This window comes from Odocoileus virginianus, chromosome 7 (genome assembly GCF_023699985.2).
Source record: "Odocoileus virginianus isolate 20LAN1187 ecotype Illinois chromosome 7, Ovbor_1.2, whole genome shotgun sequence".
In the NCBI taxonomy this organism is placed as follows: domain Eukaryota; kingdom Metazoa; phylum Chordata; class Mammalia; order Artiodactyla; family Cervidae; genus Odocoileus; species Odocoileus virginianus.
Window position 1 is genome coordinate 82,591,754 of NC_069680.1, and position 144,179 is coordinate 82,735,932.

At 43.0% G+C, this 144,179-nt stretch overlaps 1 protein-coding gene across 1 annotated transcript; it reads right to left on the minus strand.

Moving 5' to 3' along the window:
- Positions 1-43,038: 43,038 nt before the first annotated feature.
- On the minus strand, positions 43,039-119,642 carry KCNK1 (potassium two pore domain channel subfamily K member 1). Its single transcript, XM_070471075.1, has 3 exons — positions 118,834-119,642; positions 48,369-48,764; positions 43,039-43,929 (listed from the first exon to the last, which is right to left on the minus strand). The coding sequence occupies exons 1-3, from the start codon at positions 119,576-119,578 to the stop codon at positions 43,670-43,672; spliced, it is 1,401 nt and encodes a 466-aa protein (XP_070327176.1). The 5' UTR covers positions 119,579-119,642; the 3' UTR covers positions 43,039-43,669.
- Positions 119,643-144,179: the final 24,537 nt, after the last annotated feature.

The following is a 144,179-nucleotide window of genomic DNA, read 5'->3' on the forward strand; positions in this document are numbered from 1 at the left end:
TCCTGGCGTGCTGCAGTCCATGAGGTTGCAAAGAGTTGGACACAACTGAGCGACTTAACTGAACTGAAATTTATTTTTAAAATAATTAAACTAAATTTAAAATTTTTGAAGAGCTTAAGATTTTAAAGAAAGATTTAGAATACAAACAGGTCATGAGGAAAGTTTCCTAGTTAGCATCTTAATTGAAACCATTGTACACATATTCAAAATTATATGCATATATATATATTTAAATTGTATTATATTTCCTTATCAAATATTTTTTCTGTACTACTTATGTAATCAATCTCAGGGAAGAATTTTCAATTTGAACCAGCTTTAAGTAACAGTGTTATCCTTAAAGCAAACTTCTCTTTTCCAAAATAGTATTATTCCTTTAATACTTCATTACCCAGAGAGCTCCAATACTTCGTTTCCAAGCAGTGGAAAGTCATTTCTTCAGGACCGGTAGCTGGTTGCTTTGTGTTAGGTTTCAATAGGGAAATTCCTGGAAGAAGTTTTCCTCCTCTTTGGAGAGAGGGGGAAAGAGATTCGGGAACTCAGGACTCAGAAGGGAGACTGCGTTTATGCAGGCCAAGCTTTCCGTCCTGGAGGCAGCACGTGTGTCCTGTGTGAGAGAAGGATCTTTGGGTATCGTTCTGGCTCCCAGTGTACCTGGGTGCAGCCACAGACTCAGCCCCTTAAGAGGCCTCTGCATCCGGTTCAAGAGCCCAGGGGGGGCGACAGATCTATCCTTTGCTGAGCCGGGGCACCTGCTGTCAGGGGTTATGACGGGTGGGCAGTGCGCTTCAGGAGGGCTTGAGAGAAAAATCAACATGGGCGAGGCTGGGCAGCCTGCGCTCTAGGCCTGAGCAAGGTGGCCTGAGCCTACTGTGCCAGCGTGGACTTAAAAAACATGCACAACCTAAACGCTGAGGGTTATGTTTACTTTTTAGAACTTAAGCTTGAGAGGTAGCATCTCAAGTGACCCTGAGAGAACTGCTCAGAAGTGAGGGCAGGAGCCAAGTTAAATAGAAGTTTTGCAACAAAGAGCAGGTAGTTTGAATGTCAAAAGATTTTTATAAATTAAAGGAAAACCAGATGGTATCTCAAGCTAAGGAGTTTAGTGCGTTTCTGTGTATGGGAAGATGAAAGATGATGGACTCAGGGAAATCATTCCCTTGATGTGCATTGCAGCTATCTGGGGCCAGTATCCTGTGTTTTGGCGTCCTGAGTTTCCTCGGGGCTCATCACAGGGAGTGACGGTATTTTATGGCTGCTAGATGGCGGGTATTCTTTTCCTTCTTGAGTTTCCTCAGGGCTCACTGGCTCACAGTGCAGGGCGGCAATCGCTGATGACTATGACCTCTTTGTTTACTGATGAGGCAGGAGATGCTCCATTTCTCACCAGGGCCTGTGGAGGCCTGAGGTTTCCTGAGCTAGATGGAAACATCTTAAAATTTTCACTTTAACGTTGGGGAACAAGGAGGGCCAGGACTCTGAGAAGAGACCAGTGGGGAGGCACTGTCTGGTCTGGGGAACAAGAGCCAGAGTAACAGAAAATTCATGGAAGGTTCCAAGGATGACACTGGGGTCCTCTTCAGGGCTGAAGACAGAGATCAGAGAAGCAGAAGAAGTAAAGAAGAAGAGAAGCAGCTGGCCCACATGAGCAGGGGTTACCTGCTCAGCTGGACTCCTGGTGGGTGCACCTGTGAAGCCATTAGACTTGTGATCTGACGCACAGTTCTGCCAGCATGTGGGCAGTCACCAAAATGCCCGCCTGTTCCCCCAGCGCATCTGGCCAGGTGCTCCCCACAGTCTGTCTGGCTAGTTCTGTAATCACCTCTGCTTCTTTGTCAAGGGCAAGACCCTTCCCTTACACACCTCCAACTTTATTTTTCTAATCTCGAGCCTATCAAAGATACAACAAAAAACAAAAGAGGAGGTGCAAGTGACTGATGGATCTGTTCAGAGTTTCTGCTTCCTTTCCCAAGGACATCTGGGTTTGCAGGGTGACCTTGTCTCACAGCTGCAGAGTGGCTTCCGGAAGAGCAGGGCACTTACCTGGTCACCTTGACCAGGTGGACGAGATGGGGCGTGGACAGGCCTCTTGTTACTCAACCATTGTAAGCCTGACTCTCCTGGGGCCCCTTCATCATTAAACAAGAAGCCATTTATCAGTCAGCGCTCTGTGCCCATGGACAGTCCTTCTCCTGCCATCTGCCTGCTGACATAGGGGACTGATGAGTTTGTAGAGAAATGACTCATTCGCATATGACTTAATTAAAATGGTAGCAGTATGATTTATTAATGGGAGTCCAGGGTTTAAGCAGATCAAAAACTGCCTTCAAGGGACCACTCTGCCCGGAAAGTAGTGCCAAACACAGGCTTTATGATGTCCCGCTGTTGCAGTGAAGAGGAAAAAAAGAGAAAAGAGTTGTTTTCTTTCCCTTTCTTGAGAACAAAGAAGATAAAAAGAACGGTGAGCAAGCCTGAACATTCCTAATTTTTTTCTTTATTTTAACAGCTCCTAACTCTGCATGTCTATAAGTAAGTTTGCTTTTCTGCCCTGGCTTCCCTGCTGGCTCAGACAGTAAAGCAACTGCCTGCAATCCAGGTAACCCGGGTTTGATCCTTGGGTCAGTTCAATCCCTGGGTCTGTTCGACCGCTGTAGAAGGGAATGGCAACTCACTCCGGTATTCTTGCCTGAAAAGCCCCCTGGAAAGAGGAGCCTCGCGGGCTACAGTCCATGGGGTCACAGAGTCCGAGACAAATGAGCGACTAAAACTCTCACTTTTCGGCTCTGCAGGAGCTGCAGTTCACACATAATTTTCCTTTGACTCTAGGCTGAATGCATCCTGTATCTGGTGTTTACCCTTACAACACCCTTTGCTTTGTAGTTATGGATCAAAAAGAAGGCCTGAGCCACCAAACTGCCAGTAATGGACTCAGTTACTGGGTTACTGATGCCCAGCCTGTGATGTTTCTGTTGAGATCCTAACACCTTTGTTCCTCATTACTGACTCCTGACTCCGATCCCTCATCTCATGTTAAACCCCCAGACTCTTCAGGGAGCTGGGAGCGGTGAGGGGGGCGGCACACAGTTTTTGAGGCATGGGCCTACTGTGTTCCCCTCTCTGCTGGCTGAGAACTAAAGCCACCTTTCTATTTCCTCCAGACTCTGTCTCCGTATTTTTTTATTTGGCTTCAGCAGACAGAGAAAGCCAAGGTTTTGGCCAGCAACACTGCCCAGTGAGCACTGGCCAGTGAATTCAAGTTGAGCTATTTCAAATCCTGAAAGATGATGCTGTGAAAGTGCTGACCTCAATACGTCAGCAAATTTGGAAAACTCAGCAGTGGCCACAGGACTGGAAAATGCCAGTTTTCATTCCAATCCCTAAGAAAGGCAATCCCAAAGAATTCTCAACTACCGCACAATTGCACTCATCTCACACACTAGTATAGTAATGCTCAAAATTCTCCAAGCCAGGCTTCAACAATATGTGAACTGTGAACTTCCAGATGTTCAAGCTGGTTTTAGAAAAGGCAGAAGAACCAGAGGTCAAATTGCTAATATCCACTGGGTCATCAAAAAAGCAAGAGAGTTCCAGAAAAACATCTATTTCTGCTTTATTGACTACGCCAAAGCCTTTGACTGTGTGGATCACCACAAACTGTGGAAAATTCTGAAAGAGATGGGAATAACAGACCACCTGACCTGCCTCCTGAGAAATCTGTATGCAGCTCAAGAAGCAGCAGTTAGGACTGGACACGGAACAACAGACTGGTTCCAAATGGGAAAGGAGTACATCAAGGCTGTATATTGTCACCTTGCTTATTTAACTTGTATGCAGAGTACATCATGAGAAACGCTGGGCTGGATGAAGCACAAGCTGGAATCAAGATTGCCGGGAGAAATATCAATAACCTCGGAAAAGCAGATGACACCACCCTTATGACAGAAAGTAAAGAACTGAAGAGCCTCTTGATGAAAGTGAAAGAAGACAGTGAAAAAGTTGGCTTAAAACTCAACATTCAAAAAATGAAGATCATGGCATCTGGTCCCATCACTTCATGGCAAATAAATGGGGAAACAGTGGAAACAGTGGCTGACTTTATTTTTGGGAGGCTCCAAAATCACTGCAGATGGTGACTGCAGCCATGACATTAAAAGATGCTTACTCCTTGAAAGAAAAGTTATGACCAACCTAGACAGCATATTAAAAAGCAGAGACATTACTTGGCCAACAAATGTCTGTCTAGTCAAGGCTATGGTTGTTCCAGTCATCATGTATGGATGTGAGAGTTGGACTATAAAGAAAGCTGAGTGCAGAAGAATTGATGCTTTTGAACTATGGTGCTGGAGAAGGCTCTTAAGAGTCCCTTGAACTTCAAGTAGATCCAACCAGTCCATCCTAAAGGAAATTAGTCCTGAATATTCATTGGAAGGACTGATGCTGAAGCTGAAACTCCAATATTTCAGTTACCTGATGCAAAGAGCTGACTCTTTTGACAAAACCCTGATGCTAGGAAAGATTGAAATCAGGAGGAGACAGGGGATGGCAGAGGATGAGATGGTTGGATGGTATCACTGGCTCAATGGACATGTGTTTGGGTGTACTCTGGGAGTTGGTGATGGACCGAGAGGCCTGGTGTGCTGCAGTCCATGGGGTCGCAAAGAGTTGGACACGACTGAGCAACTGAACTGAACTGAACTGACTGCCTAGTGGCTCTTGGGTTCTAGAAGCCCTGTGACAAGGGAGTTGGGAGTATAAAGGTTTTTTGGTCCATGCAATAAAAGATCTTATTGGGTCTGCAGCCCACTGGCTCCTTCTGTAAGCTTGTGGGACCACTGTAACCAGCAGGAGAGTTTGTTTGGGCTTCAAGGAGCACAGAGCTAAGGACCGAGTGAAGGGTTTCAGAGGAACCAGGAGTCCTCCCAGCAAGCACTGTGTGTGCTCAAGTCTCTTCAGTTGTGCTGACTCTGTGCAACCCTATGGACTGTCACCTGCCAGGCTCCTCTGTCCATGGGATTCTCCAGGCAAGAATACTGGAGTGGGTTGCCATGCCCTCCTCCAGGGGATCTTCACAACCCAGGGATCTAACCTGTGTCTGTTAAGTCTCCTGCATTGGCAAACAGGTTCTTTAAGCACTAGCGCCACCTGGGAAGCCCTCTTCCCAGCACTGCCAGACTCCATCTGCTTCCGCCAGCAGAAGCTGGTGATTCAGCTACAAGGAGTAGATTCTTCATTTAATTTTATGTAAAAGCACAGCTTCTAGCTTCTAGGCCAGAGCCTAGATGAACTGTCACATCCCTGCCAAGTCTCGAGCAAAGCTTTTGGTCAAGATGACTCTTCTTTCCATCCTGGGCTTCTGTTTTGACAAAAAAAAAAAAATTTTTTTCCCTTCATTTCTAAAAATTTTTTTTCATTTATAAATTATATTTTATTTATGCTTTTTATTGAAGTGTAATTGATTTACAATGTTGTATTAATTTCTGCTGAACAGTGATGTGACTCATACACATATCTACATTCTTTTCATTTATTTATTTTTCATTTATTTTTATTAGTTGGAAGCTAATTACTTCACAACATTGCAGTGGGTTTTGTCATACATTGACATGAATCAGTCATGGAGTTACATGTATTCCCCATCCCGATCCCCCCTCCCACCTCCCTCTCCACCCGATTCCTCTGGGTCTTCCCAGTGCACCAGGCCTGAGCACTTGTCTCATGCATCCCACCTGGGCTGGTGATCTGTTTCACTATAGATAATATACATGCTGTTCTCTCAAAACATCCCATCCTCGCCTTCTCCCACAGAATCCAAAAGTCTGTTCTGTACATCTGTGTCTCTTTTTCTGTTTTGCATATAGGGTTATCATTACCATCTTTCTAAATTCCATATATATGTGTTAGTATGCTGTAATGATCTTTATCTTTCTGGCTTACTTTGCTCTGTATAATGGGCTCCAGTTTCATCCATCTCATTAGAACTGATTCAAATGAATTCTTTTTAATGGCTGAGTAATATTCCATGGTGTATATGTACCACAGCTTCCCTATCCATTCGTCTGCTGTTGGGCATCTAGGTTGCTTCCATGTCCTGGCTATTATAAACAGTGCTGCGATGAACATTGGGGTGCATGTGTCTCTTTCAGATACGGTTTCCTCGGTGTGTATGCCCAGAAGTAGGATTGCTGGGTCATGTGGCAGTTCTATTTCCAGTTTTTTAAGAAATCTCCACACTGTTTTCCATAGTGGCTGTACTAGTTTGCATTCCCACCAACAGTGTAAGAGGGTTCCCTTTTCTCCACACCCTCTCCAGCATTTATTGCTTGTAGACTTTTGGATAGCAGCCATCCTGACTGGCGTATAATGGTACCTCATTGTGGTTTTGATTTGCATTTCTCTGATAATGAGTGATGTTGAGCATCTTTTCATGTGTTTGTTGGCCATCTGTATGTCTTCCTTGGAGAAATGTCTGTTTAGTTCTTTGGCCCATTTTTTGATTGGGTCATTTATTTTTCTGGAGTTGAGCTGCAGGAGTTGCTTGTATATTTTTGAGATTAATCCTTTGTCTGTTGCTTCGTTTGCTATTATTTTCTCCCAATCTGAGAGCTGTCTTTTCACCTTACTTATAGTTTCCTTTGTTGTGCAAAAGCTTTTAAGTTTCATTAGGTCCCATTTGTTTATTTTTGCTTTTATTTCCAATATTCTGGGAGGTGGGTCATAGAGGATCCTGCTGTGATTCATGTCGGAGAGTGTTTTGCCTATGTTCTCCTCTAGAAGTTTTATAGTTTCTGGTCTTACATTTAGATCTTTAATCCATTTTGAGTTTATTTTTGTGTATGGTGTTAGAAAGTATTCTAGTTTCATGCTTTTACAAGTGGTTGACCAGTTTTCCCAGCACCACTTGTTAAAGAGGTTGTCTTTTTTCCATTGTATATCCTTGCCTCCTTTGTCAAAGATAAGTTTCCATAGGTTTGTGGATTTATCTCTGGGCTTTCTATTCTGTTCCATTGATCTATATTTCTGTCTTTGTGCCAGTACCATACTGTCTTGATGACTGTGGCTTTGTAGTAGAGTCTAAAGTCAGGCAGGTTGATTCCTCCAGTTCCATTCTTCTTTCTCAAGATTACTCGGGCTATTCGAGGTTTTTTGTATTTCCATACAAATTGTGAAATTATTTGTTCTAGTTCTGTGAAAAATACCGTTGGTAGCTTGATAGGGATTGCATTGAATCTATAGATTGCTTTGGGTAGAATAGCCATCTTGACAATATTGATTCTTCCAATCCATGAACACGGTATGTTTCTCCATCTGTTTGTGTCCTCTTTGATTCCTTTCATCAGTGTTTTCTAGTTTTCTATGTATAGGTCTTTTGTTTCTTTAGGGAGATATACTCCTAAGTATTTTATTCTTTTTGTTGCAATGGTGAGTGGTTTTGTTTCCTTAATTTCTCTTTCTGTTTTTTTCATTGTTAGTGTACAGGAATGCAAGGGATTTCTGTGTGTTAATTTTATATCCTGCCACTTTACTATATTCATTGATTAGCTCTAGTAATTTTCTGGTAGAGTCTTTAGGGTTTTCTATGTAGAGGATCATGTCATTTGCAAACAGCAAGAGTTTCACTTCTTCTTTTCCTATCTGGATTCCTTTTACTTCTTTTTCTGCTCTGATTGCTGTGGCCAAAACTTCCAACACTATGTTGAATAGTAGTGGTGAGAGTGGGCACCCTTGTCTTGTTCCTGATTTCAGGGGAAATGCTTTCAATTTTTCACCATTGAGGGTGATGCTTGCTGTGGGTTTGTCATATATAGCTTTTATTATGTTGAGGTATGTTCCTTCTATTCCTGCTTTCTGGAGAGTTTTAATCATAAATGAGTGTTGAATTTTGTCAAAGGCTTTCTCTGCATCTATTGAGATAATCATATGGTTTTTATCTTTCAATTTGTTAATGTGGTGTATTACATTGATTGATTTGTGGATATTAAAGAATCTTTGCATTCCTGGGATAAAGCCCACTTGGTCATGGTGTATGTTTTTTTAATATGTTGTTGGATTCTGTTTGCTAGACTTTTGTTAGGGATTTTTGCATCTATGTTCATCAGTGATATTGGCCTGTAGTCTTCTTTTTTTGTGGCATCTTTGTCTGGTTTTGGAATTAGGGTGATGGTGCCCTCATAGAATGAGTTTGGAAGTTTACCTTCTTCTGCAATTTTCTGGAAGAGTTTGAGTAAGATAGGTGTTAGCTTTTCTCTAAGTTTTTGGAAGAATTCAGCTGTGAAGCCATCTGGTCCTGGGCTTTTGTTTGCTGGAAGATTTCTGATTACAGTTTCGATTTCCTTGCTTGTGATGGCTCTGTTAAGATCTTTTATTTCTTCCTGGTTCAGTTTTGGAAAGTTATACTTTTCTAAGAATTTGTCCATTTCATCCAAGTTGTCCATTTTATTGGCATAGAGCTACTGGTAGTAGTCTCTTATGATCCTTTGTATTTCAGTGTTGTCTGTTGTGATATCTCCATTTTCATTTCTAATTTTGTTAATTTGGTTCTTCTCTCTTTGTTTCTTAATGAGGCTTGCTAATGGTTTGTCAATTTTGGTTATCTTTTCAAAAAACCAGCTTTTAGCTTTGCTGATTTTTGCTATGGTCTCTTTAGTTTCTTGTGCATTTATTTCTGCCCTAATTTTTAAGATTTCTTTCCTTCTACTAACCCTGGGGTTCTTCATGTCTTCCTTCTCTAATTGCTTTAGGTGTAGAGTTAGGTTATTTATTTGGCTTTTTTCTTGTTTCTTGATGTAAGCCTGTAATGCTATGAACCTTCCCCTTAGCACTGCTTTTACAGTGTCCCATTGGTTTTGGGTTGTTGTGTTTTCATTTTCATTCATTTCTAGGCATATTTTGATTTCTTTTTTGATTTCTTCTATGATTTGTTTGTTATTCAGAAGCGTGTTATTTAGCCTCCATATGTTTGAATTTTCAACAATTTTTTCCTGTAATTGAGATCTAATCTTACTGCACTGTGGTCAGAAAAGATGACTGGAATGATTTCAGTTTTTTTGAATTTTCCAAGACCAGATTTATGGCCCAGGATGTGATCTGTTCTGGAGAAGGTTCCGTGTGCACTTGAGAAAAAGGTGAAGTTGATTGTTTTGGGGTGAAATGCCCTATAGATATTAATTAGGTCTAGCTGGTCCATTGTGTCATTTAAAGTTTGTGTTTCCTTGTTAATTTTCTGTTCAGTTGATCTATCCATAGTTGTGAGTGGGGTATTAAAGTCTACCACTATTATTGTGTTACTATTAATTTCCTCTTTCATACTCGTTAGCGTTTTCCTTACATATTGTGGTGCTCCTATGTTGGGTGCATATATATTTATAATTGTTATATCCTCTTCTTGGATTGATCCTTTGATCATTATGTAGTGTCCTTCTTTGTCTCTTTTCACATCCTTTATTTGAAAGTCTGTTTTATCTGATATGAGTATTGCAATTCCTGCTTTCTTTTGGTCTCTGTTTGCGTGAAATATTTTTTTCCAGCCCTTCACTTTTAGTCTGTATGTGTCTCTTGTTTTGAGGTGGGTCTCTTGTAGACAGCAGATATAGGGGTCTTGTTTTTGTATCCATTCAACCAGCCTTTGTCTTTAGGTTGGGGCATTCAACCCATTTACATTTAATGTAAGTATTGATAGGTGTGGTCCCATTGCCATTTACTTTGTTGTTTGGGGTTCACGTTTATATGACCTTTCTGTGTTTCCTGTCTAGAGAAGATCCTTTAGCATTTGTTGAAGAGCTGGTTTGGTGGTGCTGAATTCTCTCAGCTTTTGCTTGTCTGTAAAGCTTTTGAATTCTCCTTCGTATCTGAATGAGATCCTTGCTGAGTACAGTAATCTAGGTTGTAGGTTATTCTCTTTCATTACCTTAAGTATGTCCTGCATTCCCTTCTGGCCTGGAGGGTTTCTATTGATAGATCAGCAGTTATCCTTATGGGAATCCCTTTGTGTGTTATTTGTTTTTTCTCCCTTGCTGCTTTTAATATTTGTTCTTTGTGTTTGATCTTTGTTAATTTGATTAATATGTGTCTTGGGGTGTTTTGCCTTGGGTTTATCCTGTTTGGGACTCTCTGGGTTTCTTGGACTTGGGTGGCTATTTCCTTCCTCATTTTAGGGAAGTTTTCCGCTATTATCTCCTTGAGTATTTTCTCATGGCCTTTCTTTTTGTCTTCTTCTTCTGGGACTCCTATGATTAGAATGTTGGGGCATTTCACATTGTTCCAGAGGTCCCTGAGGTTGTCCTCATTTCTTTTGATTCTTTTTTCTTTTTTCCTCTCTGCTTCATTTATTTCCGCCATTTTATCTTCTACCTCACTTATCTTATCTTCTGTCTCCATTATTCTACTCTTGGTTCCCTCCAGAGTGTTTTTGATCTCATTTATTGCATTATTTATTTTTAATTGACTCTTTTTTTTTCTAGGTCTTTGCTAAACATTTCTTGCATCTTTTCAATCTTTGTCTCCAAGCTATTTATCTGTAACTCCATTTTGTTTTCAAGATTTTGGATCATTTTTATTATCATTATTCTAAATTCTTTTTCAGGTAGATTCCCTATCTCCTCCTCTTTTGTTTGACTTGGTGGGCATTTTTCATGTTCCTTTACCTGTTGGGTATTTCTCTGACTTTTCATCTTGTTTAGATTGCTGGTCTGGAGTGGGCTTTCTGTATTCTGGCAGTCCGTGATTCCTTTTTATTGTGGAGGTTTTACCCAGTGGGTGGGGCTGGACAATTGGCTTGTCAAGGTTTCCTGGTTAGTGAAGCTTGCGTCGGTGTTCTTGTGCGTGGAATTGGACTTCTTCTCTCTGGAGTGCAATGGAGTGCCCAGTAATGAGTTTTGAGATGGGTCTATGTGTTAGGTGTGACTTTGGACAGCCTGTATGTTGATGTTCAGGGCTATGTTCCTGCACTGCTGGAGAATTTGCGTGGTATGTCTTGCTCTAAAACTTATTGGCTCTTGGGTGGTGGTTGGTTTCAGTGTAGTATGGAGGCTTTTGGACGGTCTCTTATTACTTGAAGTTCCACATAGTCAGGAGTTTTCTGGTGTTCTCAGGTTTTGGGCTTAAGTCTCCTGCCTCTGGATTTCAGTTTTATTCTTCCAGTAGTCTCAAGACTTCTCCAACTATACAGCACTGATAATAAAACTTCTAGGTTAATGGCGAAAGATTCTCCCCTGTGAGGAACACCCAGAGAGGTTCACAGAGTTACATGAAGAAGAGGAGAGAGAAGAGGGAGATAGAGATGAGCAGGAGGAGAAAAAGGGGGACTCAAGAGGAGAGAGACAGATCTACACAGTTGTCTGTTTCCAGAGTGTTCTCCATAGCCCAGACACCCACAAAGATTCACAGAATTGGATTGGGAAGAGAAGGGGAAAGGAGGAAATAGAGGTGTTCTGAGGTAGAAAACGGAGAGTCAAGATTGGGACAGAATAATCAACACACTCATGAATAAAAATGCCAACTGAATATTGGATTCTTAAATGTCCACAATTTATATCATATACTGAAAAACAAAGATTAAAAATCTAGAGTAGAGGTTAGACTCTTAAAAATACTATATTAAAAACAAAAACCAAAACACACAAAAATATATATGAAGTTCATTTTAAAAATAGGGCTTCTCTCTGTTTTTTTTTTTTTGTAAGGTTATAGTGTAATGAAAATGAAAATTAAGGAGTATTAGAGGAGTAATAGAGGACTTTAAAAGGAAATAAGAGAAAAAGAAAAATAGAAAATAGAAGAGAAAAAGGAAAAAAAAGAAAAAGTTTTCCTAATTTAAAAAAATCGTAAAAATTTATGAAAATGAAAGTTAAGGAGTAATGGGGGAGTAATAGGGAATTTTAAAATAAAATAAAAGAGAAAAAATAAAAAAGAAAAAAAATTTTTGTTTTTACTTAAAAAAAAAAAGGTAAAAATATATCTAGGAATTTTTCTGGAGCTGTTGTGGTCAGTGTGGGTTCGGTTCAGTTTCAGATAGCTCCTCGTTCCAGCTTACACCTCTCAATATCTACAGGCCCCTTCCGATGTAGTCGGTGTTATCTACAGGGATTTTAATCTGTTGCACTGGTCCCTTCTGAAGCGGTTCCCTTTGTTTCTTTGGCTTCTGTTTGCTGGTCTCTTCAGTGCCTAATTTCCGCCCTGACACAGGCGGGCGGAGATGGACTCTTACTCATGTTGCCAGTTCCGTCGCGCTGCGGGGAGGGGCTGGTGCTGCGTTCCCCTCTACGCTGCTCAGGCTCCCAGCTGTTCTATATGGAGTGTGCCCTGCGCTGCGCGCGGTTCCAGGCCTCGGGTGTTCCACAAAAGCGCGGAACAAAAAGCTGCGCCTGCTTTTTGTGCCTTCCCCATCAGAGCGGCTCAGGCAGCCAGGAGCTTGAGGAGTGCACTCTCCCCGGGTGCGGCGCACCTTCTCCCCTCCGCGTCCCCAGCCCCAGTCCCCGCCCTCGCCTGTCAGGTGCGTGAGCCCTGTGTCTCCCCACGACCTTCCCGGCGGATGTCAACCATCCAGAATCTCAGGAGGTCTTTGATTAGAAACTGGAGGCCTGTTTGCAGTGCGGTAGGGGCTACGGTCCTTGGGACCCAGCCTGCCCCTTTCCCCTCCCCCCTGCCTCCAGTCTCCAGCAGGGCTGGGCTGGTCCGCAGCCGGCTAGCTCCTCTGGACTTGCTCGGTCCCTCTGTTCTGCGAATGGCCGGCAGTGTGTTCAGGCCGGTTAATTTTCTCTCCCTCTTTTGCTGTCCCACAGTTTAAGTTCGTAACTCACAAAAGCTCCCTCCGATTGCCCTCAGGGCACTCAGGCCCGGTCCTTACCCTAAGCAATGCCGCCCGCTGCTCTCCGTTCCGCCCTCACTTGCTGGTGGCGGATGCGGGCGTCTGGGGTACTTTTCTGCTGGGAGTTGCTTTTAGGCACGTAATCTGTGGGTTTTATTTATTCTTCCCCTCCCAGTCAGGTTGCCCTCCGAGATTCAAAAACTTCCCCCAGACCCGCCAGTGCAAGACTCCCTTCCTGGGACAGATCTCCGTCCTTAGCTCTTTTGTCCCTCTTTTTATCTTTTATGTTTTGTCCTACCTCCTTTCGAAGACAATGGGTTGCTTTTCTGGGCGCCCGATGACGTCAGCTAGTGATCAGAAGTTGTTTTGTGAAGTTTGCTCTGCGTTCGGTTATTCTTTTGATGAATCTGTAGGAGAGAAAGTGGTCTCCCCGTCCTATTCCTCCGCCATCTTGGCTCCCCCCCCTCTACATTCTTTTTAAAACTTTCTTTTTCATTATGGTTTATCATAACATATTGAATATAGTTCTCTGTGCTATACAGTAGGACCTTGCTGTTTACCCTTCCTGTATGTAACATGAAAAGTGAAAATGAAAGTGAAGTTGCTCAGTCGTGTCTGACTCTTTGTGACCCCGAGGACTGTAGTGTACCAGGCTCCTCTGTCCATAGGATTTTCCAGGTAAGAATGCTGGAGTGGGTTGCCATTTCCTTCTCCAGGGGATCTTCCTGACCCAGGGATCGAACCCAGGTCTCCTGCATTGTAGGCAGACACTTTACCCCCTGAGCCACCAGGGAAGTATCTAACATAATCGTTTGCATCTGCTAATCCCAAACTGCCAGTCCACCCCTCCTTCAACCTCCTCCCCCCTAGCAAACACAAGTTTGTCCTCTGTCTATGAGTCTGACATCATTTTACTTTAAATGTCAGAGTAAGACTTTAAATGTTTTACTTTAAAGTAAAAGGCAAAAAGCACTTTAAGTGTGAGAGTAAAGGAGAGTGGAGAACTGAGTTGGAATACCTCATGGGGTGGGAAGAAATGTCATCACCTGAGAAACAAACAAATCAGGCTTGAATTGCTTTCCTCTACCTAGAGCAGGCAATGCTGGCATGTGGTTTTGTTAAGAAAATCCAAGAGTTGGAAGCCCTTGATGCAAGGGCCCCAGGGGGTGAGAATCAGCACTTTTCAGCTGTGGGCCTCCGAGCGCTGGGGTGCGAAAGGATGAAGCGTAAACCTGGGGTGTTGCCGGCCGAAGGTCAGCCTTCCCAGGTCACTCACCCAGGCTGGGCACCATTTGCTTGACTTCACATGTGGTATGATTCCCAGGGCATTTTCCTTTCAAATGTGACTTATGTGCACATTTCATAGGACTCAGAATGACCCAGGGAGAAACCGGCCAGCCAGACAAGGGGCGTGCCGCTCCGTGCTGGGAGCAGCCCCTGCAACCTGGGAGCCCTGGATGCTCCTCTCTGGCCTTGCGGCACACAGGAGGATGGGGAGGGCTACCACACCACTGGTTAAAGCAGCAAGGATGAGAGGCATGCAGCCTTGTCTCCCGAGAGTTTTCACTCTAAGGAATTGGGAAACTGGTTATTATTATCATTTATTTATTTGGCTGCGCCAGGTCTTAGTTGCAGCAGATGGGATTTTTGATCTTCATTGTGACACGTGGGAGCATCAGTCTTTGCTGCAGCCTGCAGGATATTTAGTTGTGGCATTCGAACTCTCAGTTGCGGGATGAAGAATCCAGTTTTCTGACCAGGGACCGAACCTGGGCCCCTGGCATTGGGAGCACATAGTCTCAGCCACTGGGCCATGAGGAAAGTTCCTGATTTTTCTTTTGAGGATGAGACATCTTCACGTACCTTGGAGTAAGGACATAGACCATTGCATCATCACCTTTGCTATCTGTATAAAGAGACCTCATTGTCACCCATCTCACCTTCCCTCTGTCTGGAGACAGTGAGGAATACTCCTTTCCTTCTTAGATTTTCTGCCTTTAGCTCTAGTACACTCATTTAATTCTGGTCTGCGCAAGGACTGGTCCCACTTTCTAGGTTCTGGACACTTCATCTTATAGCCAGGCCCCTGTTTCTCAGGAATTCTGGGTGTGTTTGGCTGGAAATGATCTGGAAAAGCAATAAATTTTCATCATCTAACTTAAGTTAGCAAAACTTGAAAGTTTTAAAACTTTAAAGTTTCAAGTTACTAAAAATCTGGGGCAACTATTTTGAAGTAGACATGTCATGAAACAATTATTCCTAAAGAGTTCACCTAAGAATTTTATTTATTTATATTTAATTTACTTATAAAAATTTCATCATATCAAGTTCATTTTCTTGATATAAATTTTGTAACAGAGATTACAGAATCTCTGTAATTTTGATTACAAATATGATCAAATATTTGATTTCTAATAAACCTAGGTACAACAAAAGCATTATAATTAATGTTGGTGACTTTAACATGTCTGTATTAACTAAATTAATAAATTTAAACTAATTTTAATACCAAATATTAATTTAATACTTAATATTTCCCAGATCATGTGAAACTGAAATTCATTTAAGTTAGTTTTTTTGTAAATTTTTATTTATTTTTATTTTTGAGAAGTTATATAAGCACTTAATCTTGTTTGTGAGCTTAGTCGCTCAGTCATGGCCAACTCTTTGAAACCCGTTGGACTGTAGCCTGCCAGGCTCCTCTATACATGGGATTTCCCAGGCAAGAACACTGGAGTGGGTTGCCATTTCCTTTTCCAGGGGATCTTCCTGACCCAGGGATCAAATCCCGTGTCTCCTGCATTGTAGGCAGATTCTTTACCTACTGAGCCATCAGAGAAGTTCTAATTTTCTTTAAGCCAATCAAATAGAGTTCTTTTACAAATTAATTTTGGAAATACGCTCCAAAGGTGGAATATGTCATATCTAAAACATCCACAAAGAATATAAACAGACACTACCATAAATCTTTTAGCTTTATTTTAAAATGTAGTCATCCAAATATACCCCAATGTTCATTGCAGTACTATTTACAATAGAAGAACATGGAAGCAACTTAGATGTCCATCAACAGATGAATGGATAAAGAAGATGTGATACATATATACGATGGAATATTAAAAGGAACGCATTTGAGTCAGTTCTAATGAGGTGGATGAACCTAGAGCCCATTACACGAATGAAGTAAGTCAGAAAGAGAAAGACAAATGCTGTATATTAACGCATCTACTTCTTCTTCATTGACTATGCCAAAGCCTTTGAATGTGTGGGTCACAACAAACTGTGGGAAATTCTTAAAGAGATGGGAATACCAGACCATCTGACCTGCCTCCTGAAAAATCTGTATGCAGGTCAGAAAGAAACAGAACCAGACATGGAACAACAGACTGGTTCCAAATTGGGAAAGGAGTACATCAAGGCTGTATATTGTCACCCTGCTTATTTAACTTCTATGCAGAGTACATCATGGGAAATGCCAGGTTGGATGAAGCACAAGCTGGAATCAAGGTTTCTGGGAGAAATATCAATAACCGCAGATATGCAGATGACCCCACCCTTATAGCAGAAAGTGAAGAGGAAATGAATAGCCTCTTGATGAAAGTGGAGGAGAGTGAAAAAGCTGGCTTAAAACTCAACATTAAAAAAATGAAGATCATGGCACCTGGTGTCATCACTTCATGGCAAATGGATGGGGAAACAATGGAAACAGTGACAGACTTTATTTTCTTGGGCTCCAAAATCACTGCACATGGTGACTACAGACATGAAAGTAAAAGACGTTAGCTCCTTGGAGAAAATGCTATGACTAGAGACATTACTTTGCCAACAAAGGTCCATCTAGTCAAAGCTAGAAACTCTAATACTTGGGCCCCCTGATGCAAAGAACTGACTCATTGGAAATGACCCTGATGCTGGGAAAGATTGAAGTCAGAAGGAGAAGGGGATGACAGAGGATGAGATGGTTGGATGGCATCACCAACTTGATCAACGGACATGAGTTTTGAGCAAGCTCCGGGAGCTGGTAATGGGCAGGGAAGCCTGGCGTGTTGCAGACCATGGGGTCGCAAACAGTCAGATATGACTGAGCGACTGAAATGAACTCATATATATGGAATCTAGAAAAATGGTACTGATGAATCTATTTTCAGGGCAGCATTGGAGATGCAAACATAAAGAACAGACTTTTGGACACAATGGGGAAAGGAGAGGGTGGGGTGATTTGAGAGAATAGCACTGAGACATATACATTACCATATGTAAAACAAATGTGCTGTGCTGTGCTAAGTCACTTCGTTTGTGTCTGATTTTTTTGACCCCATGGACTGTAGCCCACCAGGCTCCTCTGTCCATGACATTCTCCAGGCATGAATAGTGGAGTGGGTTGCCATGCCCTTCTCCAGGGGATCTTACTGACCCAGGGACCAAACCCGTGTCTCTTATGTCTCCTGAATTGACAGGTAGGTCCTTTACCACCTGGGAAACCCATAAAATAGGTAGATAGCCAGTGGGAATTTACTATATGATGCCAGGAACACAAATCAGGTGCTCTGTGACAACCTAGAAGGGTGGGATGGGGTAGGAAGTAGGAGGGAGCTTCAGGAGGGAGGGACACATGTATACCTATAGCTGATTCATGTTGGTGTACAGCTGAAACCAATACAATATTGTAAAGTAGTTATCTCCAATTAAAAATAAAATCAATTTTAAAAACTATGATAATGAATTAGGTATCACAATAGAAAACTTGCTAGTTTAAAAATAATAGTTGGATTAAGTTAACCTTACTCATTTGAATTTAAAAAGATCTTTTCTCTCTCTTTTTTTTTCTTCTCAGTTTCAGGAATTGGAGCTGGTTTGAGTGAAAGTCGCTCAGTTGTGTCCAACTCTTTGCAACCCCATGGACTATACAGCTCATGGAATTCTCTAGACCAGAATACTGGAGAGTGGGTAGCTTTTCCCTTCTCCAGGGGATCTTCCTAACCCAGGGATGAAACTCAAGTCTCCCACATTGCAGGTGGATTCATTACCAACTGAGCTATCAAGGAAGCCCATAAGTGGTCTAGATAAGAGGAAGTTAAGAGTTTCTGAGAGCTTTGGTAGGATATTTACGTCTCAAAGTCACGCTCCTAGAAGAACTTTTGTTCGCTTAGGGTCAGAATTTTGAACCAATGTTTAATCAGTCTGGTTTTCTGTAACTGCGTACAAAAAAACAGTTTGGGGATGTCAAAAGACTCTCATCTTGGCCATTTGGGGGGCGAGATTTCTTTAGTTCCAAATCCAGTAAGTACTTGCTAGTGTAAATTCCATAAACCAGTCTAGGATGTGGAGCTTTCCAGGTGGCTCAGCTGGTTAAGAATCTGCAATGCGGGAGACCGGGGTTTGATCCCTGGGCCGGGAAGATCCCCTGGAGAAGGGAATGGCAACCCATTCCAGTATTCCTGCCTGGAGAATTCCATGGACAGAGAAGCCTGATGGGCTACAGTCCATGGGGTTGCGAGAGTTTGATACAAATGAGCTGCTGAACACGAACATTCGCGCATCTGGGGTGTTGTCAGAGGTTATCTGGCATCCCTTGTTTCTCTGTTTAGGAATCTGTATTCCCCCTTTAGAGTTGGTTTGTCAGAGTAAAATTGCTAACGGAATTTTGTGGTGAGCCAGTGTGCTGTTTTTGAGCTGAAGTCCTCTAGGTGTCACCATGGAGTCATGACAGCTCTTTTTATTTTTTTTCCCTCTGATCTCTGCTTCTCCCTCAGGCAGTCTGATCCTACCACGCACACTCGGAGCCCGGGATGACCAAGCCTGTGTTTGTCCCCAGGTGGACGAGCTTCTTTAAAGCCATGACTGGTTTTCTCTATGGGGCCACTGCACTGTGTGAGGACTCGCCTCCGCCGCTCCTGTAAATTTCTTAGTTGCCTGAGAAAGCCCTTAACCAGCTGGGAGGAACGGTGCCCCTTATCTTCGGCTAAGAGCTATCCTCTGTGTGTGTGTGTGTGTGTGTGTGTGAGACTCAGTCATGTCCAGCTCTTTGCGACTCTATGGACTGTAGTCCGCCAGGCTTCTCTGTCCGTGGAATTTCCCAGGCAAGAATACTGGAGTGGGTAACCATTTCCTTCTCCAGGGAATCTTCCAGATGCAGGGATCGAACTCAGGTCTTTGCATTGCAGGCAAATTCTCTACCCTGAGCCACCAGGGAAGCCCTGTCGTATGGCACCTTCACTGTTATTCCAACAAACTCTGTTAAGGTAGCTGAACTGATGAAAGATGTCAGGTCAGCCTCCTCCCATATCACCCAAGCCAACTACCTCTCAGCTGAGCAAAATCTGCCCATGTGTCCCAGCTGGGGGATACAGGTACCCCTTTTGGAACATAAGCACAAACCAAATCTAATCCTCACAGAGAGGAGTTTATCCACCACTGAAAAAAAACTCAGGATTGTCAGCCAGTCATGGGAGATTCGAGAGAGGGAGAGACTCAACCAAATTCATCTGAGCTTGCCAAGAAGATAGACACGCATGAGGGGAGGGCCCTTGCTGGCACCAAGGCTCCAGGCCTTCCTAGAGTTCAGATGGTGGGAAAGACGCTCTGGATCCCTTCATGGTCATCAATATTGCTACTGAATTTAAAAACATGTAAGAAAAAAAAAAAGAGCAGTGAGATTCAGTTTTATTCAGGGATCTTACTGAGGACTCTAGCCTGGGAGACAGTTCTCTTATATGGTTGAGGAACTGTTCTGCAGAGGTAGGGGAGAAGCCAGTATATATATATATATATATATATATATATGGTCATATTTTTATATGTGAGATTTATATATATACACAAAAGATTTTACATGTATAAAAGATTTTATATGTATGAGTATATATATAAGACATTACTTCTAAAACAAAGAACAGATACATCAGCTTAATGATTTTAGTGCTTTTCTACACATAGAAAGATGCAAGAATATAAGGCCATTGAAGTTCTTCCTTAAATGTGCGTCTTAAGTATCCAGGGGCCCATCTATCCAAAGCACAGAGTTTCCTGTTTTTTCTACCTTGAATTCCCCCCAGGGTGCAGTGTCAGTGGGCAGCTGTAAAGGCTTGATCCTTGCAGAACTGGAATGGTGAGCAACATTTTTTCTTTACACTAACACACTGTTACTGAGTTCAAGTGAGTTTTTCTGGTACAACTGTGAACACACGGAGAGACAGGTAATTGGGGCCAGAAATAGTGACTGTACTCAGAAAGCCAGAAGACAGAGAAGATGGCAGAGAGCTGTCCCCAAGCACCGTCTGGCCTGAGTTAGAATTCAGGTTTCTTGTATACTAAAGGGAAGGAGGTATGACTGTTCATTGCCGACTTCTTGGTGCCCGAATCCTTTGTTCTCGCAGCTGTCCGGGCACCTCTGGTCAGGAAGTTCCTATGTACCTTCAAGGCTGTTATTTTCTGATCTGCAACTTTTTAGCTCTATTGAATGGAGAAGTATTTTTGCTACCTTTAAAGGTCAAACCTGGGAGGAAGAGCAGTTGAAAAAGAGCTATTAGGTATATTTCAGGCTATAGACAACATTCTTTTACAAATGTGCAGAGCCAGCATGACTAAGTGTGGGCAACACACCACAAGGGTTAGAGCTCAAGGACTAGATTCAGTGTGGAGTCAGGTGTGTTCTTCTTTGTCACAATACCACAAAATTTGACTAGGAAATTTATTCTCACCCAGGCTGCTACCCAAGCCTTGGAACTGAGACTCCCTTGCCCTTCATCCCAACGATGGATTTAAAGATAGAGATATTTCAAATAGTAAATTAAAAATAATACTTATTTGACTGTGCCAGGTCTTAGTTGCGGCACATGGCATCTAGTTCCCTGACCAGGCATGAAACCTGGGCTCTCTGCAACGGAGTTGAACTTGTGATGAGATGGAAGGTGAAGGGGAATTTCAGGGAAAATGGCCCCCGAGCATCTGCCTGAGCAGGAGGAGAGTTGGCTGGAGTTGTAACAGGAGGCTAGGACTGAGCCAGAGCACAGGATCTGGGGGAAGGGGAGGGCACTGGTGCTTTTGTTTTTCTATTGGATTTAAGACACCACTATTGTACCTTTTGGAGAAGGAAATGGCAACCCACTCCAGTGTTCTTGCCTGGAGAATCCCAGGGACGGGGGAGCCTGGTGGGTTGTTGTTTATGGGGTCACACAGACTTGGATACAACTGAAGCGACTTAGCAGCAGCAGCAGCATTGTACCTTTGGCTTCCCAGGGAGGAATAGGGGTAAAGAAACTGCCTGCCAATGCAGGAGACATAAGAGATGTGGGTTTAGTCCCTGGATTGGGGAGATCCCCTGGAGGAGGGCATGGCAGCCCACTCCAGAGTTCTTGCCTGGAGAATCCTGTGGACAGAGGAGCCTGGGGGGCTACAGTCCATGGGGTCGCAGAGTCAGACACAACTGAAGTGACTGGCACGCATGCACGCATTGTATGTCTAAGAAAGAAAAGTGACAATGTAATTTTCATTGTAAATCCCCATTGACATAAAGCACATTTTGATTGCAGAGATATTAAAATGTGTTAAAATATAAGACGGCATCAATGTGATGTGTCAGTTCAAAAGCCTAGGCGTGAAAATAGGTTTGTCTTGTTCGAACAGCTGAAAAGAATCTGATATGTTTGTAGCTAGTGAATTGAAGGAGAAAAAGGTATGAGGTTTCAGGAGGTAAAAGGATAAATCTTGGGTTTGGGCTTTAAGCAGCAAGGGATGATAATGGTGCCCTCTTCTGAGATAGGAGAGGCTTTGGGGCTGAAAAGACGTCCATTTTAGACCTCTCATATATTTTAAGTGGCAACTAAGAGGAGGAAGGTTAAAAGGAGATTTAATACCCATTTAAAACTCAAGGCTTATATAAAAAGGCTTTTGTTCCACGTGTATTGGGAAACTAGGGATCTCTGAAATTGATAGCTTAAAACATTGAGTAAGGTTAACATTGCTGTTTTAAACATATTTTTATGTCATCCATGTATCATGTCACCATAATCAGTAAACTGTTAAAGTGCCAGAAAATATTGCTACATTATTTTCATTCTAATAGGAAGTAGATGGAATTGGTGTGTCACGTAGGAAGCCAAGTTCCTTCACAACTTATAGCCCAGTTTTTCAGACAAACTATTTAGGGTGATACATTTCTCATTGAGGTCATTGGCCAGGGCAATAATTGTGTCTATATGGCATGTTCATACCAAATGCCATTGCATCCATTATGTCAGTTTAATGCTAAGACCTTTCCAAAAGGCATTTAGGGACTGGAATTATTACCTACAATTATATAGATCAGAAAACTGATGTCTGGTCCCTAATGACACATGCAGATACTGGCAGAACTGTAAATTGAACCAGATATCTGCAATCTCAGTCCTGGTTCTTTGTCCCAGTTGTTCAAGCCCTTGACTCTGATTTCTGTATTGTCACTGTCCAACCCCTATGCCCTATTTGTATTTCTAAAGTGAAATTAAGGGTAAGTCCACCCGCATCCCCTAGTTTCTGAAACAGACTTTTCTAACCTCTTACATTCCCATCACTATTAAAGACAAAATACAAGCATACTCAAGGTCAGCGGCATCTCAGATAATGAAAAGCTGTTACTAAATTTTGGAAAGAAATGAGCCTTAGTCTTTGCAAGCTCTTTGGACAAAGATTAACTGAACCTACTCTCAACCTCCAAATACTCAAACCAAGAATATTTTGTTTTCATCCCAATGAAGTGTTCCAGTCTTTATTTTCTGGGAAAGACTAAGAGAAAGTGATTTTTCATGAGTTAATGAACATTGTCAGTAGTTTTAGAGCCTGAGTAATTATCAGACTTCCTTAGAGGGCTTTTAAAGAATATGGTTATTATGTTTTTATTATATTGAAATCTTCATATTTATTAAATTAGAGTCTCCAGGAGTGGGGAGAATGAGAGAAATTTAATTTTTTCTATATTCCTTAATAATTTTGATGATTATACATTTGGGGAAAAGTACAACTTTGAACAGCGCTCTTGAAATGATTACAGCTGTTCTCTAAAATTATACTTCTTCAACCTTCCCCACCTCTCATCTCCCTCGGAGACTTTGAGAGATCAAATTATCCCATCATTCTCATAAGTGATAACCTCCTCCCTTTTCCTGGTTCCTTCTCAAATATTGAAGGTGTTCAAGTGTCTTACATCTTTTAAAAACAATTTTAAAAACTTTCCTCAAACTTACACCTCCCTCCACTGTCTCTACTGTTTTTCTGGCTGCACCCTAAGGCATGTGGGACCTTAATTCCCTGACCAGGGTTGGAACCTACGCCCCCTGCATTGGAAGATGGAGTCTTAGCCACTGGGCCGCTAGGGAAGTCCCTGTCTCTATTTCTTTATTCTGTGTTCTGCTCACTGCTCCCCCAAGCTCTCCAAGTTCACAGTCCCTACCCTTTACTCTTAACTGAGGGTATCCTTTCAGCTTATACCTTCCCAGGCCTCTTGGCAGCATCATAACTCTTGGCCTCTCCTATTTTGGAATACTCTTTGCTTGGCTCACAATACCACATCCCTCTATCTGTTTTACCCCCCTTTTTTGGACACTGCTTCTCAGAGAATTGGCCATTCCTCTTCCATCTGATCCTGAGGATTATATCTCTTAAAGGAAGATCATCAGCCTACCTGAATCAGACTCATGGCAGGTGCTAATGAAAAATCTAGAGTCCCGGATCTACTAAACCAGAATTGCAGGGAAGATAGGTTGAGAATCTGAGTTTTTAGCATACATTGTCCATCAGAACTTCCCAACCAGTGAACCACAGATGAATTAAATGAGATGTAGGTCCCCCCCCCCCCTCCCAGCTTTCTAGGGCTAGTGGCAAAGGAAGTCAAAGGCTCTGGGCTGGTTGTCCTCCTACAAGAATGGCTTCATTCATTGATCCCAGGTTTCTTATCGATAGGATCGTTTCTCTGGATGCCAAGAAGTGAGAGAGTTTGGGAAGCAAACTACTCTACAGAATTGTCCGGGACAATTTCACCCGCCTCACAGCTCCAATGCCCATAGCCACAGCTCTGCCTGGTTCTCCTGCCTGAGATCTACAACCACATGTCTAATTGCCCTGTGGCTGTCAACTATTAAATGTCTCGAGGGTCCCTAAAATTGAGATGCATCAGTCCCAGAATGGAAGACAAATATCCACGTGTCCCAAATCAACTTATCTGGATTCTATCTTACTTTCCATAGTCTCAAAATTTGCTTAAATTGTAACAGTTGGATGAAACTTATCTCCCTGATAGGTTGTAAAGTTATTTATGGCAGGAACTTTATTTCTGCAAACTGCCGCACAATTGAGCTCATTTCACATGCTAGCAAAGTAATGCTCACAATTCTCCAAGTTAGGCTTCAACAGTACATGAACTGAGAACTTCCAGATGTTCAAACTGGATTTAGAAAAGGCAGGGGAACCAGAGATCAAATTGCCAACATCCATTGGATCATCAAAAAAGCAAGAGAATTCCAGAAAAACATCTACTTCTGCTTCACTGACTATGCTAAAACCTTTGACTATGTGTATCACAACAAACTGTGGAAAATTTTTCAAGAGATTGCAATACCAGACCACCTTACCTGCCTCCTGAGAAATCTGCATGCAGGTCAAGAAGCAACAGTCAGAACCAGACATGGAACAACAGACTGGTTCCAAATTAGGAAAGGAGTACGTCAAGGCTGTATATTGTCACCCTGCTTATTTAACTTATATGCAGAGTATATCATGAGAAAAGCTGGGCTGGATGAAGCACAGCTGGAATCAAGATTGCTGGGAGAAATATCGATAACCTCAGATATGCAGATGACATCACCCTTAAGACAGAAAGCAAAGAGGAACTAAAGAGCCTCTTGATGAAAGAGAAAGAGGAAAGTGAAAAAGCTGGCTTAAAACTCAACATTCAAAAAGCTACAATCATGGCATCCAGTCCCATCACTTCATGGCAAATAGATGCAGAAACAAGGAAACAGTGAGATACTTTATTTTCTTGGGCTCTAAAATAAAAATCACTGCAGATGGTGACTGTAGCCATGAAATTAAAAGATGCTTGCTCCTTGGAAGAAAAGTCATGACCAACCTAGACAGCATATTAAAAAACAGAGCCATTACTTTGCTGACAAAGGTCCATCTAGTCAAAGCTATGGTTTTTCCAATAGTCACATATGGATGTGAGAGTTGGATCATAAAGAAAGCTGAGCACTGAATAACTGATATTTTTGAACTGTGGTGTTGGAGAAGATGCTTGAGAGTCCCTTGGACTGCAACAAGATCAAACCAGTCAATCCTAAAAGAAATCAGTCCTGAATATTCATTGGAAGGACATGCTAAAGTTGAAGCTCCAATTCTTTGACCACTTGATGTGAAGAGCCAACTCATCAGAAAAGACCATGATCCTGGGAAAAATTGACGGCAGGAAGAGATCAACCCAACTCAATGGACATGAGTTTGGGTAAACTCCGGGAGCTGGTGGTGAACAGGGAGGCCTGGAGGGCTGTGGTTCATGGGGTTGCAAAGAGTTGGACACGACTGAGTGACTGAACTGAACTGAACTGAACTGATGTCACCATGAAGGGATTAAGTGCTTTTCTAGATCTGAGGAGATGCAAAGATTGGGATCATGAAATTAGAGAAGGAGACAATAGAGGATGAGATGGTTGGATGGCATCACTGACTGGATGGACATGAGTTTGAGCAAGCTCTGGGTGTTGGTGATGGACAGGGAATCCTGGCGTGCTGCAGTCCGTGGGGTTGCAAAGAATGGGACACGAGTGAGCAACTGAACAGCAACAAATCCACCTTGGCACTGCCTTGTTACTTTTTACATAAAAGATACCTGATAAACCAATAACTTCCCACCTGAATGCTGTGCTTTTTTAAATGGAAGTATAGTTGATTTACAATGGTATGTTAATTTCTGCTGTATAGCAAAACGATTCTATCATATATATATATATATATATATATGTGACACACACACGCACACACATATTCCTTTCCATATGGTATATTACGGGGTGCTGAATATATGTCCCTGTGCTTCCCAGTAGGACCTTTTTGCTTATAGATTTTATGTAGTATACATAATATAGTATAGTATGTATAAGATATAGTACACACTATTAAATCTCACTACTCTAGCAAATTCATAATTTATCCTACCTCCTCCACCTCTACCCCTGAATTATTTCTGAGTAAGCATACAGAATCTGACAGGAGTTGCTTTGAGTTCATCTCTGCCACTTAGTAGCTATGTGACTTCAGACAGGTTATTCTATTATTCTGATAATTGAGATTTTTTTAAACCTAAAACTTGATGTAGAGTTGGTGAGGAAAAGCTTACAAAGTAACTAGAAAAAAATGCCAAGCACACAGTAGGTGCTCAATAATTGTTAGTGTCCTCACCTAATATTTACTTTATGAGACAGGCATGAATCACCACAGATGAGAACAAAGACTCAATCAAGGAACACTCCCAATGCCATTTTGGGCTTATGGGGCTGCTGAGAGGATAAAATGAGATAATGCATGTAATTCTCTAAATGGGACCTGGTGCAGAGTAAGTGTCCTCTTAAAGTAAGCTCTCTGAGGGGCAAGTATTGGTATTTTTGTCTTCTGTTCACTGATATGCCCCAAATGCCTAGACTTGTGCCTGCTGCATTGTAAGAACTCAAGACGTAATGTGTGGTAAAATAAATGTTAGTTCCCTAACCTCACTTCCACGTTTTCACTCCCTATAAACAAAGCATTAAGAAGTTTCTGGGAGTTCCCTGGTGTTCCAGTGGTTAAGAATCCACCTTCCAATGAGAGGACATGTGTTTGATCCCTGATCTGGGACGATCCCGTGGAGCAACTAAGCCTGTGAACCACACTTTCTGAGCCCGTGTGCTGCCACCACTGAAGCCTGCATGCCTAGAGCCCGCGCTCCGCAACAGCAACGAGAAGCACGTGCCCCGTAACTACAGCGTGGCCCCCTCTCACTGAAACTAGAGAAAGCCCATGTGCGGCCACAGAGACTCAGCAAATCAATAAATAAAGTAAAAAGAAGTTTCTACTCCCCACATAGTTCACGTGTCTTGGGCATATATTCAGCTCACTTCTGCCAGACACTAGAAATAAAGCAGGATTAGCCATGGCTCCTGTTCAATAGCCTGACATAATCACTTAATAGCAAAATATAAAAATCCATCTGGGAGAAAAAGGAAGACAGAGTGTGAGATGTTGCCAAGCCATGGAGGGGAAGAAGATAAGAGAAAAGGTTGCGATGGAATAGCGTGACTCATGGGAGCAGTTTTGAAACAACAACAGAAGAGTCTAGAAATGAATGCCATATTGGTACATAGCAGGTGGTGGGGCAGAAAAAAGGAGGAAGGAAGGGAAAATTAGAAACAGCAGGGACAGAGCTATGACTGGCACCAGCACAAACACTGGGGTGAAGGCTGGCAGTTTAGCAGAATGAGGCTGTTAGAACAGCAGCTGACTGCAGTCAGGACAAATGGGCACTGAGCTGGTGCCCACAATGTCAGTAAATAAAACAGGAAACAAGTAGAACTTGAAGTGGCAGGAAAAGTAAAGTTAGAGAGGTGAACGTGAAGCCTAAGACCCTTTCATTCATACAGGTGCATATTTAATAATAATATGGCGGCGCGTCCTGCAGGGTATCTGGAGCTTTATTGATAAGATGTAGAGTTGAGGACTTCCCTGGTGGTCTAGTGGTTAAAAGTCCACCTGCCAATGCATGGGTTTGATCCCTGGTTCAAGAAGATTTCACATGCCTCAGAGCAACTAAGCCCACCAGGCCTAACTACTGAGCCAGAGCTCTAGATCCTGGGAGTGGCACCTGCTGAAGCCCCAGTGCCCTAGAGCTGGCGCTCCGCAACAAGAGAAGCCCATGCACAGCAACAAAGGCCCAGCGCAGCCAAAATGAATGAATAAAATTATTTTTTAAAAAGATAGAGTTGAAGGGTTTACATGGCAAGTTCTTTCTCTCTCAACAGCAGGCGTATACTTCCCCCTAAATATCTAAAAGAAGTAAACAAGAGAAGAAATGACAGTTTTGAAGGGGATGTCAAATACTAAGTTGTTTCTGTAGGAACAGCAGGACCCCCTAATAGGATGTATCTGTATCCATAACAGGACTCCCTAGGGGCAGATCCGTTGTGTGGGATGAATCACAAACTGTGTCAGAGCTTCAAAGAAATGGGAGGAAGGAGGAGGTCTACAGTGCATGATCAATGAGAACATGCCACCTGCTAGAGAATTGGATTGCTAAGCCTCAACTTTGGAGAAAAGAAAATAAGACATTAGAAAAAGCATTGCTGTTGGAAGGTGAGACTTGCCTTCCAAAAGAACCAGTCTGTTAAGTTTTTATATCTTTATTTATTTATCAGAACAGGAAACACAAGGTCTCTGGGTCACAGGACAGATTGTTGCCCACAGAGAACTGTAGCAGGACTAGCTTCCCATGATGCACCTGCACATGCAGGATTGAACCCCAGGAGGGGAACCCCTAAACTATGAAACTCAGAGCCTCTTTGTGGTGGGGTGGTGGCTGGTGCATCAGTCCTTTTTTTCCTCTGGGCAAGGTAAGTGAAGGTAAGAAAGTTGGGAAAGGAGGAAGAGCAGGAAACGGCTAGAAAAGTCTTTGCTTTGCATTGCAAACAAATACTCTCTGGGGAGAGGAGATTCGCCCAGGTTTTTTTCCCCACCTTTTTGAATGTAAGCACGTGTCTCCAGGGGGCTTCCCTGGTGGCTCAGGCAGTAAGGTCTGCCTGCAATGCAGGAGATGCAGGTTCTATCCCTGGACCAAGAAGATATCCTGGAGAAGGGAATAGCTATGCATTCCAGGGCTTTCCTGGTGGCATAGATGGTAAAGATTCTACCTGTAACGCAGGAGACCTGGGTTCCATCCTTGGGTCACGAAGATCCCCTGGAGAAGGAAGTGGCAACCCACTCTAGTATTCTTGCCTAGAGAGGTCCATGGACAGAGGAGCATGGTGGGCTGCAATCTATGGCATCACAAAAAGTCCGACATAGCTGAGCGATGAACACTTTCACTTTTCAAATGTCTCCAGATGATATAAGACTTTAAATTCTTCCCCCCACCCCCTGCCCCGTAGCATCTCTGGACTGAACCATCTTGCTTCACAGCCCAGTCTTGTGATTTGTGGGTCCAGTCCCTTCCTAAGGCTCTACCCACAGATACTTTGGCGGAGGGGACTTCAATGAAGGGTTCAGCTCTTTGTTTGGCTTTCCTGGTAGCTCAGCTGGTAAAGAATCCACCTGCAGTGCAGGAGAAACCCAGTTCAATTCCTGGGTTGGAAAGTTCCCCTAGAGTAAGGGATAGGCTCCTCACTCCAGTATTCTTGGGCCTCCCTGGTACCTGAGATGGTAAAGAATCTGCCTGCAGTGTGGGAATCCTGGGCTTGATCCCTGAGTTGGGAAAATTCCCTGGAGGAGGGCATGGCAACCCACTTCAGTACTCAGGACAGGGTGACTAAGCACAGAGCAAAACAGAAGCTCTCAGTTTCTGCCGTTCAGTCATCATGACCCAGCTTGCCAGTAGGTTTTTCTCAGAAGGCTCATACTGTGTACAAACCTGAAAATGTCCATGGAGTGGACTTCCCGACACTGAAGAACTGATGTGTCTTAAGTCTGCGGAACCTGTGTGTGTGGTGGGGTGAGTGGGCAGAAATGGAGGCTCACTTCTGTTTGGTGAGCCATCCGTAGTCACTGCTTGGCCTTTTCTGACAATACCTGAGTGAGGGCATGGGGTGCCTTGTTATAGCCTGGTGGGGTAGTTTAGGCTCCCCACTCTGTCTTTGCTGGCATGTATGGCATGGAAGAGGTGGGACCACACTTTATATTGTTGTCTTTTTCTCCTATGGTATTTGGTTGGTGTGAGGTCCATAGCTGGCTCCACTTCTCAGGGTCTTCTTGTGTTTATTTTATACATTATGTGCAGTGTTGAATTAATGGGAGGAGTAGGGAAAAGTACCTCTATTTCATTTTCCTGGACACAGAATTCTGGGTTTATTTTGACTTGCCAAGACACTAGATTGTTTTAAATGTTATTAAAGTATTATTATTAAAGTAAATTTTATTAAAGTATAGTTGATTTACAGTATTGCATTAATTTCTGATGACAAGCAAAGTGATTCAGTTATACACATACATTCTTTTTCATATTCTTTTCTGTTGTGGAACTGAACATAGCTTCCTCTGTTATACAATGGGATGTTGTTGTTTATCCATCCCGTATATCGTAGTTTGCATCTGCTGATCCCAAACTCCCAATCCTTCCCTCCCCTACTCCTCCTACTTCTTGGCAACCGCAAGTCTGTTCTCTGTGTCTGTGAGTCTGTTTCTATTTAATAGATAAGTTCATTTGTGTCATATTTTAGATTCCATATGTAAGTGATATTATGTAGTATTTGTCTTTCTCTGTCTGGTATATTCCACTTAATGATAATCTCAAGGTCCACCCATGTTTCTGCACATGGCATTATTTCATTAGTTTTTATAACTAAGTAACATTCTACTGTATATATGTACCATGCCTTCTTCATCCATTCATCTACTGATGGACATTTAGGTGGTTTCCATACCTTCGTTGTGGTAAATAGTGCTGCTCTGAACGTAGGGGTGCATATATCTTTTCAAATTCTAGCTTTGTCTAGAGCTATGAAGAGGCTCAGTTCAGTTCAGTCCTGTCACTCAGTCCTGCCCGACGCTTTGCAAACCCATGGACTGCAGCACGCTAGGATTCCCTGTTCATCACCAACACCCAGAGCTTGCTCAAACTCATGTCCATCAAGTCAATGATGCAATCCAACCATTTCATCCTCTGTCATCCCCTTCTCCTACTGCCCTCAATCTTTCGCAGCATCACGGTCTTTTCCAATGAGTCAACTCTTCACATCAGGTGGCCAAAGTATTGGAGTTTCAGCTTCAGCATCAGTCCTTCCAACAAACACCCAGGACTGATCTCCTTTAGGATGGACTGGTTGTATCTCCTTGCAGTCCAAGGGACTCTCAAAAGTCTTCTCCAACACCACAGTTAAAAGCATCAATTCTTCGGCCCTCAGCTTTCTTTATGGTCCAACTCTCGCATCCATATGTGACCACTAGAAAAACTATAGCCTTGACTAGGCGGACTTTGTCGGCAAAGTAATGTCTTTGCTTTTTAATATGCTAAGTTGGTCATGCCTTTTCTTCCCAGGAGCAAGCATCTTTTAATTTCATGGCTGTAGTCACCATCTGCAGTGATTTTTATTTTAGATCCCAAGAAAATAAAGTCTCTCACTGATTCCATTGTTTCTGCATCTATTTGCCATGAAATGATGGGACTGGATGCCATGATCAGTTTTTTGAATGCTGAGTTTTAAGCCAGCTTTTTCACTCTCCTCTTTCACTTTCATCAGGAGGCGCTTTAGTTCCTCTTCACTTTCTGCCTTAAGGGTCGTGTCATCTGCATATCTGAGGTTATTGATATTTCTCCTGGTAATCTTGATTCCAGCCTGTGCTTCATCCAGCCCAGCATTTCCCATGATGTACTCTGCACGTAAGTTAAATAAGCAGGGTGACAATATACAGCCTTGACGTACTCCTTTTTCGATTTGGAACCAGTCCACTTTTCCATGTCTAGTTCTGACTGTTGCTTCTTGAGCTGCATACAGGTTTCTCAGGAGGCAGGTAAGGTGGTCTGGTATTGCCATCTCTTGAAGAATTTTCCACAGTTTGTGGTGATCTACAGTCAAAGGCTTTGGCGTAGTCAATAAAGCAGAAGTAGATGTTATTCTGAAACTCTTTTGCTTTTTCGATGATCCAGTGGATGTTGGTAATTTGATCTCTGGTTCCTCTGCCTTTTCTAAATCCAGCTTGAACATCTGGAAGTTCACGGTTCACATACTGCTGAAGCCTGGCTTGGAGAATTTTGAGCATTACTTTGCTAGCATGTGCTGCTGCTGCTGCTAGGTTGCTTCAGTAGTGTCTGACTCTGTGCAACCGCATAGACGGCAGCCCACCAGGCTCCTCTGTCCCTGGAATTCTCCAGGCAAGAACATTGGAGTAGGTTGCCATTTCCTTCTCCAATGCATGAAAGTTAAAGTGAAGTCGCTCAGTCATGTCCGACTCTTAGCAACCCCATGGACTGCAGCCTACTGGACTCCTCCACCCAGGGGATTTTCCAGGCAAGAGTACTCGAATGGGGTGCCATTGCCTTCTCCAGCTAGCATGTTGGATGAGTACAATTGTGTGGTAGTTTGAACATTCTTTGGCATTGCCTTTCTTTGGGATTGGAATGAAAACTGACCTTTTCTGGTCCTGTGGCCACTGCTGAGTTTTCTAAATTTGCTGGCATATTGAGTGCAACACTTTTTTTGAAATAGCTCAACTGGAATTCCATCACCTCCACTAGCTTTGTTCATAGTGATGCTTCCTAAAGCCCACTTAACTTTGAATTCAAGGATGTCTAGCTCTAGGTGAGTGATCACACCATCGTGATTATCTGGGTCATGAAGATGTTCTTTGTATAGTTCTTCTGTGTATTCTTGTCACGTCTTCTTAATATCTTCTGCTTCTGTTAGGTCCATGCTATTTCTGTCCTTTATTGTGCCCATCTTTGCATGAAATGTTTCCTTGGTATCTCTGATTTTCTTAAAGAGATCTCTAGTCTTTCCCATTCTATTGTTTTCCTCTATTTCTTTGCATTGATCGCTGAGGAAGGCTTTCTTAACTCTCCTTGCTATTCTTTGGAACTCTGCATTCTGATGGGTATATCTTTCCTTTACTCCTTTGCCTTTACCTTTTCTTTTTTTCAGCTTTTTGTAAGACCTCCTCAGACAACCATTTTGCCTTTTTGCATTTCTTTGTCTTGAGGATGGTTTTGATCACCACCTCCTGTATTCCTGTACGATGTCACAAACCTCTGTCCATAGTCCTTCGGGCACTCTGTCTATCAGATCTAATCCCTTGAATCTATTTGTGACTTCCACGTATAATTGCAAGGGATGTGATTTAGGTCATACATGAATGGTCTAGTGGTTTTCCCTACTTTCTTCAATTTAAGTCTGAATTTTGCAGTAATGAATTCATGATCTGAGCCACAGTCAGCTCCCAGTCTTGTTTTTGCTGACTGTATAGAGCTTCTCCATCTTTGGCTCCAAAGAATATAATCAATCTGACTTTGGTATTGACCATTTGGTGATGTCCATGTGTAGAGTCATCTCCTATGTTGTTGGAAGAGGGTGTTTGCTATGACCAGTGCGTTCTGTTGGCAAAACTCTGTTAGCCTTTGACCTGCTTTGTTTTGTACTCCAAGGCCAAACTTGCCTGCTACTCCAGGTATTCTTGACTTCCTACTATGAATTCCAGTCCCCTATTATGAAGAAGACATCTTTTTTTGGTGTTAGTTTTAGAAGGACTTGTATGTCATCATAGAACCATTCAACTTCAGCTTCTTTGGCATTAGTGGTTGGCGTATAAACTTGGATTACTCTGATATTGAATGGTTTGTCTTGGAAACGAACAGAGATTATTCTGTCATTTTTGAGATTGCACCCAAATACTGCATTTTGGACTCTTTTGTTGACTATGATCGCTACTCCATTTCTTCTAAGGGACTCTTGCCCACAGTAGTAGATATAATGGTCATCTGAATTAAATTCACCCATTTCAGTCCATTTTAGTTCATTGGTTCCTAAAATGTCAATGTTCACTCTTGCCATCTCCTGTTTTACCACTTCCAATTTGCCTTGATTCATGGACCTAACATTTCAGTTTCCTAGTAGATGGTTCAGTTCAGTTCAGTTCAGTCGCTCAGTCATGTCTGACTTTTTGCCATCCCATGAATTGCAGCACACCAGGCTTCTTTGTCCATCACCAACTCCCAGAGTTTACTCAAACTCATGCCCATTGAGTCAGTGATGCCATCCAGCCATCTCATCCTCTGTTGTCCCCTTCTCCTCCTGCCCCCGATCCCTCCCAGCATCAGGGTCTTTTCCAATGAGTCAGCTTTTTGCATGAGGTGGCCAAAATATTGGAGTTTCAGCTTCAGCCTCAGTCCTTCCAATGAACACCCAGGACTGATCTCCTTCAGGATGGACTGGTTGGATCTCCTTGCAGTCCAAGGGATTCTCAAGAGTCTTCTCCAACACCACAGTTCAAAAGCATCAATTCTTCGGCGCTCAGCTTTCTTCATAGTCCAACTCTCACATCCGTACATGACCATTGGAAAAACCATAGCCTTGACTAGACAGACCTTTGTTGGCAAAGTAATGTCTCTGCTTTTTAATAGTCTGTCTAGGTGGGTCGTAACTTTCCTTCCAAGGAGTAAGAATCTTTTAGTTAGACAGCCTAAAATTGAGGAAAGAAAGTCATATCAAAGGTTTTGAGGATCCAAGCTGCTAAACGGATTTCATCCATGGTTAAGAAATTGAGCTCATGATTAATGCTCTATTTAATCAGAAGCCAGCACAGGACAGGACTTGAACCATGCGAGCGATCATAGCAAAGCGCTCAAACTGCCTTTAGTGTCTCCCCTGCCTTTACCCTTCCAGCTTACTTGTGTCTATGGCACAAGCAGTCTTTTTCTGCACATTTTTCCTAAAAGGTCTCTTTTTTTTGAGTGTGTGCATTCTCAGTCATGTCTGACTCTTTGCAACCCTATGGAGTGTAGCCCACCAAGCTCCTCTGTCCATGGAATTTTCTAGCCAAGAATACTGGAGTGGGTTGCCATCCTACTCCAGGGTATCTTCCTGACCCAGGAATCGAACCCATGTCTCTTATATCTCCTGCATTGGCAGGTGGATTCTTTACCAAGGTGCCACCTGGGAAGCCCTATGGCCTCTCTGGGTTTTAATAATTCTAGTAAGCTCTTCCCCCACTTTAAGCCCTTTGGCTTGAGTCAGGAGCAGTTAAGGGAAGGTGGTCTGACAGCCCTGTCTGCATCTCTGAGGTGTACAGAGAGTCTTCAGTGATCAGACAGTGTTTGGAGTCCCCTCTATTGGCCAACAAATGGGATCACAGCACCCAGGTCCCCAGGTTTCCAGGAGCATGAGGAGCAGAGGTTATAAACTGATTGCATCAAACGCCCTTTGGCAGATGCCCCAGCCGTTCCAAGTTCTTGTTCTAGAAAGGAAATGATGTGGTTTGGGGAGCGGACAGATAGGAATCTAAGCCTTACTTTCTACTGCATCTGGAGTTCTTTTTGGAAATATAAGACAGCGACAATAAATTTTCCTTGAATGCCTTATGGAATAGTGTCTCAGCATTCTGGGGAGGGAAGCAGAGCGTGGTGGTGGTGAGGGGTAGCTGAGTACAGCAATCTCATGGACGCTCTGTGGTTGGGAAGCAATCTGAACTCTCTGTTTATTGCAGCCACTCATTTTTGACCTAATAATATATTTTGACCTTCTTGTTACACCAAAAAAAAAAAAAAAGCTTGAGTTTTTTGCATTTCCCAAAGGAAGACTTACATTAAAATAAGCTAATATACCTACTCTAAGGATAGCCCATGATATTTTGTTTATTTTCTTCTGTAAAGAATTTTACTGTAAGGAGAGGAATGAATGGTACAGAGGTGAGAGAGCTGCTTGGAAAAATTGAATAATGCCTCACTTGGAGAAAAAAAAAGGTGACAGTTTTTTTTTTTTTTTCATTCAATTTCCAGGAGGTAGTTGAGCTGAAAGATCTAAGAAGTTCATTTTCTACTTCTTCAGCTTTGAGAGCGTCACTTCATAGTGAAACAGGTGGAAAGAGCTCTTAGGCAAAATGCTGCTTCTTCTAAACCACCAGCCCAAGCCAAGGCCACACATATTCTATCTCTACTGATTACATTATCTTGAGGGTTTTTTTTTTTTTTTTGAGAGGGACCGGGGACATCTTTACCTATACAGTTAAGGACACTGACATCTCATGGAGATATTGTGGGCATTAATTACAATACAAGGTATGTGAAGTGCTCACTCAGACAAGATTCTAATTTTAATTGTGATTTGGGCACACACAGTCCTTCACTTACTATGTTTTTCATCAGCTAAGGGCAAGTGAAGTGCCATAGGGAGGGAGATCCTGATGTCAATCAGAAAATTTGGCTCTCTTTGCTGATGTCATTAACTGTACTTATACCACACATTTCTTTGCTTTTTTGCTTTTGTTTCTGCTTCCTAAATTATAATTATTTTATACCTAAAAATCAAATATTTATGAATTGTTTCACGATCTCGTGGTAGTGCCTGGAAAATAAATATTTTCTTAAAAAATGTAGTATCAGAATGAGGACAATTCAATACTGACTGCGCCCAGAAAACAAACAAACAAAGCCTCACTTTTTAAAAACCCTACCCTCCCTTTCTTCCTGTGGCTGCACCTTCCTGACACCTATGTGTCCCAACCAGACATACTTCCCTTACTTTATGAAAGCTAAGATCTTTCCAGACCCAGAAGGGTAAATGTTCCTAGCTCTTTCCCTTCACAAAGAGAAAGTCAAATCCACTCATCTCTGTGAAAACTACTCAGTTTTATTACAGACTTAAACTGTGTCGACTAAAGAAAAACACCCAAGCTGAAAATTGCAGATTCTGTTATATTTGGGGACCTTACTGAGGACTATAGCCTGGAGTCAGTCTCTTAGATTGCTCTGAGGAACCAGCAAAAACTACATGTGCAAAGAGAGACGAGAGGAGTCAGGATACATAGTTTTTACTGAAAACAAGCAAACAAGCATGAAGTCAAACACCAAAAGATCACTGCTTATACACATGGCTGATCCACTTTGCCATACGGGAGAGACTAACACAGCACTGTAACGCAACTCTGTGCTTGCAGTGTCTCCTATTCTCCAATAAAAACTAATTTTAAAAAGACTACTGTTAGTCTCAAAAGACAGACATCTCAAGGTAATGATTTTAGTACTTCTCTGTGTATGGGGATATGTAAGCCTGGGCTCACTGAAATTATCCTTTTGATTTTTTAAAACTTTCACTTTATATTGGAATGTATCAAGAGTTGATTTACAATGTTGCATTAGTTTCAGGTGTATAGCAAAGTGATTCAGTTATACATACACACCTGTCTATTCTTTCCTATATTCTTTTCCTATTCAGGTTGTTACAGAACATTGAGCAGAGTTCCCTGTGCTATTGTTGGTTATCTATTTTAAATATAATGGTGTGGCATCTCAACTGTCTGGGGCCAGTATCCTGTTTCTCTGTATCCTGAATCCCTTCATGGCCCACCGTTGGGGATGGCTGCAGTGGCTGATGGCTTGATGGAGGGCAACATTTGTTATTTACTGGAATGGCAGCAACATTTTTTCTTCAGTCATGCCTCTCTTTTCACTTAATTGCTACACCCTTCCGGCAGGGCTTTTTGCTTTCCTGGAGGAGCGACCTTAGTGTGTTCTTGGAAACTGACTATTTGAGGGACATCCCCAGTAACTGAGCCTGCGGAGGGGATGGATCTGAGGTCGATGGCTCTCACACTGCTAGTTTCAGGCTGAAAGTGATTTAACAGACTTCAATCTGCTCTGCATACCTGCAGCTCCTGTTAACTCCCGGGGATGTACACTTGGGCTGGACATGCCTGAGCACTGTCCTGGCGAGGAAGACCATTTGAGAACCTCTGTGTGAGGCTGCCAGGGCTAACACCATGACAGGCGGCCCGGACCTAAGTTTTGGTTTCCCCTGAAATGGTAAGGTTCCCTACCCACATCAGGCCGCCTGGAGCCAGCCAATCAACATGCGCCCAGTACGAAAAAGGGAATCTATCAGGGAAAAGCTGAAAAGCCCGTGAACGCCCAAGTTTGAAAAAAGGCCCGTGAAAGTTTGGACCAATAAAATTGCTTTGCAAACATGTAACCAATCCGCTTAAGCCAGCTACCAACTGCTTAGGCTCACCCTATAGATTCGTATAACAGCTTGGGCTCGGGGCTCTCTGACCCCGCACCACTACGTTGGATGCGGCAGGAGCCCTGACTCGAGTCAGCAATAAAATTCCCTTTTTGCGAGTTGCATTGTCTTGGAAGCCTTCTGTCTTCCCGCTCGGTGATTCGGACATCAGGCATAACACTCTGAGCTGGGAGGCAGCCGGGAAACCGTCCAAGGCCAGAGTGAACTTGGCAGTGACCCAGTGTGGGATGTCAGAGGTCAGGCAGCCCCTCACCAGGGGGTGTGTCTTCTCACTGGGACAGTGAACCCTGTCTGGCTCAGTGTGGCTTTGTGTCCCAGTTGGTACACAAGAGATCACAAAGGGAATATGAGAGGAACACACGATGCTGTATTATGTATGTGAGTCACTCAGTCATGTCTGACTCTTTGCCCCCGCCCCACCGCCCACCAAGCACTATAGCCTGCCAGGCTACTCTGTCCATGGGATTCTGCAGGCAAGAACACTGGAGTGGGTTGCCATGCCCTCCTCCAGGGGAACTTCCCAACCCAGGGATCGAACCCAGATATGTAATTTAATTACAGAAGATGTTAGCAGTGATCTCATCTTCACATGTCAATGACAGTGAAGCTATGCATTTGTTACCACGCTGACTTTCATATTTCATGTTGGATCCTTAGTCTAAGTGAATTTCCTAGATAGTGGAAATAATCACTTGAAAAACAAGCCTCTTAAAGACTCATTCTAATCATTTTGTATGGGAATACATTTTCCTTTATCTCCTTAAACAGAGCATATTAAATATAGTTAACATTGTTATGAGAATTGTGTGATTGAAATAACATAAATAAAAAATGTACCATCCTGGGAGCTGTTTGCCTCAGCCTGTGAAGGCTGTAGAAGGCAGGCCTTTTCTTCTTAATCCAGGTCTGTCCCTGGTGTCAAGCTCTCAGCAGCCTGCTCTCTTTGGTTCTCTTACCAGCAATTAACATGAGGTTCTCAGCTGGAGTGGCAATGCACTCAGAGCCACAAACCACACACAAGCGGCCAGCAGATTTTTATTAATACAACTTGCTACGAACAGCAGAGACACTCGAATTCCTGGAACGTCTGACCATCTTTCCTCCTAAGCGGCCCTCCTAAGAGCTGTTGTTGTTCATTCAGTCGTGTCCGTCTCTTTGTGACCCCATGGACTCTGCCCGCCAGCCTCCTCTGTCCATGAGATTTCCCAGGCAAGAATCCTGGAGTGGCAGCCATTCCCTTCTCCAGGCGATTTTCTCAGACCACGTCGAATGTGAGTCTCCTACAGTGGTAGGCAGATTCTTCACCACTGAGCCACCAGGAAATAAATGCTTTTTCCCAGTGGAGCGCAGAGGAGGCCACAGACCAAGGATGCTTTGACAGGACCAGAGAAACTGCTAATTTAAGGCTGCCCAAGTGATTACATGGTCATTATTGCCAACTTGCATCTTGAGAGTTTTAATTTTTTTTGTAGTGAACCAGCAAAAATTATAACATGGAAAGTATGCTAACACAAAATCTGTGAACTGTTGGGAAGCAAGATGCTCCTTTATTTTCAGTGGGTTGGGAAAACAGTGAAGTAATTTTATCAGCTGTGTGTGTAAAGTAAGTACACACTTGGAGGGAAGCGAAGAGGGAACTTAGTAAGTGTACTTGATTGCCAGGCTGGGAAAATACTTAAAATCATTTTTGCTTCTGGGTTCATTATTGCATTTTAGAAAGCTGAGGTTGCCTGACAGTACATATTAGAGTTGGAATACATCTGACAGTACAAGTGAGATACTGGTATACAGTCTTTTGCAAACAATCTCATGTTTCACCTCACAGAGAAACCTTGGATGTACCAAATATTCATAAATAAAATTCTTGGAAAATAATACATCACTAGAGGAAAAACTTTAAATGTATTAAAGAGACAGGTCTGTAATCTTACTGGGCACAGTTGAATAAAGTAAATGGTAACTATTGTATTATTTAAATTTCACCTTCCTAAGGAAGAGTTGTTTTTAAATCTGCTTGACTGTGTACACCCCCCAAAGATTGCCTTCCTAAATTGAGGATATCAGAACATCAGAGCTCTCCTCAGCATGGACGATTTAGCAGCAAATCACCAAGTGGATGTAGCATGCCACACAAGTGGGAAAGTCTCCTCACCGAATTCAGAGTAAGAGATCACCCTCCAATGCACACTTGTGCCAAATTAAAATGAATTCTTATTTGGAGCCAATAATAGCTGCTTTTAGTAAGAAACCAGTGTGCTATTGATAGTTTTAAAGGGTTAAACATGTTTTGCATGAACTGTTTCAGTTACCATTTCTTGACCAGATTTGTAAATATCTCCTCACTCATTTCCCAAAAGGCACATAAGGCTGGTCTGTAGGAAGTGTGAGCATGACTGACTGTTTTCCAGGCATTTGCAAGCATTTTTTTCCCCTGAAGCCGCTCATCAATGCAGTCATCTGGGCCAAACTTTAACTGTCCCATGGGTTTCTTTTTAAGATTCTTTTGGAGACTCTAATGCCTTGGTCTATATGAGTGCAAAGTTGCTTCAGTTGTGTCTGATTCCTTGCGACCCCATGGACTGTAGACCACCAGGCGCCCATGGATTCTCCAGACAAGAATACTGGAGTGGGTTGCCATTCCCTTCTCCAGGAGATCTTCCCGACCCAGGGATGGAACCCAAGTCTCCTGTGTTTCTTGCGTTGCAAGCAGATTCTTTACTGCTGAGCCACAGGAGCAGCTTTTGTCTCTAGTCTCTTTGATTTCTGGGCAGTTATTTTTCTGAGACACAGTTCTCTCCTCCTGTTCAGTGTATCTGCTGCTCCAAAATCAACTTACCTACTGGACACATGTGACTTTAAATTCACACACAACGAAGGACAATGATTTCTGCCACATCTCTATCCTCAGGGTGTTCTGTGGGATTCTTAAGAACTCGTCTCAGATACTGCCCAGGACTTCAATCCTTCAGTTTATACTCTGTTTATGCTTCTTTTCTTTTTTCAGAATCCACCTTCTTTGACCTTCAACTTCACAGTCGCTCATCTCCAACCAGAAGGTTCCAATGACAGTTCTAATGGAGCCTCTCTGCCCAGCCTCCCACTTCCTCACCCCACGCCCAGGGGATCCTGCTTCTGTTCTCCAGGACACAGCTTTCCCCTCCCTCCGAACCCCAGTGTATCACTTGCCCCCCAGCCAGTGACAGAAAGAAAGTCTGGGGAATACACTTCCCCTTACACTTCATATCTGACCAGGAGGCAAAAGCTGCTCCAATTTTTAAAACTTATGCTTCACATTAAAAACAATAAGAACAGGAAACTTTGCTGGTGGTCCAGGGGTTAAGAATCCACCATGCAATGCAGGGATGTGGGTTCAATCCCTAGTTAGGCAACTAAGATCCCCCAGGCAAGGAAGCAACTGAGGCCATGCACCACGATTCCTGGGCCCATGAGCAGAAGCTAGAGTCTGTGTGCTGCAAGTAAGACCCCACGTGATGCGGCCAAGATCTCGTGTGCTGCAACTAGGACGTGACACAGCCAAACACATAAACAAACCTGCCTGTTAGTCACTCAGTCATGTTCGACTCTGCGACCCAACAAACTGTAGACTGCTGGGCTCCTCTGTCCGTGGAATTCTCCACGGAATACTGGAGTGCATTGCTCTCCCATTCTCTAGGGATCTTCCTGACCCAGGGATCGAACCCAGGTCTCCTGCATTGTAGGCAGATTCTTTACCATCTGAGCCACCAGGGAAGCAAACACATACTAAAAAACAAAAACAATGTGAAGGTATTAAGGTCTAGTAAGTATATTCTCTGCAGATTCACAGAAGCTTTGAAGGTGAAGTATTACATTCGACTGCTTATTAATGACACCCTGACTCAGAATTTTCCCTTTAGGCTCTTCCTTGTTTTTTGTATTTTGCACTCCCCTCTCAGATTAGAGTCAAGCAGTGGTGGGTGGCCCATTAGTTTCCTGCTTGGACTAAAATGCAATGGCATTCCATGGGTATAATCTACCTTTTTTCCAACTTATATTCTTTAGCATTTTGCACGGTACCAAGCATTCTGATCCCATGTACTTCTCAAATCCAGGCCTGCCCATGAAGCATGTATCCTCCAAGGAGTCTCTAGTTCCTTCTTTACCAATTACCCACCCAGTGTGAGCAGTCTCCCACCGTGGAGACAGCCAACCAGGAACACAGGCAGAAACATGCTAACAGGGCACAGCCCAGGTCAGAGGGACAGGAGGACATTTTGAATTAAACACTAGAGAGGACCCACTGAGGAAGCTCCCCATCACAGAGCTGGGGTCCTGGGCGCTACAGAGGGTATGTCCTTCCTTCTTGGGATTTTGTTGCTCTCAGAGGGGATTTTACACTGTAACGAAGGCCCTTGCTCTAAGTCAGGGGCTACAACGTTTGATGGTAATAGCAGACAGCAGGATAGGGCTGGTACCCATGTGCCCAGGGCACACACAGTGGAGGCAGCAGAGAGGGTGCCAAGGCAGCGCCAAGGCAAGGATGCTCTGCTCAGCTGCTCACCAGCAGGATGCTGACTTCTCCCAACACTTCAGGTACCACCTCCTGGGTGGCTCCGATGGGAGACGGGATTTGGTTAGCGGGTCACTGAGCATTCATTATCACACAAGGCCTAATGCTCTCTCCTAAAATTCCTAGCAGGGTCTTCCCTAGTGGTTCAGTGGTTAAGACACCACGCTTTCACTGCAGGGGGCATGAGTTCCATTCCAGGTCAGGGAACTAAGATGCCTGCATGCCTCAGCCAACAGATGAGGGAAAAAAAATCCTAACAGCGTCCTGCATTTGGATTGCGTACAGCATTTGAATGCTACCTTTATGGTTTCTACAAAGGAGTGATACATATTATCTATGTAGACATTATCTATACATTATACATATGCATACATATGTATCTATGTGATACATAGTATCTATGTGCACACATATTATCAATCTTTTCTTGATATATTAAAGTGTAAGGTTGCAACCAGCTACAATTTTTACTTATTTCAGTTTATAAACTAAAAAAACCTCGCAGACTAATTTGACAGAATCTGTTCATTTGGGGCTTCTGCATTTGGGTCCTGTGCATTAGTATTAGTTGAATGCAAATCATCATGTACATTCAAAATAAAGTATCTAAACTTTTTTTTTTTAACAAAATCATACGCTTTGTTACTTGTTTACCTCCAGGGAAATACTTACAAACATTGTAGACATCTGAGATCACTCTATTCCAAGTGAGCAGAAATATTTATTGTAACAGAATACTAAAGTAATTCACGCATAAGTGTGTTATTCCATTTATTTTATTGCAGCAACTTTTGATTCTTCAGTATAAAGAGAAATCAAAAGGGAAAATCTCTACAATCTTGGGTTAAGAAGTATACCAGGAACTGGTGACCTAAACCATATGTACAGAATATAAACATATTTATATTTGTATGTACAGTTAATGGTTATCTAGTCATTATAAATAGTAGGTTTAACTTAAGAGTCTACAAAAATAATGATTTTCGGATGGGTACATGCAAACCAGTACACATAAACTTATCTATAAAACACATGTCTATGCCTTTTTTATTTGCTTTAAATATAAATGTCACTATTTAACTATCAGCTAAACGATTTAAATGCAAATCCCAAAGTTCCCAATGAAAAGTATAAAATCTGTTTCTATCCACAATGGCACCCTGCTTCAAGTATTCTCCTCCTGTTAGTAAAGTTGGGATAATTTTGTCACATATGAATTACAGGTACAGATGTCATTTTCTCATAGTTTAGACAGTCTTCTGGAATAAAAGCTTCTTTTGTTCCCTTTTACAAAAAGTACTGCTTTTACATCCTCATCAAAATGAACAAGCGAAGCTTCCTCCCACCAGCCTGAGCCTGCGCCCTGGCACGGTCCAGCAAAGCCCGAGTCTAGTGGTCTGCGGCGCCATCGGCCAAGGCGGGTGACTGGGGGGACACAAACGGCTCGTTCTGCTTCTGGTCCTCCTTCACCCCCGCCGCCTGGTCCGTGATGGAGGAGAAGGACAGCTGGTCGTGTTCTATGATGTGCACTTGATCCTCTTCCTTGTCCTTCTTCACGTAGAACATTTTTCTGAACTTCTTCAGTTCGTGGAGCTCACAGAAGGTTTCCAGAACCACCAACATGGCGATAAGACCAAGGAGCAGGTAACCTGTGTGAAGGAAAGGACAGCGACTCAGTGGGATCCCGTCACAACACAACCTTTCTGCTGATGGTCAAACCCACTGCCTCCTCTGATTTCTGGGCATGCTTTGAATTCCATGGCTCAAAAAGGGATGATCCAGAGGAAAATGAAGAGGGACTTAACCTTCTAGACCTAAAGAGACGTATCTCCAAAGAAGACATACAGAGAGCCAACAGGCACATGAACAGATGTGTCACATTGCTAATTATTAGAGAAATGCAAATTTAAACTACAATGAGGTACCACCTCACACCAGTCAGAATCATCATCATAAAACGTTTACAGATAACAAATGCTAGAGAGCGTGAGGGGAAAAGGCAACCCTCCTGCATTGTTTGAGAGAATGTAAATTGGTACAGCTGGAAAACAGTATGGGGGTTCCTCAAATAACTAAAAACAGAGCTACCATATAATCCTGCAATCCCACTCTCGGGCTTATATCTAGAGAAAACTATAGTTTGAAAAGTTGTATGCACTCCAGTGTTCACAGTAGCACTGTTCACAATAGCCAAGACATGGAGACAACATAAATGGTCATTAGCAGATGAATGGATAAAGATGTGGCACATATATACAAAGGGATACCACTCAGCTATAAAAAAGAATGAAACTGTCATTTGCGGCAACACAGATGGACCTAGAGATTATCACACAAACTACAGTAAATCAGAACAAGAAGGACAAATACATATGTCACTTATACATGGAATCTAAAATAGGACACAAATGAATTTATCTACAAAACAAACAGACCCATATAGAGAACAGACCTGTTCCCAAGGGAGAGGGGTTGGGGGAGGGATGGACTGGGAGTTTGGGATTAGCAGATGCAGACTAGTATATACAACAAGGTAAACACAACAAGATGGATAAACAAGGTCCTACTGTACAGCACAGGGAACTATATTCAAGATCCTGGAAAAACCACAATAGAAATGAATGTGTGTGTGTGTGGATACACACGTCTCTGCAACCCCCATGGACTGCAGGCTACCAGGAGCCTCATTCCATGGAAATTCTCCAGGCAAGAGTACTGGAGTGGGTTGCCATTTCCTTCTCCAGGGGATCTTCCCCATCCAGGGATCAAAGCCGGGCCTTGCACACTGCAGGCAGACGCTTTACCGTCTGAACCACCGGGGAAGCCCAACAGCACAGGGAACTATATTCAATATCCTGTGATAAGCCACACAGAAACGAAGGGGTGTGTGTGTGTACACACGTATATATTTGTAGGTGGCTCTAGTGGTGAAGAACACACCTGCCAATGCAGGAGACATAAGTTCAATCCCTGGGGGAGGGAAAGGCAACCCACTCCAGTATTCTTGCCTGGGAAATCCCATGCACAGAGGAGCCTAGCGGGCTACAATCGATAGGGTCACAAAGAATCTGACACGACTGAAGTGACTTAGCACACACACATATGCATGCATGTATGTAAAAGATCACTTTGCTGTGGTTTTTTTTTCAGGCTTTCTACATAGGGGATGTACTGGGTGGAGCAAATAAATGTTCCAAAGCTATGTTAGTTTGTGGATAGGCTAGAATTCCACAGCTTTTGCCTAAAATTGCATGGATATTTTTGTCAGCACTGAAGAGTTTGACTAAATAATGAATAAAGGAAAAGGAGATTTGCGAATTAGTTCAGCTAACAATGTCATTGCTATTTCTAAAATATGCTATATTATTATTAAAGCCTAAGAAAACTGTCACTTTGCATCCATAAATGACTTCCTTGTTCCTATTTTGCTACCAATTCTGGCTTCCCCAGTTCATTTATTTTCTGAAAATCTTCCTCAAACATTTCACCACTGGGACATGAAACTGGGACTTCTGTTACCCTTAAGAGTTTTCATTTTTACTTTTTTGTTCCTTTCTCTGATGAATTTTTTTTCCCTGAAAACTGATTTTAAACATGTTGGAACCAACTTAAAATTAGTTTTCCCAGACTTCCCTGGTGGTCCAGTGGTTAAGAATCTGCCTTCCAATGCAGATGGACCTAACCTGGGCCTAGAGATTCAGAGGTCCTTTCACTCTGATAATGCCTCTTCTACAGAATGATGAGTCTGCAGGGCCAGTGGGGCTTGCCCTCTGGGAACCCATGCCAACCCCCACCCCAGATTATGTTCCATGTATTTAAAACTTGGAAATTCTCTGCTCAATGTCCCCACCCCATAGAGGTGATGGTACCTGCAAGGGTCTCTATCCTGGGTCCACCATCCCAAAAGGCATTGCATCACTGGTGTGCACACCTACATGCACCCAGGCCCAGGGGCAAGTCTTTGTAAGAGGATGTTGATGGAACATGACTGTAATACTGAGACAATGTGTCCACATACCCATGTAAGGACCTTGTAGGGCAGAATGGAACAAAAGGTGGGAAGAGAAAGGTGCAGGGTGGGGCCAGTTTTTCCTGCCCATCATCCTCTAGCCCAGGACACTGAGCATCCTCGGGACCCGCCTGGTCTTCGGATCACTGTGAAGGTATATGTGGTGACGCAGAATGAGGAAATGTGTTTTAGGTAAGTCTGCTGTGCTGTACGTGCATGCTCAGTCATGTCTGACTCTTTGTGACCCCATGGACTGCAGGCCACTAGGCTCCTCTGTCCATGGAAATCTCCAGGTAAAAATACTGGACTGGGTTGCCATTTACTTTTCCAGGGGATCTTCTTGACCCAGGAATCAAAGCCAGGTCTCATGCACTACAGGCAGACTGTTTATCATCTGAGCCATCAAGAAAGCCCCAAGTCATAAAAAAACTAAATTCAAATAAGGAGGTAACATTTTACTCTAATGCAAGACAAGAAAGACTTGCATTAGGTAGTTCTGATAACACTGGCAACTCGTAATGCCATTTGGAAAGCACTAGATCAACACGATCCATGAGTCATCAAAGGGCATGTTCACTTTGGGTCAGCCAGTCCACTTCTTGGAAAGATAATAAAGTAGAAAAACATGTTAAACACACAAAAGGATTTACTGCAGTATAATTTATAATGCCTTCTAATATTCAGATTGGAATTTTGACAATAGAAGTAGGACTAGATGATAGTATGCATGTGTGCATGCTAAGTTGCTTCAGTCGTATCCGACTGTGTGTGACCCCATGGACTGCAGCCTGCCAGGGTCCTCTGTCCATGGAATTCTCCAGGCAGAATACTAGACTGATGCCCTCCTCTAGGGTATCTTCCTGACCCAGGGATCGAATCCACATCTCTAACATTTCCTACACTGGCAGGCAGATTCTTTACCACTAGCACCACCTAGGAAGCCCTAGATGATGGTATAGTCACCTGGTAAAATAATATGTAGATATTAAAGATAAATATGGTAACTAGAGGAAATTCGAAATCACCCTGGTAACCATTCTGTAAATATTTATTGAACTTGCATGGTAGCCAGGCACTGTTGAAAGCACTGGGCACTTATGAGTGATGGCTGTGTCCTGGGTGAGCATGGTTTAATGGAAATGCTAAAAATACACATAGTTCAACTACACATTTTGTCGTCATTAAGACCACAGGACCGGGCCAGGACAGAACATCTGACTGCCTGAGTATGTACTCTGATTTCCTAGAAGACATGGCATGAGCTGACTCTTGAAAAATACTTAGGAAAGCAGAAATGGAAACTGTATGTACAGTATGATGCAATTTTATGCATTGTGAAAAGACAGGAAAGGGACACACAAAAATAAATATTTTCCTATGAATAGATTTCTAAGTTTTCTGTGGTATTATATTGAATTTTAAAAAACTGCTTAAAAGTTTTATGTCACTGGACATCTGAATTTTAATGTCTATTTTCCATGTATAAAATTCTTTTTTTTTAAATTTTCACCAAGAACTTCATTGAACAATGTATTCACCGTTTTGTTCCTACACATAAAAATTCTGAAAGCAGCAAAAATATTCTAATTTCAAAAAAGAACCAGATGGACAAATGAGATAAGCAACTGCTTTAAGATTTTCCTGGTTAATGAAAAAATGTGATGGATTGTTAACAGGCTATCTTAGCTCTGGTGTCCTTGAGCTTAAAATATTTAATAAAAGTAGAGCAACTCTGTTAAAATTTAAAAAGTTCAGTAGCAACTTATTCTGTGTGGTGCATTCTTACCTGTGTGCTTAGGTGCAGTCCTATACTGTCATTTAAAATGACTGTTACATTACTAGTAAACTGATCAGTACTTTTCTGTGCCTGGGAAAAATAACTCTCAATAATAACAAGACTTTTTCATACAGAATTTTGAAGGGAATCATGATGAAACGAAAGTTATGGGAAGGTGGCAAAATGGAAAATTCATCCATGGAAAGCAGTCGGGGCTCTGATGAGTGACTCTCATTGAGTGGGCGAGGCGTAGCGCGGAACCACAGAGCCTTGGGACAGAGTGCATGAACTCTGATACTCACACGTGATCCCGATCTTGTAGAACTCTCTGAATTTTTGATTGTAGCCCTCCCCGGGAACATAATCTCCGAGGCCAATGGTGCTCAGGGAGATGAAACAAAAGTAAAAGGATTCCAGGAAGTTCCAGTCATCCTCCAGGACAGAGAACACCGCGGCCGGGATGAAGAAGAAGCAGGACACGGTGACCACACCGAGGAGGACCGCGTGGACGATGGCCACTGCCTGCTTGGAGAAGCCCCAGCGGACATGGAAATAGAGGACTGGCCTGCGGGTGACGTGGATGGTGATACGCTGGACCACTGCTGTCAGGAACAGGAGGGTGAAAGGTATGCCGATGACCGAGTAGATGATGCAGAAGGCCTTGCCCCCATCGGACAGGGGCACGGTGTGGCCGTAACCTGCAAGAGGAGGTAGAAAACACCTTCGTAAATAACACACACCTGGGACTTCTCTGGCAGTCCAGTGGTTAAGACATCAAGCTTCCACTGCAGGGGGCAAGGGTTCGATCCCTGGTTGGGGAACTAACACCTCTCATGTTCCATGGCATGGCCAAAAACAGAAAAACAAAACAAAACGCACGCCGGCTGTTCACTCCTCTGCCCCTCACACCCAAGAGAAAAGCCAGGTAAAATTCAGATTGGTGCTTCAAAGGCTCTATCCTGTTGGGACTTCCCTGGTAGTCTGGTGGTAAAGAATGCACGTTCCAATGCAAGGGACCAATCCCTGGACCAGTAACTTAAGATCCCACACGCCACAACTACAGAAGTCTGTGTATGCAATGAACATCCAGCACAGCCAAAAACAACAAGCAAGCATAAAGGTTCTATCCTGTCACTGCAGTACAATTCAACAATGGGCGCCACACATTTGATCTGGACCAAATCTTCCCAGCTCCTCCTGACGCATCAAGCCTTGTTTTGACTTCACTGTCAGACTGAAGTAGAAGCTCTGTGTGTAAAGGAGCTAACTCCTCACTGTCTTAGGCCATCAGGGAAAATTCATGACAGGGGTACCTGCTTTGCCAGGAGGATGTTCCCCTCCCCAGCCTGCTCCCCTCCCACTCTGCCAGCCCCACCCCCACCCCAGAAGGCCTCATTAGGATCCAAAGCCAGTACACACTTGCTTCCAAAACAGGAGGCAGAGGAGGGGACAGTGGGAAGACAGGGAGGACTCAGTGAGAATGTAGACATGGAGAAAGAAAGATAGGACTTCCCTGCCGGTCCAGCGGTTAAGAATGCACCTGCCAAGGCAGAAGACACAACTCTGATCCCTGGTCAAAGATGCCATGTGCCGGGGAACAGCTAAACCCGCGGGCCACTCCTGAGCCCCGTGCTACAAGTATTACAGGCTATGCACTCTATGGCCCGTGCTCCACAGCAAGAGAGGGCACCACAGTGAGAAGGCCTGTGCTGCACCTAGAGGGTAGCCCCACTCACCAAGGCGAGAGAAAGCCCGCGTGCAACAAGGCCCAGAGCAGCCATAAAGAAACAAACAGAAAGAGGAAGAGGAGGATAAGTGAACATCAAAGGATGCTGTGTCACAGGGCTGAGCACTCCTTCCCTAATATTTTGCTCAATTAATCTGGCTAAATGACACATTTAGAAACTGTACTATGTTTCCCCCTTGTCATTTCCGTAGGTTCCAAGATGCCAAAGATGCCCCCAAAACCCACAAATTAGGGCCAGTGGTCACAACATATTTCTCTTTTATTTTCTACTAGAACTGAGTCATTCCCAAATCAAGCCAGTCAAGAGACATGTCATCTGATAAATGCTAGCAGGAGAGAAGCCACTGAACTGTTTTTAAAATCTCACAAGCCCTTCATCCTGAAAGGACTAACATGTCTGAACAAGTCAGTTCAGGAAAAAGCCAACTAAATGCATTTTCTTTTTTTGTGAAATCGGCTTCTGGGAAAACAAAACAAAACCCCACTCATGGGGTTATAACTGAAAAGTGGTTTTCAAATCTGATTTCTAAAATATATCCTGCTTAGGAAGAACTCAGAAAAACTTCAGCTTCAGACCTCCTGGTTGTCTGCTTTCTACCAATTTCCAGGTGAGGCCCTGGCCTTAGAGGCCACCCTCTAAGAGATTGCTCTTGTTATTCCCATGCACAACCTCAGCACAATAGTCAGGATGGTTAATCCCAGAAGGTTATGGATGAATAGGGAGTCTGAGGAATCTACTGAAATTGCATCAGTTTGAACATATCCACCTCAGATATGCAGATGATACCACCCTTATGGCAGAAAGTGAAGAGGAATTAAACAGTCTCTCTCTTTTTTTTTTAAACAGTCTCTTGAAGAGAGTGAAAGAAAGAATGAAAAAGCTGGCTTAAAACTCAACATTCAAAAAACTATGATCATGGAATCCAGTCCCATCACTTCATGGCAAATAGATGGGGAAACAGTGGAAACAGTGACAGACTTTATTTTCTTGGGCTCCAAAATCACTGCAGATGGTGACTGCAGCCATGACATTAAAAGATGCTTGCTCCTTGCAAGAAAAGCTATGACAAACTTAGACAGCATTTTAAAAAGCAAAAACATTACTTTGCTGACAAAGGTCTGTATAGTCAAAACTATGGTTTTTCCAGTAGTCATGTATGGATGTGAGAGTTGGACCATAAAGAGCTGACTGCTGAAGAATTGATGCTTTGGAACTGTGGTGTTGGAGAAGACTCTTCAAAGTCCCTTGGGCTGCAAGGAGATCCAACCAGTCCATCCTAAAGGAACTCAATCCTGAATATTCATTGGAAGGACTGATGATGAAGCTGCAGCTCCAATACTTTGGTCACCTGATGCAAAGAACTGATTCATTGGAAAAGACTCTGATGCTGGGAAAGATTGAAGGTAGGAGGAGAAGGGGACAACAGAGGAGGAGATGGTTAGACGGCATCACCGACTCGATGGATATGAGTTTGAGCGAGCTCTGGGAGTTGGTGATGGACAGGGAAGCCTAGGGTGCTTCAGTCCCCGGGATCACAGAGTCAGACACGACTGAGTAACTGAACTTAACATCTCCACATATGTGCATTTTTCTGTAAAGAGAAGCCAAAGTTCAGGTGCTCAGAAGGATTGAGAACCTCTGCATTAGTTCCTAAATCCATCTGGTCCTTGAACACGCAGCTGCTCCTGGAATGCTTCAGTTGATTCTAGGCATGGTTAAAGAGGGAGATGAGACAGTAAGGGTTTCCAGAGAGTAGTATGGAGGATGGAGAAAGCTTGCTGAATAATATTCATGCAAAAGAAAGAAGCATGAGAAATGTGAAAGCTTTACTTTTGAGGAAAAAAGTGAGACAGAGGAATTAAGAGTTTGTGAGTAAAGCAGTTCACATCACAGAAGATTGGGGCCGATTACAGCCAGGCCAGGCGTTAATGAGGAAAGATATTTTAATGGTCAGAGATCTGGAAACAGAATATGATAATGAAATTGTGGTTAAAATAACAAAGGCAACTGGAAAGTGATTCACAGATTTGGTAGTGAACCTCTGACTAAAAGTACCAGGAGACAACAGGAATCAAGTACAGACTGTAAAGGATGGATTACTTTGGTAGGATTTTTGCAGAGAAACATAAGATTGGCTAAATCTGTTAGACTAGCAAAAAGTCTTGAAGCCCATGATTTTATTATTGTTTGGTAGCATTGCTATGAATTATCTTCACCAAAAGTGTAACATTCCCATATCACAGAGCCCACCTCTTCTGTATATCATTTGTTTCAATAAACTACATGATTTCAGTAATAGTAGGGGAAAAAAAATAATTTCCAGCTTTAAAATACCTTAGGCTATCATTTTTGTTCCTAAATGACAACAGAATTAGAATCTTATTTATCAGAATCTTACTAAATTTACTAAAATGTCATCTCCAAGCAACTGAGATCATCATTCCAAGACTTTAGGATGGCACTCTTTGGTAATGCCTTTTCTTAGTCAGTAGTATCCCACTAAGAGATGAAACATCACCGAAGCGTAGATGCTTCTTGAAAGCCAGTTTTTCCTTCTGTCTGCGTAAATAATTTTTGTTGGGACCTCCCTGGTGGTCCAGTAGCTAAGACTCCACACTTGAGAGTGTGGATGACCCGGGTTCAATCCCTGGTCAGGGAACCAGATCCCACATGCCGCAACTAAGACCCAGCATGTCCAAGTGAATAAATATTTTAAAATAAATAATATATAAATAATTTTTGTTAATGGACAGTACAATGTAAAATTTACATCTGCAGTCTCTACGCTTCAATGCTCTACTTAGCATAGCAATTTTTTTGCGATAGACCGTTGAATGCACCAGATGGAAAACTTCAGTCCCAGTGAATTGTAATGAAGTGGTGAATAATTTACTTAAGTCAGTTGACTCCCCAGATAAATCATAAAGCAATGCTCATATTTTAAAATCTTGGAGCCATATTAAATTTTTTTACAAACTAGGAAGTAATTAGCAAAATGTCAATACCTTACATATTTGGTTTTCCTTAAATTTTTCATATAATTTTGGGGCCCAAAAGATTGAGCATGGCTAGGTCTACTTAAAAAAGAACTTAAAAAACAGGGTCACCCCTATATGGGAAAAGAATCTAAAACAGAGTGGATATATGTATATGCATAATTGATTCACTTCGCTATATAGCAGAAACTAACATAGTACAATAAATCAACTATACTCCAATAAATTTTTTTTTTAATTAAAAAAAAATACAGGGTTCTGGGATGAAATTACAATGTCTGGGTTTCCTGTTATGATTCTATACCTGTAGGGGAGGGTAGGAGGTAGGGGGTCAAATTGATGACAGTTTCCCAAGTGACAGTTTCCCAGATTGTCTGTCACTTAATTAAATTAATTAATTAATTTTTATTTATTTATTTTAATTGGAGGCTAATTACTTTACAATATTGTGGTGGTTTTTGCCAGACATTGACATGAATCAGCCATGGGTGTACATGCGTCCCCCGTCCTGATCCCCCCTCCCAGCTCCCTCCCCATCCCATCCCTCTGGGTCATCCCAGTGCACCAGCCCTGAGCACTTGTCTCATGCATCCAACCTGGACTGGTGATCTGTTTCACATATGATAATATACATGTTTCAATGCTATTCTCTCAAATCATGCCACCCTCGCCTTCTCCCACAGAGTCCAAAAGTCTGTTCTTTACATCTGTGTCTCTTTTGCTATCTCCCATATAGGGTCATCGTTACCATCTTTCTAAACTCCATATATATGTGTTAATATACTGTATTTTGTTTTTCTTTCTGACTTTCTTCACTCTGTATAATAGGCTCCAGTTTTATCTATCTCATTAGAACTGATTCAAATGCATTCTTTTTAATGGCTGAGTAATATTCCACTGTACATATGTAACACAGTTTTCTTATCCATTTGTCTGTTGATGGACATCTAGGTTGCTTCCATGTCCTGGCTATTGTAAACAGTGCTGTGATGAACATTGGGGTATACGTGTCTCTTTCAATTCTGGTTTCCTTGGTGTGTATGCCCAGCAATGGGATTGCTGGGTCATATGGCAGTTCTATTTCCAGTTTTTAAAGAAATCTCCACACTGTTCTCCATAGTGGCTGTACTAGTTTGCATTCCCACCAACAGTGTAAGAGGGTTCCCTTTTCTCCACACCCTCTCCAGCATTTATTGTTTGTAGACTTTTTGATAGCAGCCATTCTGACCGGCGTGAGATGGTACCTCATTGTGGTTTTGATTTGCATTTCTCTGATAATGAGTGATGTTGAGCATCTTTTCATGTATTTGTTAGTCAACTGTATGTGTTCTTTGGAGAAATGTCTGTTTAGTTCTTTGGCCCATTTTTTTATTGGGTCGCTTATTTTTCTGGAATTGAGCTGCAGGAGTTGCTTGTATGTTTTTGAGATTAATTCTTTTGTCAGTTGCTTCATTTGGTATTATTTTCTCCCATTCTGAAGGCTGTCTTTTCACCTTGCTTATAGTTTCCTTCGTTGTGCAAAAGTTTTTAGGTTTAATTAGGTCGCATTTATTTTTGTGTTTATTTCCATTACTCTGGGAGGTAGGTCATAGAGGATCCTGAGATAATTTACATCAGAGAGTGTTTTGCCTATGTTTTCCTCTAGGAGTTTTATAGTTTCTGGTCTTATGTTTAGATCTTTAATTCATTTTGAGTTTATTTTTGTTTATGGTATTACAAAGTGTTCTAGTTTCATTCTTTTACAAGTGGTTGACCAGTTTTCGCAGCACCACTTGTTAAAGAGATTTTCTTTTCTCCACTGTATATTCTTGCCTCCTTTGTCAAAGATAAAGTGTCCACAGGTGTGTGGATTTATCTCTGGGCTTTCTATTGGCTTCTGTCACTTTAAGTAGAATAGCCCTGACAGGAGGCTAGCTAACATGCAATCTGGGGCCCCACGGTGCTGGAGAGAGGGCCTTCTGGTTGTTTCAGTATTTACATCCTCCTGAATCAGGGCCCTCTGTGGGCTCCTATTTTGTTCACTAGAGCAAGTCACAAATGTGCAATTTCTTCACGTGTATCTGATGCTTTTGAGAGAAGTGATGCTTACCATTACCCTGCCCATATAAAAAATAGTCTTAGGACTTTCCTCTTGATCCAGTAGTTAGGACTCCAAGTTCTCACTGCCCAGGGCCAGGGTTCAACTCCCACAAGCCATGTGGCATGACCAAAACAAAAAATACTGGCATTTAGTCACATTATTTACTATAATATGGTACAACATACTCATTTCCCATTAAGTTAGCTTGAAAAACGCTTTAAAAAAAAAAAACTACACAAGAAGAATCTCCACCTCTGAAGTCAACCCTGGTAGAGAGACTGAAATAGGTCTCAATGTTTCCTAAAAAGACTTTCATTTGCAATCCTGGACGTCAGCTTATTCCCATCTCTTTCCCACTCGGCTGTGAGCCGCCTGAGCTCACTGGGTCTTTTCCCAGTGATTCTGTGGGCCTGAACATGAGATGAGACTCTGGAAGGAGGGGGACAGACGAAGGACTGTGTGACCCACACACAAAGATGGCAGGGGAGCGTAGAGCCAGGCGTGACTCTGGAGTCGAGAGGCAGGTCAGCACATAAGCCATCAAGGCCTGGAGAATATGAGTACAAGACACATGAACCCCAGATTCCTGAATTCAACTTAGAAGCCACATGGGTGAACCATTATGATAAATGGTCATCAATGAAGAATAGGACATGAAAACATGAAATCATAACAAACAAGTGGTGACCTTGGAAAGTACTGTTTTTGTGGCACTAATATCAGTGATACAAACACAGAATAAGGTCCAATAGAACTCCTATATTCCTGCTTAATTGTTAAATTTTTTTTTTTTGCTTCCTGACCTGTGGGATCTTAGTTCCCCAGCCAGGATCAGACCCACATCCACTGTATCAGAGGGTGGATTCTTAACCCCTGGACCGCCAGTTAGTCCCTTAACTGTTAGATGTGGGTAACTCCATCTGGCATTCTGACTGCAAATAAACACACAATGGCAGAGGCACCGGTCAAATGAGACAGGCTGTCCACTGGCCCAGACGATTAGTTCAGTTCCTAAGAGGCTAATATAAATGCCAGCCAAACATTTCAATCAAACTTGTACAATGTAAAAAGTACACTGGGAAGCTTTAAAGAATATCAATGAAGCCAAGGTCTTTTCAACCACCCACTGTCTCTTCAGCTCTAGGTCTCCAGAGGATTATTGTTATGAGTTTGTAGCCAACAGTTCCTGAAATTTTTCTAAGCATTTAGCTTCACAGACATAGACTTCCAGAAAAACAGTCTGAGCTGGTTTCTGTCATAAACAGTATATTGCATGTATGGTTGTTCTACTGTCTTCTTTCTGATGACTATGCTTCAACAAGCAGTTTTTCACTGTTTACTACCCACTTATTGACCATTTGTTCTGAACTGTCCAATCGAAAATGTTCAATTTTCCAATTTAAATTTTTTATTGAGCCACCTGGCCAATTTAGGGATTCCTATTATGAATGCTTTCTTTTCTAAGCATTAACAACTTTCAGTCAATCCTAAAGGAAATCAACTCTGAACATTCACTGGAAGGACTGATGCTTGAAGCTTGTACTTTGGCCACCTGATGTGAGGAGCTGACTCATTGGAAAAGTCCCTGATGCTGGGAAAAATTGAGGGTAGGAGGAGAAAGGGGTGACAAAAGATGAGATGGTTGGATGGCATCACCAATTCAATGGACATGAGTTTGAGCAAACTCTGGGAGATAGTGAAGGACAGGGAAGCCTGGTGTGCTGCAGTCCATGGGGTTGCAAAGAGACGGACACAAATGAAACAAACTAACACAAAGACACAGTAAATCAACTATGTGTTGATGAAACTTTAAAACATATAAAAAGTAAAAGCATGTGCTTATTCATTTTACCCTCACACTAGTAATATGAATTCTATCTAAGTGATCCCACCTGTTTCTTTTCCCTCACACTGCTTATTTTAATTTTTAAATTTCTTGAATGGTCTTTTTAGCTCTAAAGTTCATATTACAATAATCTTTTCCATTTTCCCTTTTTTGTATTTTCAGATTTGTTCCTCAATCTATTTTTGAGACACAGATCCTTATAATGTCTTCTCCCGCATGCCTCTGCACATCCTCACCGGCCAAGATCACCTTAGGAAGCCCTGCTTCATGAAAATGAATTTTGCAGAGGAATAAATATGCTGCAGACACTTTTGCAAACTGTTCTCCTCCTTTCCACTATTCTCGATGAGTTGGTGGATACCTGGCTGTAGCCTAGCTTCTGCTCCACCTGGCACTCAACTTGAGCCTTACTTGGTCAAGATGCTAGCAGGTCTGCTAGCACTGGTCAGCCATCACTCAGGAAACTTGCAGGAAGATGCTAAATACATGCTATAGTAGTGCTGCCCAGGAAACAGTGGCCAAGGGCAATTTTTTTTTGCTAACCATCATAGTTCTACCTGTTTCCTGTGAACAAGAATCAGGTCATGATCTCTCTATACCTTTCCTAACACCAGCTTGCTCAAGTGACCATCCACTGAACACTGCCATTTCATGCCCTAGTTAGGTTGCCAGAGGCAGAAGAAGGTAGCACATGGCCCCTTATCCGATATGAGATCATCACCAGACTAGTCTGGGTTTTTAGCACAGCTTTCCCAGAATTCCAAGCAGCCCTCTGTACTGTGGGTTCTGATCGGAGGGAGCAGAGAAGGCAGGGGGAGCAGGCTCAGGACTGGCTAGGTGACATACTTTCAGGGGCCCAGCTGTCCGGCGTCCAGCTCTTATGCAATCCCCTGGCACCAGGGCAGAGGGACAGGGCCCCAGGGCAGCAGCCTGATAAAGCAGGTGTTGGAGTGTGGGCTCTGGATTGGCTGGCCGGAATCTGAATGCACCCTGGAAGGTGGGCCTTCTACCACCCAGGAATTGGCTAAGCCTGAGAGGGGCAGTTTCTGCAGGGTCAGCAAGGCCCCAAGAGAGCAAAGCAGCACAATCAAAGGACACTTCCTACAGAAGGAGAACAAAACCAGGGCTTCGCCCTAGGAGAGCGCGCCCATCCGGCTGACTTACAAGCAGTGCTAAGTTTGAGCTTATTCTCGCAACCAACCCTGGAAGAATCTAGCATAGGAGACACAGGAATGAGGAGATGCGCTTGGGAATCTGGAGAAAGAGTCAAGAGTACAGACAGTTACAGAATCTTTAAAATACCCTCATTTTCGTTTCTTGTTCATGCTCATCTCCCCTGCAGTCCTGGGAAGAGAGTTCCAAAGAGGAAATGAATGCAAAGCATTTGGGATGTTCTGACCCAGGCATTTGCTTTACAAGCATCATCTTTCACCTTTATATCAGATCTTTGAGAGAAGCACGTAAGTTTCAATCTTACCTAGGGCTTCCCGGGTGGCTCAGATGGTATAGAATCCGCCTGCAATGCAGGAGACCCAGGTCAGGAAGATCCCTCGGTCAGGAAGATCTCCTGGAGAATTCCATGGACAGAGGGGCCTAGAGGGTTATAGTCCATGGGGTCCCAAAGAGTCAGATATGACTGAGTGACTAACACTTTTTTAAATAGAAACAGAGACTCTGAGATTAATTTGTTTACCAAAGTCTTAACAGCAAGTGCAAAAGGAAGGCAGGATTTGAATTATGTGTTTACTGATCTTTTATTTATTTACTTCAATGATTCACTTATTTATTTTTGGCTGCACTGCATCTTTGTTGCTGCATGACGGCCTTCTCTAGTTGCAGCAAGCAGGGGCTCCTCTCTAGCTGTGTGCTCAGGCTTCTCATTGTAGAGGCTTCTTTTTTGAGGCACACCGGCTCTGGGGGGCTGGGTTTTAGTAGTTGCGGCACATGAGCTTAGTTGCCCCTTGGCGTGTGGAATCTTCCTACGCCAGGGAATGAACGTGTGCCACCTTGAGTGGAAGGTGGAGTCTTAGCCACTAGACCACAATGAAGTCTTTAGTTAGTCTTTTTTATTGCTGTTAGTTTCCTCTCTCACTCATTTTGACCATGTCTTAGAAATTTGTGACAATGAGATAAGATGAAGAAAAACCAAAGAAAGCATCAGAACAACAGTCTAGTTCTTCCAAAAGTTCCGATATTTTAAAGGAGGGTTTCTGATCTATTCACCAAAGCATTGATTTTTCCACCTGCCACTTCCTTCAAGTGTGCCTTCGGGTTTGACATAATTATCCTGCGGCCATCACTTCCCTGAGGTTTAAAATTCTTAGACTATAAAGGCTTCCCAGTCATGCACCTTTAGAACAGGGTTTGAAAATCTGTGCTGTAGGCATTTCCCCCGGGCATGGATGCTGTGTAGACATCCACATTTCAATTTCTTTTCCCCTGCAAACAGTGGGTACCTTGCCCTGTGGAAGGCAGGCTCAAAAGGTAATGTAAAAAGTGCTGGATGACAAGGAGAGAACACACCATTTACCTGGCTCTGAATTTCCAACCCCTAGCCCTGCAGGTAATTAGCACTGGTCTTACCTGATCCCAAGCTTAACTCCAGACTCTGGCTCAGACAGTAAAGAATATGCCTGCAATCAGGAGACCTGGGTTTGATGCCTGGGTCGGGAAGATCCCCTGGAGAAGAAACGGTTACCTACTCCAGTATTCTTGCCTGGAGAATTCCATGGACAGAGGAGCCTGGCAGGCCCTAGTCTATGGGGTTGAGTCACTTCCACTTTGACTCCAGACTACCAGTGGTTCTAAGCTGTTGTATGGTGTAAAAGGCGTGGGAGCTGTGGGCACCACCTGGGCTAAACCACTCCACCCTTTGAAAAAAAGTGTGAAAGTGTTCATCACTAAGTCATGTCCAATTGCTTGTGACCCCATGGACTGTAGCTCACTAGACTCCTCTGTCCATGGAATTCTCCAGGCAAGAATACTAGAGTGGGTAACCATTCTCTTCTTCGGGGATCCCCAGGGATCAAACCAGGGTCTCCTGCATTGCAGGCAGATTCTTCATCATCTGAGCTACCACTCAAGAACTAAAAAGTGTCAGTCACTCAGTGGTATCTGACTAAGCAGATGTCCTAAGGTTTCCTGGAAGGAAAACGCAGGTGTCCACTCCCCCTTAATAGGAAAATCTCTGTACCTTTTAAAGGCAGAGGTTCCTGGAACAAACTTAGTTTTCTCTTCCATCAGCCTTTAAAGACTTAGAGGCTCTTGCACATTGAGAACACAGAGGGGAAGGTGCAGACAGAAATGTCCTTTACAGTATCACACATGTAAACTAAAGGCCGTGGTTTTTCCAGTGGTCATGTATGGATGTGAGAGTTGGATCACAAAAAAAGCTGAGCGCCGAAGAATTGATGCTTTGGAACTGTGGTGTTGGTGAAGACTCTTGAGAGTCCCTTGGACTGCAAGGAGATCAAACCAGTCAATCCTACAGGAAATCAGTCCTGAATATTCATTGGAAGGACTGATGCTGAAACTTAAACTCCAATACTTTGACCACCTGATGCAAAGAACTGACTCACTGGAAAAGACCCTGATGCTGGGAAAGACTGAAGGCAGGAGGAGAAGGGGATGACAGAGTATGAGATGGTTGGATGGCATGACGGACTCAATGGACATGAGTTGGAGTAAACCTCCGGGAGTTGGTAATGGTCAGGGAAGTCTGGTGTGCTGCAGTCCATGCAGTCGCAGAGAGTCAGACTGACTGAGAGACTGAACTGAACTGAAACTAAAGGCAGGGCTTAGAGGAATGGGCCAAGGAATCCTGTCCTAAAGTCGAATCCTGGCTTTACTTTAAAAAAAAAAAAAAAAGAATATTGGAGTTTCTTATTAATTTTATTTGTACCCAATGTTTTGCACCTTCTGCAGAATCCAATCATAAAGGAAACTGGACAAATACACCATTTAATAGGTGGACTTCCCAGGTGGCTCAGATCATAAAGAATCCACACACAATGCAGGAGATGCAGGTTAATCCCTGGGTCAGGAAGATCCCCTGGAGAAGGAAATGGCAACCCACTTCAGTATTCTTGCCTGGGGAAATCCTGTGGACAGAGGAGCCTGGCAGGCTAGTCCACAGGGTCGCAAGGAGTCAAACCGTGTCATATTCGAGCCGGGTAAATTATATTATTTTAATATAGTTAAATTTCCTGAGACTTTCTTTGAGTCACAATAAAAATATCTTTTTTACACTGTGAAATTCTTGCTGGCTTTGCTTCTTACTAGTTGTGTGGCCCTGCAAAACTGTATGCCTTCATTTCCTCATTTGTCAAATATGAATAACACTTCCTATCTCCAGGAGGTGTTGTGAGAGTTACATCAAAGCACAGTTGCCAGTATTTAAGAAGCAGAGAGAGTAAACTCTCCTATGAATGTTGAAGGAATTAGCTGAATTCTCTTATCAATGTGTACACTCTCCCAGACTGGCCACCAGGCATCCTAGTTAGAAGATGTGTATTCTCTCTTCTGTCTTCAGCACACATTTTAATTTTTCCTCTATCCTTCAAGACATCTTCCACACTGGTGGTTAAAGCAGTTCCAGGTAACAACCAAAGACCTAACAAGAGCACTCAGGGAACAGACTGATACACAGGAACTTCGTGGCCTCTCTGTAGTTGGGGAGAACACTGATTACCCCGACACCAACAGAAAAATCCAAAGGGCCCCTCTCAATTTCTCACTCCCTTCATTGTAAAGAGACCCAATAAGGTGGCCATTCACCACAGTTGCATTCTTATGGCTAGATCCTATCGGATTTCCATGATTAAAATTATGTGACTCACAACAGCCAGGCCATGGAAGCAACCTAAATGTCTATCAGCAGAGGGATGGATAAAGAGGGGTGGTATATATGTATAATGGAATCCTACTCAGCCATTAAAAGGAATGCAATTGGGTCATTTATAGAGTCGTGGGTGGACCTGGAAACTCCTACAGAGTAAAGTAAGTCAGAAAAACAGATATCGTATATTAATGTATATGTATGGAATTTAGAAAACAGTATTGTTGCTTAGTCACCAAGTCGTGTCCAACTCTTTTGCGACCCCATGGACTATAGCCCACCAGGCTCCTCTGTCCATGGAATTTTCCAGGCAAGAATACTGAAGTGGATTGCCATTTCCTTCTCCAGGGGATCTTCCTGACCCACTTCTCCAGCATTATGGGCAGATTCTTTACCATCTGAACCACCAGGGAAACCCAAAATATGGTATAGATGATCTTATTTGCAAAGCAAAAATACAGACACAAACATATGGGTACTAAGGGAGAAAGAGGGGGTGCGGTGAATTGGGAAATTGGGATTGATATACACACACTAAAGATACCACGTATAAAACAGGCCACTAATGAGAACCTACTGTATAGCACAATGAACTCTTACCTCTCTGTAGTGACCTAAACGGGAAGGAAATCCAAAGAAGAGGGGATGTATGTACAGCTGATTCATTTTGCTGTACAGTAGAACCTAACGCAACAGTGTAAAGCATCTAATATATCTCAATAAAAATTAATTTAAAAAAAGGTTGGTGAGAACTGTGGGTCCCATAAAATTTCTCTACTGGGTGGTATATTATAATGAAAAGAGGAGTAAAATAGTCGCACAACCTGTTACAAGCTTAGGGAAGTTTAAGTTCTCTTTTCTGCAGGTACTGCAACAAGCAGTAAGATTGAAAGGTTGCATGGAGGTAGATGCCACACTCTTTTAGAAGCCAGATATCAACCACCTTCTGTTCCAATCAGGTGGACAGAATCCTCAGGATCCCTTGTGAAGTGGCAGAGCATTCAACAGGGCAGAATCCTTGAGCTGGAATGCCTTAGTGAAGGATATCCATTTGCTGGATTCACAAAGATGTTTATACCTCTTCATGCAAGAGCAGAAAAATATCTCATCAACCTTCATAACTAGAATGAAAAACCACCCATTTTATCCCTGAAAATACATCTAGTCTCCCTTATGCTGATTCATGGACTCTAGTCTAGTAGCCCTTGCTGCTACCTCTTCAGGAGAATGAATTTCAAGCTAGGGTCTTTCAAATGCTAACTTCCCCTGGAGTTGCTGTTGTTGTTCAGTTGCTAAGTGGTGTCTGACTCTGTGACCCCATGGACTGAAGCATGACAGTTTCGTCTGTCCTTCACTATCTCCTAGAGTCTCCCCAAATTCATTCATGTCCATTGAGTTGGTGATGCCATCCAACCACCTCATCCTCTGTTGTCCCCTTCTCCTTCAATCTTTCCCAGCATCATGGTCTTTTCCAATGAGTCAGCTCTTAGCATCAGGTGGCCAAAATACTGGCGCTTCAGCTTCAAAATCAGTCCTTCCAGTGAATACTCAGAGTTGATTTTCTCCAGGATAGACTGATTTGATCTCCTTGCAGTCCATGAGACTCTTCAAGAGTCTTCTCCAACACCACAATTCGAAAGCATCAATTCTTTGGTGCTCAGCCAAAGAATTCTTTATGGTCTGACTCAAATCTGCACATGACTACTGGAAAAACCATAGTTTTGACTACACGGACCTTTGTCAGCAAAGTGGTGTCTTCACTTTTTAATATGCTGTCTAGGTTTGTCAAAGTTTCCTTTCATTCCTAATCAGGGAACTTTATATGGTAACTCCCTACCATCTGACTACAGATTAATTTATAGGAACACTACCACACCATGATGTGGGAATACAAAACACCTATTTACTCCTCTTAAGGGTCTGACAACATGACTGACTTTTCCTTCTAGGAAATCTTGCTTCTCTCAGCTCTGCGTCAAGGCCCAGTGGGTGTGGGATCTGCTTCAGGAACTCTTCCACAGGGCGAAGCTCATCTTGCTGCTTTGGTTGCAGAATAAAGCCACGTGTGATCGCTAAGAACATGTGCCTTGGTTAACTGGAAGCCACAGAGACTGGAGCCACATCACCACAGCATTGCTTGGCCAAAATTTACTAACACAATATGCCTGGGAAAACTCAAAAGCAGGCGAAGGAGGCATGTGGGATGGAGGAGACAAGAATGGGAAGAGTGAGTGTGCTGACAGCTGGCTTGTGGGCACATGGAGGATGCATTATGCAACTCTAATTCTGTCAATAGTTGAAAATAACCTGGAACAACACACTTAAAAGTTAGGGCTTTGACATGTGGGTGTGAGAACTATTTTCCAGCTACACAACATCAAGAAGGACATTCTAGATCTTTCTTTACTCCTTGAGATCCTGCTTTGGTGCAGGGCAGTGCAGGAAGTTAGTACATGAACCAGAAGATCAATTATGACACCAAGGTGTGGCACTCACAAGCATTAAGATACAGTCAAAGGTACTTTTTAAACTGTTAACAGATCTGTAACAATTTCTTGGGCTTCCCAGGTGGCACAGTGGTAAAGAATCTGCCTGCAATGCAGGAGATGAAGGTTTGATCCCCGGGTTGGGAAGGTCCCCTGGAGAAGGAAATGGCAACCCAGTCCAGTATTCTTTCCCAGAGAATCCCATAGACAAAGGAGCCTGGTGGGTTACACTCCATAGCTTTGCAAAGAGACGCCACTCAGTAACTAAACAACAATTCCTTAATATCCTCAGATAAAGGGGTTAACACCTCCAATTTTTCTTTGAGAGCACAGAATCCCAGGCTGTAGGCAACTCAAATGTGCAGGGGCTGAAAGGATGAGGAGGAGGGTTCAATTCTAGGGCTTCCCTAGGTGAGCTTCCAGGGGTCCATGTACATCCGCTGTCTGCTCCTGGATGTGGGGACACAGTTCTCAGGTCCATCTGCCAGGTGGGGGTGGGGGTGGCTCACAGCCCAGGGAGCACCTCCTGGTCCTGCCAACCTGTCACTAATGAGCAGTGTTCCGGAAAATGCTATTTCCTTGAGGCTGGAGGAAGCGCAATCCACTCCAACACACACGCTGGGCCTGACTTCATCATTCTGTGAGACTACCGGGGTGCGGGGAGGAGGCAGAACAGATTCTTGGGGTGCTGAGTGCCAGAAGGAAACAAGAGGAGTTGAAGCCGGAAACCAAAGGCATGGCAGCCCTCCCAACTCAGCATCAAGGGGAGTGGGACCCCTGAGGGCAGAGCAGGGGAGGGGGGGCATTGGGAGTGGGGGGCATATGAAGGGTCAACCTTTCCCACCACCACAGCGGCTTGGAGGCCCTCCCCCCAGGGAACCCTCAGGTGTGTACCTGGCTGTCCCTGGGGCAGCTGTGACGGCCTTTAAGGTGATTTTAGCTCTAAGTTTCAACTAATGTTTGCTGAGCTCTGACTGTGTTCCAGGCAATGAGGTTTGACAATTCCATTTACATTCAGGTGTGCATTCATTCAGTTCAAACCATCTCACTCAAAACAAATCACTCAAAGCTCACCAATCCCCCAGCCCCAAAAGAGTCTCCCTCTGTAGCTCAGGCAGATGGAAAAGAAAAAGATATAAATAAATGGAAACAGATGACATAACCATTTATAAAGATGACATCTTCATAAGGGGATTCAGGTACCACATTCCCAAAGATGAAATATTTGGCTCAACAGACTCACTTTGAATAGAATTTTCTGGCTCACAGATTAATATGCTGGGTTTTAGGAGGGGAAGCAGAAGGAACAAGCCTATCAGAGCCTCCCTCACTCCCTCCAGGTTTAGTGGGAAAATCTATGGGCCCAATCTAAGATCTCCTGGGACTTACCTGGTGGTCCAGTGGCTAAGACTCCAGGGGCCTGGGTTCAATCCCTGGCCAGGAAACTAGATCTCACATGCTGCAACTGAGGCCCAGTGCAGCCAAATAAACATTAAAGCAAACAAAGAAACAAAAAAATGCACTTCTTTCCACTGGTTCAATATGTTGTTGTTCGGTTGCCAAGTCATATCTGACTCTTCGTGATGTCATGGACTGTAGCACTCCAGGCCTCCCTGTCTCTCATCATCTCCTGGAGTTTGCACAAGTTCATGTCCACTGAATCGGTGATACCATCCAACCACCTCATCCTCTGTCAGTCTCTTCTTCTGTCTTCAATCTGTCCCAGCATCATGGTCTTTTCCAAAGAGTTAGCTCTTCACATCAGGTAACCAAAGTATTGGAACTTCAGCGTCAGCATTAGTCCTTCCAAAACCCATCCCAGTATTCTGCCATGCCTTTGGTTTCCGGCTTCAACTCCTCTTGTTTCCTTCTGGCACTCAGCACCCCAAGAATCTGTTCCGCCTCCTCCCCGCACCCTGGTAGTCTCACAGGATGATGAAGTCAGGCCCAGCATGTATGTTGGAATGGATTGAGCTTCCTCCAGCTTCAAGGAAATAGCATTTTCCGGAACACTGCTCATTAGTGACAGGATTGATCTCCTTTAGGATGGACTGGTTGGATCTCCTTGCAATCCAAGGGACTCTCAAGTCTTCTCTAGCACCACAGCATCAATTCTTTCTAGTAGTCATGTATGGATGTGAGATTTGGACCATAAAGAAGGCAGAGCGCCAAAGAATTGATACTTTTGAAGTGTGGTTCAACATGAGCTCCATCCAAACCATTGTGTTCAAATGAGTCTGCCTCCTTTAGGTCGCCAGTGGCTTTCATTTTGTGAAAATCCCCAAGTAGCTTCATTCTCACGTTTCTCAACCTCTAACCGCCATTGGATCAAGCTGACAGCCCCTTCCCGCACCCCTCGACTAACCCCTCTTGAAACCGTCTTCCCCTGGCTTCTCCCTTCCGTTCAGCGTCTCCCAACTCACAGACCTTCCTCAGGGTCCTTCTCCGGTCCTTCTCTGTGGTGAGCCTGCCTGACTTGGGACCTCCAGGACTTATCCTCAACTCTGCTCACTCCCAGCCCTAAACTATGGCCACCCAAGAGCCATAAGCCAAGTCTCCTCATGACTCATCAGCAGCATCTCATCTTTGAGGCAGTTCTGTCTTGGATGAGCTCATCCAGACACAAGGCTGTAAGTTCCATCTTTATACCTATGGCTCTTCGACCTAGTTGCATATTAGCCTCACCTGGGGAACTCTTATATACCTTAGGGATTTCATTTCAATTGGTCTCAGATGGAGTGCAGATGCTGGTATATGTTTTTCACTATTGTAACGACTCCCCAGTTTACTTGTCCTCCCCTCTATTCTGGCCACTTCACAGGTGGTGCTAGTGGTAAAGAACCCACCTGCTAATGCAGGAGACATAAGAGACATGGGTTCAAGCCCTGGGTTGGGAAGATCCCTGGAGGAGGGCATGGCAACCCACTCCAGTTATTCTTGCTTGGAGAATCCCTATGGACAGAGGAGCCTTGCGGGCTACAGTCCATGGGGTTGCAAAGAGTCAGACACAACTGAAGCGACTTAGCCTATCTATTCTGAGCTTTTAAATTCATGCCTAACATCCTATTCGAAGTCCCATCTTTAGAGATGTGACACAGGTATCTCAATATATGCAAAACGATGTCTCCATTATGTCATATTCAGAACCATCTCTGCCCCCACCATCACCTCTCACGCTGAAACAGTCAGCCCAGATTGGCTCCTCCCCTAGTCTGCATGCATGCGAAGTTGCTCTAGTTGTGTCCAACTCTGTGACCCTGTGAACTGTAGCCCGCCAGGCTCCTCTGTCCACGGGATTGGATTCTCCAGGGAAGAATACTGGAGTGGGCTGCCATGTCCCCTCCAGGGGCTCTTCCCAACCCAGGGACCAAACCTGTGTCTCTTACATCTCTTGCATTTGCAGGTGGGTTCTTTACCACTAGCGCCACCTGGGAGGCCCTCCCCTAGTCTAGCCTTCCTTGTTTCAGGTAACAATACTGACATCTGGTTCTTCAGGCCAAACACCATGGAGATCTTTTTAAAAATTTCTTTTTTTTCTGTGTTCCCAACCTCTAATCTATCAGCAAATCTGATTGGTTCTACTTCCAAAACAGGTTCTACATCAGAGTACTCTCATCAGCCTCCCTGCTGCTGATCCACGCCAGTGGTTGTTCTCCTGGCGCCCTTTACCCACCTCCCACTCCTCCCCACGCTTCCACTCCTCCAGCCCTGATGTATGCCAAGGCTGTGAGACACTTGTGTTACTTTCCTGTAGCTGCTTTCACAAGTTCCCACCAACTTGGTGGCTTAAAACAGCAGAAAAGTATTTTTTTTAAGAGTTCTGGGAGCCAGGAGTCTGAAACCAAGATGCTGCCAAGGTGGTACAGCCTCCAAAGGCTCCAGGGAAGGCTCCCTCCTTGCTCTCCCAGATTCTGGTGGCTCTGGGCCTCCAGGAAGGTAGCGTCCTAGAGGTTTATGGCCGCATCGCTCCAATGTCTGCCTACAGCTCCATCGGGCCTTCCCTTGGCATCATCTCCTCATCCTCTCTTCTATCGCATTATCGGGACACCTGTCATGGCAGTTAGGGGGCATCCAGGTGATCTCACCGTGAGATGTGTAACTCAGTGACATCTGCAAGGACTCTTCCCAAATACGGTGATATGATCCAGGCTTTTGACATAGACTTGGGGACCACCATTCATCCCACTTCAGGACTATAAGGTTGTCTTTTTCAAAGTATTGATTATGTATTTGGCTGTGCTGGGTCTTAGTTGTGGCACACAGGACCTTTTTGTTTCTACACGTGCAATCTAGTTCCCTGACCAGGGACCAAACCTGGGCTCCCTGCATTGGGAGGGCAGTGCCTTGGCCACTGGACCACGAGGGAAGTCCCCAGGTCATCTTTCTATAATGAAAATCAAATCCATCTTCCTCAGATTAAAATCCTCCAGCGACTTTTCAGTGCAAATATTGGAAATATAGCACAATCTTAAATTCACAGCCACGCTATGTAGGGCTGCATGGGCTTCCCTGGTGGTTCAGATGGTAGAGTCCACCTGCAATGCAGGAGACCTGGGTTAGATCTTTGGGTCGTGAAGATCCCTGGAGAAAGAAATGGCAACCCATCCCAGTATTCTTGCCTGGAGAATTTCATGGACAGAGGAGCCTCGCTGGCTATACAGTCCATGGGGTCGCAAAGAGACATGACTGAGTGGCTAAGGCTTTCACTTTCATAGGACTGTATGGGATGTAAGCCCCATCCAAGTGCTTCCCTGATCAAACTTCCTACTCTACTTCCGGAACATACCACCCTCTAGACACACCGGCCTTTGTTTCCTCTTCAAAAGTCCCAGGTCTATCACAGGAGCGGCTCCTTTTCTGCACTCAGGTCTCAGACCAATACCACTGCCTCAAGAAAGGGGTCCAGGGCACCCTCTCTAACATGGTCCCATCGCCTCTCATCGCTCTGACGCCACTACCCCATCTCAGTTTCCTGCCGCACCAAATATCACCTTACTTAATTACATACTAACTAAGATGTCTCACCGACGGTTTCAAGCCTAAGTGCCTAGAAGAGCCACTTGCTCAGCAGGGAGCACTGAATAACTGTTTGTGGACTAAGTGTAGGGCTTCAGAGGGTATCTGTTTAAAAAGCACCATGAATGCCCCTGAGATGGGCGGCAGTTATACTGTCAAGACATGTGAACTGCAAAAGCTCCTTTGGGATTGGGACAGCACATATGATTCTGTTGTCTTTTTCTCTCCCTTCGCAGTCTAAACAGTCTACACTGAGAGTGGCCGGGGAGAGCAGGGGAATTCAGATGACGTGAGCCATGTGTGTGTGTTAGTTGCTCAGCTGTGCCCAACTCCTTGAGATCCTATGGACTGTAGCCCAACAGGCTCCTTTGTCCATGGAATTCTCCAGGCAAGAATACTGGAGTGGGTTGACATTGAGCTGTGATGTGTATGAATTCGACCACATCACATCATGCAATGGGGAAGGGGGGTGGGGGAGTCATGAGAGTTCCTGCCAAGATGGTCCAAGACCCCATGAGCAGCCCGAACCCAGCTATGAAGCCCAGGTCTCCACGCCTCCTCCTCTGTAAAGGAGGAATTCTGGAAACAAGGAATGACAGGAATCATAGCCTGAGTACTCAATAAGCAAAGAGAAGCACAGCTAGGGTGGAGGTGCAGTGCTTAAAGGGAACCCATTCTGGGGAAAATGTTTATTAACAGGAGTTCATCAGAAAACCTTATACTCTAGAATGCAATGTCAAACTACGAACTCAGGTTGACATGAATTCCGTCAACGTACAAGTCTTGATGAAGGTGAAAGAGGAGAGTGAAAAAACTGGCTTAAAACTCAACATTCAAAAACTGAAGATCACATACAGTCCCATCACTTCATGGCAAATAAATGGGGAAACAATGGAAACAGTGACAGACTTTATTTTCTTGGGCTCCAAAATCACTGCAGATGGTGACTGCAGTCATGAAATTAAGACACTTACTCCTTGGAAGAAAAGCTATGAGCAACCTAGACAGCATGTTAAAAAGCAGAAACATTACTTTGCCAACAAAGGTCCGTCTAGTCAAAGCTATGCTGTTTCCAGTGGTCATGTATGGATGACAGAGTTGGACCATAAAGAATGCTGAGCACCAAAGAATTGATGCTTTTTTGTTTGTTTGTTTTGAATTGATGCTTTTGAACTGTGGTGTTGGAGAAGACTCTTGAGAGCCCCTTGACTGCAAAGAGATCAAACCAGTCACTCCTAAAGGAAATCAATTTTGAATATTCATTGGAAGGACTGATGATGAAGCTGAAGCTCCAATACTTTGGCCACCTGATGGGAAGATCCGACTCATTAAAAAAAAACCCTGATGCTGGGAAAGACTGAAGGCAGGAGAAGGGGATGACAGAGGACAAGATGGTTGGATGGCATCACCAACTGGATGGACATGAGTTTGAGCAAGCCCCAGGAGATGGTGAAGGACAGGGAAGCCTAGCGTGCTGCAGTCCCTGGAATCGCAAAGAGTCAGACACTACTGAGCAACTGAACAACAAGAATGATGAGGTAAAGTGAGTGCAGCACCCTGTCACCCTGGACTCCAACAAGATATTTTATTTCAATGGGTACCTACTCCCCACCCATCCATCCCCCACAAAGTCCCTCGTTTCTATCCCACCCCAACATATCCCCCATCAAACCCAGTCCCCGGTTCCCAACCACCCAGGGGCGAATAGGTTGGGACTACCTCTGACCCAGCAAATATACGAATGAACCAGAAAGCTCACCCCTCAAACCAGCTTGGGGATGGCTCCACTGTCTACCCACCAGCTGCCTGAGAATGATCCCCAACTCACGGCCTGCCATCCCCATGCAGGGGGCCCCCAGAGCCGCGGGCTTTGGGAGAATTGCCCCGGCTCCTGGCTTTTTCTGGCATCATCAGGTTGAGGATTTGTCAGCCCTGCTCTGCGCCCAGAGCCCTCAGCGGCTCTCCTCCCTCTGCCACCCCTCCTGCTGCCATTTCTCACGGCAAAAGGTGACGGCTCAGGCCCCAGGGTGAACGCTTGGGGCCCATCAGTCCAGCCTCACTGCCTGCTCAGAGCTGATCAGAGAGAACCTGGAGATGCTCCCAGAACGTCTCCTGCCCTTCATGCTTGCCCGATTTCACACGGCTGCTCCCTTTTGTCTTTCTGAACTGTCCCCATACGCCTTGTCTCTGCTATGTGCCCGTAGCATTGCTGTGACAACCCCCAAGGCACACAGCCCCTTCCCCCGCGACCATCCCTGCCAGAGGCTGGCAGAGACACCCAGTTCTTGTCCTCATCACCCTGCAAGCCAGGAGTGACCTCAGATCTACATGGAAATGTGCTGGAGGGAAGTTGGTCCCGGTGACCTTTGTTCCTGCTCTATCACCAATAGCGGGTAGCCATCCTGTGATGCTGAGGGCCTGGCCCAAGGGTGATGGGAGACAGGCAGGAAGGATCTGCCATGCTGAAGAGCTTAGACCAGTGCCAGCTAGACCAACTGTTCACCGCCAGATGCTAGGAGAAAAATCACCCCCACAACACATCAGTTGAAGCCACTATAAATTGGGATTTTTATTTACTGCAGCTGAAAGCAATCTTAATTGATAGTCACGTGTATTATAATAATCAGTCTACATGTTTCTCTCAGATATGTTTGATTTCTTCTAATTCTGAAATCCTAGCACAGGGCCTTACATAAGGCACGCTAATGAAGGCTTTAAAACCCCAGAGGTGTTGCTTATGGGGAAAGCAGTTAGAAGAGGCTGTTCCAGGCAGATACGAGACAGAACTGACACTTATTCTCAACATTTTCCCAGAAAATCACCTCTTTCAGAGCAATTTACAAGAGTACTTTCAGAGATTAAAAATACATATGCAGAGAACAGACCTGTGGTTCCCTAAAGGGAGGAGGGAAGTAGGGGAGGGATGAACTGGGGCTTCTAGGGTGAGCAGATGCAAACTATTACATATAAGGTCGATAAGCAACCCGGTCCTACTATACAGCACAGGTAATACTCAATATCCTGTGATAAAGCATAATGGAAAAGAATAAGAATCTATAACTGGATCACTTTGCTGTGACGGAAATTAACACAACATTGTAAATCAATTATACTTCAATAAAATAAAATTTAAAAATATGCATGTAAACTATTACCAAATTTCCATCATAGGGATATTAGTCCACTGGATAAGAAAACAACTTTTGGAGCCAATTCATTAACTCTAATTAATGACTTCCAAGTCTGTTTTGTCTTTCCACGGAGAAGAAATGAGAACTAGAATGGGTCTACTAGGTCAGAAGCCAAGCTGGACTTCCACACAGTTCCTGAGCGTTCAGCACTGAGAATTCCAACTGCTCTTTTATTCGTCACCTTTATCTGCTCACCTACAATAAATCAGGCTCAGAGTTCAGCCCACACTGACAACAGTACTGCACAATGGCTAGTTCTAATAACTGTTTTCTCACCTTTTCAAAACTATTCATGGTTCAAAAAAAGTTCTATGTTATCAGAGGAGCATATTTCCAATGTTACCAAAACCTCTTCCAACCAGTATCATATGGTTTTCTCTCCCTATTGCTTTCCACACACCCGGGAGACCTGTTTTTCTGTTTGGACAAGAGAATTCTTATCTTAGATCTCTCTGGAAAGAGAGCTTTACAGTCCCTTTTGCAAATGCTCCTTGGAAAAAATAGGACTAGCAAAAAAATAGCAGGACTCATCACCTACTCCTCCCCAGCCAGAGCTCAATTTCTAATCAGTTTATTTCCCATTCACCCCGAAACCCCAGGTCAGCAGCTGCAGAGGGTAAGAATGAGGCAGAGGGAGAGTGGCACAGAGGATCTGGTCAGGGGAGCGTGACCAAGAGGAAGGAACCAGCATTCAGTATTTCAGGAAGGAGTTTTCAGGATAAAAGTGAGGAGTACTAAAACTAAACCCAAACCACGACCTAGGGAACGTGAACAAACAGACCGGCTGGGACCTGGGATGCTTTGTTGCAGTGATTGCATCTGGACAGATGTCTCCTGGGCTCCTGAGAGAAAGAATACAAAGAAACTATAAGTGAATAAAAACAGCTGTCTGCACCCTGCACAGTATGCTGCAAATTAGGGACAACAAGATAGAAAAAGACCAAAAACCCAACTGCCACTTCTGAGAAGCCAGGAGCAAAAGCAGAGGGCTGGGAGTAGAAGTGGGGTACCTCTCACACCCCCTGGCACACACCACCCCTAAGGGTGGGCAAACGACCTGTCACCCCTGCACCCCTGGACACTGGACTCTCCTGGACACCCCTACCCTCACCCCTCCTCACGAAGAAAGAACCTGCTCCTTCTCACCATCCCCAACCACTGGCTTCAGCAGGGGCCACAATAAAACCCTGCCTGAATTTGACTGGTCTCTGATCAATTTCTACTGATTGAGGAGGCCAAGACCCCTGGTCAGAAACAAAACCACAATGCCAAGTTCATGAGTTGACTGCCTCTGTTCTTTTAAACACTGGACAGTCTAAAAAACAGATTCTCCCCCTAGATATTATCGGGAAAAGGATCAAGTATTCAACACAAACGCACAGGGAATGTTTATAATCTGTCAGATTCTCCTACTTTAAATATTCTTGGTAGATTAATGAGAAGGCAATTTGGTGTTAACATACAAGGTATATCTATCTTATGGGAGAGAGCGATTCAACCAAGCAACATAAAGGTGGAAAATCAACCCTTCTCATAAATGGCTCAAAAAACCAGGAGCTGTGCTTTTGGTTGTGATGTTCTTTCTGTAGGACACACCTATTATACACCCAACACGGAGATGCAGCGGGCTGTTCAGAGACAGGACCGACTCTGTGCTCCTCTTGTCTTATGAAAGATATGGTTACCGAAACAAAAGAGAGCATTTAAAACAAAAAACGATTATTACGGGGAAAGTGAGTGGTTAAAAATGCTCTATGTAAGAAAAAAAGAGGTAGGCATGTGAAGCCAATGACACGGTCAGTCGTTCAGTTGTGTCTGACTCTGCAAACCAATGGACTGCAGCCCAGCAGGCTGCTCTGTCCATGGGAATCTCCAGGCAAGAATACTGGAGTGGGTTGCCATTTCCTCCTCCAGGGCATCTTCCTGACCCAGGAATCGAACCGTCGACTCCCACGTCTTGTGCCCTGGCATGCGAATTCTTTACCACTGTGCCACCTGGGAAACTCGATTTAGGGTCATATGGCTGAAAAGCTCAAATCCTATATATTTACCTCTTCTTTTGGTGCCTCAGGATTGAAGCCCAATCCCAGAGTCAACGGTCTTGAGTGAATATATACCTGGGTGAAAACTATAAAGACTTTGGAAGACTTTGGTCAGAGGAAACTAATCATCACTGGGCTTCTACTTTATTTTCCCAAAAAGTGACTGGCATCATTCGTTTTATGGACAATCACCCTGAGGCAGCAGGAAAATGTATCTTCCGTTTCTGTGGACACACACGCTACTGCGCAGAGCCAGACGTAGGAAGGACAAGCTGCTTGATAGAATCACATGAATTCTTCCCTTTCTAAAAATATTAGCTTCTGGCATAAAACACTTTCCTGAGTGTGGTTCAACTTCGTCATGGAGCCCACAGAGCAGAGCAGGGATATTCATCACGTCCTGCTTCCCACCAGCTGGGTCCCCACAGCCCGCAGCTGCGTAGTAGGGCGGCTCAGCCAGAGACAGCGCAGAGAGCCTCGGGGAGAGGAGGCTGGGAGGCCGGTGGGGGTGGAGGCTGGCGGTCTCTGCGGAATCTGTCACCACTTCACAGCGCTGCGCAACGGAGTTCCTTCTGCAGGGCTTCTGTCCATCTGTCTCAGGAAACATTCCCACTTCCACTAAGCCATCATTTCCTCAACAGATTTCTTTTTTGGAAACACCATTAAATAAAACACAAAGAGAGAAAAGAGTCACTTTGTTTTCCTAACCCAGGTCTTTGTATGATCTCATTAAAATGAAGCAGAGAGCCTCCTGTTTAGGGTGGGCACATGGATTGTAGTCTGCGGGAAAGTAAAGGGATGTCGGGTCCCCCCACCTTTAAGTGCCTCAAATCTGACACTAACTTGGCTTTGTTTTACTATTTAAGACCGTAAGAGTGAATATCCAAATCAGGGTTTTATTATTTTAAAAAATCAATGCCCTCTTTAGATAAACAAAACTAGGATAAGAAATCCATCATGGGGTGAGGGTCCTATTTCTACCTGGTGGGGAGGGAAGGGATAACTCTTTATGTTTTTCCACAGCCCAGAACATTCCCTCAAACATTAATTTCTGTAATCTGAATTGTAATAGGGAAGAACAAATCTGACTCCACTTGGACCTGGTTTTGTTTTACTTTCACCTTTGTCTTCTATTGCTTTAGCTACAAGTTAAAGAATATTGTCTCATACCCTGAAATATACAGGACAGTCCAAGGCTAATACTTTCCCATCCCTATAGAGATAAAAAGTTGCAGAACAGAGAATAATACTTGCCTTGTTGGAGGTTTACAGGAACATCACGACTGGACCTATGTGGAGAGCCGCAAGAACAAAGGATTCCCACACCAAGAAGTTTACACCAACCAGTCACCTCTCCCCCTTTTGGTACAAAAAAGCCTGAATTCTAACTTGGTCAACACGGTTCTTCAGGATACAGGTCCACCATCTTCTCAGTCTGCTGGCTTTCTGAATAAAGTCAATGTTCCTTGTCCCAACAACTTCTCTCTCAATTTAATGCCCTGTTGTGTGGTGAGTAGTGAGCTTTGAGTTGGTTAACAGCATGATAAATAACAATTATAAAATATAATAGTATTCAAACTGTATCTTCCTCTCCCCAGGTAGCCACTGAGAATCTCTGCTCTTAGCGTCCTTAAATGTTGTTTCTAATCAGTCCGATAAATAGAACCATTTAAAATGCAAAATGAATTTCCTGCTCCTCAAATGACTGCACTGAATTTAGGTATTTGTGTATTTATTTATTTTTATTTTTGGCGGCACTGGGTCTTCTTTGCTGCGTGTGGGCCTTTTCTAGTTGTGGTGATCGGAGGCTATTCTCGAGTTGCAGTGCCCAGGCTTCTCATTGCATTGGCCGGAGGGCTCATGAGCTTCAGTAGTTGCGGCTCGTGGGCTGTACATGTGGGCCCTGCAGCTGTGGCACAGGGGCTCGCGTGGCCCATAGCACGTGGGATCTTCCTGAAGCAGGGATTGAACCCGTGTACTCTGCACTGGCGGGAGACGTCTTAACCACTGGACCACCAGGGAAGTCCTGAATTGATTTATTTTTAATCCGGATTTTCTCAAAGCAATATTACATTCTCACTATTCTTAACTAACTAATAAAGCAGCATTCCTACTGTGCAGGTTTTGTAAAGGTGAAATCTCATCACTGGTCAGACCTGGGAAATATACCACAGTCAGAGAGGTCCCACTGCAAGCTTGGTAATTCTGTGCTTATGAAAAGATAAACAAACACTGCCAAATGGATATTTTAATGTTAATGACCTGAGGGGGCTAGCTTGGTGAAAACTGAGAGATGGGCGGAAACACTGGTTAAGTATGTCAATGAGTTTTTAAGTTCTTCAGTTTCAAATTCTCACATTTTCACCCCACTGAGCAAACACAAGCCAACAGAAAAGACTTCCCACAAAAACCCAGAAGCACATTTCCCCACCTGGAAAATGACTGCTAGTTTATCTGTTTTTGAGGCTAGTTTTCCACCCAGGTGGAAAGATTGATGCTTTTGAAGAATTGATGCTTTTGAACTGTGGTGTTGGAGAAGACTCTCGAGAGTCCCTTGGACTGCAAGGAGATCCGACCAGTCCATCCTAAAGATCAGTCCTGGGTGTTCATTGGAAGGATTGATGCTGAAGCTGAAACTCCAATACTTTGGGCATCTGATGCAAAGAGCTGACTCACTGGAAAAGACCCTAATGCTGGGAGGGATTGGGGGCAGGAGGAGGAAAGGGACGACAGAGGATGAGATGGCTGGATGGCATCACTGACTTGATGGACATGAGTTTGAGTAAACTCCAGGAGTTGGTGATGGACAGGGAGGCCTGGCGTGCTGCGATTCATGGGGTCGCAAAGGGTCGGACACGACTGAGCAACTGAACTGAACTGAACTTCCACCCAGGTAGGAGGTCCCAGCCCCATGCACCTACCAATACCCACCGCAGCAGGTCTACTTTCTTTCCACAAACATTGCTACTCTCTCATCTAAAGAAGCAGGTAAACGTTCTGATCCTCCACTTCCCTGCCAGCTACTGCTCAGTTTCCTGCTCCTCTCTGTAGCAAAACTATAAACCGTTATCCACTGCCTACCTCCAATTCCTATCCTCTCTCTCTCTAATAGACTTTACTTTTTAGAGCAGGACCACTCACGGCAAATTTGAGCCGAAGGGACATAGAGTCCCCACATACGCCCTGACTCCACACAGCTCTCCCGTGATCAGCACCCCTTATCAGAGCGCTTTATTTATCACAACTGATGGACCTACACTGACAAATCACTGCGACCAGACGTCCAGAGTTTACCTTGGGGTTCACTCTTGGTGTTGTGCATTCTATGGGTTTGACAAATGCACAATGACATGTATCCATCATTACAGTACCATACAGAATAGCCGCTCCTTGCCCTGTGTTTCACCTATTCACCTCTTTCCCATCCCCTGGACACTACTTTTTGCTGTCTCTATAGTTTTGTCTTTTCCAGAATGTCCTATACATAATGTATAGGACGTACATTATGAATCATACACTATGTAGCCTTCTCAGATTGGTGTCTTTCACTCAGCAATATGTAGTTAAGGCTCTTCTATGTCTCTCTATGCCTCGATAACTCATTTCTTTTCAGTACTGAACAATGTTCCATTGTCTGGAGCTTCCACGATTTATGCATTCACCCACTGAAGGACATGCTCTCATGTTCTTTCCAATCTTACTCTGGTTGGGCTCCACACCGACTCACTGACCTTGCTATTGTTAAATCCAACAGCCAGTCTCAGCCTTCACCTCCTTGCAACAACTCCATCACTCAATACTTGACCTCCAGGCCACAGCAATCACCTGGCTTTACTATGACCTCACTGACCACCTCTGAGCCTTTCATTCAATTCCTCCTCTTTCTGACCTCTAAAGTGGAACAGCCCACACTCATACATCCAGCCACCTACTTGGTATCTCCACTTGGCCATTACACAGGCATCCAAAGGTAACACTTCCATAGCTGAGCTCCATCTTGCTTCTACGTGGGTTTACCCCCTGTCGGTGGCAGCTGCAACTCCACTTCCCTGCAGTCAGGCCAAAAGCCCCACAGTCACACTCATCTCTTCTTTTCCCTTTCACACGCATCCAATCTAATAGCAGATCTTACATATATCTCTATCATTAAAGGATGTCCAGATTGGACCAAGTCTCACCATTTGCCACTCTACTACTATGGACCGAGTCACCAACATCTTCCTGATGATCACAGTAATGGTCCACCAACTGGACTCCCTGCTCTGTCCAGGGAGTCAAACACTCTGTTCTTCAAACAGCAGTAGTGACCCTGGGACACGAGTCACATGGTGTTTTTTCCTGCTTCCAGTCCTCCAGCACTGCTTTGCCTCATTCTCTCACAATAAAACCCAAGCCTTTATTGTGGCCCATATGGTCCTACCTGATATGACTCCCATATCTCTCCAATTTCATCTGCTACTACACCCTGTTTTGACTTAGCTCCAGCCAGACCAGCCTCCTAGCTCCATGATAGGCTCAGTCCCAACTCAGGGCATTTGCATGTGCTGTCCCGGCTGTCTGGAACGGTCTTTCCTCTAGTATCCATTTGGCTGGCACAGTCACCAACTTCAGGTCTTTATTCAAAAGTGGCCTATTCAGAGGAGCCTCAGCAAGGCACTGTATACAAAACAATGCTGGGAACTGTCTCATGGTCCAGTAGCTAAGACTCCATGTTCCCAATGTAGGGGGCCTGAGTTCAATCCCTGGTTAAGGAACCAGATCCTGCATGCCGCAACTATGACCCAGGGCAGCCACAATAAATAAATTAAATGAATATTTAAAAAATAAAATATCAATCTTCTCCTCAATGAAAACCTTGTATCATCCTTCTCTGCTCTACTTTGTAAGTCACTTATATTAATTATTATCATTCATCCTTTCTAGACTGTATACCCCACAGTAGGAATTTCAGTCTACGTTGTTCCCTGATGTTCCCTCAGGACCTAAAAATGTTCCTGGGACATGGCAGGTATCCAAAAGGTATTTCGTTCAATATGAATGCATAAATGAGTGAATGAAATAATACTTCACTTGGCAGAAGCAAATTTATAGCTTAATCTTCAACAAAAACCCAAGGTACTGGTTTTGTTGGCTCATCAGGTCCATTATTAACCAGATCACATGTGACGTTTCAAAATGTCAAGTAAAAAATACATACCTGTAGTGCTCCACTGGCTTAAATTTTCCATTTTTATTCAGCCACTCAAAAATACGAAAAGCAACAAAATGTGATGGTCCTGGAGACAGACTCTGGGTTCCCTTTGGGCAAGGACTGTATTTACTGTTTCTCCCCCATATTTCAAGCCTAGCAGAGGCTCACAGCAGGAACTCAAAAAGTATCTGTGGCCTGAATGAACACTAAATAAGGCTTTTATTTTACAATACAGTGTCATTATTTATTGAGCTATGTCAGGGTGAATACAACCTCAGGGGTACTCTCACCCCAGTAGGAATATATGTAAACCATTTTATATGGAAAAGGTGATTATTTTTCCATTCACAAATTGATAATTGCTACTAACAAAATATTATAGTGGTCCCCAAAAAGGAATAAAATAGGGTGTTTACCTACTTCAGCTGTTCTGAGAATTCCATTTTTTTAAAACAGACTTTTTTAAGAACAGTTTTTGGATTCACAGCAAAAATTGAGCATTAGGTACAAAGATTCTCACATACCTCCTGCCCTGACACATGCACAGCCTCCCCAAGCACCGACATCCCTCACAGAAAATCACCACCCAGGGTCCATGGGTTACATTAGGGTTCACTCTTGGTGCTGTACATTCTACAGTTTAGGCATGCGTCCATCATTAGAGGGTCATACAGAGTAGTTTATTTGTCCTAAAATTCCTTTGTGCTTTGCTGCATTCACCCCTCCCCCTGCCAAAAGACAATTCCATTTTAAAGACTTGGCCTAAACAATGGATAGGTTGGATTGGAGAACCATTTCCATTTAAACACTCTTCCCTTGGTGTTAGAACAAAGGGTAGAAGGCTTAAGTACTAACAAGGGTTATGAAACATCAATTTAACTTTGGAAAGAAACAATTCTTTCTTTCTATCAATACTTAAAGTGTCCCATCTGGACAAAGTGACCACTTTCAGATGCTCAAGAGATGGTCTGGATTTTCTTTCAGCTTTGCATTGATTCCAAAGTGAAAGTGTGAAAGTGAAAGTCTCTTAGTCGTGTCCAACTCTTTGCGACTCCATGGACTATACATACAGTCCATGGAATTCTCCAGGCCAGAATACTGGAGTGGGTAGCCTTTCCCTTTTCCAGGGGATCTTCCCATCCCAGGCATCGAACCCAGGTCTCATGAATTACAGACGAATTCTTTACCAGCTGAGCCACCAGGGAAGCCCAAGAATACTGGAGTGGGCAGCCTGTCCCTTCTCCAGAAGATTTTCCCAACCCAGGAACCGAACCGGGATCTCCTGCATTGCAGGCGGATTCTTTACCAGCTAGCCACCAGGGAAGCCTGTGATTCGAAGGGAGGGTAAACATGGGATCTTTAGCAGAAGTTCCCAAAGAAGAACTGGAGGAACTTGAAGTCACTATACGCAAGGTACTGCGTGGCCATGAGTCCTGCTTCTGGACACTCAGGCGCTCACACCTCACTCTCTCAAAGAGCTCCCAGGACTGTCTGGGCACTGGGGTTTGAGTCCCATACTCCATTCCCAACTGCTTCCAATTTAAACAGGATATTTACATTCACATCTTTAAGTCTACAGGACCCGGGCTTAAGAAGGCAACACAGTGAGAACAGTTCTAAAAACTGCAAAATGATATACAAATTGCAAAGGAAAAATGTAAATATCCTTATTGAGTGTTTGTGTTTCTTGCTGTCTCCAGATTTGATTCATTGTCACTGCTGAACACTGATCTTTACAGTTCCTTGTACCAGCAAACACTCAGTAAATGAATGAATAAATGGAACTATTGTTTTGCTGTGTACTGGACTATTCTAAAACTCTCCCTTCTGGGTACAAAAAGCTAAAATGGTTCTCCCTTGGCACCTACCATTAATGAGGCTGGGTGTTTTCTTTGTAAATCGTGTGCATCTGGTATCATCTCATTTCAAATTGTCTTTCCCACCCTCGAACAAAAACAAACAAAAAATGTATGCCCCCAAAAACAAAACACAGAATTTTAGACAGTGGAAACTACCAAAATGTGTCTCCTTCTCAGACTGTCCCTAAACACTAAGTAAATTTAATATTTTCCAGGGTATTATTCAAGATTTTAGACAAATTGGCAGCACACTCTTGTTCTTCTATAGAGAAGAATCAAATGGGCATCCAAATTGTCTTATAAATTGGCAGCTTAAGGAAAGCAGTAAATATTCTTAGAGTCAAGAATATTTCTGAATTCCTCAGAAAACCAAACAGTAGGTTTAATGAGCCATCAGCATTTCCCAAGTACATTATGTTAATCTGGCTTTTTAAAATGTGCTGGCCTACATGACAATGCCCTGGGGAAGAGCCCTAAAATATACGCTCTAAATGGAGTTTTCCTCTTAAATTTCATTACAGTACTTGCACTGTTTCATTCTTGACAGAGGATGCAAACGACAAGCCCCTCTATTACAGGGCAGATTTCTAGAGTCACAAAATGAACCTGAATTGCTTACAACCTTCTCTCTACCTCCCACTCCCCAACCCCCCACCCCCATTGCTCAAGGATCCCACAGCTATTTTCATACAATTCACTCACTGGCAAGGAATAGAGTTTCCACTGAAATGACACATGGAATCAAACCAAAGTTAGCAAGAGCTAACTCTGTAAAGGCCAAGAAGGAAGCTCTGACACTGAACCCTGAAAAGATAGGTTTCAAAATATCTCTTAAGAAGAGACAGTATGGTCTCCCAGCTCTTATCTTCAAAGGCAAAGACTGTTATAAGAGATGAGAAGCTTCCAAAAGCAAAGTTCTAAGAGCTGAACTGCAAAGGAACTTGATGTGGAAGAAAACCTGGAGGACAGAGAGAACGGCTGGCAGGCAGGTCAGGACGCTGAAACAGTGAGTTGCTTCTGGGAAAAGGTACAAACCCAGGATAATCAGGAAAAGGGACCAAGACCACCAAGCCGAACAGCAGAAGGACCCAATTAAGTGCAAGACAAGCCACATTCTGTGTATGGCCTGCAGAATGTGGTCCACAAGCAGGAGGAGTTACCGGGGCCACCAAACCAGATCCACTGGTGAAGTCCAAGCAGCAAACAGAGGACAAATCACTGCCAGGAGAGCCCACAGCAGTGTCCCCAGTGGACCTCAGCAGGGACTGCAGGCAGTTAAAAAACAAAAACAAAACAAGATGAGCGCCAGTACTGTAGGATTATGAAAAAATGAACCCGTGAGGCTTCTCGTCCATGAACGGACTTTCTCATCCTACCTGGTCAATAGTACTAATAAAACATTCTCCTGATGTCATCAGATGATTGGGTTGTGTGCAAGGCAAAACTCATTAGCTTCAAGTTAGAGTTGGTATTTTTAGGGAAAAAAAGCTAAGAAACAGGTCAAGTATGTCCACGTAAAAGTGAATTCATGCAGAACGTATTATGAGAGGAATCATTAACTTTGGCAGGAGGCCTGAGGGGAACAAGAAGAACCTTGCCTGAACTAAGAAGACAAAACACATATTAACTGTTTCAAGTCTGTCAGCAAAATGTCTGGTTCCTACTTGGTCCACAAAGCTATACTGTCCTCCTCCAACAAGCACCGCAGCACACATGCAGACCCAAGATTCGAGGGTCCTGGCATCTTGGGAAGACACTGGTCTGTGGGACTGGAAGCCAGAGTCGGCTTCAGGTGCAGAGCCAAGCTGAGCTACAATCCCTCTCCAGGTTCCAGGACAGGGCTCTGCCTGAATCTGAGGGGATCATCAAACCAGAAGACAGTCTCAGTCACTGAAGCTTCTGGAAGACACACTCTCACTACCTCTGCATTGAAGGGGAAACACAGATTACCTGCTAGGGAAAAGGCTGAACCTATCAGCCTTTTATGAAACCTGTATAGTCCAAGCCATGGTTTTTCCAGTAGCCATGTATGGATGTAAGAGTTGGACCATAAAGAAGGCTGCATGCCAAAGAAGTGATGCTTTCAAACTGTGGTGCTGGAAAAGACTCAAGAGTCCCTTGGATTGTAGGGAGATCAAACCAGTCAACCCTAAAAGAAATTAACCCTGAATATTCACTGGAAGAACTGATGCTAAAGCTGAAGGTCCAACACTTTGTCCACTTGATGCAGAGAGCCAACTCTTTGGAAAAGACCTTGATGCTGCGAAAGTTTGAGGGCAGGAGAAGGGGGTGGCAGAGGATGAGGTGGTTGGATGGTGTCACCGACTCAATGGACATGAATTTGAACAAACTCTAGGAAACAGTGGAGGATGCGGAGCCTGGTGTGCTGCAGTCCATGGGGTTGCAAAGAGTTGGACACAACTTAACAACTGAAAAACAACATCAGTCTTTGATGAGACCACACATAGGAATGAGCAAGCCATGTGAGAAGGGTGAGGATGCTTCTATAGGAACAGATTGCTAGATCCTAGCCCAGACTCATTGCACAGGTGAGGGGGAAAGACAGGAGGCTGGAAACACTCAAAAACAAAGGAATCGTCTCACTGGGTTCCTGAATGCACTCACCTTCTAAAACATGCCAAATGGGTAGATGAAGATGGGTGGCTTTATCGCACTTTTCCGTAAAAGAGAAAGTAGCTTTGAAAACCATCGTGTGTACAAGCAAGGAGGAATTCAATTACATTCACGCTGAGTTAACACATTGCATACCCTCTCTAAGGTATCAGGGCACAAGCTAGAGTTAATATTTTCTGCTTTTGAGCTGATAACTTTTGGGTTTAGAAGCCTATGCATTAAGAAGAAACATAATGAGGTGGGGCTAATTAAACTTCATGTCTTCCAGCAATGATTCTTCTTTTCCCCTACAGCTAAACAGACATCAGCTACCCAATGAGCGGCACATTCTCATGGGCATACATCCTGACGTGATATCCAATTGGTGACAAAGGGAAGGAAACACTGATAATCAGTAACCACTGTGTCTTTTAGAATTTTGAATTCTCAACACTGGTATAAATAGAACAGACTGTGGATGGTGCAAAATTCTCCAGGCCAGAGGCAACACTTTTCCCCCCATTCTAGAAAGCATATTAGAATGGGAGTAAGGGTGACATTATTTCAAGAATAATATTTAACCTATGCTAATTTAGTCTGGAAATGAGCCAGCCCTGCCTCTTACCTGCTGCATGAGAGCTCTGGACTTCTATTTATCTTTGTGTGTGTGCTTTGGCCACGCTGCATGGCATGTGGGATCTTAGCTCCTCAACCAGGGATCCAACCCGAGCCCTCTGTGTTGGCAGCATGGAGTCGTAACCACTGGAGCACCAGGGAAGTCCCAGGAGAGCTCTGTACTGACTTTCTATTGGGCTCTTACTGCCCTGAGAGCACATCTGACAAAGGAGAGAGCTGGCGGCGGGGGTGGCGAGGTGCAGCTGAAGTGGTGTCTAACCCTGAAACGCACCAGCGTGGATCCTCAGGGGTTAAATGGCAGATTCTTTTTTTAAGATTAATTTTTATTGGAGTACAGTTGATTGACAATGTTGTATTAGCTTCTGCTGTATGGCAAAGTGAACTGGTTATATATATACATATATCCTCTCTTTTTTAGATTCTTTTCCCATGTAGGTCGTTACAGGGTACTGAGGAGAATTCCCTGTGCTATACAGTAGGTCCTTGCTGTTTATCTATTTTATATATAGTAGCATACATATGTTAATCCCAGATTCTCAGTTTATCCTCCCCCACTCCATCCCTTTCCCCCTTAGTAACAATAACTTTGTCTTGGCAGATTTTTAAGAGAATAAAAAAATGTGGTAAACTGTGCTTTACTTTTTTAACATTTCCATGTATGGGAATCTCTCTCAGACTCACCTAGGAAATGTGGAAATATCTTGGCTACAAGAACAACTGTGAGTTCAACATGGAACTCATTTCCTGAGTTCACAGCTTTCCAATAAGGCAGCAGTAAGGAAAAGTAGACATGGCAGATGTGATCATGTGTGTGGCTAAAAAAAAAAATATATATGTATATATATATATATATATATACACACATACATATATCTCACATCTGATGAGAAAGAAAACAGAGTAAGATCATGAATTTAAAGTCATATTCTAAGGGGTGCATTTGCCTCCAAGCATTTATGAGCGGACTTCCCTGGTGGTCCAGGGGTTAAGAATTCACCTGCCAACGCAGGGGACGTCAGTTCGATCCGTGGTCCAGGAAGATACCACATGCCTGCAACTCTCCATACTCTGGTGGTTCTTTGGACACTTCTGTCTCTGCTTCAGTGCAATCTACCTGTGTCTAAACGTCTGCAGAAGCCTCAGAGCCATGGTCCCCACATCTAGCTTCCCCCATTGTAGGCCAGTCTGCAGACCAGGCTGTTCATCATAGCGCAGGCTCAGGAACCCGCAGCGGCTCCCGATTAACCCCCAGAGTCCAGAGCAAAGTCAGCTTCTCACATGTGAGGCTCTCGCCTCCACCTGCAGTCCTCAGCGCCTCGCCCACAGATGGCTCTGGACTGGGAGAGACTGGCAACCACAGTCTCTTGAAGGCCAGGCTCAGTGCCCCATTGGACCTGCACTCAGCACACACGCCTCTCCTTCTGAGTCCCCACAACATGCTTGTTCATCTCAGTCACCTGCATGAGGCTCCTCTGAACACCTGAGCCCACCCTGTTCTCCGCAGAATCTTGCAGTTGCCCCCAGTGTGCATGCATGCTAAGTTGCTCAGTCGTCTCCGACTCTTTCTGACCCTATGGACTGTAGCCCACCAGGCCCCTCTGTCCATGGAATTCTCCAGGCCAGCATTCTGGAGTAGGTTGCCATGCCGTCCTCCAGGGGATCTTCCCAACCCAGGGATCAAACTGGCATCTCCTGTGCCTCCTGCATTGCAGGGCGATTCTCTACAGCTGAGCTATTGGAGAAGCCCAGATGCCCCCCAGGGGCCCACCCAGTTCAGTAGTTAGGTGTCTACACCAGTATGGCTCTCTGAGGGTTTTATGTTTGAGTTTTGCCTCTTAGCTGGGCTGCAGGCTTTGTGAAATCAGTGGTTATCCCTTTTAAGTCTTTTTTCTTTCTTAAGATTTTTTTTTGTGTGTGATGTGGATCATTTAAGATCTTTTTAAAGTCTTTACTGAATTTCTTACAATGTTACTTCTATTGTTTATGTTCTGGATTTTTTGGCATGTGGGATCTCAGCTGCCCACCCAGGGACTGAGCCTGCACCCTACGCACTGGAAGGCAAAGTCTTAACCACTGGACCACCAGAGAGGTCCTGACTTTTAGGATTTGTATGTGGCTCCATATGTGGGGCGTGGTATATAAGCATTCAGTAGACACTCCCAAGACCTAGGACCATACAGGACTTCAGAGCTGGAGGAGAAGCTTAGCCCCTTCACTGCACAGAGAAACAACTGACCTCTGGAGAAATCATCAATGGATTCCTGCTAACGATGACTCCTTCTGTTCTCCTGATCAAGGTTTTTACACCACCCAACCCATCACCTTTTACTCAAGCCCCTGGGCTCACTTTTTAAAGTTTTTCAAAGAACACTTTAAGTAACATTGACTGAAGTCTATATTGAGTCACTCAGTACATCTGAAAAATCCTAAAAATGTTAAATAATTCGTGATTCTCACTTTTTCACTCATCACTCTACACTCTGTCATATTAATTCAGTCTGGTACCACTGAGGACAATCCTATTCCACAGCTCCACTCCCCGGGCTAGTGAGGGAAAGCCAGCCCTGCTCACGACTAGGAGGAACACTGCCCTTGGCTGGCCATGTGGACAGTGCAGAGGGCCACACCGGGTCAGCAAGAGAAACTCCTGGACACATACTCCCCCCACCAGCCCTAGGTGGCATGAAATAGCCCTGAGAGGGCAGGGGATGGCCAGCAACGATCAACACCAAACTCAGTTGTGACTGAAGTAAGAGAGGAAATTCAGGTGGCAAATGTGTCTTTTTAGGCTCTTTCAGATGATTTTTTCAAGTCACAGGTGTTCAGCCAGAGCCGCGAGAACAAATGCAGATTTAGATCATGTTCCATAAACTACTAATAGGAGTTCGCATTTTTGTCACTGTTTTTGTTAATTTCAGTTTCATCCTTTCTCTCCATCTTTAAACACAAGATGCATCATGGCGATGGGGCACAGGAGTGGCAGACTGCCAGTCCCCCTGGTGGGGGTGAGGGCGGGCTCTGCACACCCCGCTGGGCGCTGCATCTGTGTCGCCGGCCGGGGGCTGTCTTGCTGCCTGGCTCATGTCACAGCACTGGGGGCGGGTAGGTCGTGATGTGGGGGCTCCAGAACTTTTCAGTGGGGCGTCTGACACCCAGGCAGCTGTGGAACAGCCTCTCCTGCTGCTTTAATTAACGTAATCCACCTAACCAGTCTTTAAATAATTGAATGCCTTGGCAACTGGTATTCAAATATTTGAAGAATTGAAGTTACAAGACTGTTTTAACCTTTCAATTCTAGTTTCAAATTTTCCACTTTCTTTCCTGCTATGCACAAGTGAAGGAGACATAAAAAAAAATTTTTTTTTTTTTTCTGAGAAAAAGAAAAGGATACTCAGACCAGGATCAGCCATGAGCAGGGAACTATGTTATACAAATGGGATCATTTCAAGTGGTAATTCAGTAAACATAAAAAACAAAATACTCTGAAGAAGTGAAAATTACTTAAGTGGTTTTCAGAGTCACATGATAATTTTCCCATCTGTTACAAACTGTAAATGTGTTTATTTGAAGCTGATAGACTTCTAAAATGTCTAGATCCCTGGGTGGGGGGCGGGAAATCATGTTCTTCTTATTTACTTCCTAAAAACAGAAACGACCTAGTAACTTTGATGGAACAGTAACTTTGATGTTCAGTTCAGTTCAGTTGCTCAGTCGTATCCGATTCTTTGCAACCCCATGGACTGCAGCATGCCAGGCCTCCCTGCCCATCACCAACTCCTGGAGTTTACTCAAACTCATGTCCATTGAGTTGGTGATGCCATCCAACCATCTCATCCTCTGTCGTCCCCTTTTCCTCCCACCTTCAATCTTTCCTGCATCAGGGTCTTCTCAAATGAGTCAGCTCTTCACATCAGGTGGCCAAAGTATTGGAGTTTCAGCTTCAACATCAGTCCTTCCAATGAATATTCAGGACTGATTTCCTTCAGGATGGACTGAGTGGGTCTCCTTGCAGTCCAAGGGACTCTCAAGAGTCTTCTCCAACACCACAGTTCAAAAGCATCAATTCTTCAGCACTCAGCTTTCCTTATAGTGCAACTCTCACATCCATACATGACTACTGGAAAAACCACAGCCTTGACTAGCAAAAACAAGACTGGGAGCTGACTGTCAGTTAACATAATCTAACTCTAATGTTAGTTAACATCATCTAACTTTGATGTTAGCTGCTCCTAAAAAAAAAAAAAAAAATGTACTGAAGATTGTACATTGTATGTGTTGTTTCTTTGAAAATATATAACGTAAATTTTACATTGAACTATTATCAAGTACTAAATATACTATCGTTAAACTTAAGAAAATATGAAGCAAATCCTTCTGCTCCCCCCCACCGTTTTCCACATGCACATGCAATACTAAAATAGAAAACAAATAAATTTTTTAAAAAAAGAAAACATTATAATAATTTAGATGCTCTTTCCTAGCCTGGAGGTTGAAGTACAGAGTTTAAACTACGGTTAAATGCAATCATCAAAGGGCAACTCAGCCCAAAGAATTCACATTTTCTTTTTTTTTTTTCCCATTTATTTTTACTAGTTGGAGGCTAATTACTTTACAATATTGTAGTGGGTTTTGTCATACATTGAAATGAATTAGCCATGGATTTACACGTGTTCCCCATCCCGATTCCCCCTCCCATCTCCCTCTCCACCCAATTCCTCTGGGTCTTCCCAGTGCACCAGGCCCGAGCACTTGTCTCATGCATCCAGCCTGGTGATCTGTTTCACAAGAATTCACATTTTCAATCTGAGTTCTTTTTCCTCTTTTCTATTTAAGGATACTCTCTCTCCTTCAAGGACAAGCTCAGAGATCACCCCTTGCAAGTCCTCAACCTCTTGCCATCAGATAAAGGACGTGTGTGGAAATCTCGGCCCACTGAGCAAACACAGTTACAGTCTCCCCGGGACCACCATGCTGGGGTGAGAGCATGCTTCCTGGAGACCCCTGGACACCCAGGAGGGATTTCGAGTTCAGCAGGCCAACACCTGATCCTTCCCCGGCTTTCCTCACATCTCCACGTGGTCAGGGGCTCAGACCGAAAACCCTGGGGCCCCTCTTGACCACTCTGTCTCACGAATCATGTCCAATCCATCAGCAAACCCTCTTGGTTCTATTACCGATAGGTGCACGAACTCCAACCACTCTCACCACTGAGCTCCACCGCCCTTTGCTCAAAATCTCCCAGGGCTTTCGACCTCGCTGAGAGAACAGCCCGAGGCTTGGCAGTGGCCTGTGACATCCTCCAGGGCTTCTGTGGTGGCTCAGTGGTCAAGAATCCATCTGCCAGTGCAGAAGACATGGGTCTGATCCCTGGGTCGGGAAGATCCCCTGGAGAAGGAAATGGCAACTCACTCCAGTACTCTTGCCTGGGAAAGAAAACCCCATGGACAGAGAAGGCTGGGGGACAACAGTCTCTGGGGATACAAGAGCTGGACACGACTTGGCAATTAAACAGGGACATGACATCCTTCACCATGTGCCCCATCACTCCCCATGCGCTGGGCTCCGGTCACAGTGGCTTCCAGCCCCTCCAACATGGGGACCTGGTCCTGGAACACAGTTCACCAAATAGCTGTATAATGCCCTCCCACCTCCTTCGGCTCTTTACTCAAAGGCCATCTCCTCGGTAAGGCTTTTGGCTTCCTCATCAAAGACCACCTTTCCTAGACCCCACTCCACCTGGAGCGCACACTAATCCACGCTTCCTTGCACCCTGGTTTCCTCTGCTGCAGAATGTTTCTCCTTAGATTTTCCCCACAGTAAGTGCTATGTATTTCAGTTATCTTGTTTCCCGCATTTCTCCCTCTGCTAGACAGACACATCTAGGAAGGCAAGATCCCCAATGCAGAGATGTGGGTTTGATCCCTGGTTGGGGAACTAAGATCCCACACGCAGCAGGGCAACTAAGCCCGTGTTCCAACTAGAGAAAACTTGAGAGCTGCAACAAAGACCTAGCACAGCCAAAAAACCCCCAAGAAACAAAAAACTCTGGGTGAAGAATCCCCTTGTCTTTCCTATAGATAACCTAAGGCCCTTCACAGGGCAGTGAGTAGACATTAGATACAATATTATAATAGGTACAGTATTATAATACAACTGCTTTTGTATTGTGGGTAAAAAATGTTGCCTGCTATATATCAGTAAACAAAGGCTGCTACAGCCATCAAGCCACCAGTTACAGCCGCCCACCATGCACCCTGGAGGTGATTCAGGGTTAGAAAGAAGCACAGGATGCCGGCCCCAAAGAATTGAGATAGAAATCAAAGGAATGGTTTCAATGAGCCCAGACTTGTGCATCTTCCCATACACAGAAAAGCACTAAATTCCTTAACCTGAGATGTCTGCTTTTCCTTAGTTAATGGTAACTTTTTGATGTTCTGACTACCTGGTCTTTGTTGCAAAAACTCCCTTATATCCTGGTTCCTCCTTCAGAACAGTCTCTCAGTTATCTGAGATACTGTGCCCCAGGCTTTAAGTCCTCAATATGACCATAGAATTCTCAACTTTTAGATGGTGCAAAACTTTTCAGTCAACAATATGAATAACTTCAAAAGTTATTAAAGCACTTTACGACTCAGTTTCCCCATTAAGGCAACAAGATCATATCTAAGGTCTCTTGAAACATCTTTAGAACCTTCCTCATTTTCCAGACAAGGAAACAGGCTCTGATGCGTGAAGAAATGTGCCTTAAATTGCACATGCTGCTGCTAAGTCACTGTAGCCCACCAGGCTCCTCTGCCCATGGGAGTCTCCAGGCAAGAATACCAGAGTGGGCTGCTATTTCCTGAGGACCTACAGAGGCTGGGGATGCAAAGCAGACTGAGAATGTGCTTATCCTCAAGACAGCTCTTGGGAGAGGTCAGATAGGAAAACAAATGTCAGTACCAGGTGGTAAGTGCTTCTCTGTCCATGAAATTCCCCAGGCAAGAATACTGAAGTGCATTGCCATTTCTTTCTCCAGGGGATCTTCCCAACCCAAGGATGGAACCGGTGTCTCTTACATCTCCTGCAATGGCAGGCGGGTTCTTTACTATTGGCGCCACCTGGGACGGCCCTGGTGAGAAAATCCTAAACTTCCAGCTCTTCCCACCCTCCCTTTTCCCCATGTCACATGTCCGTACAAATGGGAAAAGATATCCTTTTACAGTACACAGTTGTCTGCATTTTCCCACCATATAGCTATATATTTAAAAGTGGAAGTGAAAGTCGCTCAGTCATGTCTGACTCTTTGTGACCCCATGGGCTACACAGTTCATGGAATTCTCCAGGCCAGAATACTGGAGTGGGTAGCCAGTAACAGACGAATGGAAGATTCAGATAGAAGGTGGTACACATATACACATGTACACACATGTACACACACACACACACACACACACTGACAGCCAAGAAGCAGAAGGCTCACCAGTATGTTTGGCTTTAGAAGATCCAAATAAACCAGGGGCTGCTGAGGCACTGACCTGATTAAACAGCTTAACTTGGTTCATGGAGGCACCACAGCATCAAGGGCCAGACATTATCATCAGAGGCTCCAACTCTTATTCTCATGTGTAATCTATGGACGACACTCAAGAGAAATGAAAACTAGCAGTTTCTAAAATTCTGTGTGATTTTGTTGTCTCTGCTCTGCACCCACCCACCAGTCAGGGTTATAGTGACACTGTGTGAATTGGGTCTCTGAGTCCCCTAGAAGCTTTCTGCTTAAATCTCATCACCGGGTACCAATCCACCCAGACTTCAGAAGGCAGGCTTTGGTTTCACAGAACAAGTCAACGTGAGCCCAAGTAGTTAAGGCGAACAGTGGGACTCTGATCTGGGATTCAGCATATGGAAGCCAATTAAAAAACACTACCCATGTCTAACAGAACTCAATTAATCTCTTTAATATAAGAACTGATTCTGTTTTATAAGATCTAGAAGGGAAACATGAGCACAGCTATAAAAAAAAAAAAAAATAACAGACAAGCCCTGCTGGTCTGATTTGTGCTCAAGCAGAAAAATCATACAATCCTTTCAGATGCAACCCCTCTAAACCTCCAACCCCTGCTGCACTTTTTTTGGCATACCATATAATTTCATCTATATGACATCCTAGAAAAGATAAAGCAAAGTAGTTGCCAGTTTCTGACTTTGGGTAGAAGAAAGTAACTACAAAAGGGCATAAAGAAATTGTAGGATGATGGATGTATTCTGTATCTTGATTATGTTGGTAGGAAAACGATCATCACAAACACACACGCACACACGCACACACACACGGGCATAACCAAGGCGTGTGTGCATGCTAAGCTGCTTCAGCGGTGTCCAGCACTTTGTGGCTCCATGGACTGTAGCCCCACCAGGCTCCTCTGTTCATGAAATTCCCCAGGCAAGAATACTGAAGTGCGTTGCCATTTCTTTCTCCAAGGGATCTTCCCAACCCAAGGATGGAACCGGTGTCTCTTACATCTCCTGCAGTGGCAGGCGGGTTCTTTACTATTGGCGCCACCTGGGACGGCCCTGGTGAGAAAATCCTAAACTTCCAGCTCTTCCCACCCTCCCTTTCCCCCATGTCACATGTCCGTACAAATGGGAAAAGATATCCTTTTACAGTACACAGTTGTCTGCATTTTCCCACCATATAGCTATATACTTAAAAGTGGAAGTGAAAGTCGCTCAGTCATGTCTGACTCTTTGTGACCTCATGGACTACACAGTTCATGGAATTCTCCAGGCCAGAATACTGGAGTGGGTAGCCTTTCCCTTCTTCAGGGGATCTTCCCAACTCAGGGATCTAACCCAGGTCTCCCAAATTGCAGGTGGATTCTTTTATTAGCTGTGTCACCAGGGAAGCCCAAGGATACTGGAGTGGGCAGCCTGTCCCTTCTCCAGATCTTCCCGACCCAGGAATTGAAATGGGGTCTCCTGCATTGCAGGCGGATTCTTTACCTGCTGAGCTATGAGGGAAGCCCTATATATATACTTAAAAATATATATTTTCTCATATGGACAGACATATTGTCACAGCGGGGAGAGGGAGGGTGGGACAAACTGGGAGACTGGGAATGACAAATAAATGCTACCATGTGTAAAATAGCTAGCTAGCAGGAAGCTGCTATATAGCACAGGAAGCTCAGCTGGGTGCTCTGTGATGACCTAAAGGGATGGGATGGAGGCTGGGATGGGAGGGAGGTCCAAGAGGGAGGGAATATATGTAAACATATAGTTGATCCACTTCGTTGTACAGCAGAAATTAACACAACATTGTAAAGCAATTATACTCCAGTTTTTAAAAAATGATATACTTTCTCATATATAAATTATACTTCCACCATCCTGACTTAAATGATCAAACAAAGAAATATACCAGAAAAGAGCAAGGAGAAACCTAGGAGACTCAAGCAAAAATGTGGTATTTGTTTTTTTTAAACTATAGTTTTTATATTTGTTGAAAATGTGAAACAGGAAATCTGACAACCTGCCCCGCTTCTCCATTTCAGCCTCAGGTCAGGAGCACGGCCCTGCCCTGACACAGAGTGGCCACCAACTCTAAGGACAAGAAACAGAGAAAGTCTGAGCACCAGCTGAGTCCCAGAGAGAAAAAGAAACATCATGGGGTGAAGAAGACACCTTCAAAGTTGCCTGCTTTTCAGAAGAGAGACAGCCTTTGTCTCCCGCCAGTAACAGGCAGTGTGATGACACAACAGTCGATGGAGAAGCAAAGCATCTCAGTATTTCATGGATTTGGCCACAGCTAGGATCAGATGACGGAGAAGGCAATGGCAGCCCACTCCAGTACTCTTGCCTGGAAAATCCCATGGACGGAGGAGCCTGGTAGGCTGCAGTCCGTGGGGTCACTAAAAGTCGGACACGACTAAGCGACTTCACTTTCGCTTCTCACTTTCATGCATTGGAGAAGGAAATGGCAACCCACTCCAGTGTTCTTGCCTGGAGAATCCCAGGGACAGGGGAGCCTGGTGGGCTGCCGTCTACGGGGTTGCACAGAGTTGGACACGACTGAAGCGACTTAGCAGCAGCAGCAGCAGCAGCAGCAGCAGGATAAGATGATGTCTCTTGAGGACAAAATCTAGCCCGGGACACTCAGGGGAGAGACACTCGGCCATGGAGAGAATACAGTGTGGATGATTCATCTCTATGCTTGAAACCACATTGCAGCGAGTCAACCTATGTGAAGTGGATGTTGCTATGGGCCCAAACAGTTGAGCATCAGCAATTCAACTTGCTCCAACCTTGCGGCACACTCCTCCTCCACACACAACAGGTGCATCGCCCCAACTGTCATCTGACAAGCGGCGCCATAAAACCACGTGCCCGCATCAGGCTTCCGCCGAGGCGACTGGGAAAACTGAAGATTGTATTCTTCACAAGACGTGCAGTTAGGTCATAAAAGCAACACATCATTTCTTTAAAGATACTGTCATTTATGACCATAACAGTATGTCCCAGGTGTCATAAAATAGGTACCGATAACAGCAGATTTATAGTCTTGAAAAAAATACTAAAGGACTGATATTCTATAGATAGGCCTGGGTTTATACATTAAAAACTAGTATCTACTCTTTGATCATCACTGGGTGGAAATATTTCTAAAATTTATCACATGCCTCTCTGCTTTCTTAAGCATGTTGTAGTATTGTTCTTGAGATTTCAATAATCAATTCAATATATTTCAATTCTATCAATTACTAAACTGTGTTCTATAATAAAACAAGGATGTCCAAACCAAGCATATGAAAATGTTGGCCACAATACTAAGGACATTAAAAGTTATTTCTGAGGGAGAGCAAGATGGCGGAGGAGGAGGTGGACGTGCAGCACATCTCTCTGTGGATACATCAGGAAGACACCTTCAGACACAGAAGTGCACTCAGAACACCAGCCGAGAGCGGACAGGAGGACCTGACCAGCAGAAAAGAGTATACAGAACCACGCAAAACTCGGTAGGATGAAGGAACTAGGGGGAAAAACAGGAGTGTTAGTAGGACTGGACCTGCCCTCAGCAGGTGGGGGAACGGAAGCAGGGGTCTGACCCCCACATCGGGGCAACTGTCCGAGTCAGAAGAGAAACACTTCAGGCTGAGATGAAACAGCTGATATGTGGCAGCATAAATGGAATGAGAATCAGACAGTCCTTGCTGCAGCCACGCACATCCCGGACAGGGACGCAGATCCCCTGGAAGGCACAAGGGCTGGGAGCTGGAGTTTAGGCATTGTGGAGCAATCCCAGGGCGAGGGCTGCTGGTGACTGTGGAGAGACGGATCGAGGGATGTGAGGGAGGAGACTGTGGTGGGAAACGCCTGTGGAGGAAAGCCGGGGCAGCCATGGAAGCAAGGCGATACTGCTGAGTCACGCGTAGGGGGTGGAGCCATCACCACAGCCTCTCTCCCCACACGGCAGCACAGAACTGCAGGGTAGGACCCCACCCAGGGAGCCTCTTTAAGTGCCTGACGCACTGAACTACAGAGTAGGGCCCCAGCCGGGGGGCCCCCTCTATGGGCCTGATGCGGAACAACAGAGAAGGACCCCAGGCAAGGGAGCCCTCTGAGTGCCTGAACGGGGCGGGAGCTGCAGAGAAAGACTGGCCAAGGAGGCTTCTGATCGCCAGCTACAAGAGGCACGAAAAAAGGGCCATAACTTCTGCAGCAGAGGCAGTCCGTGTCCCTGCACACTTTGCACCACCAGGGTCCCCGAAAGCCAGGCCGCTGCACCACCTTCATGCAGAGCTGCCACAGGCAACAAAAAAACACCTTGCGTCTATGCTCACAGGGTACCTTAGGTCGTGTCCAACTCTTTGCAGCCCTGTAGACTGTGGCCTGCCAGGCTTCTCTGTCAGGGGGTTCTCCAGGCAAAAATACTGGAGTGCACTGGCCGACACTGGTTGCCATACCCTTCTAGAGCACTGTATTTCCTGCTGCCATAGCTGCCAACACCTCTGAGTACCTGTGCTACCAGAACCCCTGTGACCCAAGCAGCGCACCACCTCCACACCTGGCCAAACCAACGTCTTCCAGGGCAGCCTCAGGAGCTAAACCCCAGTGGACAATCCACATGCAGAGGCGGAAATGAAACCACAATTGAAATCCAGGCGCAGTGTGGCTAAGGAAGAAGACCCAAAACCTTCCCAGCAGCTGTACAAGCTGCAGATTAAATCCACACGATGAACTAAACAACTAAACATTTATATGTGGAATAGATAAAAGGCCACTGAGAGCTCCCACAAAAGAAAATGCACTAGCTCTGACAGCTATGGACATCGGAGGCGAGAACACACAGGAGCAGGACCAGGTTAGAACCTGAGCGGCCCGCACAGCAGGTCCAGAGACCAGCAGTGTCGGAGGGCATCCCGGGGAGGTGAGGTGGACGGTGACGCCCAGCGAGGGAAGGGACTCTGACAGCAGTGACTCAAGAGAAACATTTATTATTCTTATGTTTGTACTTGTTCTGTAGATTCTTTTGGATTTTTTTTTTCCTTTTTCTTTCCCCCCCTGTTGTAGTTGTTGATTTTCTTGGCACTATGAAATCTAATTAAGCTTTTGAGCTTTTTTTCCCCCCCGCAGTCACATTTTTTATTGTAGTTATAAACCTCTGCCTCTGTGTTGGGCTTTTGCAGCTCTGTGGAATTTTCCTTTTTTTTTTTCTTTCTTTCTCTTTTTTTAAGTTTTAAACCTCTTATTTTTTTCTATATTTATTCCTTTGTTTGCTTTTCCTACTATCCTTTTCCGCTTGCAGTTAACCTTTAATGTATATAAATCTTCTTTATCTACCTCTGTTTAACTTTGCACATCTCTTCTTTCTTTCCTTTCCTCTTAACATATTTGTTAGTTTTATTTTCATCATTTTATTCCCCACTTGGCACCTTGCTTTAGTTTCATTTTCCACTTTGTGCCTTAGTTAGTTTTGTTCTTAACTGGCAGATATAATTTTTGGTTTCCTTTGTTTGCTGGGTCAGCCTATCGTACTTTATTTTTGTTGGACGGTTTTGATTTTGCTTATGGGTGTACATGTATATGTGTATATTCAGATACAATTTTTATTGTTGTTATAAACATGTCCCTTTATGTTGGGCTTTTGCAGTTCTGTGGAGTTTTCCATTTTTTTCTTTTCTCTTTTTTATAATTTTAATTTTTTAAACCTATTATATTTTTTCTACATCTATTTGTTTGTTTACCTTTCCCACTGTACTCTTCCCCTTGCAGTTAATCTTTTAATATATATAAATCTTCTTCATCTACCTCTATTTAACTCTGCATATTTATTCTTTCTCTTTTTTCTTTCTTTCCTTTCCTCTCAACATATTTGTTAGTTTTGTTTTCATTGCTTTATTCCCCACTTGGCACTTTGCTTTATTTTTGTTTTTGGATTTGTGCTTTAGTTAGTTTTGTTCTTCACTGGTGGATATAATTTTTGATTTCTCTGTTTGATGCATCAATCTACTGCACTTTATTTTTGTTGGACTGTTTTGACTTTGCTTATGGGTGTATGTGTATATGCATATATTCCATTATTTTAATTACTATTTGCCTGATTTTGTAACTGCCATTTGTCTGGGTTTCTTTAGTTTCTCATTTGGGAGTATTTGTTTTAATCTCACTAATGCCATAACAAACCACTTGTGGAATCTTCGATCCTGACCACAGATCAAGCCCTGAGCCTTTGGAGTGGGAGCACCGACTCCAAGACCCCAGACTAACCCTGGGGAGTGTCAGAGAGTGAGAGCTCACAGAAAGGAGACCACTGGATACAAGACCTGCATCACCCAGCCACCAGGAGCACCCTGTGCAGGACCCTCATCCAAACACCAAACAAAACAGAAATACAGACCCAATCATCAGCAGACAGGATCACCACCTCACTCAGCCCTGTCCATCAGAGAAAAAACAAACAGAAAAAACTCAGCACAAATCTCACCCCATACAAAGCTCACACAAACCACTGGACCAATCTTAGGAGGGCAGAAACCAAAAGGAAGTAAGAATTCAACCTTGAAGCCCGGGAAAAGGAGACCTCAAACACAATAACTTAAAAAAAAGATATATATATGTATATAAATATATATATAATGAAAAGGCAGAGAAATATTACACAAATGAAGGAACAAACTAGAAACACAGAAGTCCAAATAAACGAAGAGGAAATAGGCAAACTACCTGAAAAAGAATACAGAATCATGGTAGTAAAGATGATCAAAAACATTAAAAACAAAATGGAGAAAATACAAGAATCAATTAACAAGATCTAGAAGAAGTAAAAAATTAACATACAGAGACAAACAACACAGTTACTGAAATTAAAAACACTCTGGAAGGAATCAATAGAAGAATATCTGAAGCAGAAAAACGAATCAGTGAGCTGGAAGATAAAATGGTGGAAATAACTTCTGAAGGCCAGAATAAAGTAAAAAGGATGAAAAGAACAAGGATAGTCACAGAGACCTCTGGGACAATATCAAATGCACCAACATTCGAATTACAGGGGTCCCAGAAGAAGAGGAAAAATAGGGTATGAGAAAATTTTTGAAGAGATTATAGTTGAAAATTTCCCCAACATGGAAAAAATAGTCAATCAAGTCCAAGAGGCAAAAGGCTCCCATAAAGGATAAACCCAAGGAGAAACACACCAAGGCACATACTAGTCAAACTAACAAAGACTAAACACAAAGAAACAACACTAAAAGCAGATGGGAAAAGCATCAAGTAACATATAAGGAAAACTTCATACATATAACAGCTGATCTTTCAGCAGAAACTCTGCAGGTGAGAAGGGAATGGCAGGATATATTTAAAGTACTGAAAGGGACTAATCTACGACTAAGATTACTATACCCATCAAGGATCTGATTCAAAATTGATGGAGAAATCAAAAACTTTCCAGACAAACAAACATTAAAAGAATTCAGTACCACCAAACCAGCTTTACAACAAAAGTTAAAGGGACTTATACACCCAAGAAATACAACAGAAGAAAAAAAATCTACAAAATCAACCCCAAACAATTAAGAAAATGGCAACAGGAACATATCTATCAATAATTACTTTAAATGTAAATGGATTAAATGCTCCAACCAAAAGATACAGACTGGTTGAATGGATACCAAAAAAAAAATAAAAGACCCATATATATGCTGTCTACAAGAAATCCACCTCAGACCTAAAGACACATATAGACTGAAAGTGAGAGGATGGAAAATACATTCCAAGCAAATGCGAAGCAAAACAATGATGGAGTAGCAATCCTCATATCAGACAGAAATGGACCTTAAAATAAAGAATATTACAAGAGATAAGGAAGGACACTGCAGAATGATCAAGGGGTCAGTCCAAGAGGAAGACCTGACAATTGTAAATATCTATGCACCCAACATAGGAGCACCTCAATACACTAACAGACATAAAAGGAGAAATTGACAGTACCATAAAAATAGTAGGTGACATTAACACCCCACTCACACTAACGGACAGATCATCAAAACAGAAAATGAATAAGGAAACACAAGTCTTAAAAGATACATTAGATGAGATGGATCTCATTGATATCTTTAGGACATTCCATCCAAATGCAGAAGATGACACCTTCTTCTCAAGTACACATGGAACATTCTCAAAGACCACATCCTAGGTCACAAATTAAGCCTCAGTAAATTTAAGAAAGTTGAAATCATATCAAGCATCTTCTCTGACCACAAGGCTTCGAGACTAGATACCACTTACAAGAAAAATCTGTAAGAAACAAAAACACATGGAGACTAAACAACATGTTTCTAAATAACCAACAGGTTACTGAAGAAATCAAAAGGGAAATCAAAAAATTTCTAGAAGCAAATGACAAAGAAAACATGATAACTCAAAACCTATGGGAGGCAGCAAAAGCAGTTCTAAGAGGGAAGTTTATAGCAACACAATCCTACCTCAAGAAATAAGACAAACATTGAATAGACAACCTAACTTTACACCTAAAACAACTGGAAAAAGAAGAACAATAAAACTCCAAAATTAGTAGAAGGATAGAAATCATAAAGATCTGAGCAGAAAGAAATGAAAAAGAAATGAAATAAACAATAGTAAAGATTAATAAAACTAAAAGCTGGTTCTTTGAGAAGATAAACAAAATTGACAAGCTTTTAGCCAGGCTCATCAAGAACAAAAGAGAGAAGAATCAAATCAACAAAATTAGAAATGAAAAAGGAGAGGTTACAACAGACAACGCCGAAACACAAAGGATTATAAGAGACTATTATGAACAACTATACGGCAATAAAATGGATAACCTGGAAGAAATGGACAGATTCTTAGAAAAGTTCAATCTTCCAAGACTGAACCAGGAAGAAATAGAAATTATGAACAACCCAATTACAAGCACTGAAATTGAAGCTGTGATTTTAAAAAAATCTCCCAAAAAACAAAAGCCCAGGATCAGATGGCTTCCCAGGAGAATTCTATCAAACATTCAGAAAAGAATTAATGCCTATCCTTCTAAAACTCTTTCAAAAAATTTCAGAGGAAGGAACATTTCCAAACTCATTCTACGAGGCCACCATCACCCTGATACCAAAACCAGACAAAAACAACACAAGCAAACAAAACTACAGGCCAATATCACTGTTGAACATAGATGCAAAAATCCTCAACAAAATTTTAGCAAACAAAATTCAGCAACACATCAAAAAGCTCATACACCATGATCAAGTTGGGTTTATTCCAGGGATGCAAGGATTCTTCAATATACACAAATCAATAAATGTGATACACCATATTAACAAATTGAAAGATAAAAACCATATGATCATCCCAATAGAAGCAGAAAAAGCCTTTGACAAAATTCAGCACCCATTTATGATTAAAACTCTTCCAAAAATGGGCATAGAAGGAACCTACCTCAACATAGTAAGGGCCATACATGATAAGCCTGCAGTAAACATTACTCTCAATGGTGAAAAACTGAAAGCATTCCCCCCAAGATCAGGAACAAGACAAGGGTGTCCATTTTCACCACTATTATTCAACATAGTTCTGGAAGTCCTAACTACAGCAATCAGAGAAGAAAAAGAAATAAAAAGAATCCAGATTGGAAAAAAAGAAGTAAAGCTCTCACCATTTGCAGATGACAAGATACTGTACATTGAAAACCCTAAAGATAGTATCAGAAAATTACTAGAGCTAATCAGTGAATTTTAAAAAGTTGCAGGATGCAAAATCAATACACAGAAATCACTTGCATTTCTATATACTAACAATGAATTATCAGAAAGATTTAAGAAAATTAAGGAATCAATCCCATTCACCATTGCAACAAAAAGAATAAATATCTAGGAATAAACTTACCTAAGGAGACAAAAGAACTGTACACAGAAAATTATAAGACATTAATGAAAGAAATCAAAGATGACATAAACAGATGGAGACATAGTCCATGTTCCTGGGTAGGAAGAATCAATACTGTGAAAATGACTACACTACCAAACACGATCCACAGATTCAGTGTGATCCCTATCAAATTACCAATGACATTTTTCACAGAACTAGAACAAAAAATTTCACAATTCATATGGAAACACAGAAGACCCTGAATAGCCAAAGCAGTCTTGAGAAAGAAGAAAGGAGCTGGAGGAATCAGCCTTCCTGATTTCAGGTTATACTACAAAGCTACAGACATCAAGACAGTATGGTCCTGGCACAAAAACAGAAATATAGACCAATGGAACAAGATAGAGCCCAGAAATAAACCCATGCACCTATGGGTACCTTATATTTGACAAAGGAGGCAAGAGTAGCCTCTTGGGCAAAGACAGCCTCTTCAATAAATGGTGCTGGAAAAACTGAACAGTTACATGTAAAAGAATGAAATTAGAACACTTTCTAATACCATACACAAAGATTAAACTCAAAGTGGATTAAAGACCTAAGTGTAAGACCAGAAACTATAAAACTCTTGGAGGAATACACAGGCAGAAACACTTGCTGACACAAATTAAAGCAAGATCCACTATGATCCACCTCCTCAGTTCAGTTCAGTTCAGTTGTTCAGTCGTGTCCCACTCTTTGAGACCCTATGAATCGCAGCACGCCAGACCTCCCTGTCCATCACCAACTCCCGGAGTTTACTCAAACTCATGTCCATCGAGTCTGTGATGCCGTCCAGCCATCTCACCCTCTGTCATCCCCTCTCCTCCTGTCCTCAATCCCTCCCAGCATCAGGGTCCTTTCCAATGAGTCAACTCTTCACATGAGGTAGCCAAAGTATTGGAGTTTCAGCTTCAGCATCAGTCCTTCCAATGAACACCCAGGACTGATCTCCTCTAGGATGGACTGGTTGGATCTCCTTGCAGTCCAAGGGACTCTCAAGAGTCTTCTTCAACACCACAATTCAAAAGCATCAATTTTTCGGTGCTCAGCTTTCTTCACAGTCCAACTCTCATATCCATAATGACCACTGGAAAAACCATAGCCTTGACTAGATGGACCTTTGCTGACAAAGTATTGTCTCTGCTTTTTAATATGCTATCTAGGTTGCTCATAACTTTCCTTCCAAGGAGTAAGTGTCTTTTCATTTCATGGCTGCAATCACCATCTGCAGTGATTTTGGGGCCCCAAAAAATAAAGTCTGACACTGTTTCCACTGTTTCCCCATCTATTTCCCATGAAGTGATGGGACCAGATGCCATGATCTTAGTTTTCTGAATGTTGAGCTTTAGGCCAACTTTTTCACTCTCCTCTTTCACTTTCATCAAGAGACTTTTTAGTTCCTCTTCACTTTCTGCCATAAGGGTGGTATCATCTGCCTATCTGAGGTTATTGATATTTCTCCTGCCAATCTTGATCCCAACCTGTGAGTCTTCCAGCCCAGCGTTTCTCATAGAGTAATGTAAATAAAAACAGAAGGAAACAAGTGGGACCTGATTAAACTTAAAAGCTTTTGCACAGCAAAGGAAACTCTAAGCAAGGTGAAAAGACAGCCCTTAGAATGGGAGAGAATAATAGCAAATAAAACAACTGACAAAGGATTAATTTCCAAAATATACAAGCAGCTCATACAACTCAATGCTAGAAAAACAAACAACCCAATCACAAAGTGGGAAAAAGACCTAAACAGACATTTCTCCAAAAAGACATACAGATGGCTGACAAACACATGAAAAGATGCTCAACACGGCTCATTATTAGAGAAATGCAAATCAAAACTACAATGAGATATCACCTCACACCAGTCAGAATGGCCATTATCAAAAAGTCTACAAACGATAAATGCTGGAGAGAGTGTGGAGAAAAGGGAACACTCTTACACTGTTGGTGGGAATGTAAATTGATATAGCCACTATGGAAGATGGTATGGAGATTCCTTACAAAACTAGGAATAAAACCACCATATGACCAAGCAATCCCACTCCTAGGCCTAAACCCTGAGGAAACCAAAATTGAAAAGGACACATGTATCCCATTGTTCATTGCAGCTCTACTTCCAACAGCTAGAACATGGAAGCAACCTAGATGTCCATCAACATATGAATGGGTAAAGAAGTTGTGGTACATATAAGAAATGCATTTGAGTCAGTTCTAGTGAGGTGGATGAACATAGAACCTATTATACAGAGTGAAGTGAGTCAGAAAGAGAAAGGTAAATATCGTATTCTAACACATATATACAGAATCTAGAAAAATGGTACTGAAGAATTTACTCACTGGGCAGCAATGGAGAATCAGAGATAGAGAATATACTTGTGGATATGGGGAGAGGAGAGGAGAGGGTGAGATGTATGAAAAGAGTAACATGAAAACTTACATTACCATATGTAAAATAGATAGCCAATGGGAATTTGTTGTATGGCTAAGAAACTCAAACAGGGGCTCTGTATCAACATAGAGGAGTAGGATTGGGAGGGAAGTTCAAAAGGGAGTGGGTATATGTATACTTATGGCTGATTCATGTTGAGGTTTGACATAAAACAACAAAGTTCTGTAGAGCAATTATCCTTCAATAAAAAAATGTTTAAAAATTATTTATCTTTGTACTCGTATATTTGTATTGTTCAGTTGCTAAGTCATGTCCAACACATTGCAATCCCATAGTCTGTAGCACTTCAGGCTTCCCTGTCCTTCACTATCTCCCAGAGTTTGCTCAAACTCATGTTCATTGAGTTGGTGATGCAATCCAACCATCTCATCTTCTGTCGTCCCCTTCTTCTCCTGCCCTTGACCTTTCCCAGCGTCAGGGTCTTTTCCAGTGAGTGAGCTCTTCACAACAGGTGGCCAAAGTATTAGAGTTTCAGCTTTAGTCCTCCCAGTGAATATTCAAGGTTGATTTCCTTGTGGGAGGGGTGTTATTTCTGTTTATGCAACTAAAAAATAATTACCTGAGTAATTCTATATTAGTTTGCTGGGGCCACCACAACAAAGTACCATAGACTGGGTGATTTAAGCCAAGAAATGTATTTGCTCCCAGTTCTGGGGGCTGGAAGTCCAAGGTCAAAGGGTCTACAAAGTTGGTTACTTCTGAGGCCTCTTCCCTCAGCTTATAGACAGCCATCTTCTCACTGGCTCCTCATTTTAACTTCATTACCTCTTTAAAGGCCCTACCTCTAAACATACATGTTGAAGTATGGAGTGATGACTTCGACTTCCAAATCTGGGGAAACCGGATTCATCTGCAGACAACCTCCTATGCCCAGATACTAGGTACAACTCAAGTTCTGAATTCAGACATATCTGGATTCAACAGGCTTCCCTGGTGGCTCAGATGATAAAGAATCTGTCTGCAATGTGAGAGTATTCCTTGCCTAGAGAATTCCATGGACAGAGGAGCTTGGTGGGCTACAGTCCATGGGGTCCAAAGAGTCAGACATGACTGAGTGACTAACTGGATTCAAATCAAGGCCAATCACTTCTAGCTCTGTGACCTAGTTAGAGAAGTCACTCAAGCAAAACTTCTGCCTCAGCCTCTGTAAAGTGGGGATAATGACACCTACACCTCATCACTTCCTGGCAATAGGTAGAAGGTAATATGTGGAAACACTGCCTGGCATACAGGATCCTTTTATTTCCCTGGTTTATAAGGTATATGCCTTTTCATGACCTCTCACTTAGGTTTGCCTAGAGCTGTGCCCTTCCTGTCTTTAGCTGTTACAGGCTTGAAAACCAGATCACTGACTTTGTTAGAATTAGTATAAAGGCTCAGAATCAAGGCCAAAGCCTTTCCTGTGAAGAAAGAGTGGAAACTTCTGCATGTGTGATGTCAGATCTCTCTTCTGATAAGTTTACTTGCTTGTTTCTGGTGGAATTCCCTTCCTTATTGTCATTTCTTCTCTAGACATAATATATGGATTCACCATACATTTTTGTATTTTATTTTATATATATATTTTTTATTAGTTGGAGGCTAATTACTTCACAACATTTCAGTGGGTTTTGTCATACATTGACATGAATCAGCCATGGAGTTACATGTATTCCCCATCCCGATCCCCCCTCCCACCTCCCTCTCCACCCGATTCCTCTGGGTCTTCCCAGTGCACCAGGCCCGAGCACTTCTCTCATGCATCCCACCTGGGCTGGTGATCTGTTTCATTATAGATAATATACATCCTATTCTCTCAAAACATCCCATCCTCGCCTTCTCCCACAGAGTCCAAAAGTCTGTTCTGTACATCTGAGTCTCTTTTTCTGTTTTGCATATAGGGTTATCGTTACCATCTTTCTAAATTCCATATATATGTGTTAGTATGCTGTAATGTTCTTTATCTTTCTGGCTTACTTCACTCTGTATAATGGGCTCCAGTTTCATCCATCTCATTAGAACTGATTCAAATGAATTCATTTTAATGGCTGAGTAATATTCCATGGTGTATATGTACCAGAGCTTCCTTATCCATTCGTCTGCTGATGGGCATCTAGGTTGTTTCCATGTCCTGGCTATGATAAACAGTGCTGCAATGAACATTGGGGTACACGTGTCTCTTTCAGATCTGGTTTCCTTGGTGTGTATGCCCAGAAGTGGGATTGCTGGGTAATATGGCAGTTCTATTTCCAGTTTTTTAAGGAATCTCCACACTGTTTTCCATAGTGGCTGTACTAGTTTGCATTCCCACCAACAGTGTAAGAGGGTTCCCTTTTCTCCACACCCTCTCCAGCATTTATTGCTTGTAGAATTTTGGATAGCAGCCATCCTGACTGGCATGTAATGGTACCTCATTGTGGTTTTGATTTGCATTTCTCTGATAATGAGTGACGTTGAGCATCTTTTCATGTGTTTGTTAGCCATCTGTATGTCTTCTTTGGAGAAATGTCTGTTTAGTTCTTTGGCCCATTTTTTGATTGGGTCATTTATTTTTCTGGAATTAAGCTTCAGGAGTCGCTTGTATATTTTTGAGATTAATCCTTTGTTGCTTCATTTGCTATTATTTTCTCCCAATCTGAGGGCTGACTTCTCACCTTACTTATAGTTTCCTTTCTTGTGCAAAATCTTTTAAGTTTCATTAGGTCCCATTTGCTTATTTTTGCTTTTATTTCCAATATTCTTGGAGGTGGGTCATAGAGGATCCTGCTGTGATTTATGTCAGAGAGTGTTTTGCCTATGTTCTCCTCTAGAAGTTTTATAGTTTCTGGTCTTACATTTAGATCTTTAATCCATTTTGAGTTTATTTTTGTGTATGGTGTTAGAAAGTGTTCTAGTTTCATTGTTTTAGAAATGGTTGACCAGTTTTTCCAGGACCACTTGTTAAAGAGGTTGTCTTTTTTCCATTGTATATCCTTGCCTCCTTTGTTGAAGATAAGGTGTCCACAGGTTCGTGGATTTATCTCTGGGCTTTCTATTCTGTTCCACTGATCTATATTTCTGTCCTTGTGCCAGTACCATACTGTCTTGATGACTGTGGCTTTGTAGTATAGGCTGAAGTCAGGCAGGTTGATTCCTCCAGTTCCATTCTTCTTTCTCAAGATTACTTTAGCTATTCGAGGTTTTTTGTATTTCCATACAAATTGTGAAATTATTTGTTCTAGTTCTGTGAAAAATACCGTTGGTAGCTTGATAGGGATTGCATTGAATCTATAGATTGCTTTGGGTAGAATAGTCATTTTGACAATATTGATTCTTCCAATCCATGAACACGGTATGTTTCTCCATCTGTTTGTGTCCTCTTTGATTTCTTTCATCAGTGTTTTATAGTTTTCTATGTATAGGTCTTTTGTTTCCTTAGGGAGATATACTCCTAAGTATTTTATTCTTTTTGTTGAAATGGTGAATGGTATCGTTTCCTTAATTTCTCTGTTTTTTCATTGTTAGTGTACAGGAATGCAAGGGATTTCTGTGTGTTAATTTTATATCCTGCAACTTTACTATATTCATTGATTAGCTCTAGTAATTTTCTGGTAGAGTCTTCAGGATTTTCTATGTAGAGGATCATGTCGTCTGCAAACAGTGAGAGTTCCACTTCTTCTTTTCCTATCTGGATTCCTTTTACTTCTTTTTCTGCTCTGATTGCTGTGGCCAAAACTTCCAACACTATGTTAAATAGTAGTGGTGAGAGTGGGCACCCTTGTCTTGTTCCTGATTTCAGGGGAAATGCTTTCAATTTTTCACCATTGAGGGTGATGCTTGCTGTGGGTTTGTCATATATAGCTTTTATTATGTTGAGGTATGTTCCTTCTATTCCTGCTTTCTGGAGAGTTTTAATCATAAATGAGTGTTGAATTTTGTCAAAGGCTTTCTCTGCATCTATTGAGATAATCATATGGTTTTTATCTTTCAATTTGTTAATGTGTTGTATTACATTGATTGACTTGCAGATATTAAAGAATCCTTGCATTCCTGGGATAAAGCCCACTTGGTCATGGTGTATGTATTTTTAATATGTTGTTGGATTCTGTTTGCTAGAATTTTGTTAGGGATTTTTGAATCTATGTTCATCAGTGATATTGGCCTGTAGTTTTCTTTTTTTGTGGCATCTTTGTCTGGTTTCGGAATTAGGGTGATGGTGCCCTCATAGAATGAGTTTGGAAGTTTACCTTCTTCTGCAATTTTCTGGAAGAGTTTGAGTAAGATAGGTGTTAGCTCTTCTCTAAAGTTTTCATAGAATTCAGCTGTGAAACCATCTGGTCCTGGGCTTTTGTTTGCTGGAAGATTTCTGATTACAGTTTTAATTTCCTTGTTTGTGATGGCTCTGTTAAGATCTTCTATTTCTTCCTGGTTCAGTTTTGGAAAGTTATACTTTTCTAAGAATTTGTCCATTTCATCCAAGTTGTCCATTTTACTGGCATAGAGCTACTGGTAGTAGTCTCTTATGATCCTTTGTATTTCAGTGTTGTCTGTTGTGATCTCTCCATTTTCATTTCTAATTTTGTTAATTTGGTTCTTCTCTCTTTGTTTCTTAATGAGTCTTGCTAATGGTTTGTCAATTTTGTTCATTTTTTCAAAACACCTGCTTTTAGCTTTGTTGATTTTTGCTATGGTCTCTTTAGTTTCTTGTGCATTTATTTCTGCCCTAATTTTTAAGATTTCTTTCCTTCTACTAACCCTGGGGTTCTTCATGTCTTCCTTCTCTAATTGCTTTAGATGTAGAGTTAGGTTATTTATTTGGCTTTTTTCTTGTTTCTTGATGTAAGTCTGTAATGCTATAAACCTTCCCCTTAGCACTGCTTTTACAGTGTCCCATAGGTTTTGGGTTGTTGTGTTTTCATTTTCATTCATTTCTATGCATATTTTGATTTCTTTTTTGATTTCTTCTATGATTTGTTGGTTATTCAGAAGCGTGTTATTTAGCCTCCATATGTTTGAATTTTTAATAACTTTTTTCCTGTAATTGAGATCTAATGTAACTGCACTGTGGTCAGAAAAGATGACTGGAATGATTTCAATTTTTTTGAATTTTCCAAGACCAGATTTATGGCCCAGGATGTGATCTATTCTGGAGAAGGTTCCGTGTGCACTTGAGAAAAAGGTGAAGTTGATTGTTTTGGGGTGAAATGTCCTATAGATATCAATTAGGTCTAGCTGGTCCATTGTGTCATTTAAGGTTTGTGTTTCCTTGTTAATTTTGTTTAGTTGATCTATCCATAGTTGTGAGTGGGGTATTAAAGTCTCCCACTATTATTGTGTTACTATTAATTTCCTCTTTCATACTCGTCACTGTTTGCCGTACATATTGCGGTGCTCCTATGTTGGGTGCATATATATTTATAATTGTTATATCTTCTTCTTGGATTGATCCTTTGATCATTATGTAGTGTCCTTCTTTGTCTCTTTTCACAGCCTTTATTTGAAAGTCTATTTTATCTGATATGAGTATTGCGACTCCTGCTTTCTTTTGGTCTCCGTTTGCGTGAAATATTTTTTCCAGCCCTTCACTTTTAGTCTGTATGTGTCTCTTGTTTTGAGGTGGGTTTCTTGTAGACAGCATATATAGGGGTCTTGTTTTTGTATCCATTCAGCCAGCCTTTGTCTTTTGGGTGGGGCATTCAACCTATTTACATTTAAGGTAATTATTGATAGGTATGGTCCTGTTGCCATTTACTTTGTTGTTTTGGGTTCACGTTTATACAACCTTTCTGCACTTCCTGTCTAGAAAAGATCCTGTAGCATTTGTTGAAGAGCTGGTTTGGTGGTGCTGAATTCTCTCAGCTTTTGCTTGTCTGTAAAGCTTTTGAATTCTCCTTCATATCTGAATGAGATCCTTGCTGGGTATAGTAATCTGGGTTGTAGGTTATTCTCTTTCATTATTTTAAGTATGTCCTGCATTCCCATCTGGCCTGGAGGGTTTCTATTGATAGATCAGCAGTTATCGTTATGGGAATCCCTTTGGGTGTTATTTATTGTTTCTCCCTTGTTGCTTTTAATATTGTTCTTTGTGTTTGATCTTTGTTAATTTGATTAATATGTGTCTTGGGGTGTTTCACCTTGGGTTTATCCTGTTTGGGACTCTTTGGGTTTCTTGGACTTGGGTGGCTATTTCCTTCCCCATTTTAGGGAAGTTTTCAGCTATTATCTCCTCGAGTATTTTCTCATGGCCTTTCTTTTTGTCTTCTTCTTCTGGGACTCCTATGATTCGAATGTTGGGGCATTTCACATTGTCCTAGAGGTCCCTGAGGTTGTCCTCATTTCTTTTGATTCTTTTTTCTTTTTTCCTCTCTGCTTCATTTATTTCCACCATTTTATCTTCAACCTCACTTATTCTATCTTCTGTCTCCGTTATTCTACTCTTGGTTCCCTCTAGAGTGTTTTTGATCTCATTTATTGCATTATTCATTTTTAATTGATTCTTTTTTATTTCTTCTAGGTCTTTATTAAACATTTCTTGCATCTTTTCAATCTTTGTCTCCAGGCTATTTATCTGTAACTCCATTTTGTTTTCAAGATTTTGGATCATTTTTATTATCATTATTCTAAATTCTTTTTCAGGTAGATTCCCTATCTCCTCCTCTTTTGTTTGACTTGGTGGGCATTTTTCATCTTCCTTTACCTGTTGGGTATTTCTCTGCCTTTTCATCTTGTTTAGATTGCTGTGTCTGGAGTGGGCTTTCTGTATTCTGGAGGTCTGTGGTTCCTTTTTATTGTGGAGGTTTTACCCAGTGGGTGGGGTTGGACGATTGGCTTGTCAAGGTTTCCTGGTTAGGGAAGCTTGCATCGGTGTTCTGGTGCGTGGAACTTGATTTCTTCTCTCTGGAGTGCAATGGAGTGCCCAGTAATGAGTTTTGAGATGGGTCTATGTGTTAGGTGTGACCTTGGGCAGCCTGTATGTTGACCTTCAGGGCTATGTTCCTGCGTTGCTGGAGAATTTGCATGGTATGTCTTGCTCTAAAACTTATTGGCTCTTGGGTGGTGGTTGGTTTCAGTGTAGGTATGGAGGCTTTTGGACGTTCTCTTATTACTTAATGTTCCATGTAGTCAGGAGTTTTCTGGTGTTCTCAGGTTTTGGGCTTAAGTCTCCTGCCTCTGGATTTCAGTTTTATTCTTCCAGTAGTCTCAAGACTTCTCTAATTATACAGCACTGATAATAAAACTTCTAGGTTAATGGCGAAAAGATTCTCTGCCGTGTGGGACACCCAGAGAGGTTCACAGAGTTACATGAAGAAGAGGAGAGGGAGGAGGGAGATAGAGATGAGCAGGAGGAGAAAAAGGGGGATTCAAGAGGAGAGAGACAGATCTACGCAGTTGTCTGTTCCCAGAGTGGTCTCTGTAGCCCAGACACCCACAAAGATTCACAGAATTGGATTGGGAAGAGAAGGGGAAAGGAGGAAATAGAGGTGTTCTGAGGTAGAAAACAGAGAGTCAAGATTGGGAGAGAATAATCAACACACTCGTGAATGAAAATGGCAACTGAATATTGGATTCTTAAATGTCCACAATTTATATCATATACTGAAAAACAAAGATTAAAAATCTAGAGTAGAGGTTAGACTCTTAAAAATACTATGTTAAAACAAAAACCAAAACACACAAAAAGATTTTAGAAATATATATGAAGTTCATTTTAAAAATAGGGCTTCTCTCTCTCTTTTTTTTTTTTTTTGGTAAGGTTATAGTGTAATGAAAATGAAAATTAAGGAGTATTAGAGGAGTAATAGAGGACTTTAAAAGGAAATAAGAGAAAAAGAAAAATAGAAAATAGAAGAGAAAAAGAAAAAAAAAGAAAAAATTTTCCTAATTAAAAAAATCGTAAAAATTTATGAAAATGAAAGTTAAGGAGTAATGGGGGAGTAATAGGGAATTTTAAAAGAAAATAAAAGAGAAAAAATAAGAAAAAAAATTTGTTTTTACTTAAAAAAAAAAGGTAAAAATATATCTAGGAATTTTTCTGAAGCTGTTGTGGTCAGTGTGGGTTCGGTTCAGTTTCAGATAGCTCCTCGTTCCAGCTTATACCTCTCAATAGCTACTGGCCCCTTCCGATGTAGTCGGTGTTATCTACAGGGATTTTAATCTGTTGCACTGGTCCCTTCTGAAGCGGTTCCCTTTGTTTCTTTGGCTTCTGTTTGCCGGTCTCTTCAGTGCCTAATTTCCGCCCTGACACAGGCGGGCGGAGGCGGGCTCTTATTCAGGTTGCTAGTTCCGTCGCGCTGCCGGGAGGGGCTGGTGCTGCGTTCCCCTCTACGCTGCTCAGGCTCCTGGCTGTTCTATATGGAGCGTGCCCTGCGCTGCGCGCGGTTCCAGCCCTCGGGTGTTCCACAAAAGCGCGGAACAAAAAGCTGCGCCTGCTTTTTGTGCCTTCCCCGTCAGAGCGGCTCAGGCAGCCAGGAGCTTGATGGGCGCACTCTCCCCGGGTGCGGCGCGCCTTCTGCCCTCCGCGTCCCCAGCCCCAGTCCCCGCCTGCGCCGGTCGGGTGCCTGTGCCCTGTGTCTCGCCACGACCCTCCCAGTGGATGTCGACCATCCAGAATCTCAGGAGGTCTTTGATTAGAAACTGGAGGCCTGTTTGCAGTGCGGTAGGGGCTGCAGTCCTTGGGGCCCAGCCTGCCCCTTTCCCCTCCCCCCTGCCTCCAGCCTCCGGCGGGGCTGGGCCGGTCAGTAGCCTGCGCGCTCTTCTCTGGACTTGCTCGGTCCCTCTGTTCTGCAAATGGCCGGCAATGTGTTCGGGCCGGTTAATTTTCTCTCCCTCTTTTGCTGTCCCACAGTTTAAGTTGGTAACTCACAAAAGCTCGCTCTGATTGCCCTCAGGGCACTCAGGCCCGGTCCTTACCCTAAGCAATGCCGCCAGCTCCTCTCCGTTCCGCCCCCGCTTGCTGGTGGCGGATGCGGGTGTGTGGGGTAGTTTTCTTCTGGGAGTTGCTTTTAGGCATGTAATCTGTGGGTTTTATTTATTGCTCCCCTCCCAGTCAGGTTGCCCTCCGAGATTCAAAAACTTCCCCCAGACCCGCCAGTGCGAGGGTTTCCTGGTGATTGGAAACTTCCTCTATTAAGACTCCCTTCCTGGGACCGATCTCCGTCCCTAGCTCTTTTGTCTCTCTTTTTATGTTTTATGTTTTGTCCTACCTCCTTTCGAAGACAATGGGTTGCTTTTCTGGGCGCCTGGTGACCTCAGCTAGCGATCAGAAGTTGTTTTGTGAAGTTTGCTCTGCGTTCGGTTATTCTTTTGATGAATTTGTAGGAGAGAAAGTGGTCTCCCCGTCCCATTCCTCCGCCATCTTGGCTCCTCCTCCTCACCACACATTTTAAATAAGGGAATCCCAATGTGAAGTGTAACTTTGTCACCATTAAAAAAAAAAAGTGTCACAAATTTGACCAAAACTAGTGACAACCTATAATAAACAATCATTTGCTCTAGAAACGGCGGTGGGTGGCAGCACATAATTTAAACGTTGCAAACCACTTAAAAAACCACAAAGAAACCTGAAGAGCTAAACTATCTTCTAGAAAGCTTTCTAAAAAGAAGTCAGGCACTTAGAACTCCTCTGACTGAACCATTTCTTCCAAGCATTATTTTAAGCAGGTGTTAGCAAACTTTCTAGAAAAGGTTGGACAGTAAATATTTTAGGTCCTGCGGCCCTCTGGTTTCTGTCACAACCACTCAACTCTGCCACCGTAGGTGGAAAACGACCGTAATACAGAAGAACACGGGTGTGCGGCTGTGCATCATAAAATTTGTTTATGGACGCTTAGATGTGGTTTTCACAGAACTTTAACAGACCAGGAAGTACTTTTCTCCTTTTGACTTTTTAGAAAGCTATTAGAAAATGTAAAAACCATTCTTAGCTCAGGAGACACAAAAGCAGGTGGTGAGTCAGACTTGGCCCAGAAGTCACAGTTTACCCATCCCTATTCTATTCTAAAAGCTCAATTAAGTATTTGCTGTTAGTGATAACACATTTGCCCTTCTGAAAATAATTTGAAAATTAAGGACCCATCAGGTATCTCCTATTACCTTTTCCCTCTTTCTCTTTTTGAAAATTACCAATGCTACCAACCTGGCTAAAACAAAGGCCACTGTAAAACAAGGTAAATTAAGTTCCTTTTCTGAGTTCTTTAAATACAAGTTTCAAAACATCTCTTCATAAACACTGATAAGGCAGCATGCTACCAATGACAGAAAGGGGGACTCAGCAATCGTGTGAACCCCATGCTCACAAAGCAGCAAAGGTCATGATAGCTCTAGTTAAGTACGTAAAAAACTGCGTTTCCATCATCCAGCATCATGATAGACCCCTGTTTAGGGGCATGAATAAAGAAACAAATGTGGGACTTCCCTAGTGGTCCAGTGGGTAAGAAGCTGCCTTGCAATGCAGGGGACTAGGGTTGGATCTCTGGTCAAAGAACCACGATTCCACATAAGGAGCAACTAAACACGAATACCGCACTACTGAGCCCATGCGCCACAACTAGAGTCCATGGGTAGCAGGAAAAGATCGCACATGATGAAAAGAAGACCCCACGTGCTGCTAAGACCTGATACACCCAAATAAACAAACAGATAAGCAAATAAAATTTTTATAAAAAAAAGCAAATCATAGTAAACTGACATGACAAGCTCTTCTTAAGAATGAATGAGATCAATCATCATTTTATCTGGCTACTAATGACAACTTTAATAAAAGTGACTTCTCACTCTCCAAGCATCACCTCAAGGTGCGTGCACCTCGACATGTGCATGCACACTCAGTCGTGTTCAACTCTTTGTGACCCCATGGACTGTAGCCCGCCAGGCTCCTGTCCATGGAATTTCCCAGGCAAGAATACTGGAGTGGGTTGCCATTTCCTATTCCTGGGGATCTTCCTGACCCAAGGATGGAACCTCTGTCTGTTGCATCTCCTGCACTGGCAGGCAGATTCTTTAACACTGTACCACCTGGGAAGTTCTAAGTGGGAAATATCGAAATCTAAAATAACCTGTAAGAAATGGAATTTTTCCTGCCATAACAGTAAACAAGGACATCATCAGCCATTGCAGCCACCATGGATAGTGAGCTGGATAGGAGATAGGAAATATCTATCTCCTCTCAGGGTAGAACAGGATACTGGCCCAAGATAGATGAGGTACATATCAAAGTAATGATTTCCGTGAGCCCAGACTCTTGGATCCTCCCATACCTAGAAAAGCACTAAATTCTTTAACCTGAGATATCTGGTTTTCCTTTAATTCCTTTAATTTCCTTTAATTCACAGCATTAATCTTTTGATGTTCAAGGCTACCTGCCCTTGGTTGCAAAACTTCTACATAACCCGGCTCCCCCTCTTGCCTCCTCAGAGCAGCTCTCTCATCGTCACTTGAGATGCTGTCTCCTGGGCTTGAAGCCCTAAAAATTCCCACCAAGTAAAACATAACTCTCAACTTTTAGACTGTAAATATTTCTTAAGTCCACATCTCCTTCCCTTTGAAAAAGTGAAACTGTACTTTCTTCTATCCTCATGATTTTCTATGTGGACGTTGCTATATCTTTTTTTTTTTTTTAATCAAGAAGTAAAGAGATGTTAAATGATTTTCTGGAAATTATTCAGAGTCTTTGGCAAAGGAGAGAATGAAAAGAACATGACTGAATTATCAACTCAAGGCTTCTTCCAAACAGACCATGAAGACTACCCAGTTATTTCCAGAAATGGAAGCTTGTGCTTTCTGGGATGACAAGGTTCTGCCATAAAATATTCATGTTCGGTATGATGATGATGACTACCAAGAACCACATTTTTGTAACAGGAATTGTTATCATTGTGGCCAGGCCAAGAGCTGACCACACTGATTAACTGGGCAATGATAATCTCTGTGAGTTGCCATCCACTATGGTGGAAGAGTTAAAAAAAAAAAAAAATTACAGCATGTCTAGGGGATGGACAAGTCATTAAGAATCTGCCTTCCAATGCAGGGGATGAGGGTTCAATCCCTGATTAGGGAACTAAGATCCCACATGGCATGAGGCAACTAAGCCCAAGTACCTTAAAATAGACTTAGCACAGCAAAAATAAAAAATAAATTTTAAAAATTAAAATAAAATAAAAAATCTACCTGAAGAAAAGCATAAACCACAATTCCAATTGATTTGAGTTGCCTGGTACTTTTCTGGAAAACACTTTGCTGGTAAGGAAGTATAATGTATTGACTCTAAAAATCACCTGATCCTCTGCTACAAAACCAGTAAACACATGGAACATCAAACATAGCAGAGGACGAGTCAAAACAAAACCAAGAGAAGAGTACCTTTGATTCAGAATACAATTCTACATTTTAATAGAATTCTATTTGAATCAATAAATTCTATTTTATCAATGACAAGAATTCATTGCTTTGCTAATTTTACAAACCAAGAGGCAATCCTTTTTCATCGTGTTTATCCTTAAGTGCTCCTTGCACTGATTTCCTAAATGAACTCTTGTTTTGCCTGAACACACACTTTCTTAGGAACTACAATGCAATCTGAATACCAATAATAAGACATCTTTCCTCATCTTTTTTAACAAGAACTGTGGAGTTTTGTAATTGCAAAAAGGGACAGAAGAGAATCTGGGGAATAATAGTCTGTTCAAGATGTAAACTAATATTTTTGACATTTAACTATGTGCCCATGATGTTGAGATGTACAAAGGGCTGTGTCAGTGATTGAAGTGTGCTGCCCAGGAACAGCAAACCTGTCTCTTTCCTCATAACACTGTCCTTACTCTGTTACTTAGAAAGGACTAAAAGTTATCACCATTCTCCATAGTGTTACCCAACACTGTGACCCAGTTGTAGATCTTCTGCAGCTCCTGAAACCACTTGCTTTTGCAGAGGAAAAAAACGATTCCCAACTTAGCACATATTCCAAGGAAAGGCACCCTGAGTTCTGGGGAACAGAGCCAGGAAAGACAAAGAAAGCAGAACTGGTCAAGGAAGGGGGAAAAGAAAAAAAACTAAAGAGGAGTGTTGGAAAAGTTAAAAAGTAAAATAACAAGTCTGCCTTAAGGCTACTTTTAAAAATTGTCACAGTACAAACTAGAATTCTACTTCTGTTTATTGCAGGGCAAATTCAAGTCAGTTTAGTAATTCACCCCACACTTTTGAATCACTGTTTTCACTGTTTTCCAGGATAACTGGATGGCTTACCATTACTCGTTACCAAATAATCACCAGAACAATCAACTGGGTTTAGCCCAAGGGGATTATAGAGAAATAAACCGCGAGAGGCCGAGAGGGGGTGAGGAGAAGAGTCGGAGAAACACAAAGTACTTTCACCTGTAAAGGTGGGGGTGGGGTACCACACGTCTCTGGCAGGGAAATCACAAGGATTAGGTTCCAGGACGTCACTGGCAACTAGGAAGCCGGTGACCTTGTGGAAGCCAAGACGGATTGCTCAAAGAATTGATCTCATGTTGAAAGAGACAGGACTGCGCTGGATGCTCGAGACCACCTTTCGGGGTCCAAATTCCAATGGATAACAAATCCTCTTAGGTGTCTGTTCCCCACTGTGCCGTGGCTGGGACAACTCAGCCTTCTCCACCCAACCTGGCACAGTCACGACGCCCTGAGGCGTAGGGACGGCTTTCTCGCGCCCCCCAGGACACCCACCATTCGAGAATGTGCTGCCAGGTGAGCCACGCGAAGCCAAGTGGTGCTTGGAAGTTGAAGGGTGGCCTCGGACACGAAAAATTGGGGGGGGGGGGGGGAAGAAAACAAACCAAAAACTGCTGAATCAGGGTGCCCCCATTTTGCCTGCTCACGGGCTATCGGATGCTCCTTTCCATCACCCCTCCTCCCGCTCCGTAAAGAAATCGGATCCGCCTTTGCGCTCAGAGGTCACCAGCGAAGAGCTGAATGATGTCACTCGGCTTACCCTGAAAGGGCCCCCACGTAGAAAAGAGCCGAAACACCACCGTATCATGAAAGACAGGCCGCCTCCGGAGAGTGACCCTTCAGCGCGTTAAAGGTTCGGCAGCTTTCCCCCGTAGATGCGGGCGGGAGGAAGGTGAGCGCCCTCGGAGCACCCGAGAGTTTCCATCAGCCCCGGCCTCACCGCGCGGCCGCCAGGACGGCACGACTCCAAGAGGGCAGTTAGAGGTAGAGTGTCGAGAACCAAAGAAAGCAGTCCAGGGAGGGGGACCCCTGCTGCCGCCCAGGCCGAAGGTCTAGGGACCACGATCCGAGAGCTCCGGGAGGCCACCTCGCCGGCTTCCGGCGCCGCGGAGCCGGTCCCCCGCGAGCAGCGCCGGAGGGGCACAGCGGCAGAGGGCGGAAGGGGGCGGGTGGATCGAAGGGCCGGTCCGGGGTCGGGGGCGCGGGGCGGGCCTCCTACCTGTGGTGGAGAGCACGGTGCTGGCGAAGAAGAGCGCGGAGGTGAAGTCCCAGTTCCAGTTCCCGGAGGCGTTGCTGAGCACCGACACGCCGTAGTTGCTGGCCTCCAGCACCCGGCCCAGGAACTGCTCGAGCTGCGGCTCCGACAGGCACTCGTGCTCCTCCAGGAAGCGCCGCTTCAGCTTGCGCAGCTCCTGGCGCAGCAGGTCCTCGTAGGGCAGCTCTACCGACGAGAAGACCACGGCGCCGAAGACCAAGTAGAGCAGGTAGCCGAGCACCAGGAAGCCGAAGCACCAGGCCGAGCGGTGCCGCTCCACCAGGCGCACGCACGAGCTGCCGGCCAGGGACTGCAGCATCTTCCCCGCCGCCCGGCCGCAAGGCCCGCGCCGCTCACCGGCCCGCCGCTCGCCGGATGCCCGCCGCCCCCTCCGGCCCGCCCCGCCGCCCGCGCGCGCGCTCCGCCCGCAGCGCCTGCTGCCCGCGATTGGCTCGCCGCTCCCGAGAGCTTTTTGCTCCCTTCTTTTCCTGTTTCCTTGCAAATAGAAAGGGCCCAGATGATGTGGCGCTGACGTGGTGACCGGCTCAGGTAACCTGAGAGTCGCCCTAAACCGCCGGGCAAACTTGGAGGCTGGGCTGGGGGCTGCGCGCGCTGCCTGGCAGCGCCCGCCCTGGGCTCCGCCCCCCGGGCTCTTGGAGCCCCGCCCTTCTCGCCCGGTCCCGGGACTCCTGCAGCTACCCGCCCGCATTCACCCACCCGGCCACCAGAGTGGGCCGCGGGCGGGCTGGGAGGAACTAAGGGAGGGAGTGTGCGTACTGTACATTTATAGGCTATGCGCTGAAGGTCAGTGCGTGCGTGTGTGTGTGTGTGTGTGTGTGTGTGCATGGGTGTCGGAGCGTGTACACCTCTGGGCTGTCCGCTGCGCACCCAAGCCCCTGGCCTCCAGCTACAGTTTCCCACCTATTTCTTCTTAATCGAAGCCACAGTTACAACAAAGCAAGTGCTGGGATACTTTCCATCTTCTTTTATTGGCCTAAGGATTGAGCAATCTGATGATGGTGAAAATACTGGAATCCCAGAATCTCAAGGTTGGCAGGCACCTTGAACCTGAAGAGTAAGGCAGAGTTTTGGACGTCACACTTGTGAATCTTAATTCTTTAAAACATGAAGAGTGAAGAAAGGGCCCAGTGTGCCAACTACCAGAAGCAACTGAGCTTTCCCAAGTGACATTTCTTTTCAAGGGAACGCCCTTACTGTGGGTTAGAGTCAAAGTCCGTGTACCGTTTTTACAAAGGCCCTTTGAGGCTAGGTTTCAAGAGTTCTGAAAGAGTTTATGTGCTCTGGCTCTATGATGTGTCCTAAGAAAAAAATAACCTGGGAGGCAAAGATTTATAGACAAGGCTATATATAGATATATAAACAATGTATATCTATATTATATACGAAATAATGAAGAGTCAGGAACAGTTGAACTGTTCCAAAATAAAGGAATGGTTAAATACATTATGGTGTCTCTAAAAGAGAGTGAAGTAATGCTATTTGCAGCAACATGAATGCAACTAGAATTTATCATACTAAATGACATGTCAGAGAAAGAGGAATACTATGTGATATCACTTACATGTGGAATGTAAAATTTGACACAAATGAACTTATCTAGAAATAGAAAGAGACTCACAGCCAGAGGAGACTTGCGGTTGCCAAGGAGGAGAGGGTGTGAGGGAGGGTAGATTCTGAGTGTGGGGTTAGCAGATGCAAACTATTGTATATGGGATGGATAGATAAGGTCCTACTGTATGGCACAGGGAACTACACTCAATATCCTGTGATTAAACCATAATGGAAAAGAATATGAAAGAGTATATATACATATAACTGAATCACTTTACTGCATACCAGTAACTAACACAACATTGTAAGTCAGCTATACTTCAATAAAATAAAGTAAATAAATTATGGTATCTCTACAGCAGGGGTACCTTACTAAAGACGTGTTTGAAGATTATTGAAACTTAAGCAATCTCATATATAGAGTATATACAGTCTATATTGAAACTTAAGCAATCTCATATATAGAGTATATACAGTCTATATTGAAACTTAAGCAATCTCATATATAGAGTATATACAGTCTATATTGAAACTTAAGCAATCTCATATATACAGTATATACAGTCTTATGTATAGAATGTCAAACATGTAAAACAGTTATATTTTATATTATAAAACAGAACTATCTGTATAGTTCTAATATCTAATAGTTGTCCTTGTATGACAGTGAAGTATATAGGTGACATTTATTTCTTTGACTTTTTTTTATTTTTCACATTTTCTAGAATGGACCTTTTTTTTTTTTTTAAAGCAGTGCTATGTGACTTTCGGGATCTTAGTTCCTTGACCAGGGATTGAACTTGCACCCTCAGCAATGAAAGCACAGAGTCCTAACCACTGGACCACCAAGGAATTCCTGACAGTGGACTTATTTTTATAATTCAAAGAAACATTAAAAATAAACAAAATTATTTAGTAGAATTCCTATCTGCCTACTTTAAGAAATTTTACAAAAATAACAAAATGAAAAACATTTTGTGTTCACTTACTTACAAATTTTCATGGAAATCTTTAACATCTTCATCAGTTTTTTTTTAATTGTTATTATTGTTGTTTTTTTACTTTCAATAAATGAGCTTTACCTCCTACTTTACTCAGAGGATTGAAACAATCTCTCCCCTTTACTTCTTTGCACTTCAAAATGTCTTAATCAGTAATCTGCTTCTTTTCTTTCCTCTTGTTGTTTTAAAAACTAAGTCATGTCTGACTTTGTGGCGCCATGGACTGTAGCCCTCCAAGCTCCTCTGTCCTCTTACCCCTGAGGAAATCAGCTCCTGCTTATTTTCAAGGTGAAGTCTTTAACCCACCACTCTGAGCTCCTCAGTCTCCAGGAGCCATGACCTCCCCAGTCAGTCCCCTGCTCTTTTAGAACCTGATTCCCTCCTGGCCTGCTAGCTCCTTTCTCTGCAATCACAAGTCTACACCATCTTATAACATGCTCTCCAACCTGCTTTGTAATGCTTGCTCTTCCTACCCCATTCTTCTCCATCACTGCCGGTGTGACATGTCAGGGGACCTCCTTGCTCCTGAGGTCACCTTCTCCTGCAGCACACTCGCTGTCCTTCTGCATATCATGATGGCTTTTCTCCCAGTGTCATTATTTTCTTGGTTTTTGTTTCTTTGTCTTGTTTGGCCTCAATGTCTCTGCTCGTATATTTCAGACAGTCCCTGTCCCAATCTCCATCTGTAACGTACTGCATGTACCTGTCCTTCAGTGCCCAGTTTAAATGCCATCCCTCGTCCACAACACTGCCAATGCCCTGAGGGGATGTGATTTCTTCCTCCTCATAAAGAAGACTGAGTGCCAGAGAATTGATGCTTTTGAATTGTGGTGTTGGCGAAGACTTTTGAGAGTCCCTTGGACTGCAAGGAAATCAAACCAATCAATCCTGAAGGAAATCAGTTCTGAATATTCATTGGAAGGCCTGATGCTAAAGCTGAAGCTCCAATACTTTGGCCACCTTATGTGAAGAGCTGACTCATTAGAAAAGCCCCTGATGCTGGGAAAGACTGAAGGCAGTTGGAGAAGGGGACGACAGAGGATGAGATGGTTGGATGGCATCACTGACTCAGTGGATGTAAGTTTGAGCAAGTTCCTGGAGATGGTGATGGACAGGGAAGCCTGGTGTACTGCAGTCCATGGGGTCACAAAGAGTTGGACACAACTGAGTGAACAGCAGCCCAGTCCACAGAATCCTTTTTTGCTGTTGTTAAATATTTTTTTGGCCACACCAGGTCTTAGTTGCGGTGCATGGGATCTTCAACCCTACTTTCAACATGCGGGATCTTTCATTGCAGCATGCAAACTCTTAGTTGTGGCATGTGGGATCTAGTTCCCTGATCAAGGATCAGACCCAGGACCCCTGCAGTGGGAGCTTCTGAGCAGTTGGACCACCAGGGAAGTCCCCAGGACCCTTCAAACACCGCATTTTGTGGCATACATGGGGTTAACAATTGCATAACACAATGTGGTTTGATCATCACACACTCAAATATACATACACATGCATGCCAGCTTTGACACATGGTTGCAAAGTCTTGGACCCTTTTCTCATCAAAGGGTAGGGTTTTGTGTTTCCTACTCTTGAAGTTGCATGGGCTTGTGACTCAGTCAACAAAGATGATGCTCGGTGATTTCAAGGTTGGAACATAAAAGGCCCCAGCTTCGGACATCATTCACTGAAACATCCCCTCTCTCAGAGCCTGAAGCCACCACTTAAGGTCTCTTGTTACACCTTGAGGTTAGTCAAGGTAAACTGCCAGGCTGGAGAAGCCACGTGGAGGTGTTCCAGGTGACAGTCGAGTTAAGCCAGCTTTCCACCATCCTCACTGAGGTGTGGGACATGAGTGCGGCCAGGCTCAGCCCTCCAGGTCTGGTCATCCGCCTGCCGAACACCCCCCAGGGAGTCAGTGCCCCCGCAACAGAAAAATCCCCCAGCTGAACTTAGTTTCAGTCATGAGCTGTAATGATGTGGGTGTTGTTTTCAGCCATGAAGTTCTGGGGGAGCTTTTCAGGTAATGAGAGAAAACCCTGGACAGCATGCATCTGGACTATACCGAACTTTAAAGCTTGTCATTAGATGTTTTCTTCCAGTGTGTTGGCTCTTCTTTTCCCATATTTCACTAATCTGGCTGAGACTCTTGCCCAGTTTCATATAACAACCAGGCCAGGGATACCAAATATTAATACTTTAAATTCATCTCTTTGGGGACTTCCCTGGTGGTCCAGTGGTGGGGACTTCTCCTTCCAATACATGGGGTGTGAGTTCAATCGCTGGTCCAGGAGCTAAGATCTGACATCCCTTGTGGCCAAAAAACAAAAGCATAAAACAGAAGCAGTGTTGTAACAAATTCAATAAAGACTTTAAAAATGATCCACATCAAAAAGAAATCTTCAAAAACAAAAATTTTTTAAGCTGCCTGTTTTATGATTAATATTCCATTGTATATATGTACCACATCTTCTTTATCCATTTCTCTGTCGATGGACATTTAGATTGCTTCCATGTCTTCACTGCAGTGAACATTGGGGTGCATGTATCTTTCCAAATTATGTTTCTTTCTGGAGTTTAGATACACACTATTACTTATATAAAATAGATTTACCACTAGGACTTACTGCACAGAGAACTCTACTTAACATTATATAATAACATATGTGGGAAAAGAATCTGAAAAAGAATTATTTAACTGCTAAGTCATGTCAGACTCTTTGCAGCCCCATGGACTGCAGCACACCAGGCTTCCCTGTCCTTCGCTATCTCCTGAAGTTTGCTCAAACTCATGTTCATTAAATCAATGATATTACCCAACCATCTCATTCTCTGTTGCCCCCTTCTCCTCCTACCCTCAATCTTTCCCAGTATCAAGGTCTTTTCCAATGAGTTGGTTCTTTGCATCAGGTGGCCAAAGTATTGGAGCTTCAGTTTCAGCATCAGTCCTTCCAATGAACATTCAGGGTTGATTTCCTTTAGGATTGACTGGTTTGATCTCCTTGCAGCCCAAGAGACTCTCAAAAGTCTTCTCCAGCATCACAATTCAAAAGCATCAGTTTTTCAACTCTCAGCCTTTTTTATAGTCCAGCTCTTACATCCATACATGACTATTGGAAAAACCATAGCTTTGACCACACAGACCTTTGTCAGCAAAGTAATGTCTCTGCTTTTCAATACACTCTCTAGATTTGTCATAGCTTTTCTTCCAAGGAGCAAGTGTCTTAATTTTGTGGCTGCAGGCACTGTCTGTAGTGATTTTGGAGCCCCCCAAAATAAAATCTGTCAGTTTCCACTTTTCCCCTTCTATTTGCCAGAAGTGATGGGACCGGATGCTATGATCTTTGTTTTTTGAATGTTGAGTTTTAAGCCAGCTAGTCTGAATCACTTAACTGGACACCTGAAATTAACACATTGTAAATCCACTATATTCTAAAATAAAATAAATATTAAATTAAAAAAAAAACAAACAAAAATTACCTGTTGCCTTCAGACTATAGATAGAAATGAAATTACCATACATGTGGTCTGACACCTTCCCTGAAGGGTGAGATCTGTTGGGTGGAGCCTGGAGCTGGGGGTGGGCGAGAGGATGCACAGGCTCCTATAGTTCTGGCTCTTGGAGTTGATGAGATAGTTAATGATCTTAGTGATGTTAGGATTTTTCCTTCTGTTAAACACTCTACTCCACATGATTTCTAAGTACCACTCGGCTGAGAAGCCTTTTCCCTTCTGGCCTCCTCCTGGGACCATACAAGCTGGAGCTACCCCTCCCCAGCCTGCCAGAGGCCCTCCCAAGTATTTCGCAGGAAAAAAGAGGGAGGTGGGGGGAACGTGGAAGAAACATCAGAGAAGAGTGCAGATTCCCAAGAAGGAAGCAAAGGTAGGAAGGGAAGTGGGCAGGGGGCAGGGTGAAGTGGGTGGGAAATGAGAGAGGCCGTATGTCACCATATCGAGGTTGCTTTCTACCTCAGTGTTCTTGTTAATTGACATGATTTGGAAATAGGTGAACAAGCTTTGTGAGAGACAAACTTGACTGGGCACTTGGCACAGAACTTGCAAGTCAGGGAGCAAATGATGCAAAAGATCATTGTACTGTATGATAATTAGGTATAAATGGCAAACAGTTCATGTAAATGGATTTAATTATCTCAGCAGGTTGAGGTGATGTGAACCATTTGTAGAGACAGGAGTTCTATAAGAAAGTCTTTCACCCGGGGAACAGAAAGTGAAATTCATAAACACAGGGTTGGGAAAACCCAACCAATCAGCAGCAAAAAACGAAAACGTTAATATCTGCAATTCCACCTCTGGGTTTATGCTCAAAAGAGTTAAAGTGGGAACTCGAAGAGCTACACCTGTGTTCCTAGCTTTATCAACAATAGCCAAGGGATGAAAGCAACCCCAGCATTCATCAATGAATGGACAGATAAGCAAAATGTAGTGTGTACAGGCAACGGAATATTTTTCAGCCTTAAAAAGGGATGAAATTCTGACACACCGTACAATGCAAAAGAACTTTGAAGTTCTTTCACTTCAGTGAAAGTGAATAACTTTCACTTATTAAGTGAAATAAATCAATCACACAAGGGCAAATAACATATGATCCCACTTACATGAGGTACCTAGGCTAATTAAATTCATAGAGACAGAAAGTAGAATGAGTCTCATAGTTGTCAGGGCCTGGAGGAAGGTGGAGGGGAGGGAAATGGTGAGTGATTGTTTGATGGGTTTAGAGTTTCAGTTTCGCAAGATGAAAAAATTCTGGAGACGGCTGGTGGTGATGGTTGCACAACAATATGAAGGTATTTAATGCTACTGAACTCTGCACTCAAAATGGCTAAGATGGGAACTATCCTGGCAGTCCAGTGGTTAAGACTCTGCACTTCCAAATGCAGGGGGTGCAGGTGTGATCCCTGATGGGGGAACTAGGATCCTGCATGCCTTGTGGTGCAGCCAAAAAAAAAAAATTGGCTAAGATGGTCAATTTTGTGTTATGTGTATTTTATCACAATTTTTTAAAAAAAAAGTCCCCATTTGAGTTGACAGCAGGGTACAGGCCTTAAGAATGGGTTGAAGCTTCCCCATCCTCCAACCAGCTCCAGGATGTATTCCTGATGTGGGCCCCGAAGAGGTAGCCATCCTTCACTTCTGGAGGTTGTTGGACAGTCCAGGCGGGACACAGCACGAGGGCCTCAGTGACCCGGCACATACCCAGGTGAGATTGCCTAGCTAGTGATGGCTCTGGAAGCTCAGCTTGGAGAAATGGCAGGAATATTCCAGGCATTTGCCCAGAGGAAAGACAATTTAGGATGATCTGATAGCTGCCTGCAGAGAAAAAACAGTATGTGAATTTATTTCGTACGTCTTCACAGGGCAGAGCTAGGACTAACAGGTGGAAGATTTAGGGCATAAGCTTTAAAAATCATTGCATGAGAGAACATTCTAATCATATGACAAGAATATCAATGGGATGAGCCGCTTCTAGAAACATCCCTGCCATGACTGTTGAAGCAGAAAGCAAACAATCACAGATTCGAAAGGGAAAATGGGGAGCCTTGGTCATAAGGTGCTTTCTGAGTTTGAGATTTGATGGTTGCAGCATTTACAAGGTCAAGGGCATGGGGAGAAAGCGGTGAAGCAAATGAAGCACAAAGAAGCACCTAACTCCAGGTAGGGCCATGCCCAGGTGCCAGGGAGCTTCTCTGTCATCTTTGGCACAGGGTGTTGCCTTTCCTTGCATGCTCCCCCATTGTGGTGGGAGACGCCCATCCTGAGAACAGAGCAGATCGGGCTCAGCCTCTAGACAGGCTCAGCATCTGCTGGGAGGGTAGCAAGTGACAGATGACTCCCGTTAGGGTCCTCCTGGCCACACAAGCCTGTGAGAGTCTGTCCACCCTTGGTGCAGGGGATGCTCCTAGTTTTCCTGCCCTCCCCTCAGTCTTGTAACAGTGCCTCCAAATCTCTGCTCACCTCTTATTCCACACGCCCTACAGGAGTACAGGGCTTTCCTAGTGGCTTAGACAGTACAGAACCCGCCTGCAATGCAGGAGACCCAGTTTCAATCCCTGGGTCTGGATGATCCCCACTCTGGTATACTTGCCTAGAGAATTCCATGGACGTAGGAGCTTGACAGGCTACAGTCCATGGGGTCACCAAAGGTCAGTTGCAACTAACACTTTCACACCATTTCCAGGAGTACAAAAGATAAGTAGGGAAAAGACCCGAAGAAAGAACTTTCTTAAAAGTAAGAAAGTGAAACAAGGCGAAGGTGAAGTTTTAAAAAATTTCAAAAATGAGCAGAGCAATGCAAAAATTCTAATGGCATCCAAGAATCTGGCTGCCAAATGCGGTTGGAAGCGGGTCCCATCCGCATGGAAGGCAGTGCCTCCCCTTACTTTCCGCCCAGGGTCCCAGAGTGCACACATGCGGGTGAGCTGGAAACAGCCCGCAGCCACCTCATCACTCCTTACAAAATCAGGTCATTGGTCCCAGCAGCTTGAAATGGACTCCCCTAGGCTTAGTTAGTCCATGATTTCAGACCTTTACACCATGTGGGGGTTATGGCCCTAGTGTTAGAAAGAGAGAGAAAAAAGAGCAGGACAATAACTTTTTTGCCTCCTGGAGTGTCCAGCCCTGGTTGCTGGCCATCATTGGGGCTGCCGTGTCCCATTTCTGCTAAGGTGATACACTCGGGCTGCAAGCTCCTTGATAGCATGGGACAATACCCTCATAAACTATTGTGTTTGCATGTGACACAAGTCAGCAGCAGAGACACAGATGCCAACTGGCATCCAGGAAGCTTTCCACACAGAGTGGCTTCACGCTGAATGTTCATGTTTTGCCTTTTCAAGAACCCATCTAGTTAGAAAAATTTCAGGTCTGGGCTCACTGAGATTCCCTGCCTACTTCCACTGAATGCTGGGGCTAGGACTCCAGGTGACATCTACAAGTGTTCACCTGGTACACTGCTGAGTTTGCTGTGTCAGGACCTCCCCTAGATCTTAGAATCTTTAGTTTCCTCCATATCACAGGCCGCTTCCTCATAAACTTTTCTATATTTCAACACCTCATGCAAATCCTCCTTTCAGGTCTCTTTCCTTAGTAAAACACACAAAAGTCCATTTCTTCCTCTGTCTCTGAATTCATGCTACAGACGTTAGCTGTATCAGTCACTGGACTCCTGACACTTTCTTCCTGGTGTCACTCATTTTATGAGCAAACTCTGTCTCCCTGCATGACTGGACCTTCTTAGGCGGGATCCCTGTGTCTCTAGTTCTTCGTAGACTCGCTAGCACTCAGGAGAATTCTTTCACATGATATATGTACAGTAAACATCTTTGATTGTTTGATTAATGAATAAATGCAGTCATTACACTTTCCCCAGGTGGCAGAATATTATTTAGAGGGAAACATTTTTAGAATGATGGTCAACCACCCTTTGTTTACACAATAAATATCTGTTATTGCTTTCAATGTGAGCAAACTGGTTCTCAGCACAAGGACCTGCCCAAGGGGCCCTAGACAGTGATTTCTTTGTGGGTAAATTTGTTCTATTGGATTCTAGGATTTTTCTTTATATAAAGAAGACTTTTCAGGTGATATTTTACCCTGGAAGGCAAAGATCCTCTACTAGACTTTAAATTTTGAATATCTGCCCTGCCCATCAAGTTAATCATTTTTTTAAGCTTAAGTTTTTAATTTTATATTGGGGTATACTTGTTTGCAAATCAACAATGCAATATTGTGTTAGTTTCAGGCGTACAGCAAAGTGATTCAGTTATATGTATACATATTCCCATTCTTTTTCAGATTCTTTTACTATATAGATTACAGAATACTGAGTAAAGTTCCCTGCTCCCATAATTTTGAAAAACAAAGCAAAATACCCTCTTACATATTCTAGAAAAAGCAAGACTGTGCTAAAGGAAAAGAATCTGAAAAAGTATACATAGATATATACATACATACACATATACATATGTGTAATTATACATATAAAACAATCACTTTATTGTATAGCTGAAGCATTATAATCTACTATACTTCAGTAAAATATAAAATGTTTTAACCAAGAAGCTGCTGAGAACCTTACTTAGTGCAGTTTTAACGGGTACAAAAGTTAGTGCATTTAAGGAGGAAGAGACAGAGAAGTGGAATCCATAAGCCCAGAGCATTAGTCCACGGAAGGAAAGGAAGCTCACTGATGGGTGTGTAGGGTAGCAGGGGTGTGTGTGGGTGTGTGGTTATGGGTGCGGACCTGTGTGCTTGAGACTTGAACGTGACTGCTTATTGCAGGGAAGGAGCTGGTGGAGAAGCTGGATTAGAAATGAGGGAAGAAGGGAGACAACTGATAAAGAATGGTTCCAGAGGAAACATGCATGACTACGATCAATAGCATGGAAGCTGGACACAGGAAAAGAGAAAAGTGGTGTCAGACTGTTCACATATTGATCTATTGCTTTATTTAACAAATAGACAGACTCCTCTGGGGGTCCGGTTGTTAACAATCTGCCTGTCAATGCAGGGAAGGTTGGTTTGATCCCTGGTCGGGGAACTCAGATCCCTTATGTATGTGTGCATGCTCTGCTAGGCTCCTCTGTCCATGGGATTCTCCAGGCAGGAATACTGGAGTGGGTTGCCATTTCCTACCCAGGGGATCTTCCCCACCCCTGTGTCTCTTGCGTCTCCTGCACTAGCCGGGGGATTATTTACCATGGCACCACCTGGGAAGCCCGAAGATCCCACGTGCATTGCAGAAATTAGAGAACCCCACGTGGCCCAATGAAGACCCAGCACAGCCAAAAAACAAACAAAGAAGCAAATCCCACACAACTATGTGTAGCCAGACACACACATTTTTTCCCCTTAATGCCTCTTTCTTTCACATTTTCTATTTAATTCTTCTTCAACCTATTTTTTCCTTTCCTCTTTCCTCTCTGATCTTTCTCTTTGCAGGCTATATATAAAGCTAAGGTATATTTGTATTGATTGTGTTCATCTAAAGGAGTTTTTGCTTTCTGTTCTTAATTTTCTATTGGTTTTTAAATGACAGTTGATTACATTACTTTGACATTTTGTGGTTTTGTAGGCTTCAGTCTGGTTTTATGATTTGTCTTCTTTTTAATTGTCAGGTCTCTGGTGGGCAGAGTAGGTAACTTTCCAATCCTTGTATCTTTCACAAGACCTAACTCAGAGCTTCTAGCAAAATAAAATATTAAGAAATTCTTTAGCTTCCTGATAGAATATATTCCTGTTCTATATATTTTATTCAATGCACAGCTACCAAGTGCATTGAATCAGCTAGATGACTGGATATCTCAGTTTGGCTGAGACAGTTCCAGCTTGGAACATCTAGGCAGGAAGAAGAGACAGCCCAGGAAATGTTCTGAACAGCTCACAGTGTGCGGGTGTTGAGGGTGCTTGTGTCACTGAGAGCTATAAAATCGTTTTAGTCGTATGGTTACTGGTAATAGTCCAGAACTTCAAACCAGTGGGCTAAGACTGAAATAAAAGTGATTCCCAGTGTTCCAGAAGGTCCCACCTGTTAAAGGATTTCTTCACAGTTGAGTACAGAAATAGAGCTAGTCTGAAACGCCATCATCCTAGGTGTCGGTCCTAACTCTGCTGATTGGACCTAATTGACTTAGGTCATTGAATATCTGAAAAAATTACTCAACTTCTGGGTCTTGATTTTTCTCACATATAAAATGAAGAAATTAAAGTTTTGTTAATTATGTACTCAGAATATCTATAGCCTTCCTCCAAAACCCAACACTCACCTTAATTGTGTGTCTGTATGGTAACTTGTAAAAAAGAGACTTACCTTTTATTAGACCCTCCTTTTCTTTTACTTACTCATTAATTTATTCACAAAGATGTAGTAAATCTATTCTATTTCCAGCCCTGATGTCATAACTACCAGACTAGCCTTTCTAACATAAACAACTTTATAGCTGGACAAAAGTATGGTATTTTCTCATTAAGTTAATCATGTAAATTATCATGTGACCTAGCAATTCATTTTCTAAGTATATCTAAGAGAGATGAAAATGGTCATCAGCTATAGTTGATAACACTGTACTGTATTGTTGAAATTTTCTAAGACACCAGAACTTAAATGTTTTCACCCAAAAAGGGGTAAATATATGATATGATTGATGAATGTGTTAATTAGCTAGATGGAAGCCACAATATATTTGTTTATCAAATCATATATTATACACTTTAAATCTTATAATTTGTATGTTGATTACAGCTTAATAAAGCTGAAGAAACAAGAAAGAACTTCAAAAAGAAGAAAAAGAGAACAGTTACCAAAATGTTTGTTTTCAAATGTCTATTGTAGCTTTATCCATTATTCAACTTGTTTAAATTGTATAAATTCATACAATGTACATATACAAGTAATGAAAATAAATCAATTCCTGATACACACAACAGGGATGAATCTAAAAACAATGTGTTCTGTGAAGATGTCAGACAAAATAACGTGTACCATATGATTTCATAAATATGAAATTCTAGCAGACAAAAATAATCTAAAGTAGTAATCAGCTTGGTAGTGGCCTGTGATGAGACAGATTGACTGCAAAGTGTCAAGAGAAATTTTCTGGGGAGAGGGAAATATTTGATGTCCTGATTGGATTGGTGGTCACACAGGTGTGTAATCTGCAAAAGTTATAATCTGTTCACTTAAAAAATATGAATGGTGAAATGTAAATTATACCACAGTAATAATTTTCAAAACTGACAGAAAAAGCTGTGTTAAATATCTATCCTGTTCCAGATAGGAGGCAATATTCTGGGTATTCAGAAATGAGTAAGAGGGAATTCCCTGGGGATCCAGTTGTTAGAACTCTGCACTTTCACTGCTGAAGGCCTGAAAATCATACCTTATGTAGTGCCTGTCAGGGAGTAGGTGTGAAAGAAACATTTGTAGGATGAATCAGTGGAGGTTCCAGGAGGAGGCCATGGGTAGGGAAGGCAGAGCTGGGGCTGGGGTGGGGGCTGCTCGAGTGCTGACTTTGCTTTGTCTTCCCCTCTAGCTTTGGCACCTTTCTTGCCCTGGCCAAGTACTTCCTATCTATGGTCTCACTACCTTCAGGAGCATCTCGTATATTTCCACTCTTCGTCTTTTTGCTCAGATCCATCCCTTTACCTGAAATGATTGTCCTTCCCATCTCTCATCCCCTGTCTGCAGGAGGGCTTCTCTAGGTGTCTAGAGTTTCTGCCCTGAGCTCCTATAATGCTCTGGGCAGTCATTCATTCAGCACTGTGACTCTCACCTTGTATAGAACCTTTTTGTCTCTTGGTCCCGTCCCCCTGGCTGAGGATCTCTGGCAAGATATTCTCATGAAAAGAATCAAAAAGGATATTAGGCAGCAAAGATAAGTGATGTCCACTGTAAAGAGCTAGTGGAAGTGGAAGGAGACTTCTATTTTATCTGCCATGTAGAAGGTGAGATAGTTTGTTATGTGTGATTTGGAAGATGATGAGCAGTGAGTTTTGGGAAAGATAAACAGGAAGGAAAACTGACTAAAGAAGGCAAGGAGGAAGGAATTAGAAAAAGAATAGATAAATGTGTATGTATAACTGAATCATTTTTCTGAACAGCAGAACTAACACAACATTGTTAATCAACTATACCCCAATACAAAATGAATATGAGAAAAGACACTCAAATCAATTATAGAAGCCCCTCAAAATAATAATTAAACAAGTCTCAAACCCAAAAAAGGAGAAAAAAGAAGAAGCTAAGGAGACTATTGAGACCTTTTCTGAATACCATTGAGATTAGAGATTTTACATTAGTAATGGCAGTAATCCATTCAGTTTTGCCATTTTCTACAGCAGTCTTTTTCTACAGTCAATTTCTTGAGTGATGTGGAAGCAGGGTTTTGCCAGTTGCAGGGAAGTGTAAAGAAACAAGAGGATCAAAAGTAGAATCATAAGTAGATCAGTTTAAAAGATGAACCATGATATCTCGGCTGCCAAGGGAAGGAAATGGGCTTCCCTTGTGGCTCAGCTGGTAAAGAATCCACCTGCCATGTGGGAGACCTGGGTTCGGTCCCTGGGTTGGGAAGATCCCCTGGAGAAGAGAAAGTCTACCCACTCTAATATTCTGGCCTGGAGACTTCCATGGACTGTATAGTCCACGGGGTTGCAAAGAGCTGGACATGACTGAGCAACTTACACTTTCACAGGGAAGGAAATGAAGGTATTAAAGTGCTAAAAATCTGATGTAAATGGAAGAACAACTAGAAGAGCAACTAGTGGTCTCCATAAGATAAAAGACTCAAAATAGTTGAAACATGGCATGAGGAATGAAAGGAGGGGGACATTGTAATTACAGAGAAGCTTATTTATTTCAGAAGGGTGCAGTAAGCTTTGGGTGATGACAATTTGTAGAACTTGTTGTTTTTTTAGTTGCTAAGTCATGTCCAACTCTTTGTGACCACATGGACTGCCGCATACCAGGCCTCCCTGTCCGTCACTATCTCCTGGAGTTTGCTCAAACTCATTCCCATTGAAACAATGATGCCACCAACCGTCTCATTCCCTATCACCCCCTTCTTCTCTTGCCCTCAATCTTTCCCGGCATCACGGTGTTTTCCAATGAGTGGGCTCTTGGCATCAGGTGGCCAAAGTATTGGAGCTTCAGCATCAGTCCTTTCAATGAATATGCAGGGTTGATTTCCTTTAGGGATTATTGGTTTGATCTCCTTGCTGTCCAAGGGCCATTGATAAAGTGGAGGGAAGAAAGTCACTGGAGAAGGGACTTCCCTGGCGGTCCCAAGGCTAAGACTTCATGCTTCCAACACAGGGGGCAAAAGTTCAATCTCTAGTCAGGAATCTAAGATCTTATATGCCATTCAGTGTGACCACATTTTTTTTTTTAAGTCACTGATGAGCCTTGAGTCTAGGATTGTGTATGCTGACATTGAAGACAAACAAGACAATGCCAGGACGGGGGTCAAGAAAGAGAGTATGTGCCAGTAGCAGAAATCTTCAGTTTCAGGAGTGAGTGGGAGGTTAGTAGATAGCAGAGATGATGGTTAAAGGAAGAAGCACTACCATAAAGACTGACTCCCCAGCTGCCATTCCTCTTTCTAAAGAAAGAAATTGATTGGAAATTGATTGAGGAACTTAAGAATGACACTGATCGCTTCTCCAGCCCTGAGATGTAGTAGAATGTACAGCATCTGCCAAGGACTGTCAAGAATATGCCAAGAGGTCTGGGCTTCAGGAAGGGAAGAAGGCAGAAGGTGTTCTCTGATTGGAATAAGGAAGTAGGGGAAGTGGCTTTGGTGAAAATCCCAAAAGATAGGTGGGGAACTTTGCACCGGAGAGTAGCAGTGAGGACTGCAGTTACAGGAGGAAGCCCAGGCTTACTGCAGCAAGAAGCCCTTACTACAGGTAAGAGCGGGGGAGAGGAAGGATATACAGAAGAGCCTACATTTGGCAAGGTGTCAAAGAAGATAGAGAACTGCATCTGATAGAACTAGTTAGAGGATTCTATCTATTCTAACTGACAGAATCAGTTAGAGGAGAACTAACTGATCTCAAGATTTCCAATCAAACTAGTACAAAGAAGCTTGGGTGAAGGTGCAGCTGAATCTCAAAGGTTGGCTGGTTCTGCTTACGGTCAACTTGGCTACCAGGCAATACTTTCTGCTTCTGCTCACCTTCCCATTACCCTCTACCCCTCCCCCACTGCTCGCCAATGCAAGAACACACTTTCTTTTATTATTATTAATATTAAAAAATTTTTTTTGGCTGTGCTGAGGGGCATGTGGGATCTTAGTTCCCTGACCAGGAATCAAACCCCTGTCCCCTTGAAGTGGAAGCATGGAGTCTTAACCACTGGACCACCAGGGAAGTCTCAAATAGTCACTGTCAATTTGGGAAATGTTGTCACAGGAAAGCAGCACCAGCCTTGCCCCATCTTTGTTACTTCTCTCTGAGTATAGAGTACATGTTTTCATTCTCGCTTGGCCATTAACTTAATTTCAGAGCACTTTTTCTTTTAAACACCTTTCACTTTGACTTTTCCTTTTCCCTAAATAACTTCACTTTTATTTCCTGCTTTAAAGTTTGTAGATAGAGGCTTCCCTGGCAGTCCAGTGGTTGACTCCACAGTTCCACTGCAAGGGGCATGGGTTTGATCCCTGGTCAGGGAAGATCCCACATATGTCATGGTATGGCCAAAAAGCAAATAAATAAATAAATTTGAAGGTCATTTCCATATGGATCATTCATCAGATACATTCATTACAGGAATTTCATTACAATATCTATAGAGGTACATAAAGCATTATTATCCAATTTTTACAGATGAGTAAATAAAGAATAAGGGAAAATGCTTTTTCAAGAGCATCTTAGGTAAATGCTCTTTCAGTGCCCTAGAGGCACCTAGTCCTTTCAATTGCAATGTCATAAACATGGTTTATAAGGTTGCTCCGAAGCATGCCTATAAAATGATGGTCATGTGCTTTGTGATATATTTAAAAATGAAACCCAAGGACTTGGTAATAATAGTTTCCTGTCACTATACTTTGTCATCTTTCAAGGACTTTTTAAATCACTGAGAAATATATTTATTCTTTACTGAAAACACATAAATGCAGATGAAAGTGACAGATATTCAATAATGAGAATGATTAATGGTGGTGGCTGCATTGGAAACAATGAGCATGTTTCGGTGTCTCATTAGGACAAAATAGTTGCTGGAAAAAAAAAATAAGCGTTGATAGACCTCAGTGCTAAGATTTTTATCATTCTGACAGACTGCCTTTCTTTTTTTTTTTTTTTTCCCATTTATTTTTATTAGTTGGAGGCTAATTACTTTACATCATTACAGTAGTTTTTGTCATACATTGAAATGAATTAGCCATGGATTTACATGTATTCCCCATCCCGGTCCCCCCTCCCACCTCCCTCTCCACCCGATCCCTCTGGGTCTTCCCAGTGCACCAGGCCCGAGCACTTGTCTCATGCACCCAACCTGGGCTAGTGATCTGTTTCACCCTAGATAATATACATGTTTCAATGCTGTTCTCTTGAAACATCCCACCCTCGCCTCCTCCCAGAGTCCACAAGTCTGTTCTATACATCTGAGTCTCTTTTTCTGTTTTGCATATAAGGTTATCGTTACCATCTTTCTAATTTCCATATATATGTGTTAGTATACTGTAATGGTCTTTATCTTTCTGGCTTACTTCGCTCTGTATAATGGGCTCCAGTTTCATCCATCTCATTAGAACTGATTCAAATGAATTCTTTTTAATGGCTGAGTAATATTCCATGGTGTATATGTACCACAGCTTCCCTACTGAAACTTAAAAGCTTTTGCACAACAAAGGAAACTATAAGCAGGGTGAAAAGACAGCCCTCAGATTGGGAGAAAATAATAGCAAACGAAGCAACAGACAAAGGATTAATCTCAAAAATATACAAGCAACTCCTCCAGCTCAACTCCAGAAAAATAAATGACCCAATCAAAAAATGGGCCAAAGAACTCAACAGACATTTCTCCAAGGAAGACATACAGATGGCTAACAAACACATGAAAAGATGCTCAACATCACTCATTATCAGAGAAATGCAAATCAGACTGCCTTTCAATCCAGATTTCAGAATGACAAAACCTTCCTGAATGAGAAACTCTTAGAATGCATGCTGCACTTAAGTGTGTGATCAGGGAAGGAGAGATTTTTGAACTGATTTTCAGTCTTATGCAAACAAACTTGGCCAGAATGATAAGAAGTAAAAATGCCCCAAATGTCCATGCCTTCAAGCAAAACAGGTTAAGATGAAGGCTTTGGTATATAAATCACTATAAACATGTAATGACCCCAAATCTTTACTTGGGTTTTCTAGTAAGCATTTTACACTTTAAGATATTCAGTTGACTCATATGAAACTGCAGTTTTTATGCATAAGATGATGGTCAAATATAAGCAATTTTATATTGTTCAAAGTAACATTTATCTAAAATATCAGATGGTTAGAACCTACATTGTGATTCACACTCTCCTATGGGAACCTTAAAAAAATAAAAGCTTCAGTTTTTCTCCTTGGTCAGTCTCTTTTTTCTTTGAAGTAGCTAACCGCTAAAACCCAAGAGCTTTCTCTGCACTTCAGCTTTTGATTTTTCAGGCTGATACTCATCCCCACCCAGCTCATGCTGTTAGTTGTTTCCAAGAGGAAAGAGACTTCGACAGACTGAAAAGATGACCTAAAACCCCGAAGTCCCTCCTTGAAGCAATTCTTGACCCACCTATGATTAACTTATACCTTATTGTTCTGTATCAACTAATCACCCATAGTGATTGAAGTGGTAAATAAACATGAAAAACTTTGTCTTCTCCATAGAGAACAGACTAGTGGTTGCCAGGGGGCAGGTGGGTAGGGTAGAGATGGAGCAGGAGTTTGGGGTTAGCAGATGTAAGCTTTCATGTATAGTGTGGATAAACAACAAGGTCCTACTGTGTAGCATAAAGTACATTCAATATCTTATAAGAAACCATGGAAAAGAATATATATTTTTAAAAAGTAGCAAAAATTAACACAACACTGTAAATCTACTATACTTTAATTAAAAAATTAAGTCCCTTCCTTTCTTTGCTTTTCTAGAGTTAAAGGAGAACAAAAAGATAGTATTCCAGCCACCCTTTCTTTATATTATATCAAGTTTGGGAATTCCTTTTACACAATTTGAAATGCTATGAATATACCCTGTGGTCAGCTAGGCCATGTAATGAAGAATGATTATACTAGTGATTATACAAGGAAATATTGCCGTGGAAACTTGATGTTGAGTTTATAAGGGGAAATTTGTCATTTGTGAAATTATAGTTGCAAAACATTCTGTATGTGAAGTTAGACACTTTCATTAAAAGCAAGGAATTATCTTCCCATTTTAGGAATCAACTGTGTTGAGCATTAGTCTCAACCATCAGTGAGTCTTCTTTTTTTTTTTTCATGCCAGCGTAACAAAACTAGGCATATTCCAACAAGGCATCATTGAAAATACTCAAAATTCACATTGCTACATGCATTGGCTTCACTTACAAGAGATTTTCAAAGGGAAAAAGTAGTGAACCCTGGAAAGCTTTTTGCATTAAATCAATATAATAAGTTAGAGCTGACATACTATTTTTAATTGTCCATAAAGAGACAATAGCAATCATCCCACTGTGTATATTTCCCTACAGAGTTAACAGAGAGAATTTATATAGAAACATGAATATTTGGCCAATCACCATGACTTCAGTGTGTGTTTATAATGCTTTCAGTAATTGTATTTAGCCATCCTCTTTCATCTTGGAAAAATGCATGTTCAAGATTTCTATCAGGTTTTGGCATCCAGCTTTTAATAAAGGATTAGGGGTTTTCTCTAAAAGAAGTTAACTGGAGATGTGAAGAAATGAGGAGAAGAGATCTGAAGCAGAAATCTTCCCGGCCCCATGTTCTGATTAGCACAGCTGACTATTACAGACACTCACATGGGCCAGGCTTTCAAACCAACCTACTGACAGAGACTTCACTTCTGTCATAAGAAGCTTAAATAGGATGCATCATTAGAATATTTTCCCCACATGTTTTAGCATTATTAACAATGAACAGAAATATTATTAACAGAATTTATAGTTTTTTGCATAAGCTAATTTTATATCTATGGACTATATATATAACAAATAAATTCAAAATATATGTGTATAAAGGGATAAGTCCCTTTACATTACATTGACAAAACACACACATATATATATATTTCTTTTTTTTTAATTTGGCTACCCCAGGTCTCAGTTGCAGTATACGGGACCTTTACTTGTGGCATGCAAACTCTTAGTTGCAGCATGTGGGATCTAGTTCTGTGACCAGAGACTGAACCCAGACCTCCTGCACAGGCAGCTCAGAGCCTTAGCCACTGGACCGCCAAGGAAGTGCGTGAGATTACTTTTTCTGAATGTTGTATTCCACCCAACCACAACCTATCACATTAAAGTGCGTGCAGCCTGACTATGATTTTAATTCATTCTGTAATAATGGTGCTTTTGCATTGGTTTTGAGGTTGGGTGAGCCTGTGCATGGACCTTTTATCAGTGGGCTTTCCATTCCCTTTCCTTCTGTAGATTTTCAGGTCATATTCCTCACTAGTTTTCAGAGTTAGGTGTTTGGGGGATTTGTTTCTCCTTTTAGGTCTAGGGGCTGAGGTACCTAATGTAGAATTGCAATACCCCATTTCTCAGGGGAAAGATCCATACCTTTGTAACCCCTCTCAATCTTGGGTCACCAGGGCTGGGGTGGGTTTTCCTTGGTGAGACTGTATCTCTGCCTCTCCTGCCATATCAGTTCTGTCCTATTACCCCTAGTTGTAGAGGCTCTATTCTTCTGGTTTTCAGGTTCCTTTCCAAGAGAATTAGTCCATATGTAGCTGTAGATTTGTTGTGTTTGTGGTAGGAGATGTGTCCTACGTTGGGCTCTTGAAACCCTCCCTCCTTATTCTATTTTAGACACAGAAGAACAGTCCTGATCACCCACCTTAAAAACTAAAACATTCACAATAGCACTGATTCCTCTGGCAAGGTACCCCGTTAGCTATATTCCCTTCTTTGCCCTCCCTCAGAATTGACCACTATTCTGAAATTAGTGTTTATCATTCCCTGCATTTCATTTGTAATTTTGCTATCTTTCAATTCCAAACAGCAACCCTAAGGTTAATCTTTCTATTCAAACCATCCTTCTATTGAGGACTATTTAAGTTGTGTTCACTTGAGTCGTGGCTGTCAATGCAGCAGTGATATTTATAAGTGATATCTTTATACTATTTATTCTTCTCATTTGGAAACATGAAATACATTCCCATTTATTTGGCTATTTAAAAAAAATATTCTTCTCTAAAACTTCATGATTTTCTTCATATGGATATTCCTTTCATCTTTAGGTATGTAACACTTTTTATTGATAATAAGAATTGAAGTTTGTTTCAATGGTATTTTCAGTTAGGTTTTTGTTGACACATAGTGAGGCTGAAAAGTCAGCCTCTTGCACCTGCCAAATCGAATCTTGGAGACAGGTTATTGGATGAAGTGGAAAAGAACCCCTTTATTGCTTTGCCAAGCAAACGAGAGCACAGCAAGCTCATTCCTCTCCAAACCATGTGTTCCCAATCTGGAGGGATTTGGTGAGAAGTTTTATAGCAAGGTTCAAGGTTTAGGGTGAGTGCAGGGTCTGAACTCCTTTGATCTGGCCTCAGGTGATCTAATGAAGTTCTGTGGTTTCTTTAATGTGGCACCATGTGGTCTCCTAATGAGCTTCTCCAGTTCCTCTAAACTGGAGTGAAGAATGCTAACGTTTTCCATTTTGGGGGGATTTTAGTTCTGCAGAAGAGCTCAGAGATATTGTTATGCACATTGAGGCAGAACCAGGACCCTGCCCCAAGGCTGCGCTATTGTTTCTTGGCTGCTTCTCACTTGTCACTGCATCCCTTCCTTTCCCTGATTAACAACTGTCCCAATCTGCCTTCAGGAAGGTCATAAAGAGGCAGAAGTCTGTTCCCTACAAACAAGAAATGGGAGACATGGAAAGGCTCCCTTGCCCAGGAACCCAACAGGGTCCCGCTCAGTTCTAAAGTTTTGTGTATTGATCGTGTATCCAGTCTACGCACTATTCTTTAGTTCTCACATTTTCTCATTTTTGGTTCTTATGCATTTTATTTTCAGTTCAGTTCAGTTGCTCAGTCGTCTCTGACTCTTTGTGACCCCATGAACTGCACCATGCCAGGCCTCCCTGTCAATCACCAACTCCCAGAGTCCACCCAAACCCATGCCCGTTGAGTCGGTGATGCCATCCAACATCTCATCCTCTGTCATCCCCTTCTCCTCCTGCCTTTAATCTTTGCCAGCATCAGGGTCTTTTCAAATGAGTCAGCTCTTTGCATCGGGTGGCCAAAGTATTGGGGTTTCAGCTTCAGTATCAGTCCTTCCGATGAACACCCAGGATTGATTTCCTGTAGGATGGACTGGTTGGATCTCCTTGCAGTCCAAGGGACTCTCAAGAGTCTTCTCCAACACCACAGTTCAAAAGCATCAATTCTTCGGTGCTCAGCTTTCTTTATAGTCCAACTCTCACATCCATACGTGACAAATGGAAAAACCATAACCTTGACTAGACAGACGTTTGTTAGCAAAATGTCTCTGCTTTTTAATATGCTGTTTAGGTTGGTTATAACCTTCCTTCCAAGGAGTAAGCGTCTTTTCATTTCATGGCTGCAATCACCATCTGCAGTGATTTTGGAGCCCAGAAAAATAAAGTCTGACACTGCTTCCACTGTTTCCCCATCTATTTCCCATGAAGTGATGGGACCAGATGCCATGATCTTAGTTTTCTGAATGCTGATCTTTAAGCCAGCTTTTTCACTTTTCTCTCTCACTTTCATCAAGAGGCTCTTAGGTTCCTCTTCACTTTCTGCCATAAGGGTGGTGTCATCTGCATATCTGAGGTTATTGATATTTCTCCCAGCAATCCTGATTCCAGCTTGTGCTTCTTCCAGCCCAGAGTTTCTCATGATGTACTCTGCATATAAGTTAAATAAGCAGGGTGACAATATACAGCCTTGACATACTCCTTTTCCTATTTGGAACCAGTCTGTGGTTCCATGTCCAGTTCTAACTGTTGCTTCCTGACCTGTATACAAGTTTCTCAAGAGGCAGGTCAGGTAGTCTGGTATTCCCATCTCTTTCAGAATTTTCCACAGTTTCTGGTGATCCACATAGTCAAAGGCTTTGGCATAGTCAATATAGCAGAAATAGATGTTTTTATGGAATTGTCTTGCTTTTTCAGTGATCCAGCGAATGTTGGCAATTTGATCTCTGGTTCCTCTGCCTTTTCTAAAACCAGCTTGAATATCTGGAAGTTCATGGTTCACGTGTTGCTGAAGCCTCGCTTGGAGAATTTTGAGCATTACTTTACTAGCTTGTGAGATGAGTACAATTGTGCAGTAGTTTGAGCATTCTTTGGCATTGCCTTTCTTAGGGATTGGAATGAAAACTGACCTTTTCCAGTCCTGTGGCCATTGCTGAGTTTTCCAAATTTGCTGGCATATTGAGTGCAGCACTTCCACAGCATTGTCTTTCAGGATTTGAAATAGCTCAACTGGAATTCCATCACCTCCACTAGCTATGTTCGTAGTGATACTTCCTAAGGCCCACTTGACTTTGCATTCCAGGATGTCTGGCTCTAGGTGAGTGATCACACCGTAGTGATTATCTGGGTCATGAAGATCTTCTTTATTTTAGGTGATAATTATTCCATCTATAAATAGCAATTGTCAATTCTTTTTTCACCAGAATCCTTCTTATTTCTTATACTTTTGTGGTTGCAGTTGTTAACTTTTAATACAGTGGTGCAGAGCAGGAAAACCTTGACTTGCTCTCGCATAAATGAGAGTATTTTTCTCAAGTGTCAAGTATGACTTTTTAATTTTGCTAGATAGTGTTTATCAAGTTAGAATGTCATCTTTTCTTCCTAACTTTAAGATGAAAGCTAGAGTTTTAACCTGTTAAAAGTGTGAGTTACATTAATAAATTTTCTAATGCTGAAACGTCTTTGTCTTCATGGGGAAAGATATTTGTTGATGGTATCGGATTTAATTTATTCATACTTTATAGAAGATTTTTTTTACAGGATTAATCTGTACAATTGGCCCCTGAACAATATGAGGGTTAAGGATGTCAACCCTTACAGTGGGTTTTCTTTTCTTATGCTCCATCGACTGCTTAAAATCATGCCACACTTTAGTTGGCTTTCTGTATGGACCAAGAATTTTTTTTTCTCCTATGGTTATGGTTTATCTTGTAGCTTTAAATTGCCCTTGTCTCTTGCATCAGATTATTTTCTTTATAAGAGTTTCCTCATTCTTTAAATTATATGTTGTTTTGGTGATAACGTATTTCTTGAGCTCTGGTTCTCTTACTTCATACTGGGCTGGTTAATCTTTAGCTCTGCAGCATAGCATTCACTCTGAGATTTCACTGCTCTCCTGGGCAGAAACCACTGCTTTTGGTTCTCCACATCTTCTACTTTTGGGGTTTATTTCCCTGGGCTCTGGAATATACCTTCAAGTAGCTTGCAGAGAAAAGGGTGGGAGGTAAACTCATCTGAGTAAAAAGATCCTTAGTTTAGCCTCATAGTTCATAGTTTGGCTAAAATATACACAACTGGATAAAACCATTTGCTTCCACAACTTGGAAGGCCTTCTTCCACTTCTCCAGTACTCAGTTAAATTGATCAGAAATGTGATGTTAGGGCTTATTCCTGGTCCTTTTGAGTGACTGATTTTCCTTTTGGAGAAGTTTTAAGATTTTCTTCTATATCCTCAGTATTTATACATTAAAAAAAAATCCATCTTGTTAGGCACTTAATAGGATCTATTTGAAGTTGGTCTTTTCTCAGTTTTGATAGAAGTTCTTTGATTTCTATCATCATTTTCTTCTTCAGTCTCTAAATTCTCCCAGGAAATCCTAATAGTCAAATACAGGGTTTCCTGGACTGGTCATCTAAGCCTCTTTACTTTTTACTCAGTATTTGCCATTGCTTTCCTTCTGGCTCTCTTTTATTTATTTATTGTGTTGACTGAAAAAGATGCACAACTTGAGAGCTGTGAGTTAAGTTTTATTTGGGGCAAAATGAGGACCGCAGCCTGGGAGGCAGCATCTCAGATGGCTCCGAGTGACTGCT

What these genes read in the sequence shown, in the direction of transcription:
- KCNK1 (XM_070471075.1), bottom strand. Translation starts at nt 119,578, where the DNA reads ATGCGGGCGGGTAGCTGCAGGAGTCCCGGGACCGGGCGAGAAGGGCGG. An exon ending in CACCGTGCTCTCCACCACAG is followed by an intron (nt 48,765 to 118,833) that starts GTAGGAGGCCCG and finishes CTCCTCTTGCAG; the next exon opens with GTTACGGCCACACCGTGCCC. An exon ending in CTACAAGATCGGGATCACGT is followed by an intron (nt 43,930 to 48,368) that starts GTGAGTATCAGA and finishes TCCTTCACACAG; the next exon opens with GTTACCTGCTCCTTGGTCTT.